This window comes from Mytilus edulis, chromosome 1 (assembly GCF_963676685.1).
Source record: "Mytilus edulis chromosome 1, xbMytEdul2.2, whole genome shotgun sequence".
NCBI lineage: Eukaryota > Metazoa > Mollusca > Bivalvia > Mytilida > Mytilidae > Mytilus > Mytilus edulis.
Window position 1 is genome coordinate 87,590,536 of NC_092344.1, and position 144,179 is coordinate 87,734,714.

General features: G+C 31.6%; 5 protein-coding genes across 11 annotated transcripts in view; 3 read left to right on the top strand and 2 right to left on the bottom strand.

Annotated features, from left to right (window-relative positions):
* Window positions 1–8,627: 8,627 nt before the first annotated feature.
* LOC139493728 (ruvB-like 1) lies at window positions 8,628–20,520 on the bottom strand. Its single transcript, XM_071282043.1, has 10 exons — window positions 20,090–20,520; window positions 16,129–16,215; window positions 15,548–15,764; window positions 14,894–15,051; window positions 14,113–14,262; window positions 13,433–13,496; window positions 12,656–12,854; window positions 11,377–11,479; window positions 10,471–10,562; window positions 8,628–9,241 (listed from the first exon to the last, which is right to left on the bottom strand). Exons 1-10 carry the CDS (start codon window positions 20,228–20,230, stop codon window positions 9,082–9,084), a joined length of 1,371 nt encoding a protein of 456 aa, XP_071138144.1. The 5' UTR covers window positions 20,231–20,520; the 3' UTR covers window positions 8,628–9,081.
* Window positions 20,521–20,527: 7 nt separating this feature from the next.
* LOC139493702 (coiled-coil domain-containing protein 146-like) lies at window positions 20,528–38,561 on the top strand. Of its 2 annotated transcripts, none has more exons than XM_071282041.1 (20): window positions 20,528–20,690; window positions 24,054–24,214; window positions 24,480–24,562; window positions 25,133–25,345; window positions 25,629–25,686; window positions 26,494–26,670; window positions 27,464–27,537; window positions 28,741–28,968; window positions 29,354–29,540; window positions 29,976–30,071; window positions 31,193–31,318; window positions 31,721–31,854; window positions 32,253–32,417; window positions 32,746–32,970; window positions 33,485–33,549; window positions 34,298–34,461; window positions 34,849–34,977; window positions 35,570–35,707; window positions 36,599–36,847; window positions 37,342–38,561. In XM_071282041.1, the coding sequence occupies exons 2-20, from the start codon at window positions 24,056–24,058 to the stop codon at window positions 37,543–37,545; spliced, it is 2,874 nt and encodes a 957-aa protein (XP_071138142.1). In that variant the 5' UTR covers window positions 20,528–20,690; window positions 24,054–24,055; the 3' UTR covers window positions 37,546–38,561. The 2 variants fall into 2 exon arrangements, with proteins under 2 accessions (XP_071138142.1, XP_071138143.1); XM_071282042.1 differs by having other exon boundaries at window positions 20,560–20,666.
* A 15,401-nt stretch (window positions 38,562–53,962) lies between these two features.
* LOC139515367 (molybdate-anion transporter-like) lies at window positions 53,963–78,954 on the top strand. 3 transcript variants are annotated; one of them, XM_071304941.1, is made up of 14 exons: window positions 54,157–54,399; window positions 63,513–63,657; window positions 64,223–64,283; window positions 64,669–64,776; window positions 65,073–65,191; window positions 65,503–65,639; window positions 67,934–68,085; window positions 68,439–68,509; window positions 69,165–69,219; window positions 69,713–69,815; window positions 70,172–70,239; window positions 70,689–70,768; window positions 74,299–74,352; window positions 75,876–78,954. In XM_071304941.1, exons 1-13 carry the CDS (start codon window positions 54,249–54,251, stop codon window positions 74,342–74,344), a joined length of 1,296 nt encoding a protein of 431 aa, XP_071161042.1. In that variant the 5' UTR covers window positions 54,157–54,248; the 3' UTR covers window positions 74,345–74,352; window positions 75,876–78,954. The 3 variants fall into 3 exon arrangements, with proteins under 3 accessions (XP_071161037.1, XP_071161042.1, XP_071161047.1); XM_071304936.1 differs by lacking the exon at window positions 74,299–74,352 and having other exon boundaries at window positions 53,963–54,399; XM_071304946.1 differs by lacking the exons at window positions 74,299–74,352; window positions 75,876–78,954 and adding an exon at window positions 71,415–71,457.
* An 8,040-nt stretch (window positions 78,955–86,994) lies between these two features.
* LOC139515385 (dynamin-1-like protein) lies at window positions 86,995–122,124 on the bottom strand. Of its 3 annotated transcripts, none has more exons than XM_071304964.1 (16): window positions 121,902–122,124; window positions 107,373–107,523; window positions 106,687–106,808; window positions 105,707–105,956; window positions 105,122–105,270; window positions 104,490–104,594; window positions 103,460–103,573; window positions 96,887–96,978; window positions 95,789–95,909; window positions 95,356–95,502; window positions 94,599–94,691; window positions 93,505–93,675; window positions 92,064–92,237; window positions 91,352–91,412; window positions 90,472–90,683; window positions 86,995–88,421 (listed from the first exon to the last, which is right to left on the bottom strand). In XM_071304964.1, the coding sequence occupies exons 1-16, from the start codon at window positions 122,001–122,003 to the stop codon at window positions 88,365–88,367; spliced, it is 2,121 nt and encodes a 706-aa protein (XP_071161065.1). In that variant the 5' UTR covers window positions 122,004–122,124; the 3' UTR covers window positions 86,995–88,364. The 3 variants fall into 3 exon arrangements, with proteins under 3 accessions (XP_071161065.1, XP_071161058.1, XP_071161072.1); XM_071304957.1 differs by lacking the exon at window positions 121,902–122,124 and adding an exon at window positions 121,535–121,685; XM_071304971.1 differs by lacking the exon at window positions 121,902–122,124 and adding an exon at window positions 121,535–121,685 and having other exon boundaries at window positions 105,707–105,952; window positions 106,683–106,808.
* Window positions 122,125–122,275: 151 nt separating this feature from the next.
* Window positions 122,276–144,179, top strand: part of LOC139515405 (CXXC-type zinc finger protein 1-like) — a 26,549-nt gene continuing 4,645 nt past the window's right edge. The window contains exons 1-11 of one of the 2 annotated variants that reach the window (XM_071304986.1): window positions 122,276–122,414; window positions 131,680–131,710; window positions 135,128–135,261; window positions 136,472–136,572; window positions 136,943–137,040; window positions 139,588–139,677; window positions 140,656–140,724; window positions 141,239–141,336; window positions 142,136–142,235; window positions 142,632–142,718; window positions 143,026–143,213. In XM_071304986.1, coding sequence (XP_071161087.1) covers window positions 135,197–135,261; window positions 136,472–136,572; window positions 136,943–137,040; window positions 139,588–139,677; window positions 140,656–140,724; window positions 141,239–141,336; window positions 142,136–142,235; window positions 142,632–142,718; window positions 143,026–143,213 — 896 coding nt within the window. In that variant the 5' untranslated portion in view covers window positions 122,276–122,414; window positions 131,680–131,710; window positions 135,128–135,196. The remainder of the gene's footprint in view (window positions 122,415–131,679; window positions 131,711–135,127; window positions 135,262–136,471; window positions 136,573–136,942; window positions 137,041–139,587; window positions 139,678–140,655; window positions 140,725–141,238; window positions 141,337–142,135; window positions 142,236–142,631; window positions 142,719–143,025; window positions 143,214–144,179) is intronic. The other variant, XM_071304979.1, reaches the window with a different exon arrangement.

The following is a 144,179-nucleotide window of genomic DNA, read 5'->3' on the forward strand; positions in this document are numbered from 1 at the left end:
TTTTCGCACAATGACTTTAGTATAAGTAAATAGAAATCTATGAAATTTAAACACAAGGTTTATGACCATAAAAAGAAGGTTTGGTTTGATTTTGGGAGTTTTGGTCCCAACAGTTTAGGAATAAGGGGCCCAAAGGGTCCAAAATTGAACTTTGTTTGATTTCATCAAAAATTGAATAATTGGGGTTCTTTGATATGCTGAATCTAACTGTGTATGTAGATTCTTAATTTTTGGTCCTGTTTTCAAATTGGTCTACATTATGGTCCAAAGGGTCTAAAATTAAACTAAGTTTGATTTTAACAAAAATTGAATTCTTGGGCTTCTTTGATATGCTGAATCTAAACATGTACTTAAATTTTTGATTATGGGCCCAGTTTTCAAGTTGGTCCAAATCAGGATCCAAAATTATTATATTAAGTATTGTGCAATAGCAAGATATTTTCAATTGCACAGTATTCAACAATAGCAAGTATTTTCAATTGCACAGTATTGCGCAATAGCAAGAAATATCTAATTGCACAATTTTGCTCAATAGCAAGAAATTTTCAATTGGAGTTATCTTTCTTTGTCCAGAATAGTAGTTGACTCAACTTAAATCATTGTTTTATATAATATACAATGTATATTCACTTTTACTACCAACTGATAAATTAAAACAACCTTTACCATTCAGTGATAACAAGCACCTTTATTACATTTTAATATTTTATGATGTGTTCAATTTTTCTCATTTCAAATTTCATAAATAAAAAAGAAAATTTCTTCAAACATTTTTTTGAGAGGATTAATATTCAACAGCATAGTGAATTGCTCAAAGGCAAAAACAAATTTTAAGTTTATTAGACCACATTCATCCTGTGTCAGAAACCTATGCTGTGTCAATTATTTAATCACAATCCAAATTTAGAGCTGAATCCAGCTTGAATGTTGTGTCCATACTTGCCCCAACCGTTTAGGGTTCAACCTCTGCTGTCGTATAAAGCTGTGCCCTGCGGAGCATCTGGTTTTGTTGTTGGAATATACAAGTGCTGGTGTTTTTAGCTCACCTGGCCCAAAGGGCCAAGTGAGCTTTTCCCATCACTTTGCGTCCGGCGTACGTCGTCGTTAACTTTCACAAAAATCTTCTTCTCTGAAACTACTGGGCCAAATTAAACCAAACTTGGCCACAATCATCATTGGGGTATCTAGTTTAAAAAATGTGTCCGGTGACCTGGCCAACCAACCAAGTTGGCCGCCATGGCTAAACATAGAACATAGGGGTAAAATGCAGTTTTTGGCTTATAACTCAAAAAAAAAAAGTATTAAGAGCAAATCTGACATGGGTTAAAACTGTTTATCAGGTCAAGATCTATCTGCCCTGAAATTTTCAGATGAATCGGACATTTCGTTGTTGGACGTTGCCCCTGAATTGGTAATTTTAAGGAAATTTTGCTGTTTTTGGTTATTATCTTGAATATAATTATAGATAGAGATAAACTGAAAACAGCAATTGTGTTCAGCAAAGTAAGATTTACAATTAAGTCAACGTGGCCGAAATGGTCAGTTGACCCCTTTAGGAGTTATTGCCCTTTATAGTCAATTTTAAACCATTTTTCATAAATCTTAGTTATCTTTTACAAAAATCTTCTCCTCTGAAACTACTTGGCCAAATTAATCCAAACTTGGCCACAATCATCTTTTGGGTAAGTAGTTTGAAAAATGTGTCCGGTGACCCGGCCATCCAACCAAGATGGCTGCCATGGCTAAAAATAGAACATGGGGTTAAATGCAGTTTTTGGCTTGTAACTCAAAACCCAAAGCATTTAGAGCAAATCTGACATTGGGTAAAATTGTTTATCAGGTCAACATTTATCTGCTCTGAAATTTTTTGATGAATCGGACAACCCGTTGTTGGGTTGCTGACCCTGAATTGTTAGTTTTAAGGAAATTTTGCTGTTTTTGGTCATTATCTTGAATATTATTATAGAGATAAACTATAAACAACAATAATGTTCAGCAAAGTAAGATTTACAAATAAGTCAACATGACCGAAATGGTCAATTGACCCCCTTAGGAGTTATTGTTCTTTATAGTCAATTTTTAACAATTTTCATAAAATTTGTAAATTTTTACTAACATTTTCCACTGAAACTAATGGGCCAAGTTCATTATAGATAGAGATAATTTTAAGCAGCAAGAATGTTCAGTAAAGTAAGATGTACAAACACATCACCATCACCAAAACACAATTTTGTCATGAATCCATCTGCTTCCTTTAATATTCACATAGACCAAGGCGAGCGACACAGGCTCTTTAGAGCCTCTAGTTTTTTTATCTCCCCCTTTTGAATTGAACTTAAACTGTGTTTAGAGGTAATAAGCATTAGATACACATTTCGTTCAATTTAGTTGAGACAAACTTAAGTTAAGAGAACAGAAACGATTTTTTTTTCTCAATTTTTCCACTTGTAAAGGGGTATAACCCTAGAAAGGTAATCAAAGTGCTTGTAATCACTGAATGGTAAAGATTGCTTTAATTTATCAGTTGGTAGTAAAAGTGAATATTGCATTGTATATTGTATATAGCATTGATTAAGATGATTCAACTGCTATTCTGGACAAAGAAAGATAACTCCAATTTTCAAAGAAGCATATTGGTTTTAGGTGATTTAACAACCATTCTAGACAAAGAAAGATAACTCCAATTTATTATCTTGAAAATACAAAAATGCTTGTTTTTGGCCCTTTATTCCTGGACTGTTTGCCCCATAACCCTTAAAATGAATCCCAACTTTCTACTTATTGTATTAAACATTGTGGTACAATTTCAGAATAATTGAAATACTTGTACACAACTTATTGTCCTGACACTAGATAAATGCTTCTTTTGGCCCCTAATTCCTAGCCATTAGAGACCAAAACCCCCAAAATCAATCCCAAGCTTTCTTTTATGGTTATAAACATTGTGTTAAAATTTTATTGATTTCTATTTACTTATACTAAAGTTATTATCTGGAAACCATCCATCTTTGGATGACCCGGCCGACGTGATACCAATATACGACTGCAAATTTTTTTACTGTAGTATAAAAAACTAATCATTCAGCAATGAACTATAAAAATGAGGCTAAGGTCATACATAACATATGAGATTGACATTTACACCTTGCTGTCATTCCATACACCAAATAAAGTTGATCTATTGCATTATCATTATGCATACAGTATTATTCTGTATGCATAATGCAATACATGTAGATCCCTTTTAGAAAAACAGACCGTCATAGAAAACCTGCACCTTGGACAAGTACACTTTACAATCATTCCATACACAAAATATAGTACACCTATTGCTTACAGTATATGAGATATGGGTCAATATTAGCAATTGTTTTTCCATAGGCGGTAATGGTAACGTTTTTTTCTGTACCTCAGTCCATATCATTAACTTGGATATGTCTCATGGCTTGTTTCAAAACTGAGACATCTTCATGATATTTCTTTTTCATTAAATTAGCATATCCCCATAATCCTTTCGTGATGTTGCACCTCCTGGTAAAACATCCCTTTTTTAACACAATAAGTTCTTTGAAAATTTAATACTTTGAACATATATAATAGCTCCATAGTTTTACACATTTACTTTCCGAATCAACACAAATGGTTAAGGGAGCTACCATTTGATTTTTATGGGGGGGGGGGGGGGGGGGGGGGGGGGGGGGGGGGGGGGGCTAGGATGAAAAATTTTGTCCTGCATTTTTTTTTAGTTGTAATCTCTGTCCTGCCTTTTTATTTTTCACTCTATTCGGTCCTGCCTTTTTTTTTTATTAGTTTATCCTGACTTTTTTACCTAAATTGTCATCCTGCCTTTTTTTTTGCAAAGTGTCTCATCCTGCCTTTTTTTTTACTCAAAACTCCTGTCCTGCCTATTTTTTTCAAATTTCATCCTAGCCCAAACCCCCCCCCCCCCCCCCCCCCCCCATAAAAATCAAATGGTAGCTCCCTAAGCTCAGTCACTTGTGAAAAATAGAAACATGTCTTATATCACTACACAAAGATTTTTTGTTTACACACAACTTTTGTCAAATGGTAGCTCCCTAAGCTCAGTCACTTGTGAAAAATAGAAACATGTCTTATATCACTACACAAAGATTTTTTGTTTACACACAACTTTTGTGTTCCTCATTTTGAGGCGCATTAAGGATATTGACCCATATGGACTTGACCATGAAAACTAAACCTTGTTCACTGATCCATGATATGAGGTAGAGATTCAAGTGAAAACTCTGTTGGGCACGAGAACCTTGCAAGGTATGTAAATACCAAATATTGTTATTTTATAAATTAAATTAAGAGAGAAATTAAGAAAACAAAAAATATTAACTTTTTTTCAAGTAGTCACTGAACAATAATATTGAGGTCAAGGACAGGTGGAAGTCTCATAACATAAAGCATCTATATACAAAGTATGAAGGATCCAGTTTCTACCTTCTGAAGTATTAAGCATTTAAGAAGCTTGGTGCTGTCACTGCAACACTATCCCTACGGTAAGCTATCTGCAACAGAAGTTGCAGACTGGACAAAAACTAAACATTGACCAATGAAACAAGAATATGATGTCAAGGTCAGATGAGAACCTGCCAGTCGGACATGTTCACCTTACAATCATGCCATACATCAATTTTTTTTTACCAATTGCTACTAGTATCTGAGCTGCATATTTGATCCCAAAAACTTAACCTCGATCAATGATCTATGAAATAATTGTTAGAGTTGTTTGTCTTCATGTATAGTTGACCATGTTTTACTACCATTTGATTTAATAATTGTTAGGAGAATATGACAATTTTTGGCCTATTGTAGCATATACAACTTCATGAATGCTATTTTTTCAAGACCATGTCAAAAACCTTTCATGCACATTAATGTATGCAGCTTTTGTTCTGCAGGACACTTTTTAGATTAACAATGTATAACATGCAATAGTGGGACATATCTCTACAGTGTAAAAGAGAGACGAAAGATACCAAAGGGATAGTCAAACTCGTAAATCTAAAACAAACTGACAACGCCATGGCTAAAAATGAAAAAGACGAACAGAAAAACAATAGTAAACATGACACAACATAGAAAACTAAAGAATAAACAACACGAACCCCACCAAAAACTAGGGGTGATCTCAGGTGCTCCGGAAGGGTAAGCAGATCCTGCTCCACATGTGGCACCCGTCGTGTTGCTTATGTGATTACAAATCCAGTAAATAGTCTAATTCGGTAGGTCATATTCATGAAAGGGAAGGGGATTGTAGTTACGACGTAAGGAACATATCCGATATCAATTGTGAAACAGTTATTCCATAACGGTCAACCAACTCGTGATGGCGTCCGTAAAATTTACGAAGGGATGATTTCAACTTCACCATTTGGAACTCTTGGTTTAATAGCTTCCTTGTGAGCAGCAACCCTCTATCAAGAAAACCATGATAGGAAATGCAAGCAGAGGAATATCGTATAAATTGGGAGATATATACCCCGTATGCAGGTGCTGCTGGAATGTTGCTACTTAGAAATGGAAAGTTCACAATTGGAAAGCTGAAATCATCTCTTTTGTCGTAAAGTTTTGTTTTCAACCGACCCTCATTGTCAATTTCTAGATGTAAGTCAAGATATGAAGCTGACCTAACTGTATCTGTAGTATCCTTTATCTCCAGTTCGATGGGATAGAATTCCTGCATGAAGTCGGCCTCATGATAATAAAGAAACAAGTCGGTAAGTAGAGGGGCACAGTTTGTTCACATTGGAATGCCGACAGTCTGTTGAAAAACACGTCCTCCGAACGTAACAAATATGTTGTCAATCAAGAAATCAAGCATCTTGATAATATCAGTTCCAGAGAATTTTTTGTTTGAATCAGAGTGATTCTTTACAAAGTAGGATTTATCCCTCCCTAAGACAAGATACTTGTATCTACATTGGCCATTATTTTTTACGAAGCAAAGTAATACCAACTCTTTCAATTTGTCTTTTAGTTTGGAAATGTGGAATACTTGTGCAAAGAGTAGAAAAGTCAAATGTTTTAATACTGTTACAAGATGAAAGAGAGTTAGCTTGTATGTACTCTAAAAGATCTTTGGAATTTTTAAGTATCCACATCTGATTCACGCCACCTCTAGAATAGGCAGTTTCACAATAACTTTGAAGCCCGTCTTTGATTGCTGATAAAATAGATGTTAATAATTTAGAAAGAGGTTTCGTGGAGCACTTGGAAGACCCAGCAATATACCGTTGTTTGTAAGGACACTTATGTAGTTTAGGTATCCAATACAGTGATGGAAGATCCAGTTCTTCATCTTTGGTTGAAATTCCAAAGGAACATAGAACAGACCTATGATTATCCAGGATTTCCTCTTTGTCATGAGGGTATATGTTGAGTTTCCAAGTGAATTGTCAATACCTAATTCGTTTATCAAGCAGTTAATGTAATGACTTTTACACACAAAAACGATGTTATTTGGGGCTTTATCTGCGGGGACAACAACATATTTGTCATGAAGGTCGGATAGGTCTTTTGCAACATTTTGGTCTTTAAAGATTGACGTAGCATGGGCATTGATGGACCCATTCAGTTTCTTAATTCTGATTTGTATCAACGACCTCCCTGCCTTAATCCATTCGGAAAGAGTGTCTACGTCTTCCTTCTCGCGCTTAGCCCATTGCCTGGCATAATCCTCGACTGAATCCATCAAAATTTTAAAGTTTTATTTCCAATTGATGGATTTAGGCTCACAATATTTTGAACCTTTCGATAACACATTTCGTAGAGAAGTGTTATTAACAATGTTAAGGTCACCGGTAATAACATGGCCAGCAGGATTATATGTGAATTGGGAACTAGCACAAGTGCAATCAGGAGGTTTAGACTTGAAGTCGTCAATATCGAGATCCTGCAAAACGCGTTTGTAATTGAAAATTTTAGTTGCAATAGGTTTGGTATAGGTATAAGAAATTATTGGTACAGACTGGTCTTTGAAATAAGGAGGTTTTTTCGATTGAACTAATTTATGATGAAGGATATTGCCTAGGTTGACGCCATCGAGACCTTTTTTGGCAAAGGAAAGATTTAGAAAAGATCTTTTCTCTTTTTCATCTTTTCCAATGCGAACTGGCTTGAAAAGTCTGTGACTTGCAATATCTGAAATTATAGCTTGAAGTTTGTATTGGTTTGAATGAGGGTTTGTAACAGTGGATTCCAAACATAAATTGAACAGTGAATGAAGTTTTGAAAGGGGTGATGAATAAAGTTTCGTGCGAATGTGATGAATACCTAATGGCTTTTGTATGAATGGCAGCAAGTCATTAATAGAGACATCATGCAGAGAAGGTGATGTATAATGACGATGACCATGACTGCGTCTACGTCGAGGAGTCGAGTTGAAAATATTCATCACATTCACCGAGTTACATGAAGGACTAGATAGAATACCTATACCATCAATTTTGTCATTGCAGCCATAAGGTGTTGCAGTTCCCAATTGTCTAATCCAGTAGTCTTCTTTTTGTCTACGGAGAGTCGTTGAAAGATTAGGATTGTTAGAGCTATGGTATATCTTTTCGATAATGCGAACTGTCATAGAAACGATGGAATGATCGGGCTGATTGAAATACTGGTATAGAATGTCGTTAGCATTGAGGTTAATGTCTGATCTATGACCGCACATACGTTTGTTTAGCCTTCCTTTCGTTTCACCGACGTATATCAATCCGCAAAGGTTGCACTCTAATCCGTAGACCACATTTATCGATTTACAATTCAGATCATCGTAACCTCTGGTAAAATATGACTTCTTGGTCAAATTGCTAGTGAACTCAGCATCTGTAATTAAAATAGCACAAGTTTTGCAGCCTTTGGTCTCACATTTTGAAATGCGACAGTGTTGTACTGTGTCATCAAAAACCAAAATGTCTTTAAGGAGAACTGAACATGGCTGTATATGTGTAATATTGCTATTGTCACTAGGACGACGATCTGAATGAGTCGTGTTTGAGATATTTGTCATGTCTGGTGATGAGAGGACACCTGCCATATCAGACGACACCGTGTCCATGGTGACGTCTGTTTCGGACCTTTTTATACTGAGCGACGTCCGAGCCAGTTTCCTGTTTGATATTCGTAAGTTCATGCAATTGTAGTTTTGCTACTGGGCGAATGATGTCCTCGGGGACAAAATGTCCACCAGCAGAGACATCGACCCAGTGGTAATAAAAGAGGGACGAAAGATACCAAAGGGATAGTCAAACTTGTAAATCTAAAACAAACTGACAACGCCAAGGCTAAAAATGAAAAAGACAAACAGAAAAACAATAGTAAACATGACACAACATACAAAACTAAAGAATAAACAACATGAACCCCACCAAAAACTAGGGGTACACTCATGCAATAGTGGGACATATATCTACAGTGTAACACTCTTGGTGTGTTTAATGTTATATGGCAGATTTCTGCTTCCTGGATCTTACACTGACAAAGCAGTATCGCTGATTATGATGATTTTTACTGAGGTTGTTCTCTTATATTTTATAAGGGCCAATACATGTATTTTAAAAATAAATAAGTGATTTTTTTTCATATTTATTGGTCATCATAAATTTTTACAAAACAAATATAAAGACAAAAATAAATGACTATTTACAATGTCCATAACAATTTCAATAAAACAAGAACACATTGATCAGATCTTAATGTAAATGTTCTAACACTTCTTATGTAGAAAATACTTATTTGCCATGTTGTCAATGATACATTGCACAAAATTTTAATACATTTTTCAACACTTAGCTGATAAATTTCTATGCTGAACTGTTTAAAAATGAATAAATAATGAAAACGAAACAGCAACCCTAAAACACATTAAAATCAGAAAACCTTTTTGAATCTTGTCTTACAACTTTACTTATATCAAATATGTCAAGTAAATATAAATTTATTTCATATATTTGTCTTAATTTTCTATTGTAGGGTTCTATAGCTGCATTTCAATAGTGATGATTCTTTTACTTTGTTTTAAACAATATTCAGTTTTCATCTCAGGTATCATTTAGTTTATTTCATATATTTGTCTTCTTGTTCTGCTAGTATTTTGGCTGATGCCTTAGCATCATAAAATAGTTTATTGATTTCTTCTATCTCCTCTTTTGAAATGGCATCTTTTCCATTGATTCTTGCTAAGAGATTTGATGGTGTCAGTAGCTGCACAGAGTACCTATTAATAAAACACATACGTCAATAAATCTTCAACATATTTAAGTAAATTATCATAAAACTCTGCAGATCTGTTCATATATAATTATTTTCAGTAAACCACGCAAACAAATGAATGTTAATTTTGAAAGTGACCAGAGCAGTTTTATATCTTACAACTTTTTCATTTTTTTAATTTAATTTTTAGATATTTTCCATTATCTATAATACTAAAATTACGAGGTCCAATTTGTCAGTCGTCATCGGGTAAAAACGACAAATCAAAGAATTCAACTCTATATATAACTAATATAGGACAATGGTGTAGATTAAAAATTACACCACTCTAGACCCTTTTGTTTTCCACATAATTAATATTGCCAATAATTAACAAGTTCCGGGTCTAATCCGATACCGATACCAATAGTATATTCACCTGTTAGCTATTACCTTATCTGTACGTTCCGCATTTGACAGGCGCACCACCAAACGGTGTATTTAGGATTTTGCTATATACACGGGTCATAATTAAAGGGCTGACACTACTAAATTCAATCATTGTCAAATTGTTCCCTATTGTAGCTTTATTCAGCAATCGGCAAGACTTTCTAAGATAACTAATATAGGACAATGCTGTTGATTAAAAAATACCCCATTCCTGGATAGCCTGGACCTTTTGTTTTCCAAATAATTAATATTTCCAATAATTGATAAGTTCCAGGTTGACGGGTTCAAACAGAAAGATTTGAAAGCTGTGTATCTTATAATCGACATGACTTTATCAGATGACAATACCAATTACTAAAATAAGGCTTAGGCATAGTTATATACTTTAATTCAGTCACGGATCCGCGATATCACGGGTGTGTACTTGTGTAATTTAATAGTGTCCACAATGTCAATATATGTATTTGAATTTTCTATGTCTACATTGTTCTTCCAAGCCCCTTTGGAAATCACTTATGATGGCTTAAAAATGATGATTTGATTCACAGTGTGAGAACTTTTTAGCTTCTTTGTTGCTTATGTTTTCAATATCTTCATTTGAAAAACCTGAAAATCTATATTTTTAATCAAGCTTGAACTTTCATCTTTATATATTGGTGAGATAAATATAACCTTTGATCAGTTTTCACATAATGCGAGTTATTTTAAGAATAAGACTGAATAATACAGGCTGTAAACTCTTTTCATAAAAGTATCCTTGTCATATTAATGCTTGTTAGCCTTTATATAGCTAGTGTATCATACCTTAATGTTGTCTGTACTCCAATCTTTCCTAACGACAGTGCTGAATCTTCATCTAATGTAATGTTTTCTGTTGTTGCTCTAATCTTTAAGATCTACAAGACATAAAAATGTTGTTATAGATGATTTTTTTTGTTCTCTAATACATTGTATAAATAATATATCATATGACATCATTTTTCACTAAATAAGAAAAGAAGTTAAACACATATATAATTAATTTATAAGAATTCTGAAAGTGTCCCTCTTCAGTGATATGCACTAAAATATGTTCAAGTTTACTTTTGGAATATTTTTACTGAAGCAGTATCAATATCTGCTGAAAAAAAAAGATTTCAGTTCCAATTCAACCTCATTCAACAAAGAATGTGCTCTTACAAGCTCTAACAGTTGATTCACATTCTCTTCAATTTTTTGTTTTGAAGAAATTTTGGAAAAAAAAAAATCACTATACATTTTACCACAGATTAAGTACAACTTTGAAGATATACATGTACAGTGAAAGTAATTTATGTAAAAAGTTATTTTTTTATGACGACTATTAATGTGAACTTAAATAATTTTAAAAATGAGGAAAAGAACCATTTTCAAGCAAAGTTTTGTTATTCAGAAAAAATTAAAGTGAAAATGATTACGTAAAAATTTGAGTCTATACCATCAAACTCTAATTATTGTGTATTTTTTAAAAAGATGTTAGGGAAGGCAAAGAATGGGAAGACTGTCAGATGAAATATTTTACAGTCGTTGAAGCAAGATGTTTTTCTGTATATAAATTGTGCGAAGTTCACTTAATTTTTTAAAACTTTTGTGTCAATTTATTTGATGAAATAAAGGCATTATGAGATCGAAATGTTTTCTCTTGGTGTATGACATGTGCACATCAGTACAAGTTGCATTTTCAAAACCAACCTGAACCATTTCTTCCTCTGAGTATGGTAATGTTCTGATAATCATCACTCTGTCCAATAAATCCAGAGGAATGCCATGAGGTGCAACAATATCTTCAGTTCCTCTGTAAATATAAGTAATCATAATGAGTTTAGACATTTGATGTTATCTTACAGTAATGTATGCCAAAAATAGTTGGTTTACTTTTTTAAACTTGGGTTTGTGCTATTGCCTATTTAAAAACAAAAACTTACATAAATAAAAGCATTTTACGTAGTTGTAAATAAACTTTGAGATACATGTCAATCATAAAGTTTGCAAGATTATTACAGTGACTAGACTGTCAGTGTAGCTCTCCACCAATTGCAACTCATTCAAAATTTTGACCAAATTGCAATTTGTTTTATTAAACCAAATTGTTCAACTGGTCAGAATATTGAACAAATTGTTCAGTCAAAATGTGAAAGTGCAAGGTGATAAAATAAAATATACTTACAATCCTATAAGACTTTAACTCCACTTTAATGATGTTGTGACAAAATTAGTTTATCAGTTTGTATAGTTATATTATAGTCATTTCCATGCTGAAGAGGAACTGTTTATTTTGAATTGCTATAAAATTGTCCAAACTATTAGAATACTTTTAGAAAGAAAAAACTATATGAAAGCTTAGTTTGGACAATTTAATAGCAATTCAAAATAAACAGTTCCCCTTCAGCATGGAAATGACTATAATATAACTATACAAACTGATAAACTAATTTTGTCACAACATCATTAAAGTGGAGTTAAAGTCTTATAGGATTCTAAGTATGTTTTATTTTATCACCTTGCACTTTCATGACTTGGCTGTGGTTTTCTACAGCAGTTGGTTCAAATTTCTGACCAGTTGAACAATTTGATTATATAAAACAAATTGCAATTTTGTCAAAATTTTGAATGAGTTGCAATTGGTGGAGAGCAACACTAACAGTCAAGTCACTGTAGTAACATAGTGTGCTAGATACCTAATACGATATACATGGGGTCCGTAACTGCCATATGGGGTGAGAGTGATATATGGGGTCGGTAAATTCCATATGGGGATACAATTTTCACTCTCACAGCATATGGAATTTACTGACCTAAGATATATCATATTAGGTCACTAGTACACTATGTAACTAATAAAATTTCTTATGGATTAATTCAAACAAGAGCTTTTACCTGTAATAGGATCAGTAATTTCTTCTAAAATTAAGAACTTGAGGACATTTTTTTGAAGATTCTTTTTTATTTAACAATATCAGCATTTACCTACCTGATTGTACATTTCCCTCGGTTTGTTGCAAATATAACAATTGGTGCTATGGTTGATTCCAAAGCTCTGTGAAGGTAAGTAAAACATTCTATATCTAACATATGTACTTCATCTATAAATAATACTCCTGGCACAAGTTCAGCTATACCCTGGTCTATATATTTGTTTACTACTTTGTTGATTTCTTTTCTCAACTTATCTGTAAAGAATAATAGTTAATGTCAATATCAGCGCAGAGAGAAAAAGACAGTTTATGTATGTGATAAAATTTATACAATGCCAAATTATCATGAAGATATGAGTTGTAGCTTTTCATTTATTGGCTCCCTTCAATGAGACTAAGCGCAAGACCTCATCATTTGATGAAAAAGAAGTAACTAATGGAATACTGCATTTTAATAGGAAGTGCCCAAGGAAGTTTAAATCCCATAGAAGAACATTATTTTAGGTTTTTTTGTATCAGACAATTGTCATTGTATCATGTAAACAGAATGGTCCTGTGTATCATGGGCAAAGATTGGTCCTATGTAAGTCTCTTTAAAAGAAAACAACCCTTGCTTCAGAAATATATTATGGGCACATACTTTTTATAATTATCAAAATTACAAAAAGAAATTTTAAACAAAATTTGGTCCTCAAACCATTAGAAGCAAACCTTTCACATTGACATATTTGCTTTTTGGGATCATGCTCTTTCCCATATTATGATGAGTGTCAAATGCAGTTGTTTTCAATTACAATTATGAAAAAAAAAAAGTGATAAATGACAAATTATACCTGTAATTTCTGTTTTCTTTGGTTTCATTAACTGACCCATCATTGACATAATATCTTGTCCTCCCTGCATAAAAACAAAGAACAGTCTATAATTAATTGATTGGTGTTTGTGTCCATTTTCAAAATTTTGTATGCATACAGTATAACTGTTTTATCTACTGTTTTACAGAATATTATTGGGAAAATTATCAATGAAATCTGTTAAACTTGACACTAAACTTAATTTTCTTTTCCTATAATTCACTGGAGCTGACCCTCAAGCTAGAAAATCACTGGCATATTGTAAAACATCAAATCTATTAAAACTTAGTAATCTGTAATGAAGGTATTTGCATATCATGTAAACAGTTTTTCTTTTCTGTGATACCTTTAAAATATGATAACTCCAATCATATTATACATTTTATGAATTTTCTGTCGTGACATTTGTATTTCTTTGCAATCTCAAAAATAACTGTCATTTGATTCTCAAAACAGCTAGCACTTTATGGAGTGCCTTCAAGAAAGGAAATCAATCTTCTGCAGACATTTGACTGTTTTATGCAATGAAATTCAATACCCAATTGCAACTGCTAGTTAAATTTAGGACACAAAATGGCTGGCTATGTCAACCCCCAAGTGTTGACTGTTGGGCAGTTTACATATTTCAAACAAACTTTATACTTATCCAGGGACATTACCTGTGGTCGAGCATTAGCTATGTCTAAATCATGGAGTGTAACATCTTGTATGACTTCTTTCTTTTTGTGAACATCACCTTTAGGGAGTGGTACATACTCCTCAGCCTCTAAATCAAACTCTGTGGCATAGGAATCAGATCTTCCTTGTCTCTGAAAATATTTCAATAGGAATTCAATAGACATAAATATTTGATTTGATGTAAGAGTGAAGACACAAATTTCTATTTTGAATATCTTGTGTTGTTCTGATGCTGTAACATAGAATATTTCCCCCAACACATTTTTACTTTTTCTATGTGAAATGATGCTCCTTATGTCTGCAATACACCTTATCGCTAATCCAGGCTGACCCCAGAATATGTCCCGCTCAAACTATTGACGTCATACAACAATCACTTTTCCATTGTGGCGTCAGATATTTTGTATTATGACGTCAAATTTTATGGGAACCTGTGTGATGTCCAGTAATGGCGGACAAATAGTGATAAGGTGTAATGTAAAACATGATTGACTTCTATCTTTTTTTAATTTTACCTTATAAGGTTACCTATAAATTGAAACAAGATAAGAACTGTAACTGAAAATCTTCTTCTCTTCATATTCTCATACTAAAAAGTGAAAACATACAATTGATATGTAAGCAAAGCTATCAAATTGTTTGGCCATCTTACAATTCAAATTCTATAATCAAAATCTGACAGCCTTGGAACTTGTAAAAGTTAAACTACTTGTTAGACATTCTTATTCATTCTAAAACTGTTATTTTACAGCTCCTAGTTACCTTGACTGCACCACTGTTAGCCTCTATGTAAATAACATCACCAACTTCTACTTTCTCTTTCTGTAGACTTTCATATATAGATGGGTCTAACTTAAGTTGTTTTGTTCCTTTGGCTGTTTTCAAACCAATTACAACATGGCTAACTGTCTTGCCATATCCTACAAAGACACATGTATATCATAAAATAATAATTTTCACTATTCATCAGTCAGAATAATTGCAAAACTATTGTTGACAATTTTATAGTCAACAACAAAGTTTATACAATGGTTGTGTATGCTTGCAAATTAATCTTAATATCCAATCATTTGCACCCATTCTACTTTTAATTATCCAAATAAACTTTTTTCAAAAAGCCTTGACACTATTTTTACTTTATGTATCTACAAAGAGCTCCCCCTCAACCAACTACATGTATTTAACTTGTGTCAAGATTGTTTATCACTCATGGTTACCCTTAACACCTCTTTTATGTCATGTAACATTGGTAAACTACATTGTTTGACTTAACTTTTATAGAAAAGACAGAAAATTTACATTGCATCAATCAGCATGTTTCCCAATACAGTATTATAACTTTGAACTATTAAAGTATGTTTAATAAAGAATCGTTAAAAAACTTTCTATTGCCATTTGGTGGCATATAAAACATACCTCCCATGGGATTTTCTGTTTCAACTGGAGACATCTCAGTCACTTCTCCTTCATAGACTTCTTTTGTTTCTTTGATTCTGAGTCCAATAGCTCGTCTAAAGTTCTCCATCAATACTTCAGTCTTTTTAATCTCAGTTGAGTATACTTCACTACCAACCATAGGACAGAAAGGGACTTTTGATCCTAGTTCCTGGGCAACAGCTAATGCTATGGCAGTCTAAAGGTAATAATTACAACTCAAGATTAAAATAGTCTGGAAAGTGACAATGTTTCCCTTTTTTTTTTCATCAACACATTTAGACGTTAAAGTGTTAAACGATCATTTGTCTGATATCCCAAAGAGTTATCAGGAGGGCATTATCATGGGTGATCATTTAATAGAGTAGGAGCTTATTTAACTGTAAAATATCTTTTTTACTTGGAATTTTATACCTCTAGTAATTTAAAAAGCAATTTGCCAAATTATGATGTTTTGACTTGAAAGGATGGAATATAAAGTAAAAGGTGCATAACACTGTTTGTTATCTCCCTTTCTTTAAAACATTATCTTATCATTAACACAAGAAGAGAGTTTACATTACCTTGCCTGTTCCTGGAGGACCTGCCAACAATACAGCTCTACCTGCCATCTTTTTGGATCTAATAAGTTCTACAACAACACCAGCTGCCTAAATATAAAATAACATCATTTTTAAAACACTAATATTCATCATTGACCTTTTTTTAACAAAATCATTAGGTTCACAAGCAGTATCAGACATAAATTGTTCAATAGACCTCGATGGCTGAGTGGTCTAACTAAGCATGTAACATATATAAATCAGAGTTCATGAAACTTCATTTTTTCTGTCAAGGACTTACAAACAACAAAAATTCCTCTCAGTCAGGCTGAAAAATAATGGCTTCAGCTTTATGATGACAAAGGAAGATTTCACAGCAAAAATCATAATGGTCTTTCAAGATGTCATATTTGGACTATAATTCAATGTATTGTACCCATGTGGGGTTTGTTCCCTTAAGTTACAGAAATTTGATAAATACAAATGCTGTTTTATTCATACCTGGCTGATTTGTAACTAGATTGTTTGGTAACCCTTACAGAAACTTTCGTACATATTATTACATTATTTATTTTTATTAATTATTTTAGTACATGGTTATAATTTTGTATCTCTAGTTTTTACCTAATTTAACAGTTAGACAATATATATATATATATATAAAATTATATGAGTCTAAAAGATTGTGTAACAATACCGATAAATAGATGGAAAAAAAAACCCACTAAAAAGTGTTGAAATATCATGGCACAAAGATGGAAAAACTAAACAGATGATATAAATTATACAATAATCGCAAATATTTCGGCTCAACAAATGGCCTTCCTCAGTGTTAAAAGTTTTAACAATACTGATACATAATGTAAAAGGTGTAAAAATAGATCAGTAATAATACAGGTATTTATTTATCGGTATTGTTACACAATCTTTTAGACTCATATAATTTTTCCTGTTTGTGTAGTATTGTCAATTTTGATGATCCAATACCTATTAAGGTGGCTCGGGACCTTTTCGAAGTTTCTATCAGAAGTGCCGTATTTTTTGTTATTTTATTTTTTACCGAAATTGAATCAAATTGGTCGAAAAAAAATAGGGGGTCACGGACCATTTAAGCTCAAAATTTTACTTTTAAACAGGTATGTAAAAGGGAACATTTTTCAATGAAATGATAGGGAAAATAGAGGTGTTGACATATTTTTATCGAATTATCAAAAAAACGTTCTATAACACTTGGTCCAAAACTGAAATATAAAAAGCTGAAATGAGCAAATAAAAAAAATAGGTCACCGATAAGGAAAAAAATATATTTTGCCTTAAAACCCAAATTTTGGCGGGAAAATGGTGAAAATGGGTAAAATATCATTCATATCATCCACCATTTTCTACATTTGAAAATGCCTGTACCAAGTCAGGAATATGACAGTTCTTGTCCATTCGTTTTTGATGCGTTTTGTTATTTGATTTTGCCATGTGATTATGGACTTTCCCAATTGATCTTCCTCTAAGTTCAGTATTTTTGTGATTTTACTTTTGACCCTCTAACAAATACGGATTATAACGAAAATATTCTATTATTCACAAAACTACAATGATTTAACATTTCTAATCAATCAAAATATTTAAAAAAAATAGATCGAATTTACGACAAATACTTTTGTAATTCATGCGTGAAATTATGCGCAGTCGAATAGTCCCGAGCCACCTTAAGTTAACTGGTTGGTAGATTCTTATAGACTCTATATATAAAATTATATATATATATATAATAATTCACTATTTCTGTCTCTGGAAGTATATAGTTTAAACATATTTTATTGTTCAAAACAAATGGATTAGACACAAGTTTTTCAACTTAGTTCCGTCTTCTCCATAATAGAGATATAGATATACAGTAAAAGATTTATTTAAAATAATGTACTTTTTAAAGACATATGAAACGAGTGACTAGTGAAAAATTATGTTTATCCAATTCTTGAACCAATTCATGTGTATATCATCAACTTAGTTTTCTGTGATTGATTTTATCAGGTTTTCACGCAAACATATCGTATAATTGTCGATTTCTTTTTTCTCTCTGTCTGTTATGATGTGAAAATATGGCAGCTAATTGTTTGTCATGTTTTGATTGTCACCTTATAGTAAACAAAGAAGCATGGATATTGAGCACGTGTATAACAAGTACCATCAGATAATAGTTTATTTCCATGACAGATACATGCGTATTGCGTTCACCTGATTTTTAAGAGAAGGGTCGTGCTAAGGTCACTTGCATACGGAAAATATGTCAGCATATTGATTCCTGGAAGCAAGCAATTAAAAAAAAGTAAACTTCTTCTAAGATTTAAAAGAATTTTCTTCAGAGAAAAGTATATGTGTACATAAGTTTTATAAAGAAAACTTTCCATTTAGTTATAAAAAACATAATGTCATATACATCATTTTTTTTAATTTGAGGTTTCATATATGACTGAGATAAACTGATTGTACTAAAAACAATTGTACTTTAGAGTAAAACCTGTATAAAACAGCCAGATTTGGGATAATGCAAGGGCTGGTTTGGACAGTGGTGGTTTATACAGGCTACCATTTTGAAAGGGAGATATTGACTTGTGTCATCAGATATTTTCCATGTAAAAGTATTTGTCATTGTAAATTGTAGACTATTAAAAACAAAAACTTTGAAGGGGGGAAATCGTACTTTAATTCTTAGTTGGAATAGAGGGGAAACCAGTTAATTCAGGGTCAGCTTTACCAATGTTTGACTGTATGTGCTTGATATAATATTTATACCAACATTGTATCTTATTACAATTTCATTTTGAGCAAACGGCCCATATTTAGGTTATACCTGCCTCATATTACTGACTGTCTTAAACCTGTCTCATATTCATACATGTACAATACATATAAAATCTTACAACTGAATTCAGTCTATTGAAAGATGCTTATAAATGCAGCCAAGAGCTTCACAAATCTAACATAACTTCTTGGTTCTCATTTGTTAAAAAAGTGTTAGAAGTTTTTGAAATTAAACAAGAAGTAAAACATTTCGGACAATATAAATTTTTGAACATATCTAGTAAATTAATTCACACTAAATATATTAGCAATTGGTATGCTAGCCAAAATAAAGCTTCTGATGGAAAACTGTTTAATTATGTGAAATTTAAGCAGAATTTTGGTTATGAAAATTATCTCTCTTTAATTAAGAACTTTGATTTTAGAAGATCTATATGCAAATTACGTATTTCTGCTCATAAGCTTCAAATTGAAGTTGGTCGTTTTTCAAATATTCCACGAAATGAAAGAATTTGCAAAAAATGCTCCTCTGGCTGTGTTGAAGATGAAATCCATTTTTTAACTAACTGTGAAAATTTTAAATCGGATAGAGATGCTCTCTTTGACTTTGTTTGCCAAAGAATTCCGAATTTTTCTATACTTGATAATCAGCATAAATTTATTTATTTATTAAACTGTGAAGACAATCAGGTCCTTAATGCTGTTGGTAAATTTATTAAAGTGAATATGAGTTAGTAATTGTATTGTAACTGTATGTAAAAAATTGTTTGTATCTATGTATCTATGCAAATCAATATTCTTTTGCCTTATTCATGTATGCTCTGTATGCCCCTTGTGGGCCCTTAATTGGAAATAAAATATGTTCTGTTCTGTTCTGTTCTGTATAACAACCTAGTTACTAGGTTAGTTCTAGTTACAAATCGACAATACACCTTATCACAGTTTGTCTGCCTTTACTGGACATCACAAAAAATCCTGTAAAAGTTCAAGCGGAACAGATCTCTAAATACATTGTGATAAGGTGTATGTCCAGCACAACCTAAGGCTATAGCATAAAAATAAAGATTTAGATGAATTTCACTGGTTTTTCAAGTGTTATGTTTTTGTTCTCAAAATTCAAATTTGGGTATTCTTATAATTAATCAGCAGAAAACAATGTTTAGAACTTTCTAGAAATTTATACCTCTCGAGCAAGTTCTTGTCCGACTAAACCAGCTGCATTCTGAATTGCATAGCCATTTTCATCCAAACCTAATCCTTTAATGTGACTGTGTGTAGCAATTCGTTGAGTTTTCGTGGTACTCTTCACTTCTTCGATCTTCATCTTTGTTCTTTGTCAGAGTTATAACTACGCAGTGCAACTATAAACAAAACTTTACACGAACCGGCACGCTACAATCGTGAAAAACAAGTTTATTGTCTACAACTTAAATCTCCTTTTCTAAAACGTTAAAATCACACAGATTTTTTTCGTATACTTTACGACACTAAAATTCTATGATTTTGCATATATTAATAAATTACCTCTAAAATATATCTATAACGACTTATTTATAATCAGATGATGCTTAAAGAATAACTGCTTAATCTCGGTTTTAAAAGAAAATATTTTACGACTTAATGTAAACCTATTATGGCGCATGCGTAAAGCCCATAGAAACAAATTTATTTACAAGCAAATTGGACACTAAATTATTTACAGTAATTATTAGCTTTAACAGATAGCCGTGCATTTGCACGCTATTGGGAATAGCAAAGAGGTAGTTTCTTCAATAAATCAAAAGGTAAAAGAACAATTAATTACTAAACGATAAGTGATGTCAACAGACAACAACCAGAATTTGCGTCCTATAGCTGTATAGGTCTTCTCATATCCTTACTCCAATCCTTTATAAATCTTTTCAGCATTTTTTAAAATTAAAGGGGATAGAAAATAGAATTATATGTCATGCATCAAAAATTAACGTTTAAGACAAATTGTTGACAAATTACGACACAATTTGAACTATGGGAAAGTGCAGGTTGCATGTCAGAACTCACACAAGTGAACCTCAATTCAACTATATTCTTATACAAAATGTGTGTCACAGTGTGTCTTAGTGTGTCGTACTTGCATATGAATTTGCGACAACTAAGCACTCGGGTTCTGAGTCTTGTTTCGTCCGATGCAAGACGTAACGGCCATACTACCATGACGGCCATAGGATGAAACGGCCATACCCCGAAAAGATGAAACGGCCATAGTACAAAAACGGCCATACTTTGTAAAGACGTATCGTCCATGGTTTTTTTTTGCCCACAACCACCTCCATTTCTACAAGATTGTGCCAGCCTTCCAACAGGAAGCCAAGACCGTGTCCATCACACAGCAGCTTGTGAGTGAACAGCAACTCAGCCGCTATCAACGAGACACATACAAGCAGCTTCAAGGCCGTCTAACTTCACTGTGGGACCAGTACGAGGAAGACAGTATCCGAACATCCGACTTTCTCCGTTCGGTAGGCCATCTGCATGCACCACCTGTTCCTCAACCAGAGACCCTCCCAGAGTCCGACTCTGAAGATTCCGACTACGAGTCTGATTAAGTGTTAATTGTAGTGACTTCATGATCGTAATATAGTGCATTTTGGTATGTTTTAGTGCTTTTGTGAATATAAATGTTTAAATATTGGGAGACATGTGTATGCAGTGGAATAAATGCATGAGTGACAAGAGCATATGAGAGAAAACGTAAGAGATTGTTTATTTAAAAAATGTATATTAGATGAATGTCCTACATGTATGAACGAAATGTATATATGAATGGTTTGTGTATGTTGTATGTATGAAGAAGGTTTATATGTTTGGTGTTTATTTGTTTATCTGTATGACTGAATGAATAAATAAAATATATTAAAAAAAAATATCATCTTTTTGTTTCTTATACTAGAGTATATTGGTATGATTGCCCATAATACAATTATCCATCAACAAATGCACAAAAATGAGAACATTTAAATTGTCAACAAATTGTTTTCAACACAATTCAACACAATGAACAAAGCAAAAAGAACATTCAGTATGATAAAAATGAAACTGGCCATCTTTTATCATGTAATTAGCCAATCGGGTGCACATTCCTGTCAGATTTTACGGGTAATTTCTTATGTTATTGGAAAATTCTGCAGTAGTCTCTGTCTTGGAAAGATGTTCAGCAAATAGAATGACTCTAAACTATAAGAAAGAAAAAAAAATCAGAATTATTAAACAATGTGTCTGATGATCATGACAAATATAACTCGAACTTGATGAATTGCCTTCCTTAGAGTTAACCTTTACACTGAGTCCTGTTTTTAATTTCACCAAGACTGAGATTGAGAAGATTTGTATAGTTTAGAATAATATATATTTTTTACAGATATAATAAAAAGATCTGTAACATGTGCTTGTATGTATATATCGTCATTGACAGCGACAGTCAACATTCCTACAGTTTAAAATTCATATAAAATATGATGCCTTTATATCACATTACAATAAAAATGATTCTTCAGAAAATGTTTACAACTGACAATGAAGAAATAATCAATATACTTACATAATATGGCCGCAACAAGTTGTAAACACGAGCGATGATGATCAAGCAAAGATAACTCTTACAAGAATAAATAAAATCTTCTGTACAGAAAAAAAGTACTACACAATCATATTTATGTTATTATTATGAACAAATACTTATTTTTTGTATTATATTTTATGTAATAAACTCAATAAAAAAAAATTTAAAAGTGTGGACGATACGTCTCACAATGTGTGGCCGATATGTCCCATGGACGATATGACGGTATGGCCGACACATCCTAGGGCCGTCATGGAAGTATGGCCGTCGCGTCTCGAAAGCGTTTCGTCTGGGCGCCATTCCTACGACTTTCAAATAACTAAAGCTGCTTACATATTCTTGTTTTAAGGTTAGCATATAGGATCATAAATATATTAAAAAGGGTTAAAATAATATTTCAATATTATTTACAATTTATCATTGTCAATAACTTTCCTTAATTTACTTTAAGCAAATTATACTGATTCAGTACAAATCAACACTGCGACACGGTGTCAACACACATAAGTGTGTCATGTTTCCAACAACCCATATACTGGTAAAGCAGATTTCTATATATACTTTATATAAATGAAGATACAGAATTCACTTTTGGAAATTATATAATACAAGGTGTTTTAAAACAAATTGAAGACTATATTGGAATTATTAGCTCTGAATAGGTTTTACGAAGTATTTAGGCCTTATAGGACAACACACTTTATAAAGCAGTAAAGATAGTAGTAACTCGACACACATACTTTTACCATATAAGAGAATATTGCTTTAGTAAGGGAATAAATTGCATATTATTATATTATTTGTTTATTGTCATAGTATTGTTCATAAGAGATATATACTGTTACCAGAGCCATTCAATTGCTACCATAGATGTAAATAAGATACATGTACCAGGATCATTCCGCTAAGGTTTAGTAATAGGAGTACGTTATTACCCATCCTCCCCTTATAAAACGCTCTAGGTCCGTCGATAGGTACACTAAGATTTTTGGATATAAAATTGTCGTTGAGGAGATTGTCGCTGATTACATCTCACAGGCAGCAGGTAGGACCCACTTCAATATGTTTGTCTAACTCAAATTACTGTAATCTTGATCATGATTGAATCTGCTTTTTGAAGAGAGAAAAAATCTTGCACAGTACATTGTATTAATCTTACTTTCTAACTATATATTAAAACCATAACTTTTTGAGCTCTCCTTGACAAAAGGGTCGTGTGAGCTGTACTAGAATTTAAATTTTTCATATCATGATTATAGGGTCAATTCATCTGTAAACCATAGTTAACTTGTATATCTTCTTCTCTGGAAACACTTGTGACAGATTTGCATGTACAATGTACATATTTAGAAGTCAACCATACCACTTACATGTAAATGGCAGCATGCATTAAATTATCTAGAATTGCATCTTATGTCAGACAGACTTAAGATAACCTCAGGTTTAAGGTCAATTACAAATATATTCAATATTGCATTTAAGGGAGATTCAACACCATATAAATGCAATAGAAATTTTGATTTTGATAGATTCATTGTCTTTTACACAGATATGAGTAGTCCAGAGCCCACAGAGGATTCCCAAGATGAGACAGAAGAGGAACCACAGAAATACACACAGCCATTGACTGCACTTCCTCCTAGAGTGGTACAACAAGAGGAAAGTCAGGTGGAGGTTTCAGCTAGTCCTGCATTCCAATGTCTTGACGAGGTTAGAATCTTTAAATTAGAGTTTTACAATTTCATTACAATTACAAGAGAACAAAATCGTCCATGTATTTTTACTTGTTACAGGATACCAAAAAAACCTATAAAAAACCTTAAAGACTAAAATGACTAATCATGTTTGTGTTATACAAGGTGTATAAATTGGTGGTCCTTAGGTAAGTGTAGATTTGGTTAGTGTACTGCATTTACAGTATAATTTCCTTATCATTATAAAGCAGTACATTGTATTTTATATTCTTTATTTCTAGTTGTTTCAAGATGGTAAATTAACTGGAACAAGACTGGCACATCTGAAAGCAAAGTACACAGATTTACATGAAACTCTGAAAAAGTGAGTACTTTTATTTTTATTTTTCGAAGATATGTCAATGTTTTGAATAAGTTACTTCAAAAATAGAAAAATTGGCTTTTGTAAAGTCTGTGGAATTTTTTTTATAATTATATAATTATTATCTACTTCAATTGTCTCCTAACTTGAGTTAAGGGCTGTTCCAGAATCAAACACATAGGGGTAGGTTATTTTAGACCCTGACCACTCAAAATTAAAAATTCTAAGAAAAATGTAACCACCCATATTTGATAATTTTAAGTGTCTCAAATCTACTCCACCAACTACATGAACATTTTAGAACAGCCCAAAGAAAGATGGAATGTATAGCAAGACCATTTTCCAGAAAAGGATAATTATTTTTTCTGACAGTTTTGTCTTGACAAGTTTTGAAGAAAAAAAATATTGATATTAACTTAATAATAAAAAAAACCCATTTCAAACAAACCCTAAAGGACTTATATTTTATTTCTGACATATTTAATGTGAATTGTTTTTATGGAAACTACAATATTTTTTTATAAAATTTGATTAAGTATTATAATTGTTTATAATATGATCTTACTTCAACAGAACAAGAGATAATGAATCAAATTTACTGAAGCAGGCCAAAGAAGTACAAGTAGAACTTGAAAGGCAGAGGATAGAGCTGGAGAAGGCAGATAATTTACCAGATAAAACCTCTAATTCGGAAGTGGTCAATATCAGACGAGAAATCTTAAAAAGTGTAAATGCTAAAGATGAAATATTAGACAGAGAATATCAGTTAAATTACAAATTTGAAACGTAAGTTCATATATAAAAAAAAGGAGTTGTTATGGTCCATGTGGTTATTGCTTTTTGTTTTGTTTTGTGTATATCATAAAATTTGCAGAGGCTTGAGTTGTAAATTGTGTTGCTTAGAGGACAATTAACCAAAGAAGATATATATTTTTTGTAACATCTTAAATGTTTATGAATAATATGTTTAAACTGGGAGTTCTTTCCAGAACTTTTCAACCTAGAGAACTTTCCAAATCTGGAAAAGTCTAAACAGCATTTACAAACAATATTTCTTATCTCATTACAGTCTGACAGAAGAAAAGAAAATTCTGGAAAAAGAATTTGCAAGACTCCCAAAGCAAGGTGTAAGTAAACTTCTAACATCTATGATCTTTGATTTTGTTTTATGTTCATTTTGAAAACTTTCAAAAAGTGCATAGTTTGTGTCTCCATTTGTTTTATATTGGTAATTCAAAATGTGTCCTTAAATATGGGAGGATAACAGAACAGATTAACTGCAAATTAAGCCTTTTGTTATTTTCACCTTTTAAACATGCCTTTAAGAAGGTTAAGCTGTATTCAGGCAAATATTGCTAACAGTACTCTCTGCAATATAAAAAACATGTAAAGAAAAACACCTTTTAAGCTACAGTATTCCAAACATGAAGACCATACAAATCCAGTTATAAATGTCAGAACTATACCCTAATCCAGGTTATATACAAAAGAAATAAAAGATTATAAGATATAAAAGAAGAATATGGTATATGAATACACTTGAAAACGTGATGTGAACTAAAAACAAAACATGAGGCATTGTTGGCAGAGTGGTTTAAGAAGTCCAAAATCTGTATCACTTGACAATCAACACTTGAAGGTTGTGAGTTTGAATCCCACATGTGGCATGTGTACTCAAATCCCAATATTAATTTACAAGAATTGTCAGTTTTCCTACTAAAGGTCAGTGGTTCTCTCTGGGCACTCTGCTTGCCTCCACCAATAAAAACTGACAACCACATTATAGCACAATAGTTTTAAAAAATGGCATTAAACTTCAACTAATCAACAAATCAACACAAAACACACAGAATGTTAATTTGTTTCCTATCTTTAGCAATTTTATTTATAACACATCTTCTGATCAACTTATTTCATAAATCTTTTTTTCTTAGGAAACGGAGAAAAAGATCAAGGAACTTCAAGCAGCATGTGATGAAATTAAGAAAGAAATAATGCAAAGACAGATGGAAAATAAGTCTTTAAAAGAAGATTTAGAGGGGAACAATAGACAGATTATAATAGATAAGAAGGATTTCGAAAAATTAGTAGATGAAATGGAAAAATTTAAGGTAGTTTATATATTAGATGTTTATCTGAGAAGTAAGAAATGTACATAAAATTTATATTTTAATAATTTTTTACACCAGGAAGTATAAATTTTGACCCCTTCTCTGAATGTAACTTTAATCTGAATTTAGGATATCAAAGATTTTCATGCATTTGACATTTAGTGTGGGTTTAAAATATTCAGTTAACACACTCCAAACTACAAGGAAATTCACTTGAACAGGCTATTATTTGAACTTGGAATTATTTTTAATTATAGAATTTGCATAATTTCTTGTGTTTAAATTTTTTAATAAATTCCACGTTTATTTGGTGTTATAATGTTTTGAGCGATTCATAACACTTTCCATACTATGTATTTTGGTAAGATAGTGTTGTGCGCGGCACAGTACATTCTATTGAAAATATACTATTTTCCTTGTAATAGAAAGTGTTGTGCGCAGCACAGAACATTATAGTACAAAATAAACATGGAGTTTATTAAAAATTTCAATAAGAATTTAAGCAAATTCCATAATTAAAAATAATTCCAAGTTCAAATAATAGCTTGTTATGAATACTTTTTTGTACCATTGAATTAATGTTTGGTATTGTTGCAATAGTTTGTTATTTCTGCAATTGATAAGAAATAAATTGAAAATAGTTAGTATAGGTTTCAAAATATATAAGGATTTTGCTCTAACTTTATATACTGTACAGTTATATCCATCTAGGAGGTCCAATGAATGGATGCAGAATTTACATTTTGAAAGTTCTCAATATATACTAACATAAATTAATGTAAATTCTTTGTAGGGAGATCTTGTTCAAGTGAACTCAGTTCCTAACCAGTTAATGAAAGAGAAAGACAAATTACAGAGACAATTCAAGTAAGGAAATAATGTTTTTATATGAGATAATTTTATATCAATTCATAATACATAAGTTATTGGAAATTACATTAGGATTATCTCCCCTTACTCAGTAATTGGCATTCACACCGCTGTTCTTTTAAGCTCACCTGGCCAGAAGGACCAAGTGAGCTTTTCTCACCACTTGGCATCCGGCATCAGGCGTCTGTCGTCATTTACTTTTACAAAAATTTTCTCCTCTGAAACTACTGAGCCAAATTTAACCACAATCATCATTGGGGGATCTAGTTTAAAAAAGTGTCCAGGACCCGGCCAACCAACAAAGATGGCCTCCATGGCTAAAAATAGAACATAGGGGTAAAATGTAGATTTTGGTTTTTGTTTATAACTCTGAAACCAAAGCATTTAGAGAAAATCTGACATCGAGTAAAATGGTTTATCAAGTCGAGATCTATCTGCCCTGAAATTTTCAGATGAATCGCACAACCGGTTGTTGGGTTGCTGTCCCTGAATTGTTAATTTTAAGGAAATTTTGTCGTTTTCGTTTATTATCTTGAATATTATTATAGATAGAGATAAACTGTAATCAGAAATAATGTTTAGCAAAGTAAGATTTACAAATAAGTCAACATGACCAAAATGGTCAGTTGACCCCTTAAGGAGTTATTGCACTTTATAGTCTTTTTTTACCAAATTTTTGTAATCTTCTACAAAAATCTTCTTCTCTAAAACAACATGGCCAAATTTAATCAGACTTAGCCACAATCATTATTAGGGTATGGCATTTAAAAAATTGTGTGTGGTGACCCAGCCAACCAACCAAGCTGGCCACCATGGCTAAAAATAGAACATAGGGGTAAAATTTAGATTTTGGCTTATAACTCTGAAACCAAAGCATTTAGAGCAAATCTGACAGGGGTTAAAATGTTTATCAAATCAATATCTATCAGTCCTGAAATTTTCAGATGAATTTGACAACTGGTTGTTGGATTACTGCTCCACAACTCGCTTTTTATACTGTAAGTTCATTTATTTTTTGTGGGTAATAATTTTCATGGATTGAGGAAAAATTAAACACCTAGATTTTATATGCACTTGAATAAAAAGGATGTCTTTAATATGAAATTTTACAACAAAATTACATTTTATACTTTTTCTGTTTAATTCTTGTTAAGTAACAATTTGTCTGGAATTAATTATGACCATCCCATTTTACTCTAGTGAAATAGACAAGAGACAGAAAACTCTAGACACAGAGCATGAAACATTGAAAGACTCTCTGAAATTTTTTGCCAAAAAGAAGGAAGATTTAACAGATGAAAAATTTGAATTAGAAACAGAAGTTGAAAAGGGGAAATCCCTTGTCGATCAGAAGAATACTGAGGTCAATATGATTTTGAAAGAGATTGAAGCTGCTAAAAATGAACAGGCTACACTGGAAGGGGACAAGTAAGTTTGATTACAGTAATAGATAATAAAACTGGTCTTACTCTTAGACTAACAAAGTTTTGCCCATGAAAAGTGGAATAAAGCAACTAAACTGGAAAAAATTGTTCAACATTAGTTATTAATTAGTATTACTACATGGCTGATTCAGTTTATATAACTTTATGCTGATTAAAAAAACACAAAATTCTGGCATGTGAATTGAATTATCATGTTAATTTAAAACTCATTATGAGTCCCCTTTTTATGCCCCACCTATACCATAACATTGTTATGTAATACACTTTATTGCTTGTTAAACTTTGTAATTACTAAATGAGATTCATATTGCTTTTTGAAAATCCTATTTCCATTGACAAAATGTAATAAAGTTTGTTATTTACTGCAGGGGCACAATTGAAATGGGATTAAGACATATAATGTTGGAAAAAAAGAACCAACATGAAGCCCATGCCAGAAGGACCAGAGAGAAAGACAGAGATCTGAAAACATTAAAGAAAGCAGAGTTACAAGTTAAAGTAGCAGAAGAAAACTTACTTCATACCAGATCTGTTAATGAGAAGACAAAATCACAGGTGCATAGAAAATTATTGATAACAATGCTTCTAGACTGAAGGGAAAAGTAAAATATGCTTACTATTTTAAAAAATTTCCACTGTATGAAAAAATTGATCTCTGGCACATACTTAAAGCAAGGGAAAAAAATATCATACTTGAAATTTCTACAGAAAAAAGGGAAGTAATACATTTAATTTGATTTTATATGAATATTTGGCTCATTTTAAATAAGTTGTAAATAAAATAGTAATGTGAATAGATTTAGGATTTAATTTATCAAACAATTTTTTATATCAGATTTGAGATTTGATGATGTATTTATTAATAGGTACAGAAGATATGTTGGGATTCGTTTAAGTTTCATATAGTGTAGGACTGTATCTATGTGACATGTACAACAAATTATAACGACATCAATCTTGAAATTGAACAAATAACAATTCTTTTAATAGGTTGAATCTTTACCGAAGGATGATGGGTCAATATCAAAGAAGAAAGCTGATTTAGCAAAAGAAGTTGAAATGGTCAAAGTTTCTCTTGCAAAACATGTAAGCATTAACGTTGGTAGTAGATCATCTTGATTTTGTAAATAAATGGTTTCCTGAATTTTTATACGACAGCAAAAAAAGTTTTGAGTCGTATAATGGTATCATGTCGTCTGCATCGTCCGAAAACTCATTAAGTTTCCGAACAATAACTGTAGATTTAGTGAATGGATCTCTATAAATTTTTACCAGAAGGTTTAATACCACTAAAGGAAGGTTGGGATTGATGTTGGGGGTTATGGTCCCAATATTTAAGGAATTAGGGGCCAAAAAGGGGGTCCAAAATAACCATTTTTGTAGTTTTCAAACAATAACTTGTGTTTAAGTTGATGAATCTCTCTGCAATTATACCACAAGTTTCCATACCATTAAGGGATGGTTAGTAATGACTTTGGGGGGTTTTGGCTCAAAATGTTTTGGACTAAGGGGCAAAAAAAACGGGGAGACTAGGTTTTTCTGGTCAACGGACCATTAAGACAATTAAAAAGCAGTGAAAGGGAGGTAATTCAAAAACAGTTAATAAACAATGTTTGGTATGTTCGAATTTACTTCCCTTACACTACTTGTAAATTATATATAAAGAAATGTCAGGTTTTGGACTTATTGCAAAAAAAAAAGGGGGGTGGTAGAAGTTTTCTCTAATTCCAAATTTTTGAAAAGTTTGAAGAAGAAATCTTTAATTGCACAATATATCATAATAGATTTGGAAGATCTTGACATTTGTTTTATGTCAGAAACTCATATTATGTGAAGAATTTGATCACAATCCAAATTAGAGCTGTATCAAGCTTGAATGTTGTGTCCATACTTGCCCCAACTGTTCAGGGTTCTACCACTGCGGTCGTATCAAGCTGCACCTGGGAGCACCTGGTAAGATAATACACATGTAATGAAATTTTATAAAACTTTTTAAGTATGATTAAAATAATGCGTTGTATTGTATTTTATATTCTAAGAAATATAGATATATATTAATAGAGGAATATTGATTCTAACTTACAGAATATTAATATGATGTTAAATGAAAAAGGAGTTGAAAATTGGTTAAAGTTATGTTTTTCATGAAACATGTTTGTTTTAAAGACTGTTTTTTGTAATCATAAACTTACATTACTTTTTTATAGAACAAAGTAACAACAGATAAACACATAGCATTAGAAACTAGTGCAGCACAGGAGCAGGCATTGTTGTATGAACAGAGTGATCTGAGGATTGAAGTTGTTGAACTTAACCGTTTAGCAGCTATCAAGGTAAGACTGTACCTATAACTATGATTTGTTCATAGTGAGTAGCTTAATCTAAGACAAAGCATGATATTCAGTTATAGATAGATATAGATACTTGTTGAGGATTCTCTTATAGTTTTGATCTGTAATGTATTTCTCACATCATGAGTTTTCTCATAACACACTGTAAGAAATATGATATAAATATTTAGTGAAATGAATATTTGTGTTAATTTGGTTGGCCTATCTTGCAGTGTGATACACAATTGTGATATTTTCATTGGCTATACTCTAGGTCATTGATGTCTATTAAGGTAACAATTGACTACCGTTTCTTCTTGGCAACAGAAAAATGTGATTTTTTTCATGGATGTACAAAGCACTCACATTTTTCACCTGAAAATATTTTGTTTTACTTTTCATTAGGCTGATGAAAGAGAACAGAAAGCAAGAGATTTTATGAGGGCAGAAATAAGATTCCACAAAGCAGAGGAAGATCTACAAACAAAAGATTTACAAATAGCTGATCATAGAAAGAAAGAAAAAGAAATGGAAACCAAGTAAGTTTAATTCTGTATTTTTTTTTTTTAATTTATGTATTGCAAATTAGTTTATAGCTAGTTTGAAATATGATTAAAGCGAATTAAACATGACAATATGTAAAACCAGACAAAACAAATTATGGTTGTATTTTAAAGATTTTGTTTTCAGTTTAAAAAAATTCAACTACTGCTCTGGATACAATTTAAATGTAAAAAATTATCTACATAAACATGTCAAGAAAAATATGTGGCTTAAAATGGTTGTTTCAATGTTAAATGGGGCCAATAAAGCTATTTTAAGAATGAGGCACCTAAAAAAGACAAATATTACAAGGAAAGATTACACACCATGCTTTTGTCTCTCCATAACATAGTTATTAAAAAATGCACATGATATTTATTTGTATTTTTTTCAGGTTGAAAGAATTTGCAAAGTTGTATGATGTGATAAAAAATGAGAGAAATAAATGTGTAAATTTAATACAAACAAGTACACAGAAAGCTGCAGAAATGAAAGAGAAAATCAAAATGTTACAGAATGAGATAGAGATCTTACGTCACACAGTCAACGATAAGGATAAGTAAGTTACTTCTTATTATTTCAATAGCTGATGTTTAGTCTCATCTATTGGTAAACTGTTCACATGAAATTGCATACACACAAAAAGAATTTGTTTATTGCCCGGTTTTGGCTATACTTTTTTTACCCCTCTTTTTTGAATTATAGCTCTTTATCTTTTTAATAAGCTTGGAATTTCAAATATATTGCCATCGAGCATCCCTTAAGAAACATTAATTGTTGAAATATGCATCTGCTGCAAAAAATAAGTACTGTTAATGTTATTACTAACAGCTATTTAAGAGATAATTATATTTTAATGAATTTAAACTGATATTTTATTGTTTTAGGATCCTACAAAACCAAAGGCTAAAGCACATGACCAATATTGTCAAGAGAGACAGCTTGTTAAATGAGTTATCTAAACAGAAGGCTGTATACATGGAAATGAAGGCACAACAAGATCAACAGAAAATGGACATGTCTAAACTAAATATGATGATCAACCAGGGAGAGGAAGAAAGTACCAGACTCAGAGACATGTATTCTAAGGAACTGAAAAAGAGGAATGATAGGTAAACATTTTTGAAATTGACCTTTTTCGTATTTGATAAACATAAATTGATATAATTTTAATTAATTTAGGGTAGAACTATTCAATAATTATATGTATGCATGTGAGGGTTATGCACTACATGATATTTTTTTCTCAGAGTAATAGGGTGTAAGTAAATATGATTCTGTTATGAATGAAAAAAATTGTGGTTGGGAATACAAATAAGTGTTGTTCAACCCCCTCTCTTATTTTTCCTTGAACAGCGTGTCCAATACATTCAAACAGGCACATTATTAAGCAATAGTTTGTTTAGAGTTACTTTAAAGTTATATTAAGGGTAAGATTGGTTCTAAGAAACAATATTTGGAAAAGATAAAGACCGTGTATAAAGTAACTATTTTGTTTTTGTAGTATTAGGGTTGATTACAGCTTAAGAAAGCTAAACATTTGTTAGATTTGAATTAAGATACTGAGGGATTGTTTTGTTCAGTTTGTATGTGTAATATCAGATAAATAATGCATCTCTTTTTTAGAGGGTTAAAGTTGATTCAGATAGAGGAAGAGGTGGCAACATTCTATGAAAAAGTCAATATTGAAGGTAACTATATTTGAAATGCCCCACCTACGATAGTAGAGGGGCATTATGTTTTCTGTGTGGGTCTGTTCTTCCGTCTGTTTGTCTGTCTGTTCGTTCATCTGTCTGTCTGTCCCCCTTCAAGTTAAAGTTTTTGGTCAAGGTAGTTTTTGATGAAGTTGAAGTCCAATCCACTTGAAACTTAGTACACATGTTCCCTATGATATGATCTTTCTAATTTTAATGCCAAATTAGAGTTTTTACCCCAATTTCACAGTCCACTGAACATAGAAAATGATAGTGCGAGTGGGGCATCTGTGTACTTGGGACACATTCTTGTTTATACATGAAATAATCAGATAAAGTGGTAAAATTGCCAATGCTACAACTATCCACCAAAGTTCAAATGACATAGATTTCCCCAGCTATAGATCACTGTACAGCCTTCAACAATGAGAAATAAAAATAGTAACCTATTAAAGGCCAAGACATGACAAAATGTTAAAATTCAGCATATTTTCAATGGTTTACATTTTTTAAAATAAATATTTATTACATACGAAGGTATTTATTCATTGTGTACTGTGATTTGATGTTTTAGAAAATTGTTAAATGTAAGTCCTGTGCTTTAATAAGATTAGAAAATTACTTTTTAAACTTTCGTCTATATTCTATGAAAAATTAAGTACAAAACACTAAACTTGCAAGTTGACATTTATATTCCTTCTTAATCTACTTTATAATGCATGTACTATATCTAATAATTTTACAGATCAGTTAATTAGGAATGGCAATGTTGAACTACAAACAAGAGAAGAAGAGATCAGATTCTTAAATATGCAAATGAGTGAGGATAAAAGGTCAATAGAATTACTTAGGAAAATGGTACCACAAAAACGGGCATTAGAACAAGAAAGAGAAATATTACAAATGCAGGTAAATGAAATATATAAATGATTTTGTTTGACAGATTAAGATAAAAAACGCAAAAATGCTACAATTATTATAACTCCTATTTAGATTGACAGTTCAAAAGACTTAAACAGTGTATTACTTTTGAAAGTACATTTTAAAGTATTCTGATTTTTCTAGAGATAAAGGTTGGATTTTTTTCAGTATAGGAAGGATAATGGATTAATAAATGAAAACTGTATTCATTCATCGAAAAATATTTAAAAAAATAATCTAAACACTAAAAAAAAAAATACATATCTAATATAAATAATAAATTACCTGAATATTACAAAAAGTTACAAGACTAATGTGATGTTAATTAAAACTATGTACATCTTGTTCATAAATTGGGCATGTTTTTTTTATCAGTTGGAGCAGTGTCAAGAAAGAATGGTAGAATTATTTAAAGAATTAGAAGATCCAAAGAATGTAGACAGAGTTCGATACTTAGAGGGCAAAGATCCAACACCAACAGAACTCCATGAGAAAATTGAAGGGGTAACTCATTTTATATATGTCTGCAATTGTTATAAATTTCTGTTCAACCGCTGCAGTATGTTTTTGTTTTTGTTCCATTTCTCAGAAGTCCTTGATGAATGCATAAATTTTCAACTTTTTTATATGGTACAACATCACATAAAGGTCATCATCACCTGTTTTTATGCAAAAAAGGTACTTGTTATAATTTTGCATTTTGCTCTCGTCATATACCCATCAAATGGCATAAAAAAACAATCAAATTCTTTTTTAGAACTTTTAATTCTTCATCTTTAGAGTCATTGAACCAATGACTCCGAGCACTCAAGGCTAGCATGCTATTGAAAAATGATGCTGTATCACTTAATTCTCATTTAACTGTCATCCTAAATATGCATTAGACTTAAGATGGAAATGTGATAGTGTGAGTGAGGGGGAGGGGGGGGCATGGACAAATACTCTTGTTGAAGTTTTGTCAATGCATGATTTGATAGTTATAATAAACAAGTATTGAACACTCCATTTGATTAAACAGCAGTTAAACTCTGCAATGCATAAATTCCATCCACTTTGAATATATATGTTGTAAGAAAAGTGTGGGTTTTTTTTGCAGCTGGAAATGAGATTAGCAGAAAAGGAAGAACACTTATTAGAAAAAGATTTAATATTTGAACAAGTAACAAGATTAGCTGAAAGAGTAAAGAAGAAAGCAGAATCTGGCAAAGAAGATACATTAGAACTTGCCAAGAAGGTATTCTATGATTTTATTATTTCTGTTGATCTTAGTATTTCAAATGCATGGAACTGGTGTAGAACAACAAACTAATAATTTAAAAATCATACAAAAACAAATTCTTGATTTATTGAAATATCAGCTTAAATATCATTTAAGATTCAAGGATCAGTTCACAAATCATGTGTGTTCACTTTGAAATTTGATTTGCTTTAGATATAAAATATATTATAAAAAAGGAGATGTTGTTTGAAAACTAATGAGACAAATATTCACCAGACACCAAGGCCGAGTTCACTTGAAACTCTCGAGTTAACTTTACTTACTCGGGTTTCAACAAAACGATTTTACTTGAACCACTTGAGTTAACCCCTCGTACCCTGGTTCCAACCCTCACGGAGCCAGGGTTAAACTCGAGAAACTCTTGAATGACGTCAAACCAATGAGAATATTTTATTTTTTATGCTTGGTCAGGACCTTACCCTAGAGTTACTTAGAGATGTTCCGAATATCAACTCTAGTGCGTTCACGTGATAATCTATTAACTCTGAAGTCGATTGAAGAGTTTCAAGTGAACTCGGCCCAAATGATGTAGATGTAAGCAACTGGTATTAAACTACTTTTAAGGGGAAGTAATAAGTGTCTAAAGAACCATTAGTTATTAAACTTTGTTGCTTGAAGTATTGACCTCAGCATTGTAAGAAATTAATGTTGTTAAGATAAGTTGTGAGTTTTCTGTCCATATATTTTTTTTTGAGTGAATTAGTTTTTTTTTGGTTTTTTTTAATAATTGTTCTTAAAAACCACCTGAAGTAAAATGAATTATTATCTGACAGCTATTTTTTAAGGAAAGGTAAAATGCTAATCTTCTGAGTTGTATTTTTAATATGAAATTATTCCATTACACAGGTGAATGATTTACAAGCAAAAATAAAAGAAACAACAAGAAAAATGATGGCAATGGTGTCAGAACTATCAATGAATCAAGCTAATGCTTTAAAACTTCAACAAAATTTAAAAGAAAAAGAGGCTGAATTAGAACAATGTTATATTAGAATGGAGAAAGGAGAACCCCCTAATGATGATTATGAGAGAGCATGGCTTCGGATGTTACGTGATGGAGAAATACGACAGAGAGATAAAGAAGAAATCAGATTGGTGTGTACATTAATTTTATTTTCTTCTTTCAAATAGACTTTGCTTTTAAAGGGGTTACTATTTTTTAATGAATTTAAAAGTCGACTGATGTGTAAATGACAAATGATGTATAAAATTAGATAAATTAGGGTTGAGTTAAGAGAAAGCATATTTTTTTCCACCATTTTATCTTACTTGCCAAAAAGATTATGTTCTGCTTTTCATGCATATTTTTGAAAAAAGACAACCACTATCAATTATGTTTGATTACGAATGCCTTTTGACCATAATAAGAACTTCTTGAAAAGTTATGAGGAAGGATTGTAGTCAATACTATAAGTAAATGATGATATGAGTTGAATGTCAATATTTCAAGAAAACTTCCACACATGCTATTTAATTGAAAAAGAAGCAAAGTTACAGTATACTTTGCAAAAATGACACCTTTATTAATTGTATAAAAATAAGCTTTGTTTTATCATGTTTTCTAATTTTCCTTTCCAATTATTTTACAGCAAGAAGATGAAGAAGAACAATATAAAATTGCTGGAGGAGTTACAACAACAGCAGAACCTCGTCCTAATGCCTATATACCTGATGATGATAGTGAATTACCTATTCCTCGACCGTATGGCAAACATGCTCCATTTAAACCGTCAGAGCCTGGCTCTACAATGAGACATGTTAGAAAACCTATTCCCAAACCTATTGAAATTTAGTACATTTTTATACTTGTTGATATTTATTAAGTCTGTGATACATATATTTTCTTTTTCTGTGATGCAATCTTTAACCTGAATTAAGTATCTCCATTTGTCTAATGTAAAGTTATTGACAATCAGTGGAGTATAAATGGGGAATTTTTTTATTAAAAAAGTTGTTATCTATAAAGTGTAAACAAAAATTGAAGCAAAAGTAAATCTTTTCATTGAAATGTTTATGATTATGAACTATTTGATAAGAAAGTAATGTGTAAAACCTATAAAAGATTTGTCACACTCTTATGTTTACACTTACCTGTTTATATTTTACATCTGTTATTGTCATTACTGTTCCCAGCCTTAAGGCTAGAATAAGATGCAGTTTTATATTTTTGTCAGTAACAAACATTTTGTATTTCCTATATGATATACTAAAGTGCCTGATGCTTTATGTCATTCCTATATATACTTCTTTTTATGTGCCTCAACATGGAACATATTTAAAAATCAATTTGTAAGTATAAATGATTTTAAAATATCTTCTAAAAATGTACAAATCCGACTATTTTAATAAACCATCTGCAATCTGTGGCCTTATATTTTGAGAGAAAAAATATTTTTAATAAACTATTTTATAATACTTTTTCCTACTGATAAGTATGTGAAATGTACAATACAGAATTATTTATTATAAGTCATCTCATGTATAACCAAATACATAAATGAACCTGTATTGAAAACAAGATAATAGTTAAATTGTTTTGTTCGGTCTTTATTCCTCATTCAATAATCATCAGCCAGTTTTGTATTGGAAGATTTTTTAATGGATTTTTTGTTAATGGTACAAACAACAACTGACAACTTTAATAGTTCTGATATCAAACTGACAAGTAAATGGTGCTTTTTTACTTTTCTTTTCTTTACTCTAATAAAAATTCCGTCCATAATGTTTACATATAGTTTATTTACGTTTCAAATAAGAAAATATATGTTTTTTATGTAATAACTTTTTTTTAATAAACTATGAAATAATATTATTTGTTATGATATTCGGGAAATCCAGTTGCCTCTGTTTAAAGTTCATTTATTCAGAGGAAAAGAATTTATAAATATTGTACTTGTAATGTACAAATAAAGACGATTCTAAAACAAGTGATTATAAGCCTTACATCATCTTGCCATTGAATAGTGAACATTAGTATATTTAGTGTCAGCTGATAAAGCTGCTAACAATAGTTGTTAAGGCCCACGTCTTCTTCCAAACACAATTATTTTTCTCAAGGAATATATCTCTTTGAATGGACAAAAATTGCTCTTTTGCCTTATACTTGTATTTACAAGTCAGGGGATTCCTCTTTGTTAGAAAATCAAATACCTTTATTAAAGATCAGCCAATCAAAATTTTAGAATATTATAATGTCAGTGTAATGAGAATAATCATTTACTTTAAATGCAAGTAAATACAAATGTATATAGAAATTTTGACATTCAATCATTTGTGGAAGCCTTCTCCAAACTTGGAAGTCATATTTGATGTACAATTGATAAGCATGATTATGGATTATATATATTTGACCTGAATGGCCTTGGATTTAACCTCCAGGTGGGTAAACATTCACAATTAATTATCCATAGGCGGTAATGGTAACGTCTTCCTCTGTTGCTCAGTCCATATCCTTTACTTGAACATGTATGATGGCTCAAATCGAAGCTGATACATTTATACATGTCTGGTTAAATTTTCGGGGTGGCAAGTGAGATTACTTTTTTCGCAAATTGCTGGACCCCGGAAGATGGTGAAAAATGTCACTCTCCTCATGAAATAATCCCAAAATTCTGATCATAAAATTCAATAAAAAAATTGTCCTTTCTAATAATTTATTTCAGGTCAAATCTACATATTTCTTTTCTCATCACATCAGCTCTATAAAACAGTTCTTATTGTTCATTTATGTCCATTTTTTAAATCACAGCATCCACAATTGTATGGCGGACTAATATTTTTTTTAATTATGTTATCTGAGTTCCTCATCTCAAGGTCTATTAGGGATCCTGACCCAGGTGACACTGTTAATAGTATAATCTTGTTCTGCAACTTTTTTTGAACCCCTAGGACAAGGATAAATGTAGCAGTATCTTACTTTTGAAATCATTGACCAGTACAAATGTTTTCTTTTAAAATTAGCGTTAGCTAACTTCTTAAAAGCTTTATATTTTAGAAGGTGGAAGACCTTGATGCTCCATACTTTGTATATAGATTTGTAGATGCCTCATGTTAAGAACATTCCGTCAGTCACATGTCCAATGTCCTTGACCTCATTTTCATGGTTCAGTGACTACTTGAACAAAAAGTTAAGATTTTTTGTAATGTTAAATTCTCCCTTATATTAAGTAATAGGATAACTACCGGTATATTTGGAATGTGCATATCTGCAAAGTCCTCATGCCTGTCAGACAGTTTTCACTTGACCTCGACATCAGTTCATGGATCAGTGAACAAGGTTAAGTTTTGGTGGTTAAGTCCATATCTCAGATACTATAAGCAATAGGTCTAGTATATTCGGTGTATGGAAGGACTGTAATGTTACATGTCCAACTGGCAGCTGTCGTCTGACCTTGACCTCATTTTTATGGTTCAGTCGTCAAAGTACAGTTTTAGTGTTTTGGTCTGTTTTTCTTATACTGTATGCAATAGGTCTACTATAATTGATGTATGGAATGATTTTAAGGTGTACATGTCTAGCTGGTAGGTGTCATCTGACCTTGACCTCATTTTTATGGTTCAGTGGTCAAAGTTAAGTTTTGAGTTTTGGTCTTTTTTTCTAATACTATATGCAATAGATCAACTATATTTGGTGTATGGAAATATTTTATGATCTATATGTCAGTCACACAGGTTTTATTTTACCTTGACCTTATTTTCACGGTTCATTGCTCAATGTTTAGTTTTCTTGGTTAATGTTAAGTTTTTGTGACAGTTGTAATAAAACTTTATATTAAGGACTATCAACATAATATCAATGATAAGTGAAGAAGGCGAGACATTTCAGTGTGTGCACTCTTGTTTGATACAAGATGATTTTTATACGACCGCAAAAATTGAAAATTTTTTGGTCGTATATTGGTATCACGTTGGCGTATAACTTTAGTTTAAGTAAATAGAAATCTATGAAATTTAAACACAACGTTTATGACCACAAAAGGAAGGTTGGGATTGATTTTGGAAGTTTTGGTCCCAACAGTTTAGGAATTAAGGGCCAAAAAGGGCCCAAATAAGCATTTTCTTGGTTTTTGCACTATAACTTTAGTTAAGTAAATAGAAATCTCTGAAATTTTGACACAAGGTTTTTGACCACAAAAGGAAGGTTGGGATTGATTTTGGGAGTTGAGATTCCAACAGTTTAGGAATTAGGGGCCAAAAAGGGGCCCAAATGAGCATTTTTCTTGGTTTTCGCACCATAACTTTAGTATAAGTAAATAGAAATCTATGAAATTTAAACACAAGGTTTATGAACAACAAAGGAAGGTTGGGATTCATTTTGGGAGTTGAGATCCCAACAGTTTAGGAATCAGGGGCCAAAAAGGGGCCCAAATAAGCACTTTTCTTGGTTTTTCACCATAACTTTAGTATAAGTGAATAGAAATGAATGAAATTTAAGCACAAGGTTTATGACCATAAAAGGTATGTTGGGATTTATTTTGGGAGTTTTTGTCCCAACAGTTTAGGAATAAGAGGCCCAAAGGGTCCAAAATTAAACTTTGTTTGATTTCATCAAAAATTGAATAATTGGGGTTTTTTGATCTGCCGAATCTAACTGTCTATGTAGTTTCTTAATTTTTGGTCCCATTTTCAAATTGGTCTACATTAAGGTCCAAAGGGTCCAAAGTTAAACTTAGTTTGATTTTAACAAAAATTGAATCCTTGGGGTTTTTTGATATTCTGAATCTAAAAATGTACTTAGATTTTTATTATTTGCCCAGTTTTCAATCAAGTTGGTCCAAATCGGGGTCCAAAATTAAACTTTGTTTGATTTCATCAAAAATTGAATAATTGGGGTTTTTTGATCTGCTGAATCTAACTGTGTATGTAGATTCTTAATTTTTGGTCCCATTTTCAAATTGGTCTACATTAAAGTCCAAAGGGTCCAAAATTAAACTAAGTTTGATTTTAACAAAAATTGAATTCTTGGGCTTCTTTAATATGCTGAATCTAAACATGTACTTAGATTTGTTATTATGGGCCCAGTTTTCAAGTTGGTCCAAATCAAGATCCAAAATTATTATTTGCAATTGTCAAACTGTGAGTGAGGACAAAATAAACAATGAACATTTTCTTCAAATCAAGTCAGTGCATATTAGAAAGAACTATGGACACATAATGCAGATTGACAAAGACAAATACACAAAATTATTACTGCATCAAGGACCCCTGAAAAGAAAGATCAATATTAACAGAGTGCAGTCAGATTCTAAAAAAGTTTAAAAACACAATGGCTAAAGAAAACCTTGCCCTGTAAAAACTGAGGGTGGACACAGGTGCTATGAAAGAGTAAGCAGTACCTGCTTCAACACTGGTCCCTGTTGTGTTGCTCATGGAAAGTGACAAATTATTTGCTGTTAGGAAGCAGTGAACTGTGAAAAAAAACCGTTAATGATGATCAGCAAAAACATTATGTCTTCCATAAGAGTTTCAAAGAGTTAACATCAATTTTACTATTGTGAACCCTTGATCATTAGAAGAAAACTATAGTAGGCAGCAACACTCCTAGTTTCTATGTCAAGAAAATACTGATGAGGAAACAAAGATTTAAACTATAGTATAGGATGGTGAAAATATTCCAAATGCAGCTGAATTGCAATGTTGCATCATAACAGAATGAAATGTTCACAATTGAATAACTGAAGGCATCTCTCGGGTCCTACAGTCTAGATCTCAACTGTCCCTCGTATATATCATTTTTGTTTGACTGTCCATAATAAGAAGTTACACACACACAAAATGCCCCGAAAATCATTCAAATAAAAGAGAGTGGAGTAAGTCATAGGGTTCGGAAGGCACCCTGAAAGTTTGATTAAATCCAACCAGTAGTTAAGGAATAATTGTGGATACAAAGGTGCAGTAAAACGGTAAAACGAATACAAAACAATCACTATACTGTGCCTCACAATAAAAAAAAAGTACTTGCAACAAGTTAGAGTAGCCAGGTCTTGAATATGTTCCATACAATTGCATATGCTGTTTTATCAATTTTGAAAGTTTATTCTTTACTTAATATTATATTTTGATTTCAATTACTCAATTGCTGAATTACAGGAATTAGACCAGACCAAATGCCAACAAATTCCTTCATCCAGAACGGCCGAGTAACATATTACATAAGTAACTGGTACAATCCTAGGACTAATATACTCTTTTGTGTCAATAGTGTAATATAGTCCCTGTACAATCTGGTTATATATATCAATCTCCAATTTCGTTATACTCACATATATGAGTACGCAAGTAACGATAGATACATGTTTAATTAGATTGATTACTGGTATTGAAGGAAACACAAGGCACTGCAGTATACCACACACTCCATGAGAACTATGTTGCATTTTGGGGCCTCTGTGTGAACAAATTATGACCAAATGTGTTTTTACAAAATCAACAATTGTTTTACGAAGAGTTACTTAGAATGGATTTCCTGAGGGTTCCTCTTTGCTACTAGACTCGTTATTTATTTCTGAATTGAACTTATTTTCGTGCCTTCTGGATATCATTTCTGTTTAATAAACATTTCAGAAATCCTCTGGTATATTCTTTGTTTCTGGACCACAACACATCCTGAAATTTTGGTCTATATATAATATATAACTGCAACAAATATTTTATGTGACTAGCATGAAATGCAAACTGGCAAAGAAATTGGCTAAACGTTCGCTATTTAGAATAAAAGGTCTTTGATCACTCTGTCCTTAAAAGACCTGGATGTTCTATTCCTGTTTACAGCGGATGACCGTGGTGTATATGTTTAAATGTGCATGCAAAAATGTATGTGAAAAAGGGCTATTATAAACAATAGTTGAAAAAAAATATACAGAGAAACACAATCGCCAAATGAAATAAAGTGAAAAACACTAAGCAATCCACGAAAAAAATATACACAGGAAACTCAAGATTGGACAACACGATTTATATTTACCGAGTAAAACCAGATGAATAATAATAATGAGTCCAAATGAAACGGAAGGTCACCGCATACGGTCTTCAAAACTTGAAAAGGGTGTTTGCTTAACGACTAGCGAAAATTTTGCAAAATACAGACAAAACCTTTAAAGGATGAACATTCCTATCAAAAAATGTTTTTAAGCATCAACATGTGTCGTACCACTTCGTGCAATGTATATATTTAACAAATCTTTGAAAATAAGGATTAACAGCTTTTAATTCGTTCAGTTCCAAATTATCTAACTTGAATACAAATACAGCCTAGAAAATGTATTTTATAACACATAAACAGACACCCGTATAGATAGAACAGAAATCTGTCAACGAAAGTGTAGTAGCACATCCATTTTCCGGCCATCTGTTCAAGGCAATTAGGAGAAATTCACTTCAATGAATAGTAAATTTCACAATAAAATAAATGTATACAACTTGTTTTATTGAATAGCTGACGCACACTCGCACAGGACCGAAATTCTAATCTTGCGGGGTACTTCAACATTTTGACCAAAAAAAAATAATAATCGAAAAGTAACTATGCATGCGATCTAGCTAATACAATCAAGTGTACTGATTAAAAGTTCAAAACGACAAACATTTTCCAAATCTGGAATGCACTATGCTATTTCAAATTTGTGCAAGTAATATGCAATCATAGACATGTTTGTCTATTTTATCGATTATGTCAGTTTTGTTCACGCATCGTTGTAAAAATAACGGAATTTGATACGACTGTCATAAAAGTGAGAGGTTTAGCGCTATAAAACCAGGTTCGATCTACGATTTTCTACATTTGAAAATGCCTGTACCAAGTCATGAATATGACTGTTGATGTCCTTCGTTTGATGTGTTTTATCCTTTGATTTTGCCATTTGATTCGGGACTTTCCGTTTTTAATTTTCATTGGAGTTCAGTATTTTTGTGATTTTACTTTGAAATACAAAATCATAAATGTCTCTCAGGTGCAATTGATGATATTCATATTGTCTGATTGCATACATTATGCGAGAAACTTTACTTTGATATAGCAAAAATAAATCCGGTGACACCCATATATTCTAATATCATTTTAACAGAAATGTTCACTCCAATAAATGTTCAAATTAAACGTACCAATTTTAAACAGATTTGCGATTTAATGGTTTCCCAGGCGTCAATATTGCATAATGTAACAATGTACAATCCAGTATTATTTTTTCGAAAACACCTCCAAAGAAAATGATATTGTGTAATCTGGATAGTTTACATAGTTTACCTGTAATAAACTCCCATATTAAAGTGCTCCTTAAACATTTTAATCTGCAAAGAAACTATATTATTTTTTATACTACTTATCTGACTGCTACAAAATAATTTCTTTACTGCTTTTAAAATAGAAGAACACAGGATATGGGGTATCAATCCACAATACTAAACCAATATATGCACAGTAAACACACACATACAAAGCAAAAGAACGGCGCTTTTAAAGCAATGTTAGATATACAAAATACTTTTTATTGTACATTTATTTTTAACATGAAGAAATAAAAAAACTAAAACACGCCCATGTCTTAAAAAACGTACAGTTCAAAAGTACTGATTGGAGCTGTATCCTGGGACAGATTATTACAGTTGTATCCTGGGACAGATTATTACAGTTGTATCCTGCGACTGATTATTACAGTTGTATCATGGGAGAGATTATTACAGCTGTATCCTGGTACAGATTATTACAGTTGTACCCTGGGACAGATAATTACAGCTGTATCCTGGGACAGATTATTACAGTTGTACCCTGGGACAGATAATTACAGCTGTATCCTGGGACAGATTATTACAGTTGTATCTTGGGACAGATTATTACAGCTGTATCCTGGGACAGATTATTACATATGTATCCTGGGACAGATTATTACAGTTGTATCTTGGGACAGATTATTACAGTTGTTCACTGGGACAGATTATTACAGTTGTATCCTGGGACAGCTTATAACAGTTATTCACTGGGACAGACTATTACAGTTGTATCCTGGAACATATTATTACAAATGTATCCTGGACAGATTTTAACAGTTGTATCCTGGTAGTATCCTAGAACAGATTATTACAGTTGTATCCTGGGACAGATTACATATGTATCCTGGGACAGATTATTACAGTTGTGTCCTGGGACAGATTATTACAGTTGTTCACTGGGACAGATTTATTACAGTTGTATCATGGGACAGATTATTACAGTTGTATCCTTAGACAGATTATTACATATGTAACCTGGGACAGATAATTACAGTTGTGTCCTGGGACAGATTATTACAGTTGTTCACTGGGACAGATTATTGCAGTTGTATCCTGGGACAGATTATTATATTTGTTCACTGGGACAAATAATTACAGTTGTATCCTGGGACAGATTATTACAGCTGTTTCCTGGGACAGATTATACATATGTAACCTGGGACAGATTATTACAGTTGTATCCTGGGACAGATTATTATAGTTGTTCACTGGAACCGATTCTGACAGTTGTATCCTGGGACAGATTCTGACAGTTGTATCCTCGAACAGATTATTACAGCTGTATCCTGGGACGGATTATTACAGTTGTATCCTGGGACAGATTATTACAGTTGTATCCTTGGACAGATTATTACATATGTAACCTGGGACAGATAATTACAGTTGTGTCCTGGGACAGATTATTACAGTTGTTCACTGGGACAGATTATTACAGTTGTATCCTGGGACAGATTATTATATTTGTTCACTGGGACAAATTATTACAGTTGTAACCTGGGACAGATTATTACAGCTGTATCCTGGGACAGATTATAACAGTTGTATCCTGGTTGTATCCTGGGACAGATTATTACATACGTAACCTGGGACAGATAATTACAGTTGTGTCCTGGGACAGATAATTACAGTTGTTCACTGGGACAGATTATTACAGTTGTATCCTGGGACAGATTATTATATTTGTTCACTGGGACAAATAATTACAGTTGTATCCTGGGACAGATTATTACAGCTGTATTCTTGGACAGATTATAACAGTTGTATCCTGGTTGTATCCTGGGACAGATTATTACAGCTGTATCCTGGGACAGATTATTACATATGTAACCTGGGACAGATTATTACAGTTGTATCCTGGGACAGATTATTATAGTTGTTCACTGGAACCGATTCTGACAGTTGTATCCTGGGACAGATTCTGACAGTTGTATCCTCGAACAGATTATTACAGCTGTATCCTGGGACGGATTATTACAGTTGTATCCTGGGACAGATTATTACAGTTGTATCCTTGGACAGATTATTACATATGTAACCTGGGACAGATAATTACAGTTGTGTCCTGGGGCAGATTATTACAGTTGTTCACTGGGACAGATTATTACAGTTGTATCCTGGGACAGATTATTATATTTGTTCACTGGGACAAATAATTACAGTTGTATCCTGGGACAGATTATAACAGTTGTATCCTGGTTGTATCCTGGGACAGATTATTACAGCTGCATCCTGGGACAGATTATTACATATTTAACCTGGGACAGATAATTACAGTTGTGTCCTGGGACAGATAATTACAGTTGTTCACTGGGACAGATTATTACAGTTGTATCCTGGGACAGATTATTATATTTGTTCACTGGGACAAATAATTACAGTTGTATCCTGGGACAGATTATTACAGCTGTATCCTGGGACAGATTATAACAGTTGTATCCTGGTTGTATCCTGGGACAGATTATTACAGCTGTATCCTGGGACAGATTATAACAGTTGTATCCTGGTTGTATCCTGGGACAGATTATTACAGCTGTATCCTGGGACAGATTATTACATATGTAACCTGGGACAGATTATTACAGTTGTATCCTGGGACAGATTATTATAGTTGTTCACTGGAACCGATTCTGACAGTTGTATCCTAGGACAGCTTCTGACAGTTGTATCCTCGAACAGATTATTACAGCTGTATCCTGGGACGGATTATTACAGTTGTATCCTGGGACAGATTATTACAGTTGTATCCTTGGACAGATTACATATGTATCCTGGGACAGATTATTACAGTTGTGTCCTGGGACAGATTATTACAGTTGTTCACTGGGACAGATTACATATGTATCCTGGGACAGATTATTACAGTTGTGTCCTGGGACAGATTATTACAGTTGTTCACTGGGACAGATTTATTACAGTTGTATCCTGGTAGTATCCTAGGACAGATTATTACAGTTGTATCCTGGGACAGATTACATATGTATCCTGGGACAGATTATTACAGTTGTGTCCTGGGACAGATTATTACAGTTGTTCACTGGGACAGATTTATTACAGTTGTATCATGGGACAGATTATTACAGTTGTATCCTTAGACAGATTATTACATATGTAACCTGGGACAGATAATTACAGTTGTGTCCTGGGACAGATTATTACAGTTGTTCACTGGGACAGATTATTACAGTTGTATCCTGGGACAGATTATTATATTTGTTCACTGGGACAAATAATAACAGTTGTATCCTGGGACAGATTATTACAGCTGTTTCCTGGGACAGATTATACATATGTAACCTGGGACAGATTATTACAGTTGTATCCTGGGACAGATTGTTATAGTTGTTCACTGGAACCGATTCTGACAGTTGTATCCTGGGACAGATTCTGACAGTTGTATCCTCGAACAACCAGGATACAACTGTTATAATCTGTCCCAGGATACAGCTGTAATAATCTGTTCCAGGATACAACTGTAATAATCTGTCCCAGGATACAACTGTAATTATTTGTCCCAGTGAACAAATATAATAATCTGTCCCAGGATACAACTGTAATAATCTGTCCCAGTGAACAACTGTAATTATCTGTCCCAGGATACAGCTGTAATAATCTGTCCCAGGATACAGCTGTAATAATCTGTCCCAGGATACAACTGTAATTATTTGTCCCAGTGAACAAATATAATAATCTGCCCCAGGATACAACTGTAATAATCTGTCCCAGTGAACAACTGTAATTATCTGTCCCAGGACACAACTGTAATTATCTGTCCCAGGTTAAATATGTAATAATCTGTCCCAGGATGCAGCTGTAATAATCTGTCCCAGGATACAACCAGGATACAGCTGTAATAATCTGTCCCAGGATACAACTGTAATTATTTGTCCCAGATTATTACAGCTGTATCCTGGGACGGATTATTACAGTTGTATCCTGGGACAGATTATTACAGTTGTATCCTTGGACAGATTATTACATATGTAACCTGGGACAGATAATTACAGTTGTGTCCTGGGACAGATTATTACAGTTGTTCACTGGGACAGATTATTACAGTTGTATCCTAGGACAGATTATTATATTTGTTCACTGGGACAAATTATTACAGTTGTATCCTGGGACAGATTATTACAGCTGTATCCTGGGACAGATTATAACAGTTGTATCCTGGTTGTATCCTGGGACAGATTATTACATACGTAACCTGGGACAGATAATTACAGTTGTGTCCTGGGACAGATAATTACAGTTGTTCACTGGGACAGATTATTACAGTTGTATCCTGGGACAGATTATTATATTTGTTCACTGGGACAAATAATTACAGTTGTATCCTGGGACAGATTATTACAGCTGTATTCTGGGACAGATTATAACAGTTGTATCCTGGTTGTATCCTGGGACAGATTATTAAAGCTGTATCCTGGGACAGATTATTACATATGTAACCTGGGACAGATTATTACAGTTGTATCCTGGGACAGATTATTATAGTTGTTCACTGGAACCGATTCTGACAGTTGTATCCTGGGACAGATTCTGACAGTTGTATCCTCGAACAGATTATTACAGTTGTATCCTGGGACGGATTATTACAGTTGTATCCTGGGACAGATTATTACAGTTGTATCCTTGGACAGATTATTACATATGTAACCTGGGACAGATAATAACAGTTGTGTCCTGGGGCAGATTATTACAGTTGTTCACTGGGACAGATTATTACAGTTGTATCCTGGGAAAGATTATTATATTTGTTCACTGGGACAAATTATTACAGTTGTATCCTGGGACAGATTATTACAGCTGTATCCTGGGACAGATTATAACAGTTGTATCCTGGTTGTATCCTGGGACAGATTATTACAGCTGTATCCTGGGACAGATTATTACATATTTAACCTGGGACAGATAATTACAGTTGTGTCCTGGGACAGATAATTACAGTTGTTCACTGGGACAGATTATTACAGTTGTATCCTGGGACAGATAATTATATTTGTTCACTCGGACAAATAATTACAGTTGTATCCTGGGACAGATTATTACAGCTGTATCCTGGGACAGATTATAACAGTTGTATCCTAGTTGTATCCTGGGACAGATTATTACAGCTGTATCCTGGGACAGATTATAACAGTTGTATCCTGGTTGTATCCTGGGACAGATTATTACAGCTGTATCCTGGGACAGATTATTACATATGTAACCTGGGACAGATTATTACAGTTGTATCCTGGGACAGATTATTATAGTTGTTCACTGGAACCGATTCTGACAGTTGTATCCTAGGACAGCTTCTGACAGTTGTATCCTCGAACAGATTATTACAGCTGTATCCTGGGACGGATTATTACAGTTGTGTCCTGGGACAGATTATTACAGTTGTATCCTTGGACAGATTATTACATATGTATCCTGGGACAGATAATTACAGTTGTGTCCTGGGACAGATTATTACAGTTGTTCACTGGGACAGATTATTACAGTTGTATCCTTGGACAGATTATTACATATGTAACCTGGGACAGATAATTATAGTTGTGTCCTGGGACAGATTATTACAGTTGTTCACTGGGACAGATTATTACAGTTGTATCCTGGGACAGATTATTATATTTGTTCACTGGGACAAATTATTACAGTTGTATCCTGGGACAGATTATTACAGCTGTATCCTGGGACAGATTATAAAAGTTGTATCCTGGTTGTATCCTGGGACAGATTATTACAGCTGTATCCTGGGACAGATTATTACATACGTAACCTTGGACAGATAATTACAGTTGTGTCCTGGGACAGATAATTACAGTTGTTCACTGGAACCGATTATTACAGTTGTATCCTGGGACAGATTATTATATTTGTTCACTGGGACAAATAATTACAGTTGTATCCTGGGACAGATTATTACAGCTGTATCCTGGGACAGATTATAACAGTTGTATCCTGGTTGTATCCTGGGACAGATTATTACAGCTGTATCCTGGGACAGATTATTACATATGTAACCTGGGACAGATTATTACAGTTGTATCCTGGGACAGATTATTATAGTTGTTCACTGGAACAGATTCTGACAGTTGTATCCTAGAACCGATACTGACAGTTGTATCCTGGAACAGATCCTGACAGTTATTTCCTAGAACTGATACTGACAGTTGTATCGTGGAACAGATCATGGCAGTTATTTCCTAGAACTGATTCTGACAGTTGTATCCAGGAACATATCCTGACAGTTATATCGTTAAACAGATCCTGACAGTTGTATCCTTGAACTGATCCTGACAGTTGTACCCTGCAACAGATCATGGCAGTTCTATTCTGACAGCCTTTGAATGCTTGAACAGATAATTACAGTTGTATCCTAGAACATTGTTGAAGGCCATATGATTGCCTATAATTGCTTATGACCTCTAGTGGATAGTTTCGCATTGGCAATCATACCATTTCTCCTTATCTTTAATTTTGATTAAACAAAATTTCAGTACGAATACTGCTTTGTGTATTTTGTCTGTATTTTGTTTGCATGTTACTTGTTTATGTATTTCGTTTCAATCTGATGTGTCTTGAAAGCTATTTTCAACAAAATATTTTTATTCAGGTCCGTATTTGAAAATAGAAATAGTCTCTTCAGCTGTGTAAATCTGAAACCTTAAAGATGCATTGATGATGTGATGTTACACTATTGTTTCAGGTAAGGATGAAGGTTGGTACCTAGTAAAACGTTTTTAAAAGAGTATTCGATACAGTTTCAGTGGAGGTTTTCCGCGACGTCAAACTATGACTTATCGGGAAAAGATTCAGTTTTCGACTGATTTTTTATCATTCAAACTTATTTAACTTGAAAACGAGTTCATGGACCCCTCTTTTTTAAAATGTCAGATGGTTTTATTACGTAAGAAGATTATGTGTGCCAATTTTCATGAAAACGTCAATAGTGCTTTTTTTTTAATTTGATAAATCTGGGACTATTAACTATAATAGTCCCACGATAAATATACAGTAAAATATGATGTTTTTTTTTCTACATTCGTGAACATTTGATAAAAACGAGTTATTTGACATAATAAATTGCACAAATTTAAAGGATATTTATATAAAACAGAATTTACAAACAAATCAACAAAAAACTGCTTGTGTTTATCTTTTAAAACAAAAAGTTATGTATTTCTGTCGAAAGGAAAAATACGTCCACAAATCTGAATTTTTAGCAAATATATAAAAATTCGACCTTATTTTACTCAAAAAGTAGCACATGAAGGTTTATTTTTTTTATTACATATTTGATTTAATCAGGCAAAATATAGCCGATATGCAAATTTTCAGCAAACTTTCAATATGGGATCAAAACTGTTTCGTATGCCCTTAGAACCGCTGCATTTTCTGCACCTGCCCTAAGTTACAAATCTGATGTTCAGTGGTTGTCGTTTGTTTGATGCGGTCATAAATTTTTTTCGTTTTTTTTCATATATAGATTAGACCGTTGGTTTTTCTGTTTGAATGGTTTTACACTGGTCATTTTTAGATCCCTTTATGGCTTACTGTTCGATGTGAGCCAAGGTTCCGTATTGAAGACCGTACTTTGACATATAATGGTTTACTTTTGCGGGTTGTGACTTGTGTGGAGGGTTGTCTCATTGGCGCTCACACCACATCTTCTTATATCTATTGAATCAAAAACCGAGAAAAAATGACACAGAAATTAACAACTATAGGTCACCATCCGGCCTTCAAAGCCCATTCCGCATAGTCAGCTATAAAAGGTCCCGAAATGACAAATGTAAACCAATTCAAACGAGAAAACTAACGGACTTCTTTTGTAAAGAAATAATAACGCTCTAAAAAAATTGTGCATCCTAAACGTGTTATAGATTACTTTTCCCGAGAACGCACAAACTCAACAAAAATGCCAGGGAGAAAAGTTTTTAGCTATATAAACAATAGGAATTTGAAAGAGAAAGAAAAAAAATCATCTACGGTCAAATTTGCTTGAAGTGCTTTAAACCGTAACTTATTTCTTCATTCATCAAAGAGGAAGTTTAGCATGTTTAGACAAATATCTTATCAAATCATGTCTGTACCAAAGTATTGACTATATGAGCTGATTATAACCGCGGGGCTTAAAATTTCATCGGCTAGTAAATGAAATAACACTTTATATATTATGTGCTTTAGAAGGTCTTTTCTTAATTTATCTTAATCAGAAATAATCAGACCCTAACATTTAAAGTCAAAGATGCATAAAAGTTAAATACGCGGGAAAATAATGAGCTATATGACCAAAAGCAGCCTCAAAGGACAACCTAATTCATAATATGGTCAACTGTTGCGGGAGTTTAAACCTTTAGTTAATTATTAATTTCTTAAGAAATCAACGAAGTACCTTCGAAAAATATGTTATAAATAAGTCACTACCGAAGCATTGACTACGAGATTGACTACTGAACTTTTGATAAAAATCGAGCATTTTAATGTTCACCAGCACCAAGAACGCTAAAAAGGCAAAACTTTTAAATGTCAATGATGAAAAAATATGTCGAAAAGATACGAGCTATATGATAAAATAGGGGCCTACAAGGATGTCTGTGTTGTGAGAAATTTCCAACCATTTTGGTTTCCCCAATTAAGTCAACATTGCCTGAATGAGAAGTTTATTTAATAACCTTATAGTTTTGCAATTTCTTAATTTATGAACGGAGAATTTTAGAAAAAAATAAATTAAAAAAAACATGTCAGTGCTAAAGCATTATTAACTACTGTGTTAATCAAGTGCTACCATCAGGAATTGAATGGTAATGACCTCAAGGTCATGAAAGTCAAAGACCTGGTAGTACCAGTTATTTTTTGATATCATGATTAATATGATATATCAATGATTTGTATAGTACATGTAGTAGCAAATCCTTCGCCGAGATATGAAGATTGAAACTAAGTATTGCAATCATTGAATGCAATGTTCGAGTTCTGAAGTTTATGTTTTGTTAAAATCTATTTCTTAAATCTGACGAAGAAGAGCAGATTTGTCTTCATAATACCAAAATCCGGGTAGGACTGTTATTTTAACACTTGTCCACTTGAGAATAAAGGATAATCTTACTTTTCCGGATTTAGCGCCACTCCGATTTGGCTTCAGTCAATTCCCTGTATAATCAATACTTCCGGGAGATATGTGTCAACACGCAAATAAATAGAATACAAGTTTTTGTTTGGGTATTCGAATAAACCAGACATGGCAAACATTTTCATAGCTGGGTTTGGAGTTTTAAGTGTTTTATGTGCAGCTTTATTCCTGTATACAAGAACTGCAGTTCCGACAATCAGTGATGCAGCATTTAAACAGTTCCAGCGTGTCTACCTTGTCGTTTATATGCTTGCAATGGGTGAGTGCACAAAATAGGTAAAACAGAAATTTGACACAGCTTCACAAATCGATATTTAATAAGTTGGAAAGCTTGTATGTCTTTTGAAGTTTAGATATAAAGATGGGTGTGGTAGCATCAATTCAGAGAATAATTGTCAAAATTGGTTCATTTATAATAAATAAAAGATAGTACATATAATTAGCAGGGTTGGAAAGATCTCATAAATAGGTATAATGTATCCCAAAACCTGTATCAGTGTTCAGTGATGAAGATATACACTTTTGATTTCAAGGCACTATTAAATGAGGCAGTCATTACCCGTGAAAGGGGACAAAGTCTGTATGAATTATTTTTTTGTAACTTCAAAATCTGTTAAAAAAGAAAATGAAATACTGTAACATTTCCAATTTTGGTTCTGTTGTCAGGGATTTTACTTGTGACATTATTTAAGTTTGACATCATGTTCAATGTAAACAAAGAAACACGATCAGATAACATATCAAAGATAAAGAATCATTAAAAATGAAATTGGTATTGTGTCCCTTGAGTTCCTATATTTTACTAGACTACTTAAAGTCTCATGAAAACAAGACCGGAAGAAGGAAGTTGATTTCTGCATTCTGTGCAAATGCAGGAATTAAAAAAAGTGACCCAAAAAAGTTAATGATTTTGAGTTCATTAGCTATATATAGTACAATGAAAATATAAGCCCAACATATTTTTATTGATTTTTCTACTGTAATGGGGAACTTCGTCCCCTTATTATAATATTCACATAAACATGGCAATTGATAGCATTTTGCCCAAAAGTGGGTCTCATTGGGTTCTAAGGGTGATGCAGGATTGCAGATTTTTTGTAAGGGTGACAGGTGTAAGTCAAATTATTATGCTGTGAAAACGGGAAATGAAGTCTAGCGGGACACAGGAAATTACAAAAAAATGAGAATTGCTTACGTACATAGTGTAAGCATGATACTGTACATGAATCTGATAAAACAGTAAGCAGGATCTGGGTTCAGAACCCCCAAATGAAACCCCCCATTGACCATGCCAAAGACACCATGACCTTGATGACTGAAATATCAACTTGCTAAAAGGCTTTAAGGTTATATATACATGTAGTCTTGAAAAAGTAGGTTTTTGAAGGTGATTATCTTTGAATTCATTTGTCTCTTGAACCATATTGTATTATAGGTGTAAATGTTGGTTATCTTAAGCTTTAAAGTCATTATATAAATGAAGAAATATAAAAACCCAAGTTATTTTTATTATTGTAAATTATAACCCCATTTTGGGTGTGATACCCATATTTAGGGATAGTACCTATTTATAATAATCTTCCCCAATTTGATAAGGCTAACCAAAAAGGGTATGTATTAAAGCAATGTTGTGGGTTCCACCTTTTATTTATAAAGGAAGAAATAAGGATATATATCGTGTTGCTCTGTTTGTTTACCCTTGAGGTAAATGAGAAACTTGCAGTTTTGAAAAAAAATGTTAGAATTTATCGAAAGGTCCAAATAAAAACTTTAGGGTATGTACATTTTTGTATTTATGGGCATGAAATAGGCAGTGGCAGATCCATCTTACATGTCTTATTGCCATGCTACATTTTGATAGTCAAATGTACATATGTGTGGGAAATTGTTTATATATACTCCTTTATGATCTAAAATTTGGTACAAGTTGATAAACAACTGGAACAGGAATTTAGGTGCCAAAGATAGACGGGAAAATTGAAAAAATAGGGATTCACTCTATATATAATACAAATGTATAGATTTTCTAACTAGTCTTATTGCCCATTTTCAACTGTATGAGGATCTCATGATCATGAATTCTACTGATTTACATGTTCATTGTATGGTGCAGATGAGATTTATACATTTTGAAAAAAGAAATATATATATCTATATACTAGTATATATATCAATGATACTTGTGCTCCAGCCTACAATGGCCTTGAGAGAAAAAAAATAGGCAGTCACATACTTATGAAAAAAAAAAAAACAACCATCGAATTCAATTACCTAATTTAATTATCTAAAAGTTTTATATGTACATCTACAGGCCAAGAGTTTATTTTTTGGGGAAATTTAATTTGAAGTTGGCCTGTAGATATGACTTTTATAGGCCAGAGAGCAATTTTTACAAGCTGTAGCTGCTGGGCCTGTGGTTCAGCGTGAAGACTGCCAATGTATAGCTTCTTACATTTTCAAAAAAACCTAAGCAGAAACAAATATTTGATAAATTTTACTTTCACAGTGAATATGATTTTGGTATTGTACTCTACATTTGTATCTTGACTCCTTGAAAAATTGTTTGTTGAAACCATTTAAGCAGCAGATTTCATGACCAAGTTGTAGGATTTATGCATATTTCGTTAAAATTCCATGTATATTTGTACTAGGATGTTGGATTTATAGATTAAATGTACAAAGTAGTTTTGTAAGGTACACATAATGACAATACAATCCTTTTAAAATGTTTCCTTTACTTAGGACATAAATTGAATTTGATATTCAATTAAAAATTAAAAATTTATATGCTTAACTTATATAAATTAATTTAAGTAAGGATTAAAAAAAGAATAACATTTTTCTTTAAATAATTTCACAAATCATTTGTTTATATATACAAGAAATTACTTCCATAAATCTTATTATGTTGCCTTTTAGCTAGACATATTCTTTTTTTTTTAACATTTTAATAAGTCATGTTAAGTTGTATAGCTGAAAGCTAATGGAATCGAAAAGTAACAGCATATGTATATTTTGTGCCACGATTAATCTTTGCATACATTGTACATCATTACTGTCATGAAGTACCAGAAATGTCTTAATTTAAGTCACACATAACTTTGAAATTATCATCATTTATTTAATTTTAAGTCACTATAAATTATTTTTTTGCGTAACTATGCTGTGAATCTTTGTTTTATCTGCAACAAAGCAATCTTTACAAGTCAAATGACTGACAAATTTACAAGTTACCTATAGTCTTCTTTATATTATTATTATTATTATAACTAAGTTCTATATATAAATAACATTTTAGGGAAAGTAATCAATTTGATTCCTGAAGTGTAAAAATAATAAATTCCTGACAAAAATTTAAGCGTTCAATTTCCTCATTGGAATGTTTACTTCCATCCATTTTTGCAACAATAAAAAAAATTTCAATGGTTTTTGAATTAACTAACAATTTTAACAAACAAGTACATATCTAACTTCATCAAAATATGCCCTAGCCCTAATTATACTTAATCCTCTTTAAAATTTTGGATGAAATTGGGTTAATTGGATTCAAACGTTGTGAAACCTGGTAATATTTTTTATATTCAACAGAATGATAGATACTGGTATCTACCCCTCATTACTGAAAAATGCTAAGGTAACACCAGTTTACAAAGATGGTGATAAGGTTTTAGCAACAAATTACAGGCCAATTTCTGTACTTCCATCTTTATCAAAAGTATTAGAAAGGCATGTCTCAAATAACATGTATAAGTACTTGTCTAAATTTAAACTTTTACATCCTACACAATCAGGTTTTAGGCCACATCATTCTTGTCAAACTGCACTTATTGATATCATTGACAAATGGCTGAAAGAAATGAATGATGGTAATCTTAACTTAGCAATACTGTTAGACTTTAAAAAGGCATTTGATCTTGTAGATCATGACATTCTTTGCTTAAAGCTTGCTATTTATGGATTCAGTGAGTCTGCAGTAGGTTTTTTCAGGTCATACCTAAGTAATAGAACACAGCAAGTAAACATTTGCAATGTTAATTCTGATAAAAAAGATGTGAAATTTGGTGTCCCCCAAGGATCTATTCTAGGTCCTCTATTATTTGTCTTATTTATAAATGACCTTCCCCTGTGCATTAAAAATTGTAAAACAGACTTGTATGCTGATGATACTACTCTTCATAAATCAGGGAAAAGTATAGAAAATTTACATGATGATGTTCAAGAAGATTTATGCAAAGTTGAAGAATGGTGCAAAATGAATAATATGTTCATCAATACCAAAAAAACTAAATGTTTGGTTACTGGAACAAGTCAGAAGTTATCAACCCAATCTTTTCAACCAAATTTAGTAATAAATTCAGAAACACTACAAAATTCATCATGTGAGAAATTATTAGGTGTTAAAATTGACAACACACTTAGCTGGAAAAACCAAATTGATCAAATTTGTGCTAGCATTTCATCAAGAATATACCTTCTTTCTAAATTAAAGAAATTTTTAGATATTAATGCCAGGAAAGCATATTATAATGGGTATATTCTGCCTCTCATCGATTACTGCTGTATTATTTGGGGAGAATGTAAAAATGAAGGGATAGTAAGAATATTAAAACTTCAAAAAAGAGCAGCAAGATTAATTCTTGATGCAGACCCATTATCCCCATCAGCCCCCTTATTTAAAAAACTTGGTTGGATGACAGTAGAAAACAGAATCAAATACCATAAATATTTATTGCTATTTAAATGTATGCGGAAAGAAGCACCACAGTACCTAATTCAAAAGTTTCAACTTATATCTGTAAATAATCCTTATGCTTTAAGGGGTGTTACTCAAGGTAATTTGATAGTTCCAAAGCCAAAAACTGAACTGTTTAAAAAATCTTTTGCTTATTCTGGATCAGTTTTATGGAACGGACTACCTTATGAAATGCGTAAAGTGCAAAACACTTATTCTTTTAAACAAATTATAAAACAATACTTGAGACAGTCCCAATATTCAGTCTGAAATGATTGCAACTACATTGTATTACTCTTAGAATGTATGATTTTAATGATTTGTATATACTAGGTCTATTTACTACATGCGATATTTAACTGTTTTATATCTTTTAATCATGGTACATGTACACTGAACTATTATGTCTATACAATTGTGTTTATATGTTGTATGATTGCTTTTTTCTTTTATTATTACCATTTTGTTTTTACTTGTATTGCATACATGTATATGAGGGCCTCAGGGAAGATTAGTGATTGTAACTAACTGTGTTTACCCTCTTTAAATAAAGAATTTATTATTATTATTATTATTATCTTTAAACTTATTATGTCCAGTGTTCAGAGTTATTTTGATTTTTGGTCTAAAGTATGACCACAAAATTATGGACAGTATCCTCTGTTTGCACCAAAAATTAGTATATTTGGATCAATGGTACTGGCATAAAACTTTGCATATTTAGCAAATTATATTGATTTAAACTGATTGAAAATTTGTAATTCTTTAAACATTTAAATTCATGGTTTTCATGTACCCACGAATCCATGAAAATTGGTATCTAATAATATATATGGAATCCACAGTAAAGTTCTTCTCTTGATAAATGTTTGACACTATTTGTAATCTTCTGCAACAATGGTTGGTTTTCCTATGTCAAACTTGATTTTTCTTGAATGAAATTTCAGAGTTAAAACATATGCAAACTACTGACTAATTCAATTGAATATATGCTTAGTTTTGATAAGTTTTCAGTCAAATTTTGAAGTTGAAAATTTATTGTATGACATGTTTATAAGAACACATTGAACGATGTGTTTCAATTTATTGGTGCAATTGATATCATTGAAAAAATAGACAGTAGCTGAATTGTTAGTTTGTTTTACATTGTAACAGTAATGTGTTCAAATTGATTGGAGCCACAATTTTTGAGTTTCAAATGTATAATATTTTATACAATACTTTTTATTTAATGATTTGCACAGTAGGATGTTTCATTGTATCTAATACACCTATAAGTTGTATTCATTATTGATATAACAATTTATTACTAATTTACATATATAAACAGGCTTTAATTGATTTAATGCTACATTGTACTCTAGATGCCGGTGACAGATGTATATAAAGCAAATATAAAAATTACAGCCATGTTGATCACTTCGACTTTAAAATTAACAGAATCATGAATATTTAAAAATATTCAAATATTCCAAAGGTTAAACATTAAATCAAGATTAACCTGTTGCAATGTACATGTAACATTGTATTTAGGTGCGTTTCTTTGACTATCTTTTTTTTTATAATCTCTGAACTTAAAATGTTTTTCCAAAAACACTTCATTGAGAAAAGACCAAATATATTGAGTTGGTGTTAGCATATTCATGCACTTTCCAACTTCCATTCTAATCAATCAATCCAATTTTTGATAACCAAATATGTTGATTTAAACATGGTCGCTATGTATCTTTAGAATAAATTGAAATGCCTTGATAACTACCTGTATTATAAATGTCTGCAAATGTAGAATCCATACATCTCCTCCTTTTCTTTTATTTTTCCAGGATTTGAAATTTGAATACAATAAATGCTCTACCTAGAACTTTATAATTATACAAGACTTAATTCTTTCATGTCAGTGGCGTAGGCAGTGTTGAAATGATGTGGATGCCAAAAATTTTTGGGACCATTTTATGCATATTTTTTTTCTGACATTTTCCCTGTATGCGGGTGTCCTCCCCTAGAATTAATCCGACACTGACTAAATTTTTGTTAAATTTCAAAATACCCACTAATAGATATTTTATTTCCAACACCCAATCCTATATATTCGACAACTCAAAATCAGACCAATTACAGCGTAACATCTGTATATGATACTTCAGAATATAGAACTGAATTGACCCTCCTTTCCTGGAATTTGAGCCTCGGAATGGGGTTTTTGATTACTTATCTTGAAATGTTGCAGGGGACATGGAAATACTGGTTGTCCGTCTGTCCAGTCTTGTTATCACTGTCATGTGAACAATTTTTGCCATTTTTGTGAAGTAAATTTATATCATTAGCAATGTCTTTGACACTTGCAAAAATAATCTTAACCAATTATGCCCCTTGGAAATATAAAATTATAATGGAAATCCCATTGCATTTGTTCTGAAGCACTTATTTCTCATGATATTAATTATTTTTTATTTAATGCCCTTGTATAGATCTGGGAAAGATAAAATATGTGCAATGCGGGGACATTGGGACTCTTTTCTTTTATTGAAAATAAAATTAATATTTGTACTAGATGGAAAGGATATTTCTAAGCCCAGGAATGATAAAACTCCATGATCACGGGAAACAACATCAGGGTATGATGGTGAAGTTGTTAACATTGATATGTCATCGCTCTGCTGGGCTCCATTTCAGACCAAACATGTCCGCATGTCTACGTATCATTATCGTCTGCGCCTGCTGTAGCCGACGACGCGCTACGACATACATGTAGACTTTTAATGATTTTCTGCAATTTAACCATCATGTTACATAAACTACACATACTGTTTCGGAAATGATTAGACACTTTTCTCATATCCCTGCACATGTTACATTCGGATACCACCATGTGTATCTGCTGCAAACACTGTCACATGTAATTTATATATAATTATTTAAAAAACATTTTTTTGGTCAAAATGATGTGGATGCTGAAGCATCTGAGCATACATGCAAGCTACGCCACTGCATGTCATACTCAATATTATAGATAACAAATATCTTGTTTTACATTTTTCTTGTCGTATACGTTTCCAACACATGGCAGGATTGATCAAATGAAACACCAACCATAATCCAAATTGTGTTATACAACAAGAAAAACATTATGTATTATCTGATTTATATACCATAATTTTGATCTTTATTATAACATTTTGTCCAAAACTCTTTTTAAACGATTTTTTTGATTTGTAAGGTGTGGTTTAACAAAAGGGATATGATACTTTTTTGTTGTTATCTAAGACAGAACTATGCATGCTTCTACTTTATTAGCCCTTTAATTATTGTTGCCTATGTTACAAGGTTGTGTTTTAACCTTGACAAAAAATGTAAAGTATAATTAAATAGTCTGTGACTTTAAAAAATATTGTTGTATACATTTAATTAATTTTAACTGCTATTATTGAAAATGGTCTTATTAGTAAAGCTTTTGTCCTATAGCTATCCGTCATGTTTGAACTAGAACATTGAACTAAACATTACCATAAAAACATGATCACCAAAGTGATATTTGATAAGTTCTTTCACCACAAATAATCATACAAAACATCCATAAATAAGTCATAGGATATATAAGAATAAAGAATAAAGAATGGATATACTATTTTGTATGATGTTTTTATATTCAAATAAAATGTTGATATCCCACCCTATGGTCTTCGTATAAGAATTGAATGGATGACAATTGCTGACCAGACAAGAAATCTTGGCTGTCCATGTACAGCTACATATTTTAACATTCAGTAAATAGCTGATGAGACCAGTTTTTTCTGCTATCTTCCTTTAATGACAAAACAAATAAAGACTTTCTTTGCTTAATATTGCTATCATATCATTTAATTTTAAAAGTCAATAAATGATCTTATATTGTAGCCTTGGCATTATTTAAATGTCATGGATAGCAAATCCAGTCATACATGTATGTGACTATGTCTGTTATTTTTATATGGAAATAAAATTTGATATGAGTACTTTGCAATATATGTCAGCCAATCCAAATTATGGATTCTAATGAAACATTACTGTAACTGCAAATTTAGAAATTATTGCGAGGTTTTTATTATTGTGAATAATCTGACTGTGTGAGTATCGCAATAATAAGAAATCACATTCTGATATCTAATAAGATATTTTTATGCAATTTTTTTGAAAATCGCAATGATGCATTTTTGTCCATTCTTCAAAAATCGCAATAATAAATGCACACAATAATTGCTGCAATTACAGTTATTATTTATCTATAAATTGATTATTTTTTTAGACTTCTGAAAGATTTACATTTTTTCTGTTGATAGCAAATGAAGTCATTTGTTGGTTATATTTTATAACTGCATTAATTAGATTTGGAATTATTATTTAATTTGGCTGCACAGACCAGGCAAAAGTAACAAGTCCTGTGCAGGGCACAGACCAGGTGATGAATTTATATCTGTGCGTTATACAGACCAAGTAATAATATATATATGGAATTAAAATATGATATTAGAGTGCCTTGTGATCAATGTCAGCCAATCCAAATTATTGATTCTAATTAAACATACATGTAATGTAATTATTGATTCATAAGTTGAATTTTGTTTAGACTTTAAATAAAAGGCTTACATTTTTCTTTCTTTTAGCTGGTGACTGGTTACAAGGACCTCATGTGTATGCTTTGTATGATAGTTATGGGATGACGACACACCAGATTGAAGTCCTGTTTGTTGCAGGCTTTGGATCCAGTATGATATTTGGAACAATAGTTGGCTCAATAGCTGATAAGTTGTAAGGATTTTCTATCACAGACATTTGTTGTTTGTTTTTAATATAATTCTCTCCAATACTTTACATACCAGTATTTGGAATTTCAAACTATAAGTCTTAAGTGTACATGATAACAAGTTAGTTTAGAAACATATGATCTGTAAACTGAAATTGGTATCAGACCCTTATAAGTTATATTGCACAATTTTGTTTTACCTGTATCATTTTCAATGCTATCTTTTCTGCTAAAGTCAGTTTGGTTTGAACTACTTGAGATAGATCAATGATGTTCTCTATATTAAAAGTTGCACAGCTATCAGTACATTTTGCAAATATATTTTTACGTAAAATCAGGCATAAATTTTTATAATGGAACATAACCATAAAGCAAACAAAAAGATGTGGAACATGTAAAATATTCCTTAAAATCCAATATATTAGATCCACTCCATCATGCATAAAGGGTGTTTTCAAAAATTAGTTTTTATACATAACAATATAAACAAACCTCACCATTATCATACAATCACAACTCTGTTTAACAGCTGTCTGTATACCTATCATTTTCTTCATTTTCTGTTTACAGTGGCAGAAGAAATAACGCTATTATTTATGGAATACTGTATGGTGGAGCTTGTATTACAAAGGTAGGATGTTCTTTAAGGCCACTAGCGCAAGCTTTACTTTAAAATTGTTTTGTAAATACTAGATATTTACTTTTAGGTTTAGTGCTTGCCAAGAACCTACTGTAGACATGTTTCTTCTTGGTGTTGAAATTTCTGCTGAATTGGCCCCTAGAATGTAACATTTTTGCACCAACCTTGACTTAGGATTACACATATGTATTTCATATAATAACTGAAAAACATGGCACAAAGAACAAAGTAAGCTTTTCATATTGTCTGAAACATAGAAATTGAAACTTTTTCTTTTTATATTCTTTATATAGAATTGATATTTGTCAAGGTATTACAAATTCAGATGTTTTTATCAAACCGGTGGTTATGAGATACTGGATTGTTTGTATTTCAGCATTTTAACAGTTTCTGGGTTCTGATGTTAGGACGTCTGCTAGGAGGTATTGCCACTTCAATCCTGTACAGTGCTTTTGAATCCTGGATGATATATGAACATACCAAGGTAAATTATTGTATTTTATATTATATTTGAAATGTAACCTTTTGGTTAAAAAATACTGTCCAATTAAATAAATATTCCAAATGTTGTTGAAAGAAAAATACACAGAATTTGATTTGAGGTTCTTTTTTTTTTTTTATATATATATATAAATGTATTATTAACAGTTAGTATTTAAAAACAAATTTGATTACTTAACAAAACGTATGTAGAACATAATGGAACTTTCTTTATTTCAATTGTTGATTTAGAGTTTTTGTTGGGTGTATATATGAAGTAAACATAATTTTATTTTACAGCGAGGTTTTGAGCAGGAATCTTTGGGAACAGTATTCAGTCATGCAGTACTAGGAAACTCCTTAGTAGCCATTGTAGCTGGTTTGGTGGCACAATTCTTTGCAGACAGATTTGGATTTGTGTAAGTATCAAGAATTCCCATCTTATTTTATTGTCAGCAGGAAATTGCAAGCTACATAGTGACATATAACTGTATGTCATTTTGAATGGAATGAAAATGTTTTTTCAATGCATAAAAATGTAGCTGAGAAGAAAAGGGGGTAAAGATTCAAAATGCAAATATTTTTAAACTGACAACAAACAATTTTATATTGTATATTTTTCTGGCAAAAATATTTTGGAAGCCTGTGCAATCAGTATTATGGACATTGCCATTGCTATATTCTGCCAATATTTGTTTTAATGATATTGAATTTTTTTTATCTATTTCAGTGCACCATTTGATGTGGCCTTAACAGTTTTAATGATCATGACAGTTATAGTTGTGTTCACATGGACAGAAAACTATGGTGATAGAACTACAAATATTGGACACAGTTTTTCTGAAGCCTGGAAATCTATCAAAACAGGTGGGTTCTCTTCCCTGTTGATATATAGTACATGTATTATTAAAACAAAGTTTTGTTTGTGTTCTTCTTAACAGAAATCTATGAAATCAAATGAAAATTTACAAAAAAGTCACTTAAACCATACTTGCAAACAAAATTAGAAATAGTCCTTTGAAGATTTGATTGCTTTTAATTGTTGCTTGCTTTACATTCTCTTTAGATATTTAATGGGTATTAGAACGGAGAGAGATTTTAAGTTAACACATTTTTAGCTCACCTGGCCCGAAGGGCCAAGTGAGCTTTTCTCATCACTTGGCGTCCGTCGTCCGTCGTCGTCTGTCGTCGTCCGTCGTCGTCCGTCGTCGTCCGTTGTCGTCGTCCGTCGTCGTTAACTTTTACAAAAATCTTCTCCTCTGAAACTACTGGGCCAAATCAAACCAAACTTGGCCACAATCATCATTGGGGTATCTAGTTTAAAAAATGTGTGGAGTGACCCGGTCAACCAACCAAGATGGCCGCCACGGCTAAAAATAGAACATAGGGGTAAAATGCAGTTTTTGGCTTATAACTCAAAAACCAAAGCATTTAGAGCAAATCTGACATGGGGTTAAAATGTATATCAGGTCAAGATCTATCTGCCCTGAAATTTTCAGATGAATCGGTCAATCGGTTGTTGGGTTGCTGCCCCTGAATTGGTAATTTTGAAGAAATTTTGCTGTTTTTGGTTATTATCTTGAATATTATTATAGTTAGAGATAAACTTTAAACAGCAATAATGTTCAGCAAAGTAAGATCTACAAATAAGTCAACATGACCAAAATGGTCAGTTGACCTGTTTAGGAGTTATTGCCCTTTATAGTCAATTTTTAACCATTTTTCGTTAATTAAAGTAATCTTTTACAAAAATCTTCTCCTCTGAAACTACTTGGCCAAATTAATCCAAACTTGGCCACAATCATCTTTGGGGTATTTAATTTAAAAAATGTGTGGCGTGACCTGGTCAACCAACCAAGATGGCCGCCACGGCTAAAAATAGAACAAAGGGGTAAAATGCAGTTTTTGGCTTATAACTCAAAAACCAAAGCATTTTGAGGAAATCTGACATGGGATAAAAATGTTTATCAGGTCAAGATCTATCTGCCCAAAAATTTTCAGATGAATCGGTCAATCGGTTGTTGGGTTGCTGCCCCTGAATTGGTAATTTTGAGGAAATTTTGCTGTTTTTGGTTATTATCTTGAATATTATTATAGATAGAGATAAACTGTAAACAGCAATAATGTTCAGCAAAGTAAGATCTACAAATAAGTCAACATGACCAAAATGGTCAGTTGACCCGTTTAGGAGTTATTGCCCTTTATAGTCAATTTTTAACCATTTTTCGTAAATTAAAGTAATCTTTTACAAAAATCTTCTCCTCTGAAACTACTTGGCCAAATTAATCCAAACTTGGCCACAATCATCTTTGGGGTATCTAGTTTAAAAAATGTGTGGCGTGACCTGGTCAACCAACCAAGATGGCCGCCACCGCTAAAAATAGAACATAGGGGTAAAATGCAGTTTTTGGCTTATAACTCAAAAACCAAAGCATTTTGAGGAAATCTGACAGGGGATAAAAATGTTTATCAGGTCAAGAACTATCTGCCCTGATATTTTCAGATGAATCGGTCAATCGGTTGTTGGGTTGCTGCCCCTGAATTGGTAATTTTGAAGAAATTTTGCTGTTTTTGGTTATTATCTTGAATATTATTATAGCTAGAGATAAACTGTAAACAGCAATAATGTTCAGCAAAGTAAGATCTACAAATAAGTCAACATGACCTAAATGGTCAATTGACCCCTTAAGGAGTTATTGCCCTTTATAGTCAATTTTAAACAATTTTCATTAATTTGGTAAATTTATGTAAATTTTTACCAAATATAGTTCTCTGTTACTAATGGGCAAAGTTCATGATAGATATAATTGTAAGAAGCAAAATCGTTCAGTAAAGTAAGAACTTCAAACACATCACCATCACCAAAATACAATTTTGTCATGAATCCATTTGTGTCCTTTGTTTAATATGCACATAGACCAAGGTGAGCGACACAGGCTCTTTAGAGCCTCTAGTTCATTGTAAGCAAGGATAGATCTTTAAATTGGTCTAAGTAATATCTCTTATTAAATATTTTAAAATTCTTTTACATAATTTATTTATTATATAGTACTCCTTCATTGGTGTACAATTATTTTTGTCCTCAAAATGCCAATGTCAGTCTATGAAAATGAAGTTGAATTAGTTATATTTAATATTTTATAAACTAATTTTTATTTCAGATCCAAAGATATTATGTTTAGGAATGATCCAATCCTTGTTTGAAGGATCTATGTATATATTTGTACTGGAATGGACCCCAGCCCTTACTCCATCAGAGTCCAGTACAACATCTGAAAAAATACCTCATGGTCATATATTTGCTGGTTTTATGGTATGTCATATGAATAAGATAAAAGGTGTTGGGTAAGATATGATATTTATAGGACAACATGAAAACTCAACAACATCTAGAGCTTACAAAATATTCTATTAAATCACTTAAAATCATAAAACTACAAAAGTTAAGAATAAATTGAACAGAGACTTCCAAGATCTGCCATCAGAAAATTCCACAAATGACAGAAAACCTCTGATGAAGTTCCTGAATTGGGACAAGCACAAGCTAGTTTTTTTTAGAACTCATCATCCACTTTTAATATTATTCAGTGGCGTTAAAGTACATAAAAAATGACACGCTATCAAAATCATTTCTCAGTGATTTTCAATGTAATTGATTTTTTATAGGTATCCATCATGATAGGGTCATCATTATTTAAGTTACTGTCAAAATATTCATCTCCAGAATCTTTCATGAGGTAAGTTAAGTTATCTGAGATTGAAAATATGTTTATTCATTAGATTAGTATGTGACCAAACTCGGAAAACTAGACACCATATCACTATTTGTCCCCAATTGCTGGACATCACACAGGTCGGTAAAATTTTGACGCTACAATAGAAAAGTGATTGTTGTATGACGTCAAGCTGGACAGATTCTCAGGTCAGCCGGGAATAGCGATAAGGTCCATTGATGGGAGTATACCTACTACCAATATTTTATTGGAACATGCTGTATAAGCTGAATGATACATGAGCGTTATACAAATGTATTCAAAATGACATTTAATGCCCTAGGAAATAAAAGTTTGCTATTAATATAATGATTATAAAAGAATGAGAGGTTCTCTTTGTTTATTGATTCTTTATAGTACATGTATTTGATTTAATGGGATAAAAGTATAAACTTAAAAAAAATTGCCTTCATTACTTAACATTTCTTTAAAGATTGAAATTTGTATAGCAGATAAGAACTTTATACTGTTTCTTCTATCTGATTGAATACTCGTCTTGAACATATATGAAATATTTGCCACTGGAGTTAAGCAACCAACAATCAATTGATCAATCTGATTGAATAGAGTTATTAAATCTATTTCTGTTGGTATAATATAAGCCTTTATTTTTTTCCAGATTTGTATTAGTAGTAGCATCAGCATCATTAGCCACACCCATCATTTTTAAAGGCGTAAGTAATACCCGATGAATATCTAAAGGCAAAGACATACCATGACTAAGACACCCTTTTTTTTTTTAGGGGTTAGAATAACTTTATGTTTTGCATAGAAAAAAGTTTAATTTCAATATCTGCTTTCTAAGAGACATACAATTACCCTTTCAAATAAACTAGTTCTCTCTAATTATCATGGTATTCAACATTTTTTTATCCTGTCTTATTGTAAAGGTTTAAATGCCACTAAACATCATTGAAATCAAAGAAAAAGGAGAAAATATCAAACTTACCAAAACTACATTAAAAAAAGAAGGATGAGAGAACAAATGAGTATTCACAACCCATCAGAAAACAAGGAGCCAGTGATGTCATTTGTGTGGTTAAAATATTTTGTTTTACCAAGTGTAGACATTTGTAAAAGTTTATGATAAGCTGTACATACATTGGCAAGATATGTTTTTGTTGAAAGCTAACTGATTTGAAGAATTATGATTAATTTCATTTCCAGAATCAATTGGTAGTATTTATTGGTTTCTTGGTGTTTGAGTGCTGTGTAGGAATATTTTGGCCATCTCTAGGGCAGATGAGAGGCAAATATGTACCAGAAGAAAGTAAGTGATTTTCAATAATATTTTCATTTTAACTTAATAAAATTGTTTATTATAAAAATAAGAAGAGGTGGTATGATTGTAGATGAGACAACTCTCCAACATAGACCAAATTACACAAAAGTTAACAACTTTTAGGTCACTGTATGGTTTATTTAATAAGTTTAGCCATTTGTAACTAGGTCTTAGTGATTTTTTGTCAATCATACAAACTATAACATGGAATAAGATATTGGATAAAATTAGTGAATTTTGATTGTGCCAAATATGATACAGTTATCACTATATTTCATACCCAGTGATTTCATACTGACATAACTTCTGTAAAAAGTAAACTAATTTATATTTTTATTGTACAGCCAGAGCCACCATAATGAACTTCTTTAGAATTCCATTGAACATGATAGTAGTTGCCATTTTACTTCAGGTGAGTAAACAATTTTATATTTTGTATATAACCTTGACCTTTAGAATTCTAATTTTTATTTTATTTTATTCAATTCATAGCATAGGGAATTATTTTGAAGAAATATTTTAATGTTTTAAATTCTTAAGATCTCGCATGGTAAGAATTATAAAACTTTTGATTTAATTTCAGTAAAGTAGATTGTCAGATTGATAGTTTGACAGTAAGACAGTTGGACAATAGTAACATAATTATTCAGTATGAGATGACAAATACAGATGCTTTAAACCATTTATATGAGATTGCATTTTATATACAAATAAATAAATCAGTCGGCTAAAAGAGCATTTTCTAGATAGTTTAATTTTGAATGATCGGTGGTCAAAATGTTTATGTCCATAATAATTTGCATGAGTTTGTTGTTTTATAAAAGATAAACATTTTAAAATGTGTTCCCTTTTTATTTTTAGAATTTACAAATGAAGGTGATATTCCAGTGCTGTGTAGGATTTCTATTTTTAGCTGCATTGTCACAGCAATGGCTATACAGGTATGAATCATATGTGATAGACTTTTTTGTGCTGCCATTATGGGAAGCTTTCGCTGTTGCTTATTGGTAGTAGATAGATTTTCTCTAGAATCTAATTTAATGTCGGTGTTTCATTTGAAATGTTGGTTAAATTTAAAAACAAAAAAGCATGGCACTCATAGAGGGATAATAACTTACAATTACATAGTCAATAATGTTGTGTGTTGAGAAAAACATCATCAAAAATGACTTTCTATTCTTTTGGTAACCTGTGTTAGAAAAAGTCTGGAGTCGATTTCACAAAAAAACTTACGACTAAGATTGATAGTAAGTACCGTATACTGAATTGTTCATGACGTACGACAAATCTTAGTCTTAAGTTTTTTTGTGAAATTGACTCCTGGAAGTTGGTGTTTCAACGTGAAATAATAGTATGCCATAGAATAATGCTTACTTAATATGTCAATTGATAGTGTAACTAAGAACCCTTGATAGTGGACTCAAATCTATTAATTTTAGTATCATACTTATGTTTAGGGACTCTTTGATACTGTTTGAATTTAATATTATGTTCTCAGCTCAACTTTATAATCTAACATTTTTCAAAGCACTTGTGCAATCTTATTCTATTGTGTACACACAGTAAGAATATAGCATTCATTTACAGGAATTATTTGTTAATTAAACAGAGCTAGTAGGTATACTTAACAAATTGGATCCATGTTGAGATTTCAAATGTAGAAAACCAGTATACTGTAAAAAGCTGTTCATTTTAGCATTCTGTACTCAAGAATTTGGTTTCCCAGGCAGGTTTAATTATAAAAGTACTTCAAGCTAGAAATGATGGAAAATAATGTATCCATAATGTTTGTTAACATTACTAAATTGTTTTTATTAACAAAATTCAAGAATTTGCAAGGAAAAATGGGTGTCTTTACATATATGTGGTTGATGTTCAGCTTCTTGCAGTACCCTTGGTTCCAACACAGCCCTATCTCAAAATCCTAGTTTTTAATTTGTCAGCCTCCCTTTAGTTTCTTCTTTTAAAATGTTTGAGTTTTTGAGGGTGAAAATGGTTTTTTTTTGCTTTACTATATATATATTTATATCTTTATTTTTTGGGTAGTATGTATAACTTCAAAATAAACTCAATTTTGAGGCTTTGAAATGTTTAAAATGCTATGGACATAAAAAGTATTTGGGTAAAAAATAAGGGGACAATTATTGCACACTTATAAGGGGGTAAGGGAGAGCGGTATGCATATTCTCACCTGGTATGAACTGTAAAAACCTTACTCTAATCAGGATGAACATGAATATTTTGTCCATCAATTGTGGAAATAAATGAGAACAATAGAGGAAAACAAATTTCTCACATCAAAGTGCAAGACATCTAAATAGATTTGGTGAAATTGAAAAGTTGAAAAGGAATATTATGTCAGGAAAAATGCTCCTTCGTCATTAAGAAAGCAGACTTTTCTTGCTTCTGTAGTGTATAACTATTTATTTCATGTGGAATTATGGGAGATGCATGTATGTTGTATTTTTATAAATCTGGTCATCATTTTAAGAATGTGTTGGATATTGTAAAGTAGACTGGACAAACAAATTGTTTCCATGTTTAAACTTTCAGAAGTACTAACCTTTATCATTCTGTAGACATTTATGGCCATTATTTGATCACCATTCTTTCTTGTGATACAGGTTGTACCAGGATATTAATTACTATTCTTGCAAAACAGATTGACAAATACTAAAATGGTAAACATAAGTAGGCATCCAATGTGTCCATAACTCGAACAGCATGTGTTGCAATACAGACTGACTAAAAGTTAAATTAGCATCAAATATGTGTACATAGCTCTTGCATCATGTGTTACAATACAGACTGACTAGAATTTAAATGTAATACCGTATAGCAGGTTATTTTGCGCGAATAAATTTTCGTGGATAGAACAAAATCGCCCAAAATAAATCCAGCCAATTTAAAAGTGTACATGCAAAGGTATTGATAAAACTTTTGAATCCGCCAAAATAATAACCGTCAAAATATTTTGTATACCTTATTCAAGAAAAATCGTGAAATTAACCTGCTATACAGTATTCCAGAGCCATGCAGCCTTCCCTTTCTCGTCCAAAATTTACAGCATTAACAATACAATTAGACTGGAAAAAAACAATAAAAGTATCGGTATGCTTTATACTGACAGGCATCCTCAATGTGTTCTTTAACTCAACTGATAAGATAACAAAACTGATTTACTCTTATTGTTACCAGTGTTATGTGTAAACTCAGCTGTTATTGATATCTCAAATTTTGAAAACATTTTGCACTCTTACCAAATTTGGTGTTATTGCCCCATGGGTTGAAGAAGACCTTTGGCGGTCACAAGGTCAAAAGTCAAGGTCACAACAGCAATTGATAGAATAAATTTGGAACAAAATGTTGTTTCCATGTTACATCTTTTGAACAGTGTATACAACATTCACCAATCTTGAGAATGCCCATTGAAATGATCCAAGAGCCCTGTTGATATTACTGGTCAGTTGGTCAAAGGTTAAGGTCACAATACATATTTTCATTATTGAAGATAGATTTTCAGCAGGACATCCCTCCAATCTATGCTTTACCATTTCTGACATTTGTATTGAATAACATTTGACTTTTATTATTTATCTTTCAAAACTTTCACAAATTTTTTGTGTTAAAGATTGTGCTGTAAGTCATTTAGTTGTTAGTTGCTATTATTATATACTAGATAATGAGAATGTTGTATATAAAAGAGGTGGTATATGATATTTCATGAAGAGGAGAAGGTACAATTTGAAACTTATTTTGACCCTTTGAATTTACATTAAAAAAAACATATGATTCAAACTAGAAAAATTTAGAAATAAAAAAGTATAATTTTGGTCCAACTTGGCCTTAAAAATATTATGTACCTTCTGCTTTGTGACAGTTTTTTCATTTTAAAAGAAGCCTATAAATCTACTGATAATTGCAGATACTATTGGATATGATATCATAGGGTGGAAGAATATCTTTTAGCATATTTTAATCTTTCTTTTTTATTGGAATGTGTATACTTGGTGCTTTAGTTATTATAACAAGCTAAGGCTAGGCTTTTATTCACTAAGCTATTTATTTTCCTTTCCCATGTTAAACAGGCCAAACCATTAGCAAAAACTACATTACTAAAATCTGACTTTTTTGTGTACCAAAGTTTTAAAGACTGTGTGTGTTATTTGGATTGAGTCCCATGTTCTACAGAATTAATATGTGTTGTTCAGTAGAACATCTGCATGTTATTGGAATGGGCATAGCTAACATTGATGTGGTTAACATACCATCAAACCTGTTTGTGAAGAAAATATAACTTCTTTCAATAGACCTTCATTCTGCTTGTAGAATTTTTCTATATACTAATTTATAGCTCAGAAAATTGAAATGTCTCCATCTTATCAAAAAAGAAAGGAAAAGAGGAGAAATAGAAAATTATAATTTCTGTTAAAAAATGGTCTCAACCTACAGGTTTGATTGTATTTTTCAGTATGGTAAATTCTGTGAATCCTGGAAGTAGTGTTTTTAAAGCTTGAGTTAAAAGGTATTGTTGTGTGACCCTTACTAGTTAATGTCTTAGGGCTCATTGATACTTTGAAGCAACTTTTTTATAACAGTGATATGTGAAAAAGGGGACATTCACAGAAGTAAAGTCAGTGAATTTATACTGGTTTTGAAAGGAGGTAAATGTCTATGTAACATCAATCAACTAGCACGAATTTCTCCTTATAAGACATTTAGATGTCAATTTTATTATAAAGAAGTGCAAACACCTAACGGCCAGCTGATAATTGTCAAGATATTAGAGAAGTTGTGAATAATTTCATAAGAGAGGGCCAAATCTAATAATGACATTTCAGGTGAAATCATTGCATGAATGTTTTATGATTTATCATGTGTAGTAGCTTCTAAAGCATCAATGAGCCTTTGTGTTACAGCACAACCTAATAGTGCAAAAATATATCTGTGTAAGGTTAGGCAAATTAATATACACCTCCATATTATATATATATTAATTAATATACTTATTGATATCTATATGATTTACTATAGAAAACAAAGCTTAAGTCAGATGTTGCCATAGTAAAATAAACTCTTGTCATTTCATTGATTAAATGTTTTCAAATATTGTCTGGATGACATAATTTTCAATTTTTAAACCAACATTGTGAATTTTATTACAAGAAGAGAATTTATTTATGAGTATCTGGACATTTTAAACAACAAAAAGTAATTTTATTAGATGATATTTAAATTTCTAACTGAAATCAAATTATTTCAATTTGTATATCAAGTGATATACAACAAAGAAATCAAAGAAATTCATATGTTAACAATTTTTGTATGTGAGAACTACCAATTTATGTACATTTACTGATGTAAACACCCTGTCACATGCCTGAAGGAGATACAGTTTGCTCAACCCTAATTGTATGCAAACTACAAATAATTTTACATTTTCATTTTACATGTTTACACTTAGTATATAAAACCAGTAAGAGAAATAAATAATAATGTAATAATTTTTACAGACATAAAAAATAAACTATAAGATTTAAAAGTCCTTAAAATCATTTATTTATTTCTCTAATAATTCTTTAACAGAAATGATTTTTTCAATAGGTATGCAGTATCTAATTCTTTCAAAGTATGACTAGTTGTATGAAACTTGAATAATAGCTCTGCATAACTTATATTGTTTTTATCTTACTAAAATAGTTTGTATTACTGTGTAAAAGCTCAAGTATGATCATCTTTTTCATATTTTCAACAATGTATTGTGCTTTCTGAATGTTGTCATACTCCTTCTTTTGATTAATTAATCTTTAATTCTGAGGAAATAGAAAAAAAGGATGAAATGTTTAAAAAAAGTTATCTTTAGTTGCTAGTTTCAGTAGTTTAAAAAACCAAAAACAAAATAACAGAAATGTTATCATCATGTATCTGCAAATATCTGTACATTTGTATTTGGTTTATAACTAGGCCATCTATGTGCTCAATAAAAGTATAGGAAAATATCTAATACTAAAAGTTGAATTTATTTTTAATTTGATTTTTTCTTTTTAGTGTGCATAAGTCAGAATCTCAGAAACCAGTAATAAAAGGAGGAGTGTTAATGAGACCAGGTGGTACACCATCACAGGAGAAAGTTCCAATAGAAGAAAAGGAGCCACTTGTTTAGATCGTCTATTGACATTATAAAGTGATTCTGAGGGTTATCGTATTATGGTGTTCTGAATGTATTTCTTATTTGTTGTTGTTTAAAAGATATTATTATGAAATGTATTTTTGTATAATGAATATTATATTTATAAGTTGCACGACATTGAACATTGAAAAATGTAAATTATCAATACAATCTGCTGTTCTAAGTATTGTCAAACAATTTTGATTTATAACCTTTATAAATGAAAGGTAAGAAATAAATAATAAAAATATTATAAAAAGTCATGAAATTTTGTTTCCTACCTTTTAGTGAAATGATTTGATAAGATTAATGTAAAAAATCATGTATAAAATTTTGTAAAAGGCTTAGTACCTTGAAAGTTAGTACCTATTTATACATACAGCCGGTCAAATGAATGTGTTAATGCGTTAATATTATAAATGAGACATACCACAAATTTATCTGTTTTGACATGCAAAACCTCGAGACCATACTTTTTTCTAATTAAGAAAAATAATGTACCATTTTTCATTTGTGACTTTGTCCTAAAATTATTTGATAGTTTCTCTCAGTAGACTGTAGATTTTTAAGTGCACTCTCAGTAGACTGCAGATTGTTAAGTGCACTCTCAGTAGACTACTGATTGTTAAGTGCACATTTCTCTTTGAATAAGAATGAATGATAAATCTCTCTTTTTTTCCCCCTTAAATTTGAAGATTGAAAAGGTAATAAAATTCCATTCTCAATTTTATTTCAACTATATCAAATAATATCCTTTAGATGATCATTTTTGAGATTTTAAATCTCCAACTGTTTTTAAAACAGTTGCAAAAAATATGAATTTCATACATTTTTAATAGTCAGTATATCATAATGTTGTAACAAATATTTTAAACATTTTACACATGTTATTCAAAGTCCCCCTATAAAATAAATTTCTATTAATATAATCATGATTACATTTGAATCTTGGTAATCAACAATGATTTGTTGAACATAAGATAATATAGTTTATGTGATATTTGTATTTTTTGTATATTTTTTGTATTGTTTTTGAGTTCATTAGATAAATTTATGGTTTGTTGTAAATTAAGAGGAGTACTAAATATGTATTTTTGCACTTAGAGTTTAGCGAAGTATTATTACTTTGAATTTTCCCTCTCAAATTTCAATATTAGAAACTATCAATTCACTAGAATCTATTTTTCATATTTGTTTTTATTGAGAACTGTTAAAATTTGTGAATTCATTAGTGAGCCACATTTCAGGTAGTAAAGTAAAATTATGACGTGTATGAAAAATACAACAATAGTGAAATATAAAATAGGAGTATTGATTTTTATAGTAATTTTCTTTAACCAATTAGCATTTGTTATAATACCGACTGTGTGAGACCCTAATGGGTAGTCAACGTCGTTAAACACGCCAAAAGTAGTTCTTATAAAATGTACTAGGATCTCGGTGGCTGGGTTGTTTAAGTAATTATTCTGCAGTCATACTTAGCCTGTCAACACTGAGAATGTGAGTTGAAGCCCCGCTCATGTTGGGTGCATTTCACTCCTAATTTGATTGACTAGAAAGTTTTCCTGCTGAAGGTTGGTGGTTTTTTCCAGGTACACTGTCTTCATCTACATATGAAAACTGGCTGTCATGATATATCCCACGGTGCTGAAAGGGGGATACTTTCAACATCAATCAATCGATCTGAATATGTACATATTTTTTTTATTAAATAGAAATACATGTAGTACATTTTTTAAAGTCAAATCTTCAAAAACAAACTATTTATTCAAAAGTTATTTTTTCAGTTGAAGATTAATTGAGACCTTATTCATATTTTCACTGCACATCTATTTGATTGTTATCAAGTTGAATAAAAGCAAAGACTAGGAGAGAATATGCCCACTAGTGTAAACCAAGTTTTTTCACACCTTTGATGATTCGATAAATAGTGTGAATAACAATAAACTTGCATCATTAATTGAAATATAAAACATCAAGAAAAAAAAAATCTGTGAAGTCAGTCAGACATATTGAAGTGAAATAAAGTATCTGAGAAAATAAGCTGGTTTACAGGTTTAAATGGAGGAAACTTTTTCTCGGTATATAGCATAAAAAATCTTGATTGAGGAAAAACTCACTGAAATGTGGCACCTTTACTTATAATTCAATGACAGTTTAAAATTTTTATCATATTAAATAAAATTTTGCTGTTTGTTTTTGAGTCAATTACAGTTGAAATTATAGTTAAAAAGTTTTTGAGTGCTTTTTGCATCAATTAGACGGAAGGAAATATTGTGTTCTATTTCTAAACATGGCAATTTCAATCTTTGATTTTATAGTTGTAAATAAATTTTTCCAGTTCTGCATTTTTGGAAGGGGAAAACATATTTGCAGCTGCAAAATCTATAGTATTTATATAAATTGCAGTTATTCATATTCTAATGTAATTGTTTAAGCATGCCTGCTAAATGAAATTAAATGTCACAGAGTATTCTGCCAGGTAAAGTGTGAGTTTAATCCCCCTGCACACATACTAGGTCATCCTTTTAAAAATCTAATATAGAAAAGAATTGCATTAGAATAAAATATTGTTGTAAGTTGTATTAACTTCCAGTTTTGTCCGGAGTCCTTTATTTTAACAAATGATTTCTGATGCAAGGACAGAGACAATATAAAAGGGTGGGGTATTCCAAACATAACTGTGGTTTTCCAGCTTGAAAAAAAGTGTGGCCTATTGGTGAAGTTGAAGAAACAAGTTGTTTTAATATATCAAGTGTTGTAATAATTTATACTAGATTCAACCAAAAGGCATTATTTGAAAGCCATTTCATTAAATTGCAAAAGTTTCAAAACTATAGATGGCTACCTGTTATATATCAATGTAGAATTGTATTTTTTTACAACAAGAAAATATTGTTTAAGATGATGTTAATGTTATGAACTCATTTGGGAAAAAATAAAAATTGGAGCTTGTTATATTTTGTTAATTTGAATTACTATGGAGTTGATAAACTATTTTCTGCATGAAAACCTACCGGTATGCATATTCCCTCAACATGAGGCTATCTATTGTCATGTTCCTCATGTTTAATTTGCATTTTAGCTCAAATACTAACTTGGAAATTTTTTCTGAGGGGGGGGGGGGGGTGTTAAACATACAAGAAGAAAAAGACTACTTCCTGTGTCGGGTCCAGTTGAAGTAAAAAATTAGAAAAAATCGTGAAATTCCGTCCAAAATTACCCTCTTTAGACTGCTGTAACCAGATCAGTTTCACTCCGACCTATTAACTGTTGGGGTTATATGTGTTAACTGGAGTCCACTCTATATGCAAACTAAGCTGGACATCTATATCAGCATCCCTTTGTCTGCTGGGTCAAGAAATAGGATGAATTTATGTCAAAATTATGTAATATGCAACAACAACAACAACAACAACAACAACAACAACAACAACAACAACAACAACAACAACAACAACAACAACAACAACAACACTTTATTTTAAGAGGGTTACACAGTTAGCTATATAACTAATCTTCCCTGAGGCCCTCATCATGAGAAATCAAACAAAATGCAAACATATACATTGCATACATTAGTATAAAAAGTCAAGTATGATGATAATGTTTAATACAACTTGATAAAATGTGATGAAAAAAAGTAAACATGATGACATGATCAGTTTTTATACGACCGCAAAATTTGAAACATTTTTCGTCGTATATTGCTATCACGTTGGCGTCGTCGTCGTCGTCGTCCGAATACTTTTAGTTTTCGCACTCTAACTTTAGTAAAAGTGAATGGAAATCTATGAAATTTTAACACAAGGTTTATGACCACAAAAGGAAGGTTGGTATAGATTTTGGGAGTTTTGGTCCCAACATTTTAGGAATTAGGGGCCAAAAAGGGCCCAAATAAGCATTTTCTTGGTTTTCGCACTATAACTTTAGTTTAAGTTAATAGAAATCTATGAAATTTTGACACAAGGTTTATGACCACAAAAGAACGGTTGGGATTGATTTTGGGAGTTTTGGTTTCAACAGTTTAGGAATTAGGGGCCAAAAAAGGGCCCAAATAAGCATTATTCTTGGTTTTCGCACAATAACTTTAGTTTTAAGTAAATAGAAATCAATGAAATTTAAACACAATGTTAATGACTACAAAAGGAAGGTTGGTATTGATTTTGGGAGTTTAGGTCCCAACAGTTTAGGAATTAGGGGCCAAAATGGGACCCAAATAAGCATTTTTCTTGGTTTTCGCACCATCACGTTAGTATAGTAAATAGAAATCTATGAAATTTAAACACAAGGTTTATGACCATAAAAGGAAGGTTGGTATTGATTTTGGGAGTTTTGGTCCCAACAGAATAAGGGGCCCAAAGGGTCCAAAATTAAACTTTGTTTGATTTCATCAAAATTGAATAATTGGGGTTCTTTGATATGCCGAATCTAACTGTCATGACTGTGTATGTAGATTCTTAACTTTTGGTCCCGTTTTCAAATTGGTCTACATTAAGGTCCAAAGGGTCCAAAATTAAACTTAGTTTGATTTTGACAAAAAATGAATCAGTTAGGTTCTTTGATATGCTGAATCTAAAAATGTACTTAGATTCTTGATTATTGGCCCAGTTTTCAAGTTGGTCCAAATCGGGGTCCAAAATTAAACTTTGTTTGATTTCATCAAAAATTGAATAAATGGGGTTCTTTGATATACCAAATCTAACTGTGCATGTAGATTCTTCATTTTTGGTCCTGTTTTCAAATTGGTCTACACTAAAGTCCAAAGGGTCCAAAATTAAACTTAGTCTGATTTTAACAAAAATTGAAATCTTGGGGTTCTTTGATATGCTGAATCCAAAAATGTACTTAGATTTTTTATTATGGGCCCAGTTTTCAAGTTGGTCCAAATCAGGATCTAAAATTATTATATTAAGTATTGTGCAATAGCAAGTCTTTTCAATTGCACAGTATTGCGCAATGGCAAGAAATATCTAATTGCACAATATTGTGAAATAGCAAATTTTTTTTTAATTAGAGTTATCTTTCTTTGTCCAGAATAGTAAGCAAGAAATATCTAATTGCAAAATATTGTGCAATAGCAAGATTTTTTTTTAATTGGAGTTATCTTTCTTTGTCCAGAATCAACTTAAATCTTTGTTATATACAATATACAATGTATATTCACTTTTTACTACCAACTGATAAATTAAAATAATCTTTACCATTCAGTGATAACAAGCAGTTTTTTTACATCTTAATATTTTATGATGTATTTAAATGAGTAGTTATTGTTGCAAACTCCATTAGAAATTTTAATTGAGATTAGTTTTGGAATAAGGGAAAGGGGGATGTGATTAAAAAAATTGGGTTCAATTTTTCTCATTTGAAATTTCATAAATAAAAAAGAAAATTTCTTCAAACATTTTTTTGAGAGGATTAATATTCAACAGCATAGTGAATTGCTCTAAGAGAAAACAAAAATTTTAAGTTCATTAGAACACATTCATTCTGTGTCAGAAACCTATGCTGTGTCAACTATTTAATCACAATCCAAATTTAGAGCTGAATCCAGCTTGAATGTTGTGTCCATACTTGCCCCAACCGTTCAGGGTTCAACCTCTGCGGTCGTATAAAGCTACGCCCTGCAGAGCATCTGGTTAATATTATTGATATAGCTAGGTTGATTTCAATAAATGATCTGTTATTTTGTATTTGAAAGAATTAACATTTGTAATATTTCTTAACGGTATTGGCAAATTATTCCACAAGAATGGTCCAGAATACATAAAAGATTTTTTGAACAATTCTGTTTTTGGTTTAGGGAGTATGAGGTTTCCTTGAACAGCAAGTACTGGGGATTCATTTATTTTCGTTGGTACCAATTTTTCTACGACCGCAAAATTTTTAATTTTTTGTCGTATATTGCTATCACGTTGGCGTCGTCGTCGTAGTCCTGCGTCGTCTTGCGTCGTCGTCCGAATACTTTTAGTTTTCGCACTCTTACTTTAGTAAAAGTGAATAGAAATCTATGAAATTTTAACACAAGGTTTATAACCACAAAAGGAAGGTTGGGATTGATTTTGGGAGTTTTGGTCCCAACATTTTAGGAATTATTGGCCAAAAAGGGCCCAAATAAGCATTTTCTTGGTTTTCGCATTATAACTTTAGTTTAAGTAAATAGAAATCTATGAAATTTTGACACAAGGTTTATGACCACAAAAGGAAGGTTGGGATTGATTTTAAGAGTTTTAGTTCAAACAGTTTAGGAATTAGGGGCCAAAAAAGGGCCCAAATAAGCATTATTCTTGGTTTTCGCACAATAACTTTAGTATTAGTAAATAGAAATCAATGAAATTTAAACACAAAGTTTATGACCACAAAAGGAAGGTTGGGATTGATTTTGGGAGTTGAGGTCTGAACAGTTTAGGAATTAGGGGCCCAAGTAAGCATAATTCTTGGTTTTTCACACCATAACTTTAGTATAAGTAAATAGAAATCTTTATAATTTAAACACAAGGTTTATGACCATAAAAGGAAGGTTGGGTTTGATTTTGGGAGTTTTGGTCCCAACAGTTTAGGAATAAGGGGCCCAAAGGGTCCAAAATTGAACTTTGTTTGATTTCATCAAAAATTGAATAATTGGGGTTCTTTGATATGCCTGATCTAACTGTGTATGTAGATTCTTAATTTTTGGTCCCGTTTTCCAATTGGTCTACATTAAGGTCTAAAGGGTCCAAAATTAAACTTAGTTTGATTTTAACAAAAATTGAATCCTTGGGGTTCTTTGATATGCTGAATCTAAAAATGTACTTAGATTTTTTGATTATTGGCCCAGTTTTCAAGTTGGTTCAAATTGGGGTCCAAAATTAAACTTTGTTTGATTTCATCAAAAACTGAATAATTGGGGTTCTTTGATATGCCAAATCTAACTGTGTATGTAGATTCTTAATTTTTAGTCCCGTTTTCAAATTGGTCTACATTAAATACCAAAGGGTCCAAAATTAAACTAAGTTTGATTTTAACAAAAATTGAATTCTTTGGCTTTTTTGATATGCTGAATTTAATCATGTACTTAGATTTTTGATTATGGGCCCAGTTTTCAAGTTGGTTCAAATCAAGATCCAAAATTATTATAATAAGTATTGTGCAATAGCAAGAAATTTTCAATTGCACATTATTGCCCAATAGCAAGAAATATCTAATTGCACAATATTGTGCAATAGCAAGAAATTGTCAATTGATTGGAGTTATCTTTCTTTGTCCAGAATAGTAGTTGAATCAACTTAAATCATTGTTTTATACAATATACAATGTATATTCACTTTTACTACCAACTGATAAATTAAAACAATCTTTACCATTCAGTGATAACAAGCACTTTTTGTTACATTTTAATATTTTATGATGTATTTAAATGAGTAGTTATTGTTGCAAACTCCATAAGAAATTTGAATTGAGATCAGTTTTGAAAAAAGGGAAAGGGGGATTTGAAAAAAAAATGGGGGGGGGGGGGGGGGGGGGGGGGGGGTTAAATTTTTCTCATTTCAGATTTCATAAATAAAAAGAAAATTTCTTCAAACATTTTTGTGAGAGGATTAATATTCAACAGCATAGTGATTGCTCAAAGGCAAACAAATTATTTCAAGTTCATTAGACCACATTCATTCTGTGTCAGAAACCTATGCTGTGTCAACTATTTAATCACAATCCAAATTTAGAGCTGAATCCAGCTTAAATGTTGTGTCCATACTTGCCCCAACTGTTCAGGGTTCAACCTCTGCGGTCGTATAAAGCTGCGCCCTGCGGAGCATCTGGTTGTGGATTGAGGAAAACTTGCATATTCACGGATATCTTAATTTGTGGTTTTGGCAAAATCTGCATACATTACTTTAGAAAATTTGTATTTCATTCAACATTTTAATACGTGGTTCCCCTGTACCCACGATATCCATAAAAATTAGTATCCAATGAATATAAATGAATCCACAGTATCACATATAATTTAACATTTTCAAATATCCATGAAAATGAGCTTATGGTCAGATGAACCATGCCAGACAGAAGTATAGACCTTACAATTAATCCATACACCAAATATAGTGATCCTATTGCTTATAGAACTGGATTAACAGGCAAAACAACAAAAACTTAACATTGACTAATAAACCATGATAAGGTCAAGGTTATATGATACCTGACACACAGGAGGGTTGACGACTTCAAACTAGTTTGACCCTGCCACATTCTGTATGTGCCTATCCCAAGTTGGGAGCTTGCATTTGAGTGGATATTTATTATTATATTTGTTTTTTGTTGAGTGTGACTTTTGTCGCGCTCTACATAGGGATAGTGATCCAGCGGCAGCGGTGACGTTAGTTCACTTCTTGAAAGCTTTATATGTTAAAAGGTAAAAGACCTGGACCCGTATGCATAAAGCTACTTAAGTTAATATTTGTTCCTAAAGGACAGATTTTTTTATTAAGTGGTTTTATGCATATCAGCCCTTGATGCTTCATACTTTGTATATAGATTCCTTCTGTTACAAAGTTTCCGTCTGTCACATGTCCTTTGTCCTTGACCTCATTTTCATTGTTCAGTGACTACTTGAAAAAAATGTTCATGATTTTTTGTAATGTTAATTTCTCTCTTATTATGATGAGTAATAGAACTATATTTGGTATGTGCCTACATGCCTGTCAGACAGTTTTCACTTGACCTCCACATCATTTCATGGAACAGTGAACAAGGTTAAGCTTTGGTGGTCAATTCCATATCTCAGATACTAGAAGCGATAGGTCCAGTATATTCAGGGTATTGAAAGACTGTAAGGTGAACATGTCCAACTTGCAGGTGTCATCTGACCTTGACCTCATTTTCATGGTTCAGTGGGTTTTTTTAAATTTTTTGTGTTTTGGTCTGTTTTTCTTTTTGTTATACTGTTGTCGGGGCTAATTCTACTATAGTTATGCAGAAACAGCACAACCATACAGTTTGACGTTTACTTCATATATATCAGAGCTGCTAACCCTAAAGACAAAACAGTAAAATATTTTATGATGTACATGTCAATCTTACAGGTTTTGTTTGACCTTCCTTGTTTGGTTTATATGACCTCGACCTCATTTTCTTTGATCATGTAAAGTTGATGTGATAGTTGAAGTAAAGCTTTATATTTAGGGGATATCAACATAATATCAATGTTTAGAAAAGAAAGCGAGACATTTCAGGGTGTGCACTCTTATTTGTTTATTGTTTTATAGAGTGCGTTCTTGTTTTGAGACACAGAAATTAATAACTAAAGATCACTATGACTTTCAACAATGAGCAAAACCCATCCCGCATAGTCAGCTTTAAAAGTTTCCAAAAATGACTAATGTAAAACAATTCAACAGAAAAACCTAATGGCTTAATTTAGGTACAAAATAATAAATAAAAAACAAATATGATACACTGCAACAAACAACAACCACTGAATTACAGGCTCTTTTTTTGGGACAGGCACACACAGAATGTGGAAAAGTTGAACTAGTAAGATGGCTCCACACCTTCCCCCTGACCTTGGCAGTGGTATAACAGTTGATCTATTGATTGAACTCTTACAAACTCTCTTTCTGCATGCTCATTCAATCTGTTATCAGGAGGTTATAATTATGACTCAAACACTTCAGCATAAATCTTATTTTTTTTAATTTTTAGATGTACATTACCGGTTTGGAAAAGATGTGTATACATGTCTACATTGTACATCAAAAACACATGAATATATACAGAATTAACATACTTAATTAATTCAAAAACTTGTATACATTCCTTTTTTATAGTAAGAAAGTATTCCATTACACAAAGCAGTGTCAGCAATGTGTTGAACTTGAAAAGAAATACAAATCTGAAATTATCATATCAATTTAAATTTGAAAACCAGCATACTGAATCTGTATAAACCAAAAAAGAAGCCTATCTAAAAAATCAATTTTCATAGATAATCAGAGAAGTAATATATAAAAAAAATTTCATAGGACTAGAAGGACAAATCGAAAAATCAAAAATAATTAATAAATAAATTTACACTTTTGGTACATTTTATTTAGATGAAATTTGTCTCTGAATGACCTTAAATCTGCTCTGAATAACCTTCAGCTGTCAAGCAACAATAGCTTTTTAATTGTGACGTCAAATTTTTAAATTGTGATGTCAAATTTTAAGGGAACTTGTGCTATTTTACATAATGGGGGACACATTTCCATACAAGTGTAAATAGGTCTACATTTTGTATAACCAACAGTTTAGGAAATTTCATAAAACAACTTTGCCTCCTTAAGAAAACCAGGACAGAAAATGGCAATGTTCTAAATAATGATTAATAATAAACTAATGCACCAAAAACCAAAAAGGAAGGAAAAAGAACACATAGATTGTCAAATGAAATATAGCAAATATGTTTTCCTGTTTAGATTATGCAAACTTAATACTAAAAGGTAAATAAAGGTGAACAAACAATCTGACTTATGATAAATATTTGTATAATAAGTTCTAATGGAAATTTTTATTATACACAAATATTTTTACTCATTTTCATTTCAGAAATGAAATCAGGCAGTGGGTACTGTGCATGTATTTTTTTTTTGTGGTGTAGTTATCTTAATTTCCCTGACCTTATTCTACGACTTTAATGTAAAAAAAAAATGACACCTATTATGGACACAACTGTTATATGAATATCTAATGCATAAATATTTACTTACAATGTTTTTTTGGCATTTTATGAATGAAATGTCATAAAATATGATGATCATATTTATAGTTGTTAGTACTTTACAATACTACTTGTAATATCCAATAGTACTAACAAATATTTTATATTACTACTGAAACCTGAGTAGCCAAATTCAGTTACTTTTTCAAAACCTATATCACTATAATGATAGGCACCTGTGAGTTTTTGTCTAAATGAAGATTATTCTAAGTCTTGTAAACTACTAGCTATATCTAACATGTCGGAATAATTACAGACACAAATTTTAGGTTTTAGATCATACAAATACTATTGCTACATTTGTAGAGGTATATTCATTATTTATTATGTTTGTATTGTATTTAGTGATAAAACGTCATAAATTCATGTTACACAAATCAAGAATAATCTTCAAAACAATACAAAATAATTTTAAACTTATAGTACTGATTTTGCATATTACATACAGTACAATTTACATAGCAAATACGTAAAAAAAAAATCAATCATAATAATAGCACTTTAAATTTTACAGCACAAAAATTACTATCATAAATGGATTCATGTTCTTGTAGCACTTGGTCAATCCAATACACCACACATTTACACACTCAACTTTAACCAAATATGTTTTTATCATGGTATAAAAGATAAGTTTTAAAGTGATGTTATATTAAGGGCAATAAGCCAGAAGAAATTTTTTTTTATGTCCAAATGCTTGTTTTTCCAGATTTAAGCATATAGAAATTTGACAGGAAAACAGGAGTTATTTTAATTTTCACATACTTTGTATTAGGATGTTTTCATTGTTGAAATGTTTTGAGAAATTATAAGGATTTTCCACATTTTGCAAGAACACAGATTATAATGTATTAAATGAAATTATGAAAAGAAAAGTAGGGGTTACTGACCATATATTCTATTTATTTGAAAAAGCCAGATTATATGAGAATAAAAGATGGTCTATATGACATACAAATAAACTTTGTAAAAATACAATTACCTTAATGAATTATCTTCCTTGTTTTGTTCATACAAAAATCGAGCTTACCCTCACATCACACCACTCGTAAAAGATGAAAGATAATAATTTCTTAATGATAAAAATTAGTACCCACAACAATGTTAATCACAATTACAAAGTTTTGGGATAAACAAACGGAAACAATATGGGATTTGTAATGCAAACATTGGTTTGACATTGTTTGCAGGTTCATTGCATCAATTCCATGACACAATGTAATAACTTTAGTGTTATGCACTGGGTTGGACTCATCTTTGGTAATCATTTAGAATGGTTAGGTTCAATAAAATGGAGATAACAGTTTTTAATATTTACTGACATCAATATCAATCTATGATTAGAAGATTGCAAATAACAGATTACTAGCTTAATTCACATTTGAACATCAACCTCAAATCTATGATTCAATGCTTGTAAATATAAAAAAAAAAAAATCTTCAATACAGCTGTTCATTGGTATCATAAATATGTAAAATTAGTTCTTCCAGAAAATACAACATTCAGATACATTGACAACACTCTTCTCAGACTCCAACATAAACATATAACTGGACCCATATCTGTAATCATTGTAATTCTAGTTGCAAATTAATTTATAAAGTCCGGGGCTTAGTATATAATATTCATCATTCACCACAGATGAGTTTCTCTAATTTCTCCAATTATATGACTAGCTCTCTGTAATGCCTGAAAAAATAAAATATCATTCATACTTAAAAGTTTTCTAAATTCAGCAAACAACTTTTAATATAATACAAATAGTTTTAGTACTGTTCATGTCATTTCTCTATCCATAAGTACAATTTCATTGTATATTTATAATTTTTAAATAATTTTATACAATAAGACAGTTTTTTTCTTTTATCTATGAGAACTGGATATTCATTCCATTTTAATGTCTATGGATTGCACAGGGTATGTTTGTTCTACTGATAAATTTACCAATACAAAAATGGAACTGTATGCTATGCTATACTTAGCTTAAACATATTTTATTGTTCCAAAAAGAGACAAATGGATTAGACACAAGTTTTTCAATGCTATACTATAATGCCATACTTATACCCCTGCATCCCAAATTGACATTTGAATATGCAGGATACATGATATAAAAAAACCTTGATAATATACTTTAGTGTTTTAGTAATATATACAATATTAGGTCAATGTCAGGAAAATATAAACTTTTTTGTATGAGGCTGAGAAACTGGGGAACGGCAAGGTTTTACCAAGCCCTCCCCAGTTTTGCGGCGAGTACAAAAAAGTTTATACTTTTCCTGACATTGACCTAATATTGTATATATTACAAAACACTAAAGTATATTATTAACTTGCGCCGAGTATAAAAAAGTTTATATTTTTGATGATATTGACCTAATATTGTTTTTATACTACAAAAATTAATTCATTGATAGCTTTTTTAATTGGAACAGAAATGTCAAACTTATTTTCATCCTTTAATGGACCCCTGATTTTGGAGAAAGTGTTCCATCATGAAATTGACATTATACAAAATATAGCTAGGTTACTATATTTAGGAAATAAACAAAGGTAGTTGCAGTATAAACTGTTATATCAGCTGCATGTATATCTTACATACATGCATATAAATTTACAAATCAGGATTTTACAATATACTGAGTTTTAAATAGATATGATGAACCAAATTTAAAGAGTTGAACCGATCCAAAATTTTAAAAGTTTAATAGGGCATTAGGTAGCAATAAACAGTTAGGAAAAAATACTAAAGTTTGCCCTTATGAATTTTACCATCCCCTTTTCATTGCTTTCTTGCAATTTCAAGCTTACTGTTTGTGTCATATATGGGCATATGTATGTAATCAGAATCTTCTATTGATTCTATATCTAGTATATAAAATGGTAAAATATATTTTTTTTGTGGTGTATCCATGGCAACAATCTGCATTTATTTGTTATAAAATATTGCAAAAAGGGGGGAGGGGGAAAGATGTCACATATTTCCCCAAAATTTGGCTAAAAGTAAAATTTCAATCCCTTTTCTGAAAGTGTGTACATATATCATTCAGCTAATCCAATGAAAATCATGTGTTTTTCGTCTCATTTTTTTGTAAAATTGTGTTAAAAACTTCGTGTAGAAAAAGAGTTTGTAAACAGTACATTAATTTCTGAACCGATGGCCGGTCTAGCTATGAAAATACACATTGTCAAACAGAAAACAGCCCATAAAACATGTAAAAAATAATCTTGATGCACTTATAAACCATCTTTGAAGGCTAAGTTAGCACTCATCTGTCTAAAAATGAAATTTATTACACGATAACTTTCCTATTTGCAAAATCCACAGGGGCCAAAATGCGAAACTAAACTCCTAACTGTGTATTGCTACCTTACTCTAAAACTCTTTAAAAAGTACCAACTTCATATGGACTGGTATACTGGTATATTCTACCAACATGCACATCTACATGATGGGATCTATCAATCTACCATGCTGATATAAAATGTTGGAGTTGTGATGACAAGGTTGGTGCTGGACAAGTACAATTTCTAAGTTGAAAATTGGCATAATTCTAAATGATTCAATGGAACATTCTACCCACATGTACATAAACATATAAGGATATAACAATGTGCTAAAGGCCAATAACTTTAAATAAACTAGACAGAATTAAAAAATCATCCGAGTTTAAATTGACTCTTTCTAATAGATATACAAACAATGCATATATTTCCTCCTCAGTAATTGTAAATTTACCTGTGTCATTTCTTGTGCCTCTTTTCTCCTAGCAGCCATGTGTTCTGATTCCTCTAATAAATAATCTATTTCTTCTTTCTTGTATAATTGACTCACTAATTCACTTTGTAAATTGTCTTTCACATGGTTTACCAAGAAATGCATTATAGCTTTTGGTACATTATCTTGTATATTCTTTTTGACTATTAGGAAATAACTGTTTATTAATCTCTCTGAAACAATAACAATCAAATAGATAAGTATAATTTGTTATGTTAAAACTTGTGTAAGCTAGCACCATGATGGCACTCAAAGCAGTAAGTTTGGTTAGGATCATATTTGAATATATGGTCCATAAGAATGTGATATAGAACTATTTTTGTACAGCTTTTCTTATAAAGCATTAAAATTAACAACCCAAATAGGGTCAAGATTTTGATGAAGTTTGACAAAATAATCTAAATTTCAACTAAAATCAGGCCTAGGCATATAGAGAACTGGCTTCGTCAAACTAAATAATCAAGTCATTTATGTAAAATATTATCACAAATACTATGTTAAAAATCTTTTTTGTCAACACATGCACTGTATGTTTCTAGTTCAAAAAAATTAATTGATATTTCCTTGTTTTTGTTGATTTTTCATGGAAATCAAAATGTGTGTTATTTGTGACGTCATGAAAAGAATGCTAGTATGTTAATTTTCAACAAATAGACATATTTCATATTTATTCATTGTATTAGCTATGATTCATTGTGATACTAGTCAATTAATCCTTCATTTGAAATTTTTAACTAGTTAAAAATGCAATTTCAGGATCTTATAACACCTACTCATTTTGTTATTTAGTTCGGTCTCAAAATTTTTGGAACTTATCTTATATTCTTTTCAATAACCTTACCTATTACATCACAGTCTCTCTGTTCTCTTTGGGAAAGTTTTCTTGTATTTTGTTGACTTGGCTACAACAGAAAACATGATAAATGATTTGTGTCACATTCATTTTTATTTATTAACGACAGTATTGTTTTTTGTCATGGATGTAAACATTGTCATTTCTTAGGCACATAAATTTACTGCCAGATTAACAATTTTCACTTACAATTACACCATATACAAGTATCGTGGCTTTTGATTGGTTGGTGGCTGGTGTACTTTATTTTCTAGATAACAACAGATTTGAAAAGATTCCTTAAGGATGTTTGCTTGTTATGTTTTGGAATTTTTGTCAGATTTTCGGAATCCTCTGGTTTTATCCATTTGAATGCATTAAAAAATTTTGCCAATTGACCCCCAATTTTTTTTTCTAAATCTTTTACATGTATAATTATAAGCCATCTGTTAAAGTCTTATAAAATCCTTATTATTTTTTAATAGTTAATGTGCACTTAAACTTGTCAACGATAAAGCTATAAAAAGTCAAGAGAGAACATTTTCCTGCCCTAATTTCAATGGCTCATATCTCTAAAACAAGAACATTGACCTATGTTTTTTTCTCCTCTTTTGATTCCTTTAATAATCACCTATCAACATATACTTATGTTATTAAAAGCTTGTTATTTGAAACTGAGTAGCGAACATTCTTAAAGTAGATTTCAGATATGAAAGCTTACCACATTATCAAGTAAATTAATACCCTTCCTAGAATGTGCAGGTGAACCGACTAAACTACTGGAAGCACTTCCTGCTCTGGATCCCTGTTCTGAGGTACTATCAGCCTCAGATCTTCCACCGGACATTAAACTACCTAACTTCCATCCTTTGGTTGATACGGCTTCATGTGCACTCTGAAAAAGTTGGACCATTTTATTAAGAAAATATCATGATAATGTACCAATTCAACTGTCAACAGTATACATGCATCAGTTTGACAAATTTCTAGAAAACTGATAAGTAAAATATTTTTGAATCCTTAAAAAATTCTTTCACAGTAATACTTATTGGATAGAACAAATCAGTTATTTCAAAAAAAGTAAGAAAATCCATATTAAATGTAGTGTGCTGATATGCAAATCATTTTGGGCTGTGAAAAAAACACACCCCTGTTTTAGTTGCAAAGTGCCTTAACTCAAAAAGTTTTAATCTTATTTTCACCAAAAAGTATACAGATCATTTGACCATCATAAGAAACAACTATTTTAAGTTTCATGAAATTTGGATAAGTCGTTCTCAAGTTACAGTGCGACATGTTTACGCCGGACAGACAGACGGACGGACGGACACCGGACATTTGTATACCATAATACGTCCCGTCAAAATTTTGACGGGCGTATAAAAATTAGTACCCACAACAATGTTAATCACAATTAGAAATCTTTGGGATAAACAAACAAAACAATATGGGATTTGTTATGCAAATTCAGGTTGGACATTGATCGCAGGTTCATTGCATCAATTCCATGACACAATGAAATACAACTTAAGTGTTATGCACTGGGTTGGCCTCATCTTTGGTTATCATTTATAATGTTTAGGTTCAATAAAATGGAGATAACAGTTTTTAATATTTACTGACATCAATTGATATTGACTGTACATGAATTTTTTTTTATATCTAAAATTCTTATCATTTTATCTCAGTCCAAACATAATTTTTATAAAAAAAAAAGAGTTATGACCCAGTTGCTTTTGTTTCAGATAGACAAAAAGATTGATAGAATTTCATTTTGAATAAATAGAAATAAATAAAATGTATACCTCTGTTAAATAACTGTAATGCTTTTCATGGTATCATTTTTAGCCAATAAGTGTAGTTTTCTGTTATACTACATATGTCCAATAATTTTGAGATGTCCTTTACATATATCATCATTTTCTTTGAATCTAAGTCTTTAAAAATCCTTCTGTTATAAATCAGCAATTATCATTGTTTTAAATTTCTTGAAATTACTGTGCCCTATAGAGCATCTTTAATTGTCTAGAAATGTGTTTGTATATGTAGACTGTTTCAACTCACATGCCATGATGGCTGCAACTGATCTGCATAATCAAATGTCCATCTAATAAGTTACCTTCTATACATGTATTACCTCAGGTCACATTATTTTTACTCACCTGCTTTGGTCTAGACTCTTGTACTTTTTGTTGTTCGATAGATCTGTGATGGTCAAAGGAATGACCTAAACTATGACCTTCTGACAAAGCTTTGTGTATTAAGTGTGCTTCTGTGAAGTCTGGATGTTTGGTATTTATATATGCTAACTCAATGGACATCAAATTTTCTACCTGGTAAATGGAAATAAACATTTAAAAAGTTGTTACTATTTTCTTAATATTTTTCAAAAACAGTTTCCATAATAGGTGTGTCGATATAATGTAAACTTTTCATTTCCTTTTTTTTTTTGCATGATTAATCTTTCAATTTCACTGTAATATTTACTCACTAAAGCATCTAATTATAAATATGTTGTAGAATAGATGAATATTTGACATCAATCTGCTAACCTATCAAACATATTGAGACTATGTAGATGTATATAAATATGATCCTGCTCTGTACTTTACTGACATGCTAAACTGAATCTTAAATGTGTTGACCATCACCAAGAAGATATTTCATCTCATCCTAATATTCTAAATCTAGCCTTTGATCTTTCTTGTGCAGAAGCATCAAGTATCAATTTTAAAGACTTTGGCAGAAGCTGTTAAGGGACAAAAGCCATAATTTCCTGTATTCTAGATGAACATTCTATCAGAAGATCACTTAGGTGGCTTATAAGGAATATGATGAATTTCTTGCAATATAAAACATTGTACTTATCAAAATAGCTAAAGGGAACAACAAAATAACCCATTATTAGACCATACAGTATATTAGACATGATTAACCGGCAGCCAGAAAACAAACAAATTAAAACCTATGTTAGACTTAGTCACCAGGGTATGAATGAGGGGTTTGTCTACTATTTTTAGAAGCTGACATGCAAATATATTGATGCAGCTTCATATTACAAAATGTTGAAGTTCTATCATAAGAGAAACATTATTCCATAAACAGACAATACAAACCTTAATATTTGAGTTCAAATTTTAAGTTTGAAATAAGAGCATGACTGAGATGGAGTGTTGCTTTATATCCCAACAGCATACCAATTGTCAAAGGAATGTCAATGGTACTTTTTGTTTTTGTTCGACTTTGTAAATCTTACCATTGTGTTAGTTGGAGGTAATCTTCTTCGTAACAAATTTGTGACTACATCAACAATTTTCTCATGTAACTTTGGAAATCGGAGCATCTCTTGCTGTAAAAAATATATATACAAAATTTCAATTAATTATCTAGGATAATAAGTATTGAGTAAAAGTCTAGAACTTACTTTCAGTCAAATTTTGCTTTGTAAAATAACATAATGCCAAGTAAATAGCCAGCCATCTTTCAAAAAGTTCTGGACATCATGACTAGAGATTGAAATACTGTAAATTTAGAAATTATTGCGATGTTTTTATTATTGCAATAATGCAACAGGGTTATAATCGATATAATTAAAACTCACATTTGACTTTTTTGAATGAATCAAATAGGATTTTTTTTTGAAAATCGCAAAAATAAAAATCACCCTTATGCTGTAAAGATTGTTTCATTTTATAGTAACTGCATTTACTGAAACATAATACATTTGTACATATTCAAATCATCAATTTAAATTAGCTTTGAAAATAAGGGTTAACTCTTTGCAGTCAGAGATTGATTTAAATATTTGCAGTTTAGCCAGAAAAAAACAACCAACAAATCATTTAGATTAAATTACATGTATATTTTATAAAAAAGATAAAACGAAAAAGAATGGATGTGTGGTGTATTTATCTAAGGCACAAAAAATTGTAAATTACTTTGTAAATACACTGAAAACTATTTGCTATTTGAAACATCAATATTAGAATATCTTTTTTATAAAAGATCTATACCTGTGTTCCACAATGTTGAATAATTCTCTGCATTTCTTCATGAACTAATTCTATACAACGTAAACTTGGCTCTTCTAATCGTTTCATTTGTCGCTTTACTAATAATTCAAACGATATTTCAGGCACAAACAATGCAGGTCGTGGTCCCTATTAAACATCATATAATTCTGAATCCATTGTAAGTAATAAACTATGTGATAAACAAATAAGTGCCTACTAAATATTGTGACAGAAAATTACTGTAAAAAAAAAAACAACGTTTTGTTTATCTTCCATTTACTTGTAGTTTTTAAAAGCAAATCATAGTCCTACTGCATTAACAGAAAAACATACTTGAATTATTATTTAAATAGACATATCAGGGTATTTAAAATTTCAAAGTTGTCTTAATCAGTCTTAGATAACATAGCCTTTATAACTATGTTTTACTTACTGTTGCATTCCTTATAGCTGTTAGAATATCAAAAGTTGTGAGGCCCCCTACGGGATCTACTGATTCTAATGTTCTACCAAAAGTTTCATGAAAGATGTAACAGATCCTTGCTCCTCCACATCTGAAAATAACCAAAACAAGATCAAATATTTTATTTCCCTTCTAAAACTCAAACAATGGAAAATTAGACTAAAACCTATATGGTTATGAACTATCAGATATGCATTTGTTTCATTGTGTTTTTGACCATTCCAAGACCACTGGTGTTCATTTTTTTTTTATATATTGAGATCTATTGAATAAATTCATTACCATCTTTGAAAATCAGGAAAACTTAATGCAAGTTTGGTTCATCCTTTCAACAAAAACATAAAACGATACTGATTATTGACTGATGTTTGTTTGCTGGATAACTGTAAGAAAACACAGATATCTAATAACTAATCTATATCTAAGCATAACTATTAGAATACTGTAAGTCCAAATATAGAACTGGCCACATTTTTATTTGTTATAATTTTCAAAACTTCAGAATCTTAAATATCAACTGAAGAAGGCAAATCAAGTTAAGAGGTTCAATTCAGTTTCTCATTGTATAGTCATTTTTGTAATATTGAGAGATGTTTTAAATTGAGATGAGAACTTTGAAAAATCAAAACATAAAACATAGCATGCCATGTTTGTTTTCTGGAAACCTTGTATAAAATATTTTATTTTTGTAATTTGCTTACATCTTTATAATTTACTAAAACTGGTATATTTGTCAGTAAAACAACCAAAATGGTTTATGCTTTGATAAAAATAAATATTTGAATAATTGAAAACAACAAAATATTTAGATGGATGATTTAGTGCAATGTCTTATTTTACATTTTTTAAATCCTGTAATAAGATTTTTTTAATAAGGCCTTACCATAAAAAAATTAGAAACAATGTTTTTGTCTGGATTATTATTATTTTTTCTAATATATAAATGTTCCTTATCATGTCAACAGTTTACTTCTCTGAAAATTTGTCAACTCATCTTAAAAAGCATCAATGATTACAACAGACACAATTAATATACAGATCCAGCTCTTGTGTTGACAGATCACTTACAATTCTGTGGTTTCAATATTTTTAGCAGTTCCCTCTATGGTATTACAGTAAGCTGCTGCAAATCTGGTGATAATCTGTAGTAATAACTGACTCTGAAAAATATCAACTTACAATTATTTTTCCCCTTATTTTTTTACATGTTCATTTGAAATATAAATCATAAATTGAAATGATCAATATTACCCGACTTTCACTGATATTTAGTCTAAAAACTGGCAGCTGTTCATAGTTGGTCATCCTACATTTAAATTACTTTCTGTATAATCTATAAAAACTTGTCATATATTTACTATATTCCATGCTTTTTTTCATTCAAATACTTTTGTGTACAACACCATAGCACTTAAAGATATTAATTAAACTCTTCCTTTACAAAACTTTGGCAATTATGTATATAATTATAGTTTATAGCTGTTATTACCCCCTGGTGCCCCTTTCAAAGAATTTCATCCGCGTGGTTATTCCAGCCTCACTTTGGTTCATTGTACATGACGTCTCAGATTTCAAAACCTCTTTGTTTCTTATATGTGCAGAGCATAGTTCTCGTTTGAAAATTTATATTGAGAATTTCATCAACTGTATTTATTCAACTTAAATTTGGATTTGACGTTTATAACGTAATTGCAGTTTATTTAGACATACACGTAACGAAGTATGTGCTTGCAAGTCTAGAAAGAAACTTTTGTATATTTGGATTTATCATGGCCTCCAGACGTGCAAGGACCAGAAGCCATATTGACAATTCTAATCCCGCCAATTGGACAAGTTCACAATTAAAGGATGCGTTAAAGGAATTGGGCATTAACATTTCGATTCAATTGAGTAATAGTGCGCTCAGAAAATTGTATTTAGACAATGTAGACAATAGGAGAAACGTGCAAAATGTCGTCCAAAATAGTGCCAACTCGTCGGACAATCCAACTATTTTCGTTGCAAATAATAGTTCTGTAAACAATTCAACTGACGGAAATATTACAACAAACGATGATTCTAATCGTGTTTTAGAAGACAGTGTTAATTCGACAAATTCAAATTTTGCTTCAAATTCATCGCCGCGGATTAATCTGGACATAAGTACTCCGACGTCTGCGCATGTGCAAGAGACAGCTTCCGCCCAAGTGAACAACATGTTGTTGATAAACACAATAGAACTTTGTCAACAAACTTTGAAACAAGTTAATAGTAGACAGAGTATGCTGCAAGAGACAATGCCATCTTTCAATTTACAGTCCGCTATGGCGGCATCCTTCATGCCTCATTCCACATCAACCCAAATGACCGAACCGGCCCTGTCAACAAACCGTTTCACCCAAATTGGCCAAAACGACTCGTACAGAATGCCAGTATATTCGGTTAAATCGTTTGGTGTGCCGGCTTCATCAATCAGCGACACAGACATGATTTCACCGGAAATCAGGCAGAATATCATTACAGGTAAAGACGTGAACTTAAACTCATTATTGATTCCTAATTATGAAATTCCCATTAAGAAGAAAACATCCGAAAATGATGACCGTTTGATGAGGAACTTGTCTCTGGATGAATTCATTATTGCTTTTGGTCGTTTCAAAAGGATCATGTGCTCGGCCTTCCCATCTAGGGGAGAGGAATTGGAACTTTATCTGGCCCACATTGTTGAAACAGCCAACATTTGGCCATACAAATTTTTCGAGTATCACAGAATGTTTTCGGCTAAATGTGCAACTATGCTTCTTCAGCATAATCTCAAAATTGATTGGTCGAAGGGTGACTTTGAATTACGTCAAAAAATTTGTGCTGGTTCCAAAGTAAATTCCTGTTCTTTCTGCAGTTCGACTCTCCATACTTCAGCTATGTGTCAAATGAAAACCTCAAATCAACATGCTGTGTCCACTGCCAACTCGTCCAAAGGGTCAGATTCTCTTGGCCGAGATGTTGTATGGCACGAAGGTCAACAACTATGTAACAACTTTAATTGGGCACGTGGTTGCCAAAAACCATACTGCAAATATCTTCATGTGTGTAAATTGTGCAAGGCAAAAAGTCATGGGAAATTCAATTGCATTAAAGCTCAAGACTCAACAAAACAGGGCCAACCAAGTCAAAGACCAGCACCAGTCAAAAAACAATGACTTCCCGGTACTAGGAAAGACTTGGAACAATTATTGGGTCACCTAAATTTTGCCAGTCGTGTTATATTACCAGGCCGTGCATTCGTAACTTACTTATATAAACTCATGTCAACAGTTAAAGAAAGTTATCATTATGTACATCTTAACAAGGAATGCAAAGCAGATCTACAGATGTGGTTAGAATTCTTATCAAATTGGAATGGTATAAATTTATTTTATGACAATCAACTGACTACAGCGTCTAGTATTTCATTATATACTGATGCTTCATCTACTCTTGGTTTTGGTGGTTTTTTCAAAAACAAATGGTTTTATGATAAATGGCCAAAAGAACTGCCAAGTATTAAAGACTATTCAGAATCAATGGCTTTTTTAGAACTATACCCTATAGTGGTTGCAGCTATTTTATGGGGTAAACAGTGGTGCGGAAAAAAGATCCTGTTTTATTGTGACAATGCTGCTACAGTTCATATCATTAAAAAAGGTCGCTCTAAAGAACCATGCATAATGAAACTTATGAGACGTTTAACAATGTGTGCTGTTTATAACAATTTTGCCGTTTTTAGTGAACATGTACCTGGTGCGAGTAACACTATAGCAGATGCTTTATCTCGTTTTCAGGTACACAAATTCCGGGAATTGGCCCCAGAAGCCGAGATGAATCCAACACCTTGTCCGCCACTGTCCGAAATCCTTTGGACTGCACAATAGACAGTTTGTGGAAATATTCACTCTCCAATAACACAACTAGTGTATATAGGACAGGAATCGAACTTTATAATAGATTTCTTTTGTTAGATGGATTGACTTGGAATAAAGACAGTCTCCCACCTGTGTCTGAAACCTTGCTTATGCGCTTCGTAGCATATTGTGCTGAACACAAACAATTATGTCATTCTACAATTAAGTTATATTTATGTGGCATAAGGTTTCATTTTTTAAAGTATGGAGGTTTTAATCCATTAATAAGTTTCGGAAAGCCTCTTGAGTGTCTTAAAACAATTTTAATTGGTTTAAAGAAAAAACAAGGGTCTACTGTCAAACGAAAACGTTTACCTATTACTATGTCTATTTTGTCAAAAATGTGTAAATTACTACATACATGTATTTTTGGTAATTTTAATAGTATTATGTTAGAGGCTGCCTGTACAACAGCCTTTTTTGGTTTTTTAAGATGTGGTGAATTCACTGTAATGAATCAGTTTGATCCTGAATGTAACTTATGTTGCAGTGATTTGCAAATCACTGCTGACTGTATTTTTGTAACTCTTAAAAAGTCTAAAACTGATCCTTTCAGACAAGGAATTACTATTCCACTTTACAAAACAGGTTGTTCAATTTGTCCTGTTTTATCGATATTGAAATACAATCAGTTGAGGCAGTCTGTGTACTCCTCTATTACAGAGGCTTTTTTCATCTCCGAAGATATGAAACCTTTAAACAGAAAATTTTTCATTTCACATGTCAAAATGTTACTAGACAAATTAGGCTTATCTTGTGATTCCTACAATGGACACTCCTTTAGAATTGGTGCAGCTACATCTGCTCAAGAAGCCCGTCTTGAAGATCATTTAATTCAAACACTTGGTAGATGGTCATCTAATTGTTATACAAGATATATTCATACTTCTCCCAATGTTCTTAAGAATGCTCAAAAACAATTAGCTGAGACCGACAGAAGTTAGAATAAATTGTACTGGCAACAAAGGTTCCCCATTCCACTTGGGGGCTACAGCTGCTTCACACCTGTATTTGGCCAATTCGATACAATTTCTACACATTAGCCTTTGTATCTCATCCCCCAAGTTTTAAATTTTATATCTATATGAAAAGGGGGATAACTCAATTTTAATTTCAAAAGTGTCAAACAGCTGTTAGTCCCCAGTTTTTCCAAGTTGTAATTTGTTATGTAAATATGTATATATGTTGTGAAATTACACATGTTTAGAAGTAATAAAATATTTCTTTTATCCTATTGTTTGTTAACATAGATAGATTCAAAGAATGATAGAAGTGCTGGTATAAATCCGTGAGACAGCAAAACAATAGATTCTTGGTTAAAAAATACATATATCTTAGAAGCAGCATCAGGTCAACTGGCAATAGTATTTTAGTACGACAGTAGAGGACTTATATTTGGTATATATTTGCTCAAGTCATTTTGTAGTTTGGTATATAAGTCTTGCAATATAGTAACAGGTTGGTAAAGGTCATGATTGGTTTTCTTATACTTGTATCCAGTTCCATTTGTGGTATATGCCATGAGACATTTACTAGGCTGTTCGTACATGTAGATATCATGAGAAATATTGGTTTCATTACATTAGGAAATAACAGGTCTATAAATGGCAATTATGTATATAATTATAGTTTATAGCTGTTATTACCCCCTGGTGCCCCTTTCAAAGAATTTCATCCGCGTGGTTATTCCAGCCTCACTTTGGTTCATTGTACATGACGTCTCAGATTTCAAAACCTCTTTGTTTCTTTCATGTGCAGAGCATAGTTCTCGTTTGAAAATTTATATTGAGAATTTCATCACCCACCGCCATCCCCTACAATCGCCTTTGTTGTCAGTGCCTCTGGGGACTATTCATTTTGATAGAAACTATTAGTTAATTTTTATAGCAAACTTAACACTATATTTTTCTTATTATTTTGTAACAGCATTTTATGTTGTTTATTACTTATTTTATGTTTATTTTTGTTTTATTATCCATGTTTCTGTTGTTTATTTTATAGCCATGCTGACGTATGGGCTTTTTATGCTTTATTGTCTACGCTTGCCTTTTTGTATAAAATTATGTTTTTACCATCCATGCTGACGTATGGAATACACTTTTTCAATCCATGCTAACGTATGGTTTCAACCTGCTTCACTATCCATGCTGACGTATGGATCTCTTATATTTCACTATCTATGCTGACGTATGGATTTCTTATATTTTACTATCTATACTGACGTATGGATCTCTTATATTTTACTATCTATGCTGACGTATAGATCTCTTTTATTTTACTATCTATGCTGACGTATGGATCTCTTATATTTTACTATCTATGCTGACGTATAGATCTCTTTTATTTTACTATCTATGCTGACGTATAGATCTCTTATATTTTACTTTCCATGCTGACGTATGGATTCTTTTTGCCTTTTACTATCCATGCTGACGTATGGATTCTTTTTGCATTGTACTATCCATGCTGACGTATGGGTTACTTTAGTTTATTTTCATGCTGAAGATGTCTCTATTTTGTTTAAATTATATTCATACTGACGTGTGAACTAACTTAGTATTTTATTATCCATACTGACGTATGGTAATTTTACGTCTAAATACTTTCCATGTTTACGTATGGAATTTCTTGTTGCTTATTATCAATGCCAAAATATGGTTTACTTGCTCTTACTTTCCATACTTACGTATGGAATTTCTTTTGTTTTTACTATTTATACATATGCTTATGTATAATTTTTACTATTCTAGTTTATGAAATTTTGTTTGCCTTTACTGATGTTATTTTGATATATATTTTAAATTATTCTTACTAAATCACATGTTTGTTCAGTTATATAATACTTTGGTAGGCCAATTCGATACAATTTCTACACATTAGCCTTTGTATCTCATCCCCCAAGTTTTAAATTTTATATCTATATGAAAAGGGGGATAACTCAATTTTAATTTCAAAAGTGTCAAACAGCTGTTAGTCCCCAGTTTTTCCAAGTTGTAATTTGTTATGTAAATATGTATATATGTTGTGAAATTACACATGTTTAGAAGTAATAAAATATTTCTTTTATCCTATTGTTTGTTAACATAGATAGATTCAAAGAATGATAGAAGTGCTGGTATAAATCCGTGAGACAGCAAAACAATAGATTCTTGGTTAAAAAATACATATATCTTAGAAGCAGCATCAGGTCAACTGGCAATAGTATTTTAGTACGACAGTAGAGGACTTATATTTGGTATATATTTGCTCAAGTCATTTTGTAGTTTGGTATATAAGTCTTGCAATATAGTAACAGGTTGGTAAAGGTCATGATTGGTTTTCTTATACTTGTATCCAGTTCCATTTGTGGTATATGCCATGAGACATTTACTAGGCTGTTCGTACATGTAGATATCATGAGAAATATTGGTTTCATTACATTAGGAAATAACAGGTCTATAAATGAATTTTTAATTTCAAATCCTCACATCAGATTTATTAATGTATGCTATAAATGTACAACACATGACCTGTTGAACTTTGACAGGTTACTATTCTTCAGAGAGATTCTCAAGTTTTTTAAATATACTGTCAAGACTCACATTAATAACTGAACAGATGACACCTATATTGACAGTGTTGATAGATATTTTGTTGTTCAAAATCTGATTTCCATGTGCACACTTAACAATTCTTTATAATCTTTATGAATACTAAGTTCTTACATTACAGGAAGACTTACTTTATCATCAACGGGTACACCAAATGAATTAAGTAGTGACTGGAACTGGGCAATCATCACATTAACTCTGGTCTTCAATTCAGGTAAACAGTCCCTAATGTGATGCATCAATAACTGTAATAAAAGGAAATAAATTAAATGTTTTGGTCAAGATTAATAACATTGAGCTGTACATGCTGTAATATACATATTCATCAATATTTTACTCTAGTTTTCAAAATAAACATTGTATTAATCCTGTTTCAGGAACAGCAAAATGATAATAAGAATATGCAATATTTTTATGTGTAATAACATTTTAGCAAAACTTAAAAAAACAATGACAAGATAAGGCTATTCCAAAGTCACTCTTTGGTTCAATTCTAAATTTATCTCACACCTTTCAATTCTGAAAAGGTAGTTAGAAATACCAACATGCATATTTGATATTTGAGCGCTTTCCCGGATAAAACGTGTATTTAAAGGAATAGTCTTTCAAATTTGTCTACATCGGCAAAAAACTATTTTAGGAACGCAAAGGTTTTACTTTCATATTAAATACTAGGTACATGTTTGTACATTTTCCCTAAGAATATAATTGTTCAATCATATGGTAATATACAGTCAATAAAATAAAATTGAGAAAGGAAATGGGGAATGTTTCAAAGCGACAACAACCCGATCATAGAGCGACAACAGCCAAAAGCCACCAATGGTCTTCAATGTAGTGAGAATTCCCGCAAATTGCGGCGGGGTTAAACATGTTTATGAGATCTCAACCCTCCCCTATACCTCTAGCCAATGTAGAAAAGTAAACGCATAATAATACGCACATTAAAATTCAATTCAAGAGAAGTCAGAGTCCGATGTCAAAAGATGTAACAAAAGAAAATAAATAAAATGACAATAAGCTACAAGCAGTTAACTGACATGCCAGCTCCAGTCAAGCTTGTATTAAGCTATCAATTTTAGGAAGTATCAAGAAACAAGGTGAACATTAAGACAAGTTTGACTGTAGTGAATATCATTATTTACAAACTGTTATACATACCCGGTTAAGAGTCTTGGCTAAGAATAATGTACCATTTCTATTTGCTATTGATGGGTATTTTCTTTGCAGAAATGATGCCTCATCTGTCATAGCATCTTTCATGTCCTAAAACAACAGATCATCACAAATGTTTTACCTTAAAGTTTACACATATTTTATTGTTCAAAACGACAAATGGATTTGATGCAAATTTTACAACTTTGTAACTTCTTCTTCCTTTTATTATTTCCCAACAATTTGTTTGACATGTTCATTGTAAATATAAGTTGTAATGATTATATATTTTACTAACATTAGTAATTACCCGACAATTAGACAAGTTTTAAATAAGATGGGAGATAACTATTAATAGTATGGGAGACAACTCTATTTAATGAAAAACGCCTCAAAAACATTCAAGCAAATTATATCACTACAACTAGAAGTTACTTCAAATTTCTATAATTATCAGACAAGAAATTCCAAATTTGATTTCTAAAATGCAAAGCTAATAATTAATGGTTTTTATTTTTATTTCACATTTAATATTTATTAATTTTCATCACAGCTCTGCATAGTTATTTGGGGTAATTTTTCAAGATAATTTATTAAAGATATGAATGATTAGAAACTATATAAATTGCACATTTTACCTTTCTATGGTTAATATCAGCTTGACTTCTGTTGACAACACCAATAATACCAAGTTTAACAGGAATGACACGACCACATAAAGCTTCCATTGCATCTGTTCCATGATCCATTAAATCTAATTTGGTTATTACTGCCAAAGTTCTGCGACCTTCAAAATACAATCACGTTAAATGAATTGTTTTAAGACATTGAAACAGTGAGTTCAAATACTTTATGGTTTAAAAAATTATGCCCAACATTAGAATAAATTCTTGAAAAATTCTCATAACACTAAACATGGCCCTACAGGTTTTTATGTTTTTCTAATAGAGTTTCAAGAGTTGAGACAGTTAAGCTTTGATGTTTTGATACATTTTGTAGTTCAAACAAAGTTTGTAATGTGCATTCAATTGAAATTTATTTTCCAAAAGCAATTAATTAACTGACTAGCAAAAACTTCATATTGATGGTGTCTTGTTCTAAGAATATTAATCTTACTTTTTCATTTGAAAAACAGTTAATCCTTTAACCTTAGTGTGTCTAAGGTTACTGTCAGTATTTAAGGTTGAGGAATGGGTATGAAGAGAAACACTTTTTTCCCTTACCATCAGGATCTATATCTTTTGCAAGTTTTAATGACTCTGAAGTGGCCATATCTGTATTAGCTGCTGTCACTGCTAGTATAATAGAGTTTGGATTGGTGATGTATTTATGACTCAGCTCTATAATCTGGTCCTCAATATCCTCTGGCTGGTCTCCAACAGGAACCTTAGTCAATCCTGGGAGGTCAACTAATGTCAAATTTACAACCTTTGGTGAAAATATCTTTAAACTTATAGGCTCTGGACAAACTCCCTGTAAATATAAAGAAATACTTTATTTTTACATTTAATCTGCTGTAACCTGTCTTAAAACTAAGCTACTAAAAGAGCAAAGTCAATTCGGTAGTGCTACAATCACACCACACTTGAAAAACATAAATTTCAGATTTATATCTTACAAATATTAGCCTACTTTGTTGTCTGAAAATCTCAATTTTCTTCTTCCTTCATATTTTGTTTTTTTTTATTAATCTTTACTTATCATATTAATTATATAAATTTCAATTTTTGCAGGACAAGAGTGCAATTTTCTATATATAATATGTATTCCCAAAGAGCGTTAGTCCTTTCAAAATAATAGATCAGCACTTATATTCTCACTTCTGATAGACATTGCTATTATATACCTTTGATGAAAACTTCAACAGAACTTTCAAGATTTATATGCACACATCCACTTACAATGCAATTTTCCATAGAATATATAAAGTTTAAAGGGACACAACTCCTTTATAACTAATCTATCCAAACTAATTTTCAAACATGTTCCAGGACCAAAGCATTACTGATATGAACCTTAGACAAAAAATTCATAAAAATCTATCAAGAATGGTAAATGAGATAGCACTTCCAAGCAAGTACAGACGAACAAATACATATGATTTCTATCTATGTTTTTGACACTGCATTGTGCAGGGGTCAAGAAGAAAGATTCCTAACATAATGTCCTTAATAACTTACTAAATTACAAAACATAAACTTGCCTTATTAGTTCCCCCCATTCGATCTGTCTCATTTTCTATTTCCTTTCGAATCTCATCAAAATCTGTGTAAATTTTGTTCTTTGTGTGTAGAAACTTGGCCCATTCTTCTGCTTTTATTGCATCTGCAATTAAGAAAATATTTAAAATATACAATTCATAATTTTTGTTTAGAACTATTGCTGTTGTCTTAAAATATTCATTTTAAAAACAGTAGTGACCAATTCACACATTTAGGACACAATTCATAATTTCAGGAAAAAAAGGAGAGATGAGCAATGCTGTATTCAAATTTAAGTTTGTGTTAGCCAGCTTCCTGTACATGCATACAAAATATGTCATATGAGGTTCAACAAATAACAACTAATCTATCAAGCCCCTTCTGTTCAGTTTGAGCCAAGGCTCCATGTTGAAGTCCGTACTTTGACTTATAATAGTTTACTTTTACAAATTGTGACTTGGATGGAGAGTTGTCTCATTGGCACTTATACCACATCTTCTTATATCTATAATGTTTTCAAAATTGAGTTTGATTAATATATTAGTTAATGCACAATGAAGAAAACTATTCTGAGAAATCCTTTTGACTAGACACATCATTAACTATTAGTTGGTTAAGCAAGCTATAAATTCAAGGAAATTACTATAAAATATGAATGCTGCAATGAAAACCAATATTTGTTTGTTACCTCCACTTCCTTCCTGGAATCTTGTTTCTGTATCATTTTTACTAACATGTATCAATTGTAGAATAAGAGGACGTCTTGTAACAATGCCAGTTCCTCTTGGTAAAAAATCTTTCCCAACTAATCCTTCAATCACAGAACTTTTTCCTGAACTCTGTAAAAAAAAAAATATAGTTAAAAATAAATTGCATCAGTGTTTTTTTTTATGTAAACCCCACCTCATTTTATTCATACATCAGATGAAAATGATTATTTGATATTCAGAAGTTATTCTTCCTCAAGACTTTTAAAAACATCTTTCAGTTTGTTGATTACAGGGATCAGCCCTTCCATGAATGGTTTACTTTAGATTTGGATGTCAATAGGCAGTCAGGTACTTAGTGTCTTTTTGTTGTTGAGGTGAATAAGTACATGTACCTAGCCACGTTGACCCACTCTGTGTTTTTGTTAGATGTATGTCTGTTTGTATCCATCTGATGAGTTAAGCTTTTTTCAACTGATTTTTATAGTTCGTACTAACGTTGTACTGTAACACCACAGGCCCAGGTCAGGGGAGGATTGGGATCCTGCTATCATGTCTAACCCTGCCATATTCTGTATGTATGTGGCTATGTGCCGATGCAAAGTCAGGAGACTGTAATTCAGAATTTTTCATTTGTTTCTCATTGGAATTGTTTTACATTTGTCATTTCGTGGCATCTTATCACTGATGTTGCGGTATGGGTTTTGATCATTGTTGAAGTTCGTACGGTGACCAATAGTTGTTAATTTCTGTATCATTCAGTCTCTTGTGGAAAGTTGTCTCATTGGCAATCATACCATATCTTTTTATATTCGAAACCAAATCTTTATATCTATGGAAGAATTAAGTAAAGGTTTTAAGTAATTTGTGGTAACGAAATCCCTGACGTCACTTAACAATTTACCAGTTAGACATAGATTACATGCAATAAATTTAAAAAGTCACAACAGACATGGGTATAGTGAATGAGTTGTGAAATATAAACACCATAAGATGATCCCACCATCCAAAAAAGTAAGAATTTGATAAAAAGTCAAATATATTTAAACTTTAATCTATAAGCATGTGTCAGCTGATATGAATTAATGAATTTGATATGTTTTATTCATTTTTAACACTTATTTCTACTGATTTAAAATTTAGTTACTATGATTTTGGATATTGCATACTTGAGATATATAAAATTTGACATGTTAATTCAAAAGTTACAAATCAATATATTCTTATTCAAAATGTATGATTTTACAAGTAATTAAAATAATAGTAATAAAACTACAGGTAAATGAAGTTACATGTGTCTTTTTACCTATCACCTGATTGCGAGGTGTGAAAATTTAATAACTAAAACAACAGCCCCCAATAAATGTTGACAGTACATGGGTTGAAAGTAATAAAAAAGATATTTGAAAACTCCCTTATAACAATATAATATTTCCTGTCTATTTAACTGTGAGACAAAAACCTTCTCCATGCTAGAAATTGAAAGTTTGAAGCAGGAACAAAACATTTTTTTTTATCTTTTCATTATAATACTTTGTACTAATTATTCAATGTGGATCACTGTTTATTAAAAGAATTTACAATATAATCATGATAAATAGAAATGAAAGCATAAACAGTGATTTAAACACTTTCTAAATTCCATTTTATATGTAATTGACCAGGTAGAGAGTGTTTTTTATAGTAATGACCACTCAAAATTTCAATCGACCAGTATTTGCCAGTAAATGCCAGTATTTACCAGTATTTACCACTGGCATGGTCAATACTAGTATTGACGACTTTTTTGCCAACCTTGCTTTTGACAATTGTTGTAAATACCTGATTATGATGATAGTGTTTCTTTGTTTATATTTAATATGACGTCATAACTTAAATAACGTCACAACTAAAATCCCTAAAAACCGAACCAAAATCTAAAATGTTATGGTATTTCCGTTTCTTTTTTAACAGATTTTGAAGTTAAAATATGTTTGAATTATAAAAAAACAAGAATTTGTCAATAGTACACGGATGCCCCACTCCCACAATCATTTTCTATGTTCAGTGGACCGTGAAATTGGGGTCAAAACTTTAATTTGGAATCAAAATTAGAAAGATCATATCATAGGGAACATGTGTTCTAAGTTTCAAGTTGATGTAACTTTAACTTCATCAAAAACTACCTTGACCAAAAACTTTAACCTGAACTTTGCAGTATCATTTTCTATGTTCAGTGGACCATGAAATTGGGGTCAAAACTATAATTTGGCATTAAAATTAGACAGATCATATCATAGGGAAAATGTGTATTAAGTTTCAAGTTGATTGGACTTCAGCTTCATCAAAAACTACCTCGACCAAAAACTTTAACCTGAAGCGAACGGACGGATGCACAGACAGACGCACGGACGAACGGAGGCACAGACCAGAAAACATAATGCCCCTCTACTATCGTAGGTGGGGCATACAAATTATACAGACTTCGTCCCTTTTCACAGGTAATGCCTGCCTCATATTATTACCGATAACATAAAAATAATTAAGTCAGTTTCTATAATTTAGATAAATTTCTGCAGTAAATTTAGAAAATTCTTTATTATTTAATGGAAAAAATATCATCATTATGACAGTCAGTGTTGTTGAATTTATCAATTAGATGCAATTTAGAAGGGTCTAAACTGTAATTTATAACAGTACCAAAAAAAATCTGCTATAAAAGAGTGCAATTAGTGTGGCGTGACTTTTTACCCCAATATACCCCAATATACCTCAAAAAACAGTTTTAACATATTATTATTTAATAATAACATTATTTTAGGCATATCCAAGTTATTTTAACACCAATAATACTTTTTTTATAAATATATTTAATTTTAAAATAATTTTTCCTCGTAACTTGGTCAATTCATGTCCGCCGCTTACGATCACAAAATGACTTTTTACCCCAATATATCCAAATATACTCGAATAAACAGTTTCAATACAATTTCAATGATAAGGAATGATTTAACATTCAGATACATTAAAATAACACGACTGTTCACTTTTGTTGTGCATTTTGAGGCTTTTAAACCGTTATTTATTCATGTTTTGACGAAGGTTTCACTAAACACCAGAACGAAGAACCTAAAAATATACCGGTAATTTTTTACAATTTCTTTTTTTCTTCTTCTTTAAAATGTGGAGATTGAAAATGCATATGTTTTGTTTTTTGTTTAGAGTAAAATATGATATACATATTTTTTTTAATGAAACTCGAAAATCTTTTTCTCAAATTTTGAAAAAAAATCTCAAATATTTTTTTTAAGTAATAATTAATGTTTATACATGTTATATGTTTATGCCCGCGTCACACTGTCCCGATTTTTACGCCGATGGCAACACGATTATGGAAATTTTCAAAATCGGGACTGATCGTATCCAGATCGGGCTATTCGTAGTGCCATCTTTAACCATCGAACAACCATCGGCCACTTTTTCTAGCCTTCGGGGACAACTTCGGGAAGGGTTCTAAATTTTTTAACATGTTAAAAAATCCCCGAAGGTGCGTCCGATGTTGAGGGTTCATATTGAGTTCGTATCACCATCCTCACCATCGTAATGTCACCGGGAATGCATCTTTGCACATCGTATTGCATTCGTGTTTCCATCGTTTCCATCGGGCAGTTTTGACATTACGATGTCTACACGAATGAATCACGAAGATACCCGAAGGTCTTACGATGGCAACACGACTTCGTGAAGACCTCGTAATCCCGTCGTGTTGCCATCGAATAAAAGTACGAAGGCGACAAGATGGAACTACGACGGCAATAAATCCAGCTAAATGTAAGTTAATTTTCGCGTTAAAATACATTTAAAGTGCCATGCGCGATATGCACTGGTCAGTCTTATATGACAGTTAAGAAAGACGTTCACAAAACATGGAGCTCATATCATATGATTCTATGAGAACAAGAAAGGCGACAGCGTTGTTTCTATTAATTCAAATGGAACAAGAAGAGCAGGTATTACAGGCTCAGGATTTACTTTTACAAATAAAATATTATTTTTTGTCAATTTTCCATATCAAGCAACATAATGAAAATCATAAACGCACCTCGTACACCAACACTGCAGGTACACGTATATAAGGAAACCAACTTTTTCTTCATTATTCTGATTTTTTTATGTATCGTCTGAGTTGTTGCCACACGAATGTTTCTCCATAACCATTTTGTTTTCTATATGTCATATTTTGCCGCATTTGTTGCTTTCCCCACATCCTTCCTTTTGTCTATATTATTATGATATTCTCCTGGAAAGAGCTCTTTTTGAATAAAAGGGATCAACGAACCCATTACCTTACCTTTAAGATAGATCAGTAAACATGGGCATAATTATGGGTGATTATTCAGACTAGTGCACACATTTTACAGTTCAAACAAGGCAATGCCGAGCGTGGCATCCCCTCGTATGTAACATATTGGGGACAAATATGGACACTTTATTTGTATATACACATGCAGAAAATGGTAAATTGAATATGCATATTTGATACATAAACTATTTTTCTAGAAATCAACCAAAACATTCAGTAACTGGAAATACCTTTAATATTGTCTTTAGAACCAGCAGGTAAAAAAATGAGCAACCAATTCCTGTGTATTATGCTATTTCAAGGAGAAAAAAACAAGTCCATCTGCATGACCTTGACCTTTGGCCTTGAACGTAAAAAATGTCAGATCATTACAAGGAGGAATAATATACCAAATGTGGTTAAAATCTTTTGAAGCATATTGGTTTTAGAGTGTCCACAAGGGTGATATTGCCTTGTATTACAACTGTCACTGTGACCTCGACCTTTGAACTTTAAAGTCAATAGCGCTTAAGATATTCTTAACGAGTAACAGCATTTTGGGTCTAGAATGTCAATAACAATTTTATATACACGCAACTTACATGTAGTAGGCGAGGGGATAATGAACTAAGTTTTATAAGAATTAGTCAAAAAGATCGATTTCCCGCCATGCATGGCAGACTTGTACAGAAACGATATGTTGTCGAAATTCTGTCCGTATCTTTTAGACATCGTATGGCCATCGCGCCATCATCTTAATCCATCGTGTAGCTTTCGTAATCCATCGTGTAGCCTTCGTGATCCATCGTGTAGGGATAAGAAGCTTAAATACCCGTCTTCGGTTAACCTTCGTATGTCCATCTTTTGCTATCGTATATAATTTCGGCACCATCGTATAGACTTCGTTATTCATCGTACTTTCTTCTGTCACTTTTTGGTATTTTAACGAGATCGGGACCAACTTCGTACGAACTTACAATTTTCGCATTCGGGTGTCCATCGTATATAAAAATCGGGACAGTGTGACGCGGGCATTAACATTTAATGTTTTCTATGCATGTTAATAAAATACGTATGTATCTTTCGCTCAGTGAGGACATTGTTATTCAATGTTGGTAAGGTTTGTGTGTTCACATTTCTCGGACCAACATATTTTTGTCACGCCAAGAAATCCTGTTGCTCCAATGCAACTGTGACTCTGATGGACCTCCTACGGCATCCATTATTAGTCGAAGATTAAATAAAAAACTAGAGGCTCTAAAGAGCCTGTGTCGCTCACCTTGGTCTATGTGAATATTAAACAATGGACACAGATGGATTCATGACAAAATTGTGTTTTGGTGATGGTGATGTGTTTGTAGATCTTACTTTACTAAACATTCTTGCTGCTTACAATTATCTCTATCTATAACAGTACTTTCTGTGGAAAATGTTATTGAAAATCTTCAAATTTTAAGAAAATTGTTAAAAATTGACTATGAAGGGCAATAACTCCTTAGGGGGTCAATTGACTATTTTGGTCATACTGACTTATTTTTAGTTCTTACTTTGCTGTACATTATTGCTGTTTACAGTTTATCTTTATCTATAATAATATTCAAGATAATAACAAAAAAACAGCAAAATTTCCTCAAAATTACCAATTCAGGGGCAGCAACCTAACAACCGATTATCCGATTCATCTGAAAATTCCAGGGCAGATAGATCGTGACCTGATCAACAATTTTACTTCCTGTCAGATTTGCTCTTAATGCTTTGGTTTTTGAGTTATAAGCCAAAAACTGCATTTTACCCCCATGTTCTATTTTTAGCCATGGCGGCCATCTTGGTTTGTTGGCCGAGTTACCGGACACATTTTTTTAACTAGATACCCCAATGATGATTATGGCCAAGTTTGGTTAAATTTGGCCCAGTAGTTTCAGAGGAGAAGATTTTTCTAAAAGATTACTAAGATTTACGAAAAATGGTTAAAAATTGACTATAAAGGGCAATAACTCCTAAAGTGGTCAACTGACCATTTTGGTCATGTTGACTTATTTGTAGATCTTACTTTGCTGAACATTATTGCTGTTTACAGTTTATCTCTATCTATAATAATATTCAAGATAATAACCAAAAAGAGCAAAATTTCCTTAAAATTACCATTTCAGGGGCAGCAACCCAACATCGGAATGTCCGATTCATCTGAAAATTTCAGGGCAGATAGATCTTGACCTGATGAACAATTTTACCCGTTGTCAGATTTGCTCTAAATGCTTTGGTTTTTGAGTTATAAGCCAAAAACTGCATTTTACCCCTATGTTCTATTTTTAGCCATGGCGGCCATCTTGGTTGGTTGGGCAGCGCACCGGACACATTTTTTAAACTAGATACCCCAATGATGATTATGGCAAAGTTTGGTTAAATTTGGCCCAGTAGTTTCAGAGGAGAAGATTTTTCTAAAAGATTACTAAGATTTACGAAAAATGGTTAAAAATTGACTATAAAGGGCAATAACTCCTAAAGTGGTCAACTGACCATTTTGGTCATGTTGACTTATTTGTAGATCTTACTTTGCTGAACATTATTGCTGTTTACAGTTTATCTCTATCTATAATAATATTCAAGATAATAACCAAAAACAGCAAAATTTCCTTAAAATTACCATTTCAGGGGCAGCAACCCAACAACGAAATGTCCGATTCATCTGAAAATTTCAGGGCAGATAGATCTTGACCTGTTGAACAATATTACCCCCATGTCAGATTAGCTCTAAATGCTTTGGTTTTTGAGTTATAAGCCAAAAACTGCATTTTACCCCTATGTTCTATTTTTAGCCATGGCGGCCATCTTGGTTGGTTGGCCGGGTCACCGGACACATTTTTTAAACTAGATACCCCAATGATGATTGTGGCCAAGTTTGGTTAAATTTGGCCCAGTAGTTTCAGAGGAGAAGATTTTTGTAAAAGTTAACGCAGGACGACGCCGGACGACGCCGGACAACACCGGACTCCGGACGCCGGACGCCAAGTGATGAGAAAAGCTCACTTGGCCCTTTGGGCCAGGTGAGCTAAAAAATGTAAACCTTTCAGATGTAATGTTTATGAAATTAAAATATTCCAAGTGGGACACCCCAACCCCTCTTTTTTTGCACTCTCCATTTTTAACCCTCGAATTAAGCTTTCCAATCTAACTAAAATTTAAACCTTACTTTCTAACTGATCTTTTCATGTACCGGACAGACAACACTCGTTATTTTATAAGAAAAGGCTACTATGCCCGTTATACACTCATACACTGACATGCATGTTGTCTACTTGGAGTCTCCGCACAAACACTTGCCTCAGAATAAACTCCAAATATGGAAAGTGGAACTACTATTCAAAACATAAAGTCAAAAGTCTCATAGAAGAATTTTTTGCAAAGGATGCCGAGGTAATTCTCTGTGTTCAAAATATACATGAAATTTCATAACCCCAAGATTACGATATATATTTGATATAACAAATTATCAATTTTGATATAACAGATTATGAATTTGATATAACAAATTATGAATTTGATATAACAAATTATGAATTTGATATAACAGATTATGAATTTGATTTAACTTGACAAATTCACAATTTGATATAACAGATTTTCAATTCGATATACCAAATTATCAATTAGAAATAACAAATTGTCAATTTGATAAAACAAATTGTGAATTTCTCTACCAATAGTATGGTTTAATTATAATGAGATTGATTGAAACATTGCGTAACCCAAATTGGCACATTTTTGTGTATTGATTCATTGTTTATCTGACGTTCAGCGACAAATATGTCATTGAATGCTTATTCAAAACTTTCTTAACAGGTTTAATGTTTCTGAAACCCTCTCCTTCCCCTTTTATCTATTATTTGAGGCAATTTGGGGGACTAGTTTGAATGTTTTCTATTCATTACACGGGACCTGGTGTCTTAGAACGAACAATTAGAAATATACTCCAAATGCTGCAGTTGCAGGGGATGTAGGGTGGATACCTATCTTTCAAAAACAATGGCAATGCTTAATTCGACTATAGTGCCGTTTGAACAATATGAGTTCTGATCGTTTAAACAGAAAAATTTTAATATGGGCAGACATTATGAGTAAACCAGATGCTCCGCAGGGCGTAGCTTTATACGACCGCAGAGGTTGAACCCTGAACGGTTGGGGCAAGTATGGACACAACATTCAAGCTGGATTCAGCTCTAAATTTGGATTGTGATTAAATAGTTGACACAGCATAGGTTTCTGACACAGAATGAATGTGTTCTAATGAACTTAAAATTTTTGTTTTCTCTTAGAGCAATTCACTATGCTGTTGAATATTAATCCTCTCAAAAAAATGTTTGAAGAAATTTTCTTTTTTATTTATGAAATTTCAAATGAGAAAAATTGAACCCAATTTTTTTAATCACATCCCCCTTTCCCTTATTCCAAAACTAATCTCAATTAAAATTTCTAATGGAGTTTGCAACAATAACTACTCATTTAAATACATCATAAAATATTAAGATGTAAAAAAACTGCTTGTTATCACTGAATGGTAAAGATTATTTTAATTTATCAGTTGGTAGTAAAAAGTGAATATTCATTGTATATTGTATATAACAAAGATTTAAGTTGATTCTGGACAAAGAAAGATAACTCCAATTAAAAAAAAATCTTGCTATTGCACAATATTTTGCAATTAGATATTTCTTGCTTACTATTCTGGACAAAGAAAGATAACTCTAATTAAAAAAAAAATTGCTATTTCACAATATTGTGCAGTTAGATATTTCTTACCATTGCGCAATACTGTGCAATTGAAAAGACTTGCTATTGCACAATACTTAATATAATAATTTTAGATCATGATTTGGACCAACTTGAAAACTGGGCCCATAATAAAAAATCTAAGTACATTTTTTGATTCAGCATATCAAAGAACCCCAAGATTTCAATTTTTGTTAAAATCAGACTAAGTTTAATTTTGGACCCTTTGGACTTTAGTGTAGACCAATTTGAAAACAGGACCAAAAATGAAGAATCTACATACACAGTTAGATTTGGTATATCAAAGAACCCCATTTATTCAATTTTTGATGAAATCAAACAAAGTTTAATTTTGGACCCCGATTTGGACCAACTTGAAAACTGGGCCAATAATCAAGAATCTAAGTACATTTTTAGATTCAGCATATCAAAGAACCTAACTGATTCATTTTTTGTCAAAATCAAACTAAGTTTAATTTTGGACCCTTTGGACCTTAATGTAGACCAATTTGAAAACGGGACCAAAAGTTAAGAATCTACATACACAGTCATGACAGTTAGATTCGGCATATCAAAGAACCCCAATTATTCAATTTTGATGAAATCAAACAAAGTTTAATTTTGGACCCTTTGGGCCCCTTATTCTGTTGGGACAAAAACTCCCAAAATCAATACCAACCTTCCTTTTATGGTCATAAACCTTGTGTTTAAATTTCATTGATTTCTATTTACTTATACTAACGTTATGGTGCGAAAACCAAGAAAAATGCTTATTTGGGTCCCTTTTTGGCCCCTAATTCCTAAACTGTTGGGACCTAAACTCCCAAAATCAATACCAACCTTCCTTTTGTAGTCATTAACATTGTGTTTAAATTTCATTGATTTCTATTTACTTAAACTAAAGTTATTGTGCGAAAACCAAGAATAATGCTTATTTGGGCCCTTTTTTGGCCCCTAATTCCTAAACTGTTTCGAACCTCAACTCTAAAAATCAATCCCAACCGTTCTTTTGTGGTCATAAACCTTGTGTCAAAATTTCATAGATTTCTATTAACTTAAACTAAAGTTATAGTGCGAAAACCAAGAAAATGCTTATTTGGGCCCTTTTTGGCCCCTAATTCCTAAAATGTTGGGACCAAAACTCCCAAAATCAATACCAACCTTCCTTTTGTGGTCATAAACCTTGTGTTAAAATTTCATAGATTTCCATTCACTTTTACTAAAGTTAGAGTGCGAAAACTAAAAGTATTCGGACGACGACGACGACGCCAACGTGATAGCAATATACGACGAAAATTTTTTCAAATTTTGCGGTCGTATAAAAACATAAGTGTATAAAAAATTGGAATTTTTATGTAAGGAAAACGTTTTCTGAGTATAAAGCAGAACATTTGTGTATCATTACAGATTATGTTGATAGTACCTCAGTTGTCAATACTGTTATGTCTAAAATGTTTAGTAAATATGTCGAAAAGTGGCAAGGCAATTTACAATCAGAGAAAGCTTTATTTGGTAAAGGTGGTAACAAACTTCGTACATATAACAGGGATCTCCATGGCCTGTTTAACGATGGCGCCCCGCCATCATTCAAATGTCTTGCACCATCGTCAAATGACTTGAGCCATCGTTAAATTGTCTTGCGCCATCGTTAAATTGTCTTCCGCCATCGTTCTAAACTTCATCGTTTTTTGTAGCCCGACGCCATTTTTTGTTATCAATTATAATCAAATGCATGTAATTGCATAACCCTTAGGCTTTTTATGTTATAATCCAATACAGTTCTAACGCCTGAGGGATATCCGGATTAAGATCGCTAATCACTTGTACATGAGCTTGTATACAGGTAGATCAACAAACCAGACAGAATACTATCTGAGGATAGACGATCCATTTGTCGAATTATTTGTCCAATTAATCAACTAAGTTTCAGCAAATGATTATGATAATTTAGATTAAATAAATAAATTAATAATCCAGTTACAAAGAGAACAGTTTAACAAGTCAAACACGTGCTTTATTTTGACTTACGCAATCAGCATCTCCCTTTTCTTAAGAAGTACAAAATATTTAGAATTACTTTAAAAGTTTAAAAGTAAAAACTTAAATATTTCCTGTAAAGAAATATCGTATCGTAATTCTGAATTCATTTCGTATATTACAATCAAATTGATACATCTGCGTTTCCGGTTTCTATTCAGACTCGAAAGATGCATGTTGCACAGCATAAATTTGCCAGATAAAGTCATTAAAAACCTTTTCATTTGTCAACGTTTGCTTTACAAATCTCTTTAACCTTTTACATAACCCGTACGAATCGTTTTGTTGTTGCTGCAAATCAGCCATACCGGTAATGGGTTCTTAATTTGACAGTGTAAATGAAAAATAAGCTCCACATCATATGATTTTTAACCCCCATAACAATTACCAAAAATACAAGAAATCTACATGGGGACTTTCATGACAGCTTTTGGTCATTCTCAACTAAGGGGGGACCAAGAAGACTTGGCATTTGAATGGTTAAAAACGGCAATAAATGAAAATATTGATACTTCTAATTCTATAATGAAAATTCAAATAAATATAATTTAAATAAGCAATGAATTAGCATGTTCACCATTCCTTGTATGGAGGGATAAAATACTTCCGATCGCGCTACACTGTACAGCGTAGACACGGTTTGTAATGGTGAAAGTTCCTCCAGCGTTCAATTTTCATCCATGGAGATCCCTGATATTTCAAAAAAAAATTAAATATTTCTAATTTTATCTACATGTATGAAAAACGATTCAAATTTAATTATGAAAATACAAATGTTCTTGAATAAAACTTAAATTTGAAGGAGTGAAAAAGAAATAGCTATTTAAAACTGCCCTGTATATTTTCAGGTCCGTCCTGGTCTTTAGTGTTACCATTATCAGTTTTCGAGTTAACAGTAGTTTTAAAAGCTTCTAAATACACACAGAGGTGCATAGGGTTGTTTTTTAAAAGTAAATATGGGTAAAATATCATTCCACAACATGAATATTGCACTGAAACGTTTTATTTGAGTATATTGGGGTATATTGGGGTAAAAAGTCATTTTGTGATCGTAAGCGGCTGACAAGAACGGAACAAGTTTCAATGCAAAAAGTGATTTAAAATTAATTATATTCATAAATTAAAGTATTATTGGTGTTAAAATAACATGAAAATGCATAAAATAATGTTATTATTCAATACTGTTATGTTAAAACTGTTTTTGAGGTATATTGGGGTATATTGGGGTATGTTGGGGTGAAAAGTCGCACCCCAATTGGTGCCAATAGGAATACTATAGTCGATGAAGATACGTTTTCCAATGTAGCTGTCAAGAGCAGAGTTAAAACGCCTCTTTAATGGTTAACACAGGTATAGCAGTGTTTTCCTTTTTTCACTAAGGTAAGGTGGGTGTTTTAAAAAATAACTTGCAACCGAGTGTTTTTTTTAAATGTCCAACCTTTTTTTTATTTACTGTGGGTGCACGTGGGGGTCACAAAAATAGAGTAGTATAATATTCACATTTAATGGAGTTAAACAAACATAAATAGAAGTACTAGTCATATTAATTGTCAAATATTCTTTGATTTATTTTTTTTTCAAAAATTTATCTCTTATATCTCTACTTTCATTTACAATTTTATGCATCAATATGGATTGAAGGCCTTTCAATCCAGGTTTCTGTCCTGTTTCTTGCTTTTGTGCCGTATTTTTGGCACACAGAACAGTAGTATCCTTCCTCTGTGACTATAAGTCATTTGAAGTCTTGCTCATATTTGTCTTCACTTGCGTGTCTTTTCCGTTATTTGGTTGATTTTTGTTCAATTTCAAACAACTCCAACATTACTATCAATTTTATTTAACTTATTTAGTCTAGTATTTTCTTTATCATCATCGTCATCTGCCTTTCTTTTTCCCCGATTGATAAATGAAAACATTGAAATTTGACGTTTGGACGCCATCTTTGTCAATAAAAACAAGGCAGGATTAGTATTCAAATTTTAACGGTACGGAACCGAAAAATACCCGGATTTTGAAAAAAAAAGCCGACCACCTCCTAAAATCGAAAGGTGGTCGGCTTTCAAAAGGTCGGCTTAAATGCCGAATGGAAAACACTGTATAGCATTATGGCAATATAAAAACAATCCTTAATGTATAAGTTTAAATGTACTGTTAACTATCATTGTCATAGAAATTACATCAGATAAATAAAAAAACACTTTTTTAAGATTTTTAAGGGCATGCACGGTGAATCCGGGTCCGTCCGCCCTGATTCTGGTTCGCCCTAATACCTGTTTGCCCTGAGTCCGTTCGCCCTGATTTTATTTTTAAGTATAGTGTTGCGTTGTGTGTATATAATTGAATGTGTTGAAGTCGGTCTACAATTTCGCCGAATATTTACGATGTATCATGTTGAATTGTCTAAAGCTAGCTGCTTTACATGCTGTAAGGTTATAAGTTTCAGTACATTTTTGGACTCTAAGTTTTTGAGGACTAAGTTTGTATTTGTATGTAATTACGTTACTAGGAAATATAAGTTTCTGTAAATTGTGTATTTTTAAATGTGTGAAACAACTGAAGACTAAGTTGTTGTCTTGCTTCTACGAGGATAAGTTTCTGACTTATACCTGACATAAAACAACTAAAGACTAACATGACTAAGTTATTTATATATTAAACTTTATTGATACATATCAAAAGTTTCAAATGACACCTACTCAGCAATCAAAATTCAATCAACAGTAATATTAAAAGTAATTATAAAATAAAGTGTAACAATGCAGCCAAGACTTTTATTTAATTAATATAAATTTGGCAAATATTCTGTATTTAACTTTTAATAGATATACATAAATTTAAATAAATTTTAATATATATATATATATTTCGTTCATTGATGTAACATATACATATCATAAATGAATATAGGGCGAACGAACCCAGGGCGAACGGACTATCAGGGCGAACAAACTCAGTGCGAACGAACCTAGGGCGAACATGTAATCAGGGCGAACGATCCCGATACCATGCACGGTCCACCTGATTGCCTATCACAACAATTTGTGGAAGCTGAATTGTCTCTGAACCAACAGTGTTAAAAACATCTTGCAGTTTGTTGATAACAGGGATCAGCCCTTCCATTGCTGAAAGGTTTATTTTCTATTTGATGTTTACATAGAAATTACATCAGAGATAAATACAAATTATTTTTAAGGACATGCACCTGATTGCCTATCACAGCAATTTGTGGAAGCTGAATTGTCTCTGAACCAACAGTGTTAAAAACATCTTGCAGTTTGTTGATAACAGGGATCAGCCCTTCCATCGCTGAAAGGTTTACTTTCTATTTGATGTTTACATAGAAATTACATCAGAGATAAATACAAATTATTTTAAGGACATGCACCTGATTGCCTATCACAACAATTTGTGGAAGCTGAATTGTCTCTGAACCAACAGTGTTAAAAACATCTTGCAGTTTGTTGATAACAGGGATCAGCCCTTCCATCGCTGAAAGGTTTACTTTCTATTTGAATGTCAATCAGCAGTCAGGGACATTTGACTTGTTTCGCTTTGGGCATAAACTCCAAAATTATCTCCGGCACTTTTTCACTTCCGGGTTATAAGGTGAATAAAAGAATGATTTAAATTACCCCGAAACATTTTATATACACATTCAGTGACATTAGATTATTAACATTTATTACTAATGAAAATTTCTAATTTCAACAATATTTATATTCTGACTGTTTTATATATCTTTCACCGAAAAGATTCTGATTTTTTATTTTAATCTAAAATCTTTCTCAAGACAGCAAAAGGGATGACGTATTACACATTGACAGATTTGGCTTACTAATTTTTGTTGTAGTATATTCTCATTATGTCAGAATCTGAAGGCAGTGCTAGTGGAATGTCTGTAAGTTTTATAATATGAGACAGGTGTAACTTTTAAAATAGTACAAAGTCCGTATCAGTAGTTTTTTTTACATGAATTTACAAGTTTTATATGATCTTTAGAAAAAAACTATCAGGTTTTTTAAAACTGCAAGTAAACCTATAGCTATAAATTATAGCTTGATATGGCTGTGATACTGACTAGTTAATTCGTCTATCCTTCAAATCCGACTACTTAACATTGAGAATGATATGGATTTTCATAATTTCTTGATATAACCCTACAAGCTCAATTATGTTTTGAGTGATTATCTCCCCTTTGCATTTTTAAAATTATTTTTTTATGAGGGGAAAAGGAGGAGGGGGGCATGATCTTTTTTGGGACGTCATGATGGGGTGTTTTTATGCTAGGGATTTTCGGATTGACCGTTATCGGGATCCAGGATTTGTTTTTGAGAATTTCGTAATGTCAAGATTTTTTTTCTTCTGCAGGATTTCATGTTTTTAAGCCTGGGATTTTGGGATTAGGGCCCTCCAAACCTCCCTCTTTTATGGGTTTTCATGCTTTTAAGGCGTTACCATTTCCAATAAAAACATGCATTTTACACATTCATATGAGGTTGCAAAAAATTATCTAGCCATACATTTTTATGTTATTATTAATAAGAAGTTCAGTCTAAATCTTTGCAGACAAAATTAGGAGGCACTGTTTCAACCATTCAATTAAGAAGGTAATGATGTGAACAACAGGATTTTTAAACCTCTTATTTCTAAACTCTATGTGCATCTTTACCAATGTCCAAAAACACAAAAAACAAAATGGTAAAATTTGTCATTTAAAGGGAAACTTCGCAAAAAAATCAAAAATTGATATTATGTCCATTCTATATATAGAAATGCTCAAATTTATAGATATTAAAGTTTTATTCCGCTAGATAAGAGATCACCATCGATTTTAAATTTAGAGTATCAACTCTCTGCGTTCCGCCATTTTGTCGTCTTCCCCGATTAAAAATCACGATATGTCTATAAACCACAAAGGACCAAAACTACACTAACCGATGTAGTCGTAATTGCGTGTCGATATCTTGTCAATCGTACGGTTGTTTTATCTGACAAACTAACTTGATACAGAAAATGTTCTTATTTTTTTTTAAATAACCATAGTCTGTTATTTTTAAACTGTTAATATTGGAATTAGTTAAAAAGTCAAAGTTTAAATCATAAATAAGTTTTCCGTGAAAACTGTTTTCGTAAATCTTATTCGTTTATAATTCTTTAAAGTAATAAATTTTATTCAAATAAATTCGGATATTCCCTCATCTGATCACCAGCATGACTAAAGGTATTACTCCCAAAGGTATTGTGAGGGGTGTGAGGTGACACGTCCAGGTATTCAAACGATTTCCTGTCGGGCTTGCAAGTTCATGCATCGTTTCACTTCTGTAGGTATTGATCAGTGTACACGGCCGATAACTTATAACTCTCCATTTTGAACTATCAGGTGTATAATATACATCTCTGTCTTGCGTGTCCGAAAGTGATATAATATACTATAGCCATTACTAAACTCATACGCTTGTTTATAAATAACATTACTGGTGTAAAGAATATTATTTATAAAAATACAAATAATACCAAAAAAAAAAGATTTGATAAAATAAAAATCTATTTACATTTTTTTTCCAAGGTTTAATTTGGGAAAATGTAATATATACTCGTTGTCAATAGTAAAGGACAGATTGGAACATACCAGAAATATTGATTTAATAAAAATGTACGCACTTGTCGACGATTCATTTCTACGCCTGGATAGAAAGTTACGGAGCTATATCGCAATTTAAAATTATTACATGTATACATTGAACATAAGAAAGAAACATACATTTTGTGTAAATTGGGGTAACAGTTTTGTAAATAGACTATTCCACGTATGCCAACAGTATGTAATCATCGAATTCGATAGACCATTGTATACCAAAAGAAGAAGAAGAAGAAGAAGAGGACCAATTTGATTTAAATACAGGTCGATATAATAACTTGCTTCGGTTCATCGAAGTTATGAACATAGTAAAATCACAAATTTATATATCAATTAGATCGTTCTCCAATGAAAGGAAGAAATTCGACATCATCACAATTGTTCCGACATTCATGTAAAACATATGCAACTGGACGTACACTAATAAACCCCAAGGGATGTGAGTATTTTCTAGGAAAACTTTTGAGTATTAAAGTTTCAAATTGATTTCGGGATTTATTTTCTTTCTTCAAATTCAATGACATCAATTTAAAGAATAAACTGCTTGTCCGCTTTAGGGGTATTCTTGCCAGTTGAACAGACTTATAATTACATTCAAAAATAGGGAACTTAAGATGACATTAAATTCGTTGTCTTTTTTTTTAAACATTGTTGGTCAAATAGCTAAAGTATTATTCGTTGTGAGAAGAAGACTATTTTAATAAGGACGCTCCCGATTATGAATAAATTTGGTTGACGTTTTTCACACTTGAAAAGAATTTCTATTCGTAATTTGTCGATTCCATTCCAAGAGGAAACTTAAATTTCCTGTCAATTTTTTAAAACATCTTTTTTTTTCAAATAGCTGAAGTATTCATGCATGGGTTGTGAGATTTAAAATATTTTGATGAGAATATTAATTCCTAAATAGGTAAATAAAGATCGCTTTGGATGGACTAAATCATATAATTGCAATCTGTTTGAAATATTAAAGGTTGGCGATTTTAATTTTAAAAAGTACAATTTTTAGTTCATACACTCGTGTTTAGAAGGCTATTTTTATTTATAATTTTATTCAATTAAAATAATTCAGTATTTTATCGTTACAAAACTAATCAGAAGTCATAATTCATTTAAAAGTGAGCTTATGCAAAATATATATATAAAAATATACAACAGCTATCCAGTTATTGTGCGACCTTATTTCTCCCGTAAATTCATTTTAATTCTTTTTCTTACATTTCTGTGTCTATAACTATAACTGACTCCCGTATATCATTCATACGAAATGTTGTTCACACCTGAAATGCTGAACCGTGACGCCTAGGTGTCACTGAATGAAGATCAAAAGATTAGAATTACATAATGCTAATCTTTTAATTACCTTGAGTTTAACTACGCATTCAACATTCACTAAGTGTAACAAATTAATACACATTTAATTTCCACAGTACAAGCAAGTGAAAATGTTTTCTGGAATGAAGCAAAAAGTTCAGAATACAAACATGTATTTTTTAATACACTATCGATCGTGTCAGTTTTATATGTTTGTTTAAAGTATTTGAAGAAAAAAAATCATAAAAATGTTCTATTGTATTATTTACTTTAATTACTAGAATTCGTATAAAAAATCCAAACATGAATCCTACAATCTAATTTAAAAAGTTGCATGGCTGTCACTTACTTTTCGTTGGTTAATAGCTACACCAAAAGTCGTCGATGCGCTTTAAATAGCGTTATTAGATGGTTAACGAACAAGACTTAAATGAGATTAATTTCACTCCCGGCATGCTCAAAGACTTAAACTACGTCACATAAGTCAGGAAGTTTGATAAAATAAAATTATTAATTCCAAATTTTCTCCCTTATTACTTTTCATATCGAAATAAAACTTGGGGAATATGTTTTTTATGGTATTATGAACATAATAAGATGAAAAGTGAAAAATCGCGAATTATCCCTTTAAGAGCAATATATTTTTAAATAGCTATGCCTGGGAACGCAGTAAGTGTCCTTTTGAATTTCTTTGTCCATGAATATAGTCCATTAGTCTGTACTGTGGCCGACAGTGAATTATAGTTGCAATTTTTTCATACCCTTTAAAAAAATTTTTTTTAATGTTTTAGGCCTCAAATAGCAAGAAGGATGAAATTCCATTGCAAAAAATTGTGGGTCATGAATTTTAAAATAAAGTATTGATTTGAAAAAGGTTAAAAATTAATATGTCTGAAGCTGTCAAAAGAATTCAAGACCCCCTTAATTAAAATTGTCTATATTTGAGTTAGAGCAGATGAAGTTTTCAATAATTTTGATACAATTTGTAGTACATCACACACTGTAAAAATATTATTGAGAAAGCGCAGGTGGGATTAAAAAAAAATCATTTATTGTCTTAAAGAAATGCACTTCAAAATTAAAAACCAATTGTTCAGAGAACAATTGAAGGTCTTTCCACCAATAAGGATCTATTTTGATATGAAAATATTAAAATTCAGTTGAAAATGTCAGTTCCTATGGCTTAATGATGTATAAATATGAATTTTGAGCAAAGGTCAAAATCTAGAACGTCAAATTTACTGATGACCTTGACCTATATTTCAAGGTCATAAACCAGGGACCCCAAATAAAAAGACCCTAGGTCTGTAATATGTATAGTTAATGAGTTATATCACTTTACGTTTAATTCTTAATATAGGAGGGGCAAAAACTCCCATTTTATGTCTACACACCCTTTTAACAAAAATATATAAGTTACGATATGTCGCAACTAACAATTTAGTAAAAATAATTTGTCGGTATCTTATAAGGTTAATGAAAATTAGTGAAAATAGGCCAAAATCAAAATTTAGAATATGACCTTGACCTTTGACCTTTACCTAATTTTCATTTTTTTGGACCAATGATCTCAAAACAAAAGACCCTAGGTCTCTATCACTTATGGTTTTCCAGTTTAAAATACATTTCAAAATTTCAAATACAAAATGGGAACTAACTCTCATATGGAGTCTCTATACGGCTTCGGTCAAAATAAAACAGAACATCCTGAGGATGTAACGAGCAATTTGGCAAAATAAATTTGTCGTAATCTTTTATGGTTGCGAAGGAGTAGTGGCCACAAGAAAAACAGTGTTTGGGGAGATAACTCTTACAACGTAAAGTATTTGGTTACGCAGTGGTTAGTTTTAAAAGTGCATACGCTTTACGATATCATATTCCAAATATCTAAGCGACATCTTTTGAAACATCAATACTACGCAAGAAAAGAATTAGGCGGAAGAATAAAAAAAAAAATAATAATAATAATCAGAAGAAATCCAATAGGTCTTTCCACGGAAAGGTGGAAAGACCTAATAACTGTGTTTTCAGGCTTAGTAGATAAGGACTCAATTGAAGGTTTTGGTTATTAAACTTTTATGTAGATCTTAGCTTGCCAATTAATTTTACTATATGTAAAGTTTCTATCTATCTCTTATAAATTATAAAAATGGGTAAAAATCTTAATTCAAGAGCAATTAATCATGTTAACTCCAATAAGGAGTTATAAAATCATTGTTTGTAAATCTTGTCTGGCAGATCACATTTGCTATTTCATGTGTCTTATCTAGATCTATTACAGTTATCAAGATAAAAGGTAAAATCACAAAGTTGAAAAAAGAAATCTCATTCAAGTGCAATGACTCTTAAAATGTGTCAATTCAAAATTTAGCCAAGCTGAATTATTTGTAAATGTACAAAATGTAGTCTTGCTGATCAATCTTGCTTTAGAAAGTTTGTGATACAGTAACATGTATAGATTTTAAATTTTAAGCAAAATCTTTTAACAAATGTCATTAAAGAGTCAACTGACAAAAATGACTGATGATATCAACCATACTGACTTATTTGTGGATATTATAGAAACATTATTGTCTTGCTTATCCTTTTTACTGTTTAAGTTTCCCTCTAGCTAGAATGATTATCAAGATGATATGCAATCATGAATGGGCCAGGTGAGCTCTGTCGATGTAAAAATGAATTGTCCTATAAGTTCATTATAAAAATTGAAATATTGTTGTTCCTGTAAAGTTTAAAATAGCTTTGCATTCCAAGTATTAATACAGAAACAGAAAATGTCAAAGGGAGATAATTCTTATATATTTAATACGATCTTATAATAATGTTTTAAAATGACAGTGCTTCGTAAGCCTATAAGGCTGGCTGAAAATAACAATGTTCATATCATATGTATTATATAATGGCAATTCAGGTTGCACTTTAATAAATTATTTATTCATATATATAGCCCAATCTTGTGAATTGTCAGTCAGAGACATCATCATTGATCATAGAAAACAGTATTTTTTTTTGAAATAATCAATATTTGATTTTAGTTTTCTCAGTTTATGTTTTAATTTTTTTCCCTCAATAAGCCAATTAATGAATTGTTTTAAGATGTGGACTGACAATTCAGCTCTTATTTTCCATGTGCATAGCTATTTACAGGTAAATAATGGACAAAGTCTCTAAATAATAAAACACTTGAGATATTAAATTTCAGACACATTATCAAGTTCAATTAATTGCATCATTTTTGGAAGTACATTATTTAATACAAGATCTATCAAATACATGTTGTAAACTGATTCCCAGTGTTCTAGTCAAACTACTTCCAATCAACCAATCCAATGCTCTATCTAGGATTTAAGGGATTTTACAGCATTAAGATGAAGGGAAGGTTAGCATGAGTTCCTGTCTATTCAAATAAAACCTCTCATCAAAGCTATAGATTAGTTCTATAATCAGAAAAAAACTATTAAGTTGGACATTTTTCTTTTGGTTATAAAAGGAGACTTGTAAAAATATTACTTACTAATTCTTTTTGTCAAGATATTGCCTTCATTTCTTATCAGATCTTCTTCAGATTTGTATGAAGAATTACACTTATTAAATCTTGGATGTACAAAATGATCAGAAAAATCTTAAATGAGGGTCCATATGTTTTGGGTGGTGGACTTTGTAAACTATATATTGCTGGTATGATGCCTTCTCTTTATATAGATGATTTTAAAATTTGTTAAAAGGTATCCACTCATACAAGATTAAAGAGTTTGTTAATCAGGAAAGTCTGAAATACAATGTAGAGACTCATTTTAGGGGAAGGGGACTAATGGTTTGTCACTATGTAAGCTAGCCTAGAACACTGACCCTACCAGACATCTATATAAAAGAGAACTGATTCATAGTAGAAATACTATCCAACCTCTTTTTTTTTTTAAACTTTAATCATGTTGAATAAATGTGAAGTAATTGGCATTTATCATTATAAACATTCTGTTGTTAACTAACCATGTTATCTTAGCCATGTATGCATTCTAAGGTTCACTGAAAGTGGGGTCAGATTGAGCCTGCTCTACAGCTGAATAAAAAACAACCTTTAAAATCTTAAACATACATCAAGTTTTATGTGAAAGAAATATAATATCAAACAGGTTGATGTACTATTATTTTATAAAAGTACAAATGTGGAAATTGAAAACTATAAAACTTGAAAATTTAAACTGATGTGAAGTTCTTATAAAAGTTTTCTGGTACTGAATAATAAATTCATGTGGCCTAATTGAAAGGAATGTATCTGTATCAAAGAAATTAAAACTAGTGTTTGGTATGGACATACTAAATATTAAAGGTAAGAATGTTTGTGGTCTACCAAACATGTGCTCCAGTTAAGAAACATGTCAACCGAATGACACCTATTTGTCATTTTATTTCAGAATAGCAGGTGTAACAATAATTTATCTTATCAGTACATGTATTTTATGTATCAACTTTATGTAATGAAATAGTTCTTTGTGTCTTAAAAAAAAATAGGCGACAATTTTATTTTTATAGATATGTGTATTGTGCAGTTAGGAATACTATTGTAATGCTTCTTTCAATCAAAATTCAAGTATTTTTATAGCTCAACATAAAACAGAATAGAAAACAAAAGATTATTAAATATAAGTGGTTAAATATCTTTTCAAATTTTAATTGATGATCATAATTTTTTTTACCATTTGAAAAGATAAATCATTCATTTTAATTTTCTAATGTAAAAAAAAGAGACCAATAATTTGCAGCCATTTGCAATCAAAGATTAATTTAGACCAGCTTCATATGAATAAAACATATCAAACCAATGGGACTGATAAATATACAATCAAGGAAACTGGAAAGGCATATTTTAAAAAACCAGTCTCAACAATATGAACCGCCATTAAAGCTGGGAGTATTTCAGATGTTCTGTGAGAGTAAGGCCGTGTTCACACCAAACGCCATGTACATAAATGTACAGTAAACATGTTTACAATTAGTTTAATGTAATGTACACTGGTTTCACATTATATAATATTTGTTCACATCTATACACCTTGTTTAATCACCTGAACATAAGATTTGTTCACACTTGTTAACTATATATCATTTAAATGTTCATTACGTAGAACTGAATGCAAATTTTTCGAACAACTTTTGTAGCAGTTAGGGAATGACCGTTTGACTTAAAAAAAGGCAAGGGGAATGGATTTTTTCTTGAAAAATATTCTGACCCCCAATTTGATAAAAAGATTATTCTGCTCATACAGATGGAAAAAAAATATTCTAAATCCAGAGTTTCCGCATTCATTATAGTGTTAAATATTGAAAAAAAAATATTTGATTGCTAGCATCGAAAAAAAAAATGAAAAAAAACGTTCGCGCGAAAAAAAAATCTGACTCAGAAAAAAAAATATACCCCCCTTATTTTAACTTAAGTGGTTTCTCCTTTATGAAAGCAATTTTGATTATTTGCAGTAGTTTAAAGATACTAAAGATGTCTTGATTACGCATTAGAAAACAGAAAACGTAGGCTGAAGCAGCATGCTTACAGACGAAGAAAAAGTATTGAGATGTTAAAGATCACTACATTTCTATTTTTTCTGGGTTTTTTTTATTATTATTTTAGTGGATCAGAGATACTAGACAAACAATACAATTTACCTCACACTTTTTTGATAATGCATTGAAGAGTGAATTGTTGTTTGAGTAAAGACCAGTGGCAAATATTTCCGTGTACGATTAGTCGATTCGGAAAGACCTTTTCAAATGAATTATGTAATTAATAGATCAAGTTTACACAAATATTTCTGTAAAGAACTTTATTGATAATTGTTATAAATATCAATTTTATTCAAAAATTGTTTCTTTCTTAAATATACATGGTAAAATTAATGTTCTAAATGTCTAGCTTTGTGAACACTTAACCTACACAAGGCCTACATTGACTATCGACTGCATGTAGACAAAACACGATTTACACTACATGTAAACATTGAGTTTTATCAATGAGAATGTAATTGTGTTTAGTTTACTGTGTGAGTTACACTTACACAACACCGAGTTTAGATCAATGTGAACACGGCCTAAGATGTTGAATCAAATTTGGTCAAAATTAAAAAAAGTTAAAAAATCTGCATAGTAAGAATTATATAGAGATAAGCTAGGTAGATAAGTTCTTAATGGTATATGTTTATTATTGTTTTATCAACAGTTTTGATAGGAGAGTGGATAACTAAAGTCAGGTTAGTTCTGGTTTCCTTTTCTACCTAATCAACATTTCTTTCCTTCACTTAATCATTGGGCACAATATTACCAGTATTACAACATCAGACAGATTATTAACATAACTGCTGTATCACTGGTGATATTTCCTACCTTGAGAATTTGGGAGTTGTAACATGGTGTATGGATATTTCATGCTAACTTTCATAAAAAATATTACCAGGTTTCACAACGTTTGAATCCAATTAACCCAATTTCATCCAAAATTTTAAAGAGGATTAAGTATAATTAGGGCTAGGGCATATTTTGATGAAGTTAGATATGTACTTGTTTGTTAAAATTGTTAGTTAATTCAAAAACCATTGAAATTTTTTTATTGTTGCAAAAAGGAAATTGAACGCTTTTAATTTTTTGTCAGGAATTTATTATTTTTACACTTCAGGAATCAAATTGATTACTTTCCCTAAAATGTTATTTTCCTAAGATAAAGTGAAACCTTGTGATATTTATATCTATCATTTCATATGATCAGCATGAATAAGTGATTGGTATTTTCAGCAGCTTTATTTTCAGCCTTGTAAACAGCAGTAAGAACATCCATACTATCCATGTGTAATATATTACAGTTCCAACAATTTCTATTCTGTTATGAATATTAAACTAGCATGTCCTATCATGTACATGTACTATCATTAAGATTTGTGGTGTAAAATATCAGAAAACCGGTGTTTTGTGATACCGACAGCAATCAATACCAAGATATAAAGACTTCAGTTATAATAAACTTTGTCCATGCTTTATTTCATTTCATGCTGCTGCTTTTTCAGCTTTTGTAGATAAAAGCCAGGCAAATGTTTATGTTGATAAACTTGTACATGTGTTTGTGGTTATGAATTTGTTATATGACCTGATTCATGTAAAACCACTGTATTAAGATTGAAGCCCTTACTTAAGTAGCAAAACAGTAGAGTAGCAGAGGATTTTCCTCTGAGTTCAGTATTTTTGTGATTTTACTTTTTAGCTCACCTGGCCTAAAAGGCCATGTGAGCTTTTCTCATCACTTGGCGTCCGTCGTCGTCGTCGTCGTCGTCGTCGACGTCGTCGTCGTCGTCGTTAACAATTTTTCAAACATCTTCTCCTCTGAAACTACTGAGTGGATTTGAATGAAACTTAACATGATTGTTCCTTAGTATATCCTGCACAAAATGTGCGCTTCGATTTTTGATCCGTCAAAAAACATGGCCGCCGTTACTTAAAATAGAACATAGGGGTCAAATGCAGTTTTTGGCTTATATCTCAAAAACGAAAGCATTTAGAGCAAATCTGACATGGGGTAAAAATGTTCATTAGGTCAAGATCTATCAGCTCTAAAATTTTCAGATGAATCAAACAAACCATTGTTGGGTTGCTGCCACTTAATTGGTAATTTTAAGGAAATTTTGCAGTTTTTGGTCATTATCTTGAATATTATTATAGATAAAGATAAACTGTAAACAGCAAAAAAGATCAGCAAAGTAAGATCTACAAATAAGTTAATATGACCAAAATTGTCAATTGACCCCTTAAGGGGTTATTGTCCTTTAATGACAATTTTTCACAATTTGTTCATCATATTTGCTAACTTTAAAAAATCTTCTCCTCTGAAACTACTGAATGGATTTGGTTAAAACTTAGCATGGTTGTTCCTTAGATTATCCTGCACAAAGTGTGTGCTTTGATTTTTGATCCGTCAAAAAACATGGCCGCCGTTACTTAAAATAGAACATAGGGGTCAAATGCAGATTTTGGCTTATATCTCAAAAACGAAAGCATTAAGAGCAAATCTGACATGGAGTAAAAATGTTCATTAGGTCAATATCTATCAGCCCTGAAATTTTCAGATGAATCAAACATCCAATTGTTGGGTTGCTGCCACTTAATTGGTAATTTTAAGGAAATTTTGCAGTTTTTGGTCATTATCTTGAATATTATTATAGATAAAGATAAACTGTAAACAGCAAAAAAGATCAGCAAAGTAAGATCTACAAATAAATTAATATGACCAAAATTGTCAATTGACCCCTTAAGGGGTTATTGTCCTTTAATGACAATTTGTTCATCATATTTGCTAACTTTAAAAAATTTTCTCCTCTGAAACTACTGAATGGATTTGGTTAAAACTTAGCATGGTTGTTCCTTAGATTATCCTGCACAAAGTGTGTGCTTTGATTTTTGATCCGTCAAAAAACATGGCCACCGTTACTTAAAATAGAACATAGGGGTCAAATGCAGTTTTTGGCTTATATCTCAAAAACGAAAGCATTAAGAGCAAATCTGACATGGAGTAAAAATGTTCATTAGGTCAATATCTATCAGCCCTGAAATTTTCAGATGAATCAAACATCCAATTGTTGGGTTGCTGCCACTTAATTGGTAATTTTGAGGAAATTTTGCAGTTTTTGGTCATTATCTTGAATATTATTATAGATAAAGATAAACTGTAAACAGCAAATATGATCAGCAAAGTAAGATCTACAAATAAGTCAATTTTGACCAAAATTGTCAATTGACCTCTTTAGGAGTTATTGCCCTTTAAAGACTTTTTTCACAATTTGTTCATCATGTTGACTTACTTTAAAAAATCTTCTCTTATGAAACTGCTGTATCAATTTCAGCCAAACTTAGGCTAAATGAGTTTCAGAGTTTCAGAGTATCTAGTATAAATTTTATATTTCATTTCCTTGTATGTCAAGAAACATAGCTCCTATGGCTAAAATAGAACATAGGAGAAAATGATTTTTTTTTGCTTTTGAAGAAAATAGGACGATTCAAAGAACATTTAAATAAATTGAAAAGCCAAAATAATCATTGATGAGAGATTAAACCAAAAAAATTCAGGTGAGTGATTCAGGCTCTTGAGAGCCTCTTGTTTTTATCAGAATATCATTGGCAACGGTGTTATAAATATTTACTTTTATTTTATAAATGTACTCGATTTTACTTACAACATTTTCTTAATTTATCAGAATATATTTATTTCCCAATATTAGCAAATCACATTTTTTGTATAAATATTACATTGTTCTTTTTTTTTTATGCTTGATAATAATTATATAGGTTATTTAGATATAGTTTAACATCAAGTGATTGGTGTTCCTAATTCTTTCGATATTCACATGTTTACTGTGGCATTCAAAGTTTTGATTTAAACAGAATATTTTCATTTCTATAAAACTTTTACTCACTGAAAACTCTAAAGATATACCGTTTGGTGTTTACAGAATATAAATGAACAGAATTCATTCCAATAAATCATGATAGGTTAAACTAAATGCTGGTTGTCACACTTGCATGTATTGATGTATTAATCTTTATGAATTGCCATAAATAACTTCAACAGATTGTTTCTATTTTAATTTTCTCAATCCCTCATTATTTTTAAATGTATTGTATTACAGCAAGGTGACATAGCCCAGAAGTTTTTACTTCCAGAGAGACAGGTTAAAGTAAACCAGCTTGTCAATAGAATGGACGATGAAGGAGGTGTTATATACTGTATATGTAGATCATCAGACTGCTCAAGGTTTATGATGTAAGTCTAAGAGTATGAAAAATTCACATTTCAGCATTTTTGCACCAAGTTATATCATGATTTAGTCATTTCATCATGAAACATACATATTCTAATATGACGTCCTCCTTTGCTTTGTAAACAACATCGTGATAAAATTCTCGATATATCTATACTAAGCGCAGACTCAAAGCAATTCAAATTCGTATAATATTGTATTTAAATTAATTTTTGAGGTAGGTTTTGTTTAATTTCCTATTGTATTGCATTATTCGCATATTACTGATTTCAGCAAGTCAGCATGGCGGCTCCTCAGTTACGAAATGTCAACTTTGGATTTACCGGTAGCTTACGAGAAAAACATGTAAATTAAAAATGGAAAATATTGGGTTGGAGAATTAAAGATTTAAACAGATTTTTTCTGGCGGTTATTCACAAAATAATCCATGCATGCTATATATTTATTAGAATGCTTTAGCTTTATCTAAGGGGGAGAAAAAAAGAACAGCCACACACACAGCATACCCACTCTCACTTCAGTTTTTTAATGACCGTATTTGTCCTATTAGAATCGAAATAATTCATGGAAGCCATAGATTGTTCGAAATTTACACATGGCCTGGGCTGTGATATTCGTTAATTTTATCACTCTCTAACGCTCAGGATAAAATTCAATTATCTCGGCCCAGGCCATGTATAAATTTCCAACAATCTATGGCTTCCATGAATTATTTCTTAATTGCAGTACATGTATGTTTCATTCTATATAAAAGTAAGAAGATGTGGTATGATTGCCAATGAGACAACTCTCCACAAGAGACCAAATTATAAAAAAATAACAATTGCAGGTCTCTGTACAGCCTCCAACAATGAGCATAGCTCATATCGCATAGTCAGCTATAAAGGCTTCAAAATGACAAATGTTAAACAATTTAAACAAGAAAACTAATCGCCTAATTTATTGACAAAATGAAAAAAACATAATATTGTGGTGATAATTTTGTTTGAAGGTGCCAACCCTCCTCTAACATGGGATAATGGTGTAACATTAGAACAAACTATAAAAATCAGTTGAAAAAGGCTTACTCACTTTTGTAAGTGGAACTTGATTCTTAATGCTGTTTAAATTGATGTAATTATTTAATCTTCCAAAGTATTGAACATGATGATTACTGAATTTAACAGTTTGATGAAGCTGCATAATGCATTTTATCTGCTTTATTATTTTCAGTGGTTGTGACCAATGTGAAGAATGGTATCATGGAGATTGTATAGGTGTTACGGAACACGATGCTAAATCAATCAAAGCTTTCTTCTGTCACTTCTGTAGAGGTTTGTTTAATAGAAAATAGCTGTTTATAAATTTTATTCTTTTCATTAACCCATTTGACAGAACATCATTTTCAGGTTTTAGAATTACAATGAAATTCAAATACTTCATGATGCTTCTTTGTTATAAATGTCTAGGGAGAACATTACATATAAACTTGGGGTATACTTGAAATTCCAATTGAGGTATTCTTGAGCAATTGTTGAGTAGCTTTAGATATATATTTACTATAAAGGGTGATAAAGTCATATGTTTTATATATAATGGGGAAAATATGAACATGGTATGAAAATATATTGCACGCTCAAAAAGTGACAATCATTTAATAAAAAAAATGAAAATTTTTAAGTGTTGATATGTTATTCATAATAGAAAAAGATCCATCCTTACAAGTTAAATACAAAAAGAAGAAGATAAAAGATGTAGAATATGTTCCCACTACAGACAGAGAAAGTAGACAGAAAGAAAAGGTAAATATATTTCACCTACACGCAGTGAAAATAGACAGAAAGAAAAGGTAAATATATTTCACCTACACACAGTGAAAGTAGACAGGAAGAAAAGGTAAATATATTTCACCTACACAATGTAAAAGAAGACAGAGAGAAAAGGTAAATATATTTCACCTACACACAGTGAAAGAAGACAGAAATAAAACTTTAAGGTAAATATATTTCACCTACACACAGTGAAAGTAGACAGAAAGAGAAGGTAAATATATTTCACCTACACACAGTGAAAGTAGACAGAAATAAAAGGTAAATATATTTCACCTACACACAGTGAAAGTAGACAGAAAGAAAAGGTAAATATATTTCACCTACACGCAGTGAAAGTAGACAGAAAGAAAAGGTAAATATATTTCACCTACACACAGTGAAAGTAGACAGAAAGAAAAGGTAAATATATTTCACCTACACAATGTGAAAATAGACAGAAAGAAAAGGTAAATATATTTCCCCTACACACAGTGAAAGTAGACAGGAAGAAAAGGTAAATATATTTCACCTACATAATGTAAAAGAAGACAGAGAGAAAAGGTAAATATATTTCACCTACACACAGTGAAAGAAGACAGAAATAAAACTTTAAGGTAAATATATTTCACCTACACACAGTGAAAGTAGACAGAAAGAAAAGGTAAATATATTTCCCCTACACAATGTGAAAATAGACAGAGAGAAAAGGTAAATATATTTCATCTACACACAGTGAAAGTAGACAGAAAGAAAAGGTAAATATATTTCACCTACACAATGTGAAAATAGACAGAGAGAAAAGGTAAATATATTTCATCTACACACAGTGAAAGTAGACAGAAAGAAAAGGTAAATATATTTCACCTACACGCAGTGAAAGTAGACAGAAAGAAAAGGTAAATATATTTCACCTACACACAGTGAAAGTAGACAGAAAGAAAAGGTAAATATATTTCACCTACACGCAGTGAAAGTAGACAGAAAGAAAAGGTAAATATATTTCACCTACACACAGTGAAAGTAGACAGAAATAAAAGGTAAATATATTTCACCTACACACAGTGAAAGTAGACAGAAAGAAAAGGTAAATATATTTCACCTACACACAGTGAAAGTAGACAGAAAGAAAAGGTAAATATATTTCACCTACATGCAGTGAAAGTAGACAGAAAGAAAAAGTAAATATATTTCACCTACACACAGTGAAAGTAGACAGAAAGAAAAGGTAAATATATTTCACCTACACAATGTGAAAGTAGACAGAGAGAAAAGGTAAATATATTTCACCTACACACAGTGAAAGTAGACAGAAATAAAAGGTAAATATATTTCACCTACACACAGTGAAAGTAGACAGAAATAAAAGGTAAATATATTTCACCTACACGCAGTGAAAGTAGACAGAAAGAGAAGGTAAATATATTTCACCTACACACAGTGAAAGTAGACAGAAATAAAAGGTAAATATATTTCACCTACACGCAGTGAAAGTAGACAGAAAGAAAAGGTAAATATATTTCACCTACACACAGTGAAAGTAGACAGAAAGAAAAGGTAAATATATTTCACCTACACACAGTGAAAGAAGACAGAAAGAGAAGGTAAATATATTTCACCTACACACAGTGAAAGTAGACAGAAATAAAAGGTAAATATATTTCACCTACACACAGTGAAAGAAGACAGAAAGAGAAGGTAAATATATTTCACCTACACACAGTGAAAGTAGACAGAAATAAAAGGTAAATATATTTCACCTACACAATGTGAAAGTAGACAGAAAGAAAAGGTAAATATATTTCACCTACACAATGTGAAAGTAGACAGAGAGAAAAGGTAAATATATTTCACCTACACGCAGTGAAAGTAGACAGAAATAAAGGTAAATATATTTCACCTACACACAGTGAAAGTAGACAGAAAGAAAAGGTCAATATATTTCACCTACACACAGAGAAAGTAGACAGAAAGAAAAGGTAAATATATTTCACCTACACACAGAGAAAGTAGACAGAAAGAAAAGGTAAATATATTTCACCTACACACAGTGAAAGTAGACAGAAAGAAAAGGTAAATATATTTCACCCACACACAGGGATATTAGACATAAAGCAATGGTAAGGTATACAAATATATACCCCAGACATAAAAAAAAAAAAGAAAACACAAAGAAAAAGTAAAGCTGTAAATAGATATATCTACTGAAAAATAAAATAGATGTAATTTGGTTGCAAAAGGACAATTTTAAGACGCTAAAATTCAATAAATTGGCAACATAACCTTTTTTGATGTATTTTCATGAATGTCATTTGGGATTAAGTTAAATATTGTCTTTAAGACAATTTTTCAGAAGTCCATTGTGGTATGTCAGCTATATTTTCATCTAAATTCATTTTTAGAATAATACTTTTATTTACAACTTTTGAGCTTTATTTGTTTTAAATTTCAAGCTTGCATAATTGTGTGTTTAGTATATTTCTTAGCTCATAAGCTATAAGTTCTAAGAAATTTTTCTTGAAAAATGTTGTTTGATTATAGGAATCTGCAAAGAGGAAGTCAACAAGAAGATGTGGGGAATGTGTAAATTGTCATAAAACAGAGGATTGTGGGAGATGTGATTTTTGCAAGGTTTGTTATTAAGCATGTATATATTTTATATTTACACATATATGGGTCAAGGGATATTATCAGGCCCGATATGGAAAAAGGACAGGTATAAATCTTTTTATCATATAACACCAATGTACAAACACACCCAGGCTGACAACCCCTTATCAGCCCAACCACATGACATCACATAGGCCGAGTTAACTTTACTTACTCGGGTTTCAACAATACGATTTTTCTTGAACCACTCAAGTTAACCCCTCGTACTCTGGTTTCAACCCTCACCAAGTCAGGATTAAACTCGAGAAACTCTTGAATGATGTCAAACCAATGAGAATATTTTATTTTTTATGCTTGGTCAGGGCCTTACCCTAGAGTTACTTAGAGTTGTTCCGAATATCAACTCGAGTGCGTTCATGTGATAATCTATTAACTCTAAAGTCGATTGTAGAGTTTTAAGTGAACTCGGCCATAGAGCTGATAATGGTACAGGAAGTCAGGAGTTCATTCCAAACAGGATGGACATTTGACCTTTTGAAAAAGAGTTATGCCCTTAGAAATATTAAATTTTTGGGAAATGGCCTTGTTAAGAGCTCTCACAGGTACAATTCTTGCAAGATTTTTTAACTTTTACTATAGGTAAAAATCAGCAATATCCTGGACAAGTTCTTAAATGGTGGACGATTGACTTTTTAAAGTGTTGTGTCCCTTGGAAATATTTAATTTATGGAAAATGGTCTCTTCAGTGCTCTCAAGGGTACTATTCTTGTCAGATTTTTGTAAAACTTATACTATAAGTTACTATCAGTAATATTTGGACAAGTAATATAATGGTGGACTTTTAACTTTTAAGTGAGTTATGCCCTTTAGAAATTTTTAATAAGTGCAACACAGGGGACACTGGAACTCTGTTCTTTTATTTAGTTTAATTTGTAATCTTGCAATTTTTTAATGTGTTCCATTATTGATTAGAAAAAGTAAAAACAATTCTCATTACAGGACATGAAAAAGTTTGGTGGAATGAATAGAATACGACAGAAATGTCGGCTTCGTCAGTGTATAAATTTTGTAAGTTATCTTTTTACATTATTTGCATCTACTGTAACCAGTCCACTAAACAAATCATATTCATATTAAACCAATATTGCAGAAAAATGTGGTTTTAAACATTTATGTTTATATGCTCATGTGAAGATCTGCTAACAATGATATCAGACAAAATGAATTTTTGTTTTAATAAATATTTCATAATGAAAAAACTGATGGGTGTAAAAGTAGCCAGTTGAGTAGAATTTATCACTGATTTGATTTTCATGTGGTATTATTAAATCGTTATGTGCTCATGGTAGTTATATTATTGACAGGTATTATGCATCAACAATTTTCGCTGTGCTTGAGAGGATTTTAAGCGAAAGACTTTAACATGTTATATCAAAATATACTGATTTAAAGTAATATCTGACCAGTCACTGTTGGAAGCACTATCGTAATATCATCTTGATTTCCCTTTCTTTTTAGTAATTCAAACATTTCTAGAAATTTAAAAAAAAATATGATGAAGCATACATATTATTTATTGCAGGGATTGAATATGTCAAATAGTGGTAAAAAGTTGAGTAAATCAGCATCAAGAACAGTGGTTGCTGAAACAGAATCAACAAGAACAGAATATCCTGCTGGGTAATAATTACAGGATACATGAATACCCAGGCCGTCTTTGTACTTCTTAAATAAGACTTTTTGCACAAAAGATGTAGATAATTCTAAGTTAGCCACTAATATCTAGGAAAACAGTTCTTTATATATTATTAAAGAATTAAATGCTAATAGATTATACCTCTTAAGCTAGTGTGGAACAACATTTCTTTGTATTGAGACAATTCTAAAATAAAAAATATGAAAGCTTGCCAAGTATTTTAAACATTGAAAATTTGATTGTTGTGAGTGGAGAGATATTGTATCTCAAAAGAAATGTGGTGGCATCTGTTTCTTTCAAGATTTCGATGGCAATTATTCTGATCTGCCAAAAGATAAGTGTCAAATCTGTGTGACATCATCAGACATGGTCGCCTTTTCTGTGACTTCACAATAGGCAAATCTAAGGAAGGCAAGAATATTTGCAATCAAAATTGAATTTTGACCACTAAAAACGGAGATCAACTGCACCACATGTTTATTATAAAAAATGATCAACCATGTAGAGAAAGTATAATGCAGCTAAGAATCAGTGAATATCTTTTACCCTGCATAACCTTCAAAACTGTATAGTATACTTGATGTTTTGATATCTAGAGATTTTTCTTTACAAATTTTAGCAGCTTTGAAATCAGTTTCTTCATGTTGAGCACAAGAAAATGTTAAAGCATCTTTTTCTTACAGACATATAAGTTCTTACTGAAATGAATATAAGACCACTTAATTAGAAGAATAATTAAAGTTTGATTTCATGCTCATAAATATATGTATCTTTTTTTTTTAGATTTATGTCTAATGATGATTTTGATATGGATGATGAAGACATAGATGTAGATGATTATGTACCTCCAATGGAAATGTCAGAAAATGAACAACCAAGAAAGGTATTGATCAATTTCATAGACAATACAATGCTTACTTCACGCTTACTTCACGCATCAGATGGTAATTTTGTTATATTGTAAATTTGTTTTATCAAATACCATGCAATACAGGTCAAGTTAGTTTTATGACAGAATATTTTATATACCCCCACTGTTGGCAATGGGGGCATTAAGTGTTACCCTTGACCATCTGTCTTTCAGTTTGTCTCATTTTGATTCTGCACTCCATATTTTATGAAACTCCTACATAATGCTAAAACCCAAAACTCACAGTCAGAGTTCAAATTTAGGCAGTGGGTCATTTACTGTTGATCTGTTGATCATGACATCTTTTATCCTTTTATTATGAATGTAAAAAATCATGATACATTGTACTAAGCTGTTTTTGTTTTGTAGAAAAGAGGCAGAAAAAGAAGTTCTTCTGAATCGACACCATCTCCAAAGAAAAAGTATAAAAAGAGAGGACGCAAGGAGAAAGAAAAGGTGTTTTTATTTACTCAGTTCATTTGCATCCATGTCTTAATACATACATCCATACAAGCGCTTGTGTTTGTCAGACTTTATTATATAAGTATGATCACAATGAAACTGTATGTACAAACACTGAGAAATGCATTATACAAATGAAAATAACATTTTTTATGTTTATATCTTTTAACGGAAACTACAGAATTATCCAGAAAATTGTTTTTAAGATTGAAGATAGTATGAACATTGTCTTTATTGTTTATGCCTAATTGTCTTTGTTGTGTATGCTAAAAGGTGAATATAGATTTATTTTATATGGCAGAAAATAAAAGAAAAGAGTTCATCAGTTCATCATCACAAAAAAAATCGTCACCTGGAGATTGAAGATGTTCGAGAACACCATCATGATGAGGATGAACCAAAACAGTGCTATGGACCTGGTTGTATAGAGGCAGCAAGACCTCATTCTAAATACTGCTCAGATAGTTGTGGAATGAAATTAGCTAAAAGGTAAACACAGAAGCAGAGGAGTACTGTAGATTGATACATTTTTAGTTCATTTATTATTATTAAGATGGTGCAACGCTGAACAAAATTTGATTATTGTGATTTCAGGAAATGTTGGATACAAATATTAAATGTAAAGTTATCAACATTTAAAATGAAAACTTTTGAAAATTTGGTAAATTTTTGTGAAACATATTCATTATTTGGTTGCAATCATTGCAATACTAAACAACACAAAAAATTCTTAAAACAATAGGATGTGGAAGTTATTAGTCATTTTTTATGCCCTCATAACAAATAGTTTAGTAATACCAGGCAATTGTCTGACCTTGGTGAGATCCACTATTTCTTGCAATTGTAATGGTGGTTTACTTTTGTCATTACATTTTGAAGAAAACATGCATTTATGATGACTTTTCACGTTGAGAATAAGATTTTCAGCTTTTACATCAGACCCTTATTCATCAAGAATAATTGTTAATTGGATATCAAACATCGCATTAATATTTTATGCCCCACCTACAATAGTAGAGGCACATTAGGTTTTCTGGTCTGTGTGTCTGTCCATTCGTTTGTCTGTTTGTTCCTCTGTTCGTGTGTCCGTTCATCTATCTGTCCTGCTTCAGGTTTAAGTTTTTAATCAAGGTAGTTTTTGATGAAGCTGAAGTCCAATCAACTTCAAACTTAGTACACTTGTTGCTTATGATATGAACTTTCTAATTTTAAAACCAAATTATACTTTTGACCCATATGTCATGGTCCACTGAACATAGAAAATGAAATAGTGAGTTTCAGGTTAAAGTTTTTGGTCAAGGTAGTTTTTGATGAAGTTGAAGTCCAATCAACTTGAAACTTAGTACACATATTCCCTATGGTATGATCTTTCTAATTTTAATGCCAAATTAGATTTTTTACCCAATTTCACGGTCTATTGAACATGGAAAAGGATAGTGCTAGTGGGGCATCAGT

Bases quoted from the DNA above. Each gene is read 5' to 3' on its own strand.
- LOC139493728 (XM_071282043.1), bottom strand. From the start codon at position 20,230: ATGAAGATCGAAGAAGTGAAGAGTACCACGAAAACTCAACGAATTGCT. The intron at 12,855-13,432 runs GTATAATTTGTC...TATTCTTTACAG, and splicing joins AAAGAAAACAGAAATTACAG to ATAAGTTGAGAAAAGAAATC. The intron at 10,563-11,376 runs GTTGGTTTTGAA...TATGTCTTGTAG, and splicing joins CAGAGGAAGAAATGGTTCAG to ATCTTAAAGATTAGAGCAAC.
- LOC139493702 (XM_071282041.1), top strand. From the start codon at position 24,056: ATGAGTAGTCCAGAGCCCACAGAGGATTCCCAAGATGAGACAGAAGAG. The intron at 24,563-25,132 runs GTGAGTACTTTT...TTACTTCAACAG, and splicing joins TTACATGAAACTCTGAAAAA to AACAAGAGATAATGAATCAA. The intron at 34,978-35,569 runs GTAACTCATTTT...TTTTTTTTGCAG, and splicing joins TCCATGAGAAAATTGAAGGG to CTGGAAATGAGATTAGCAGA.
- LOC139515367 (XM_071304936.1), top strand. From the start codon at position 54,249: ATGGCAAACATTTTCATAGCTGGGTTTGGAGTTTTAAGTGTTTTATGT. The intron at 64,777-65,072 runs GTAAATTATTGT...TTTATTTTACAG, and splicing joins TGATATATGAACATACCAAG to CGAGGTTTTGAGCAGGAATC. The intron at 70,769-75,875 runs GTATGAATCATA...TTTTCTTTTTAG, and splicing joins TCACAGCAATGGCTATACAG to TGTGCATAAGTCAGAATCTC.
- LOC139515385 (XM_071304964.1), bottom strand. From the start codon at position 122,003: ATGGAAGGGCTGATCCCTGTTATCAACAAACTGCAAGATGTTTTTAAC. The intron at 106,809-107,372 runs GTAACAAACAAA...TCTTAATTGCAG, and splicing joins ATTCCAGGAAGGAAGTGGAG to ATGCAATAAAAGCAGAAGAA. The intron at 105,271-105,706 runs GTAAGGGAAAAA...TGTATTTTGAAG, and splicing joins AAAAGATATAGATCCTGATG to GTCGCAGAACTTTGGCAGTA.